The sequence below is a fragment of the Pongo abelii genome, chromosome 11, assembly GCF_028885655.2.
Source record: "Pongo abelii isolate AG06213 chromosome 11, NHGRI_mPonAbe1-v2.0_pri, whole genome shotgun sequence".
Lineage (NCBI taxonomy): Eukaryota > Metazoa > Chordata > Mammalia > Primates > Hominidae > Pongo > Pongo abelii.
Genome location: NC_071996.2, coordinates 87019228 through 87163406, shown reverse-complemented (window position 1 = coordinate 87163406; position 144179 = coordinate 87019228). Strand labels below are relative to the sequence as shown.

Genomic DNA, 144179 nt, shown 5'->3' with positions numbered 1-144179 from the left:
TGTTGGCTCAGTCTCCTCTACTTCAGAACCTAGAGATGTGTCTCATTTCTCCTTCCCTCTTCCCTTTCTTTTCTGGGTAACTTTCTGGATTGTTTGCTTGAAGAAGTTGAGTATCTGCCTGAGCAGGGGATGCAGGGAAGTAGGTACAGATATAAAATTAAATATGTAGAGTAACATCTCAGAATATTATACCACATTACCCTTACTAAGTCTTTGCACTCCTGCAAATAATATTGATGTGTTTTCCAGATGCTGTTAACCTTCAAATTATCTCACTCATCAGCTTTCTTGTACTTTCCCTCAAGGAGTAAGAAATAAAATTGACCTGGTATTTACAATCATTTTGTGACCCTCGTGTCTTAGCCTTTGATGGTGATTAATTTCTACCCCCTCAAGACTCTCTTTTGTAGCACTGACCCTCTAATATAACTTTATCCATGATAGAATGATAGAAATTTCACCGAGGCAGATTGAGCTAAAAATAACTAGTTCCTAAACTGGGAAAGAACTGATGCCTGATTTCAAAACAGCTAGATGTAGTCGATTTTGTAGGAAACATCGTCTGATTATCTTCTCATTGTCCCTGACTCTATACTCCCAGACTTTGGACTTCACAGTTCAGGTGATGTGCCCCGTTTAGATGATTGATGGGTAGCGTGGTTACTAGACTGCATAGGTGACAGCCCTCACATTCAACCCTGTGATTGGAGCAGACATGTCAGAAGAAATGGATACCTATGGAGCTTTGTGGATCTGGAAGAATTTCATTCCTCATTGCTCTCCAATTCTACAAGACTCTTCGAACTTGCTCTAACCTGTGCAATACAAACCATAGATTATTTCCCAGTGGAGGCAGTTCATTATGACATGTACATTTTTCATAATAACATGTGATTTTCAAAATTTCTACTGGGGAAGAAATATTTCACTCTGATGCTGGGCAATTTACTTTCCAGTGTTGTTTATAAAGTTTGTTTGTTTTCCAAGAGCCAATTTCTATATATGGCCCAAGGAGGGCATATTAGAGACATATTGGGAGAAGTTCTCATGTTTGGCACATTGGCGGCGTTTCTTCATCTTTTTTTAAGGGTTACTTCATTTTAACGGCTGTTTCTTGAAATACTCAAAAAAAGGGTTGCCACTGGCTTCCCCAATGTCTACAAAGCGTTGATCAGGGCTTTTAATTCTTGAAACAAAGCTCTGTCTGCCTCAGCCAGTGCTGCTAAATACCTCTATCTAGAATGCCTGGCTTCTCTTGTTAAACCTTATGTTTCTTTATTTAGTCACTAGGACGTTCTGTGTATGTTGTGCTTATTTAAGTTAAGTTTGAAGCAGAATTCGCCCAAGTCAGCTCCAAATAGTTCAGATCCACCCATCATGAGTCTGAAGTTCCTCAGACCAGTATCCTTCCTACTCCATACAATAATTTAGTTCTTTTGAAAATCATAGTCAGAGGAAGAGACTTTTAAATTCACCTTCTACACCAATGTCTTTCCAGATATTTTGCCAGGAATAAGAAAAAAAAAATCTCAGCATACTCTAACAAGTCTTGTTTTCCTCTTCTTTTTACTCTGCTAAATCCTATTTCCTCTACTAGGTAGTTTTAAAATACTTACCAATACTCAGCCACAGTCATTCTCTTTTTTTTTTTTTTCACGCATCTTCACCATGAGTTGTTTTTTTTTTTCTTTTATTATTATTATTATTATTATAATACTTTAGGTTTTATGGTACATGTGCCCAATGTGCAGGTAAGTTACATATGTATACATGTGCCATGCTGGTGCGCTGCACCCACCAACTCAGCATTAGGTATATCTCTCAATGCTATCCCTCCCCCCTCCCCCCAACCCACAACAGTCCCTGAAGTGTGATGTTCCCCTTCCTGTGTCCATGTGTTCTCATTGTTCAATTCCCACCTATGAGTGAGAATATGCAGTGTTTGGTTTTTTGTTCTTGCGATAGTTTACTGAGAAAGTCATTCTCTTAACAATCCCTTAGAGTCACCAAAAGCAGCAGCAACTTCTGAAATTAAACCTTAGTGTTGGGTGCTATTTTTGTTCATCTTCTCCGATAATCTCTATTTAATTTGTTAAATAGCTGAATTCACATTTGATGCAACAACTAATAAACTTATTTTATTTTTATTTTTCTCTTTTATGGCTTACTTTTTGTACATTTTTTTTCTTTTCCTCCTACTAGCTTGTTTGGTCTATGTTGTATTTATCCCCTTCCACCTTCTTTTCAAAAATTTTTTCAAGGTGAGTATTCTACTGTACCTTTTCATTTCTATCCTGCTAACATCTTAAATAATGAAAGCTTTTAAGTATTTTTACTGCATCATTCTTAAGCCACATTTACAATACCAAAGGAAACTTATTTTCATTTTCTTTCAAGTGTCATTTTTATCTCTTCACTTACACTTTCTAATTCATACTATTGTAATCTATTTAAAGTTAACTAAAACTAGCTATAAACTTTGCGTCCTTTTGTTTTCGTCAGTTTAGACAGATTTCTTTCTTATGACCCTTTCTCAGAATACAAGAGAAATATATTCTTAGAATCCTCATATTTACCTAAATAAATAACTTTCTTTTGTCTAGATGGATGAATAATGACTTAGCTGGGTGTGAAATTATTTCTGATTCTTTTTATTTTTATTTTTATTTTTTTTGAGACATATAGTCTCACTCTTTTGCCCAGGCTGGAGTGTAGTGTGCAGTGGTGCTATCTCTGCTGACTTCAACCTCCACCTCCTGGGTTCAAGTAATTGTCCTATCTCAGCCTCCCTAGTAGCTGGGACTACAGGCACGTGCCACTATGCCCACCTAAATTTTATATTTTTTGATAGAGACAGCTTTCACCATGTTGGCCAAACTGGCCTCAGACTCCAGACCTCAAGTGATCCATCTGCCTTAGCCTCCCAAAATGCCGGGATTACAGGCTGAGCCACTTCGCCTGGCTCAGTCTGATTATTTTTAAGTAACTTGGTATGACGTCTTAAATGATTGTTTAAAAAACATTCTTTTTGTTCTTAGAGTTTATGAATTATACCACCATATGCATAGCTCAAGTTCAGGTATAAGCATGTATTTTCCCTTTAATTTGGTAAAAATGTGCTCTCTACAAATACAGATTTTTTTTTTGAGTACAGGAAAAACTTTTCTAATATGTCTTAGGAATATATTTTATTCTCTAATTAAAAACTTAATTAGTATTACATACTTCAATTTATTTCCTCTTTTTGAAAATACTATTATCTCAATATTAGTTGTTCTAGATCTGTTTTAAAGGCAAGAATATTTTCCCTTACACTGTATTTTGAGTAAAAGTTCACTTCGTCTGCTAGTTTGCTAATTTGAGTTAGTTATTACCTTCTTTCATATAAGAAATGCTAAATACTAAATGCTAAGTAATATAAAATGCTAAGTACTAAATTTTTATAGATTATAAATTTAAGGTCGAGAAAGTCTTTTGTGTCTGTGATTGCTTTACTTTAGTCTCCTAAATTCCCATGTTATATCAAAGGTATCATTGTCTTTTCTAGTAGTGTATTTCTTATTAACCACCTCTCGCATGTGGTCCACTTGATCCTTCACTCAGTGGTTGTGGAATCTCATAGATAAGTTTTATTTTCCTAAATGTTTGCTCACTGGAAATCAGATTTCACTGTTATTGTACCTTACTTCTGGGCCGTTTGGCAAACAGTGTCTCTGCCCATGTATGTTAACAGTGCTCCAGGTGGTGAGCTGTGTCTCTCATTTATGCACCTGAAGGAAGGCTCTCTTTCCCCAACTTCTCCTCTGCAAGTGCTTCACAGGCTATGTATCAAAGTCCACCTACAGAAACAGAAATCATACTACCTGTTTCAAAATAAGAGGTGCAAAACACAGAACGTATTCACTGCTCATGGAAGGCTGAAAGACCCGAGAGAGAGTGATATAGTTCAGAGTTGGAACTTTGGAAATGTATGGAGCTGCCACAGCTGGGATGGGGGAATAGGGAGATTTTAGCTAGTACTGAATCCTTTGGTGTTTGCTGCTAACATGGAAATGAATCTGAAATAGGATCAGTGTCACTCTCTTCTTCAAACTTCTCAGTTCTGATCAGTGCCTGATACTGGCTGAACACAACTGAAAGCAAGCTTGTAAGGAAGTCTATAGTTTAAACATTCTCAGCTTCAATATTTGAAATAGGAATACAAGAGTAGGTCTGGGACCAAGAGCTGAGAAATTGAAATAAAATAATAAGAAAAAGCTACAAAGACTGCAAAGGTTATAAAAGTTGAAAAGTAAGCATACTTCTACTGTCAGGGGCAAAGTGGATATCACAAAGATATTTGCCTCTTGTACTTCCTAGAGTTCAGAAAGCCTTGCCAGCTATGCACACTAATTTTAGGCTATTGAAGAGACAGAGAATATGGATGTTCATCCACTATATCAAGACAAACATGTATTAGATCCCTAATAGTAGGCAAACTATTTGAAAATATTTGACATTTTATAAATGCAAAGAAAGATGGCAATACATTAATGTTCTGAAATAAATTCATAATAATTCTGTTTCTATTTTTGTGTCCTTGTGACGGAAAATGTCTTATTAATCATCTTCATTTGAAATGTAATTTGCCAAATACAATTACCTTGTGTGATCTTTTCTACACTGGTAATCTGCTAATTTCTTAACAGAACAGAAAATGCTTTAAAGTATATCCCAAACACTAAAATGAAAATGATTTTTTATAATTTTTGAACTAAATATTCAGAGAAATAGTTTTTAAATCATTTTTGATTCTTAATCACAATGGCTTATTAAGGTGTTTGATTACTTGGTGTGCTTAATGAAATTATCCTCCTGTGCTTTTCATATTTTTCATTCTTCCTTTCAGATAACCAAGAAAATAAATAGGTTGTTTGTGATTTTTTTCTTAGAAAAAGATAAAGAAAGGTGATAAGTCATTTTGTAATATGCCTATCTGGAACCTCTTTTAATTTGTAAAAAATGGCTCTATTACAGTTTATGAAAAATTTAAAAATAAACGGTGCTACTCTTTGCATTTGCTAGTTTGCTGATCGCTCACATTTCATTTTATTGTTTGTATAGTTCAGCAATAGTTCCAATAATGTATTTTTTCATTGTTTTATACATGAATTGTCAGTGAAAACCAATATCAAGTGCTCCTTGGGGTGAATAAATAAATAGGACATTATAAAAAACATATAAAATAAGTGCATTTTGCAGGTAGCTAAAATTCCATTCTTGGGAAATTTAAAGAGTAAAGGGGCATTACAACCTAAAAAGAGTTTCTACATACTTTAATTTGACTTCTTTTAAAACTGATTTTAGAATAATTTTGCTTGAAATATTAGTCTAACCTTTAGCAGAAACTGTTGATTAAAAAGGACTACATTGGCCGGGCGCAGTGGCTCACGCCTGTAATCCTAGCACTTGGGAGGCCGAGGCGGGCAGATCACGAGGTCAGGAGATCAAGATCATCTTGGCTAACACAGTGAAACTCCGTCTCTACTAAAAATACAAAAAAGTAGCCGGGCGCGGTGGTGGGCGCCTGTAGTCCCGGCTACTCGGGAGGCTGAGGCAGGAGAATGGTGTGAACCCAGGAGGCAGAGCTTGCAGTGAGCCGAGATCACGCCACTGCACTCCAGCCTGGGTGACAGAGCGAGACTCCGTCTCAAAAAAAAAAAAAAAAAAAAAACTACTTTAATCATTTATATTATGCAAATAATATATATTCATTGGTAGTTTCTATTCTGTGAACATAAAGATAACACCTATTTTCACATAAAATAAATAATTATAGTACACCAACATAAAGGTTTAAAAAATGCTCTACTTCATGACCGTGTGTTAAATATTGCTCTCAATTTGGCAAACATGTATATACATATCTATATGAAAAAAATAGTATGGAAAATGCATATATTTATACTATAGGTCTATTTATAATAAGTTAACTCATGATGTAACTGTTATTTTAAAGGTTTTTTTAATTCTGTAAATTGTCATAACTTAATTTCCATACCTGATAGGGGTTATATGTTATTTTCTAATGTTTACATAGTACTCTGTTGTATGTACTTATCATCATTTAAATACAGATTCCCATATCAGATAGTTTTCAGTTTTTAGCAGTATAACATTCAATGTTGGGATGCACAAAGCCATACACGCATTTTTTCAGCTCTTGTTCAATTATATTCTTATAATAATTTCTAGAAATAGAATTAGCCAATCAAATCATGTACAGTAGTCCCCCTTTATTGGTGGGGAATACATTCCGATACCCCAGTGGATGTCTGAAACCATGAACAGTACTAAAGCCTGTATATGCTATGTTTTTCCCTATACAAATGTACCTATGATAAAGTATAATATATAAATTAGGCACAGTAAGACATTAACAATAGTTAATAATTTAATAAAACAATTATAAAAATATACTCTAATAAATGTTATGCAAATGTGGCCTTACTCTTTCTCTCTCTGAAAATATTTCATTCGGCTGTATACCTATTTTCTGACTGCTGTTGACTGCTGTTAACTGAAACTGTGGAAAAGGGAAAAGGGGATCTACTCCATATAGCCACCTGATGCATAACAACAGAGATAGGTTCTGAGAAAGGCGTCCTTGGGCCACTTCCTTGTGTGAACCTCATAGAGTGTACTTACATGAACCTAGATGGTATAGCCTACTACACAGGTAGGCTATGCGATATAGCCTATGGCTCCTAGGCTACAAATCTGCACAGCATGTTACTCTTCTGAATATTGTAGGCAACTATAACACTATGATAAGTAGTTTTGTATCTAAACATAGAGAAGAGACAATAAAAATACAACACAAAAATAAAAAATGGCACACTTGTATAGGGCACTTATTATGACTGCAGCTTGCAGACTGGAAATTGCTCTCGGTGAGTCAGTGAGTGAGTGGTGAGTGAATGCGAAGGCCTAGGACATTACTGTACATTACTGTGGAATTTATAAATCCTGCACACTATTTTTATATACATTTAGACTACACTAAATTTATAAAAATATGTTTTCTTTAATAACAAATTCATCTTACTTTACTGTAACGTTTTAACTATATAAACTTTTAATTGTTTTTAACTTTTGACTTTTTGTAGTAACACTTCACTGAAAATATAACCACTTTTTACAGTCATACTAAAATATTTTCTTTCTTTATATCCTTATTCTATGAGCTCTTTTCTACTTTTAAAATTTTAAATTTTGCAAAACTTTTAAAACTTTTTTTTGTTGAGAACTAAGACACAACATGCATATTTGCGTGGGCCCACACAGGGTCAGAATCAACAATATGACTGTCTTCCACCTTCACACCTTGTCCCACTGGAAGGTCTTCAGAGGCAATTACTGTATAACTGTCATTTCTGATGATAATAATGTCTTCTTCTGGGATACGTCATGAACAACTTGCCTGAGGCTATTTTACAGTTAACTTTTGTTTTCATATGTAGATAAAAAGTATAGTAAATACATAAACCAGTAATATAGTCATTTATTATTATTATCAAGTATTATGTACAGTGCATAGTTAAATGTGCTATGCTTCTATACAACTGTCCGCACAGTAAATGTGTTTACCCAGTATCAAAACAAACACATGAGAAATGTGTTATGCTGTGTTATAAGGATGGCTATGATATCACTAGGCACTAGGAATTTTTCAAATCCATTATAATAATATGGGATCACTGTTGTATACAAAGTCTGTGTTGACAGAAAGATTATTATGCCTCACATGATTGTATTTAAATACTGATAGTATTTAGATGAGTAATGATAGTATGATAGAGTAATGACAGTATATCATTAAACTCTATCACTAAACTCTCTTTACAGAAGAGATTTACAATTTTAATAATCAGAAAGGATGCCTGTAGTGCCCATTTCACTCCATCGTAATTGATATTCCTAATAGTTAATTATTAAAATCAGTTTCTCAATCTTGGCACTATTGAGATTTTGAGCCAGATAATTCTTTGTTGTAATTTTGATAAAAAAAAAAAAAATATTTCAATCTGGTATGTAGTAATTTTAATCAGACTTTTTCTATCATTTTCTTTTCTGACATATATATGTAATGTAATAATGATAAATACGGACATAATTAGTTCAAAATTATAAAATATAGCATATATTTACTATTTTTGTTTGTTTAATTAACATTGGCACATTTAGATTTATTTTGTAAGGACAAGATAAGGATCCTGATATATATAAAGGAACAGCAAATATCTAGGTAATTTTACCAATACCGTTTATCAAAGAAGTGAGATTAGACAGAAGCACTATGTTCTTGGTGAAAGACCAGAAACAAGAATATCTTCTAGACAATGAGAAAAGGATCAGGATCACCTAGAAAAGGAAGAAAATAAAAGAAACCTGGCTTAAATGCCATTTTGTAGACAGGGTTTCAGGATTTATACAATTATTGAACAGCCTGATGAATGAGGAAGACAGAAGCATGGAAATTCAATTATCACAAATGAAGAACGTGGGAAATGGTGATGATATGGATGCAAAACAATAAATTCAGATTTTGATATGCCTAGTACTCTGTCGTCAGGCATTTGTTAGATTTGGAATTGTATATATGTATTGTGCAGCATCACTGATTTAATTAGTGAGAATAGATGCCCTATTTATATGGGATAATGTTTATAATTACTTTTAAGATTTCTAAGCAGTCAAATTGGTACAAAGTAAAGAGTTGATAGCATGAAATTTTTTTTCTCAAGTTTCAGAACTAAATACACATCCACATTCTAATTGTCTTGAAATATACAAGTGTAATATCATATTTAATAAAAATATGCAAAATAGTTATGGTAATTATTTATAATTGTATATGTACAAAACATATAAAATAAATATGGCATATTGTTTATAAATAAAAACTTTATTTGATTAACAAGAGTAGCATGTAATTTAGTATTCCTACTTACCTAATAAGCATTTATTTTCCAGAATGTGTTTCTTCTTCAGAAAAATATAGACACTATAAACTATTAACAATAATCTTAAAATTACTTGTCCTACATAAGACTCCTTATGGGTTTTTTTGGACACCTATATTACTTTGCATCTTATATTCACAGAAATAAAGAAATGTACCTATATCTGTAACTATGAAGCTTTCATCCAGATTATAAAAACATATTTTTTATAAAGCGAAAAATGTTCCTCAATTTTAAATTTAAGACTGTAGATTTCTTTTTACTTTCATAATTTTTCTCTTTGTCTTCGGTTTCAGCAGTTTAAGTATTATATTCCTAGGATGTGTGTGTGCGTGTGTGTGTGTGTGTGTTTCAATATTTATCCTGGTTGGTGTTCTCCAAGCTTCCTAAATCTATGATTTGCTTATCTGTCATTAATTATGAAAAGTCTCCAGTCATCATTACTTCAATTTTTTTTCTGCCACATTCAATCTTTCTTCTCCTGCTGGTATTCCAGTTACACATGTTAGCCCTTTGAATACTGTCACACATTTATTGAATATTGCCTTCTGTTATTTTTCATTCTTTTTAGTCTTTGTGTTTCAGTTTGGGAAGCCTTTATTGACATATCTTCAAGTTTGCTTATTCATTTCTCAGCTGTGTTGAATCCACTGATGAGGGGATCAAAGACATTCTTCCTTTCTGTTGCTGTTATTTTTTTTCATTTCTAGCATTTCACTTTGATTTTTTCTTAGAGTTTTTACCTCACTGTTTACATTACCCATCTGTTCTTATTTGTTGTCTGCTTTTTCCATTAGACCCTTAAACACACTAATCATAGTTATTTTAAGTTATGTGTTGGATAATTCTAGCATTTGTGTGATATTTGAGTTTGGTTCCAGTGATTGCTTTGCCTCTTCAGAATGTGGTTTTTCTTGCCTTTTGAAATGTCTTGTATTTGTTGTTGTTGTTGTTGTTGAAAGCTGGATGCTGTATTGGGTAACATAAACTGAGTTAAACAGGACTTTGGTGTGGAGAATGATGTTAATCTGGCTGGGAATCAGGCTATGTTTAAGGTTTGTTGTAGCCATAGGTTCCAGAGGTTTCTAACCCTTATTTTTCTCTCCTCTCTTTACTTTGGATTCCCATGTGGATGCCCCCTCAGAGAGATTCTGTGTTCTGAAACTCTGTCATCTACATTCTGTTGCTATTATATGTATGGTGGAAAGGGTAGGGAGATAGAGCATTCTATAATTTTCCAATTAAATCTTTCTTTTAATGGGTCTGTGCCTCTGGGTTGTGGCCTTCACAAATATTTCTTTAGTTGTATAGTTTATTTTCTCCTGATCCCTCCTTTTCCTGATTACAGAGTTTCTACTATGATTATTCCCTTTAATGTTTGACCTCTGTTGACTGTGCCACACTCACCTTATGTAAGACAGAAAGAAATAAGCGGGTTGAACTGGGATGAATTCCCTTTCCTCAGCTGGGATAAAGATAAAAATGCACCTCTGGTATAGTCCTTTTGTCTGAAAGCAGGCTTATTTATTTATTTATTTATTTATTTATTTATTTATTTATTTATTTATTTTGAGACAGACTCTACCTCTGTCTCCAGGCTGGAGTGCAGTGGCCCAATCTCGGCTCACTGCAACCTCTGCCTCCCGAGTTCAAGCGATTTTCCTGCCTCAACCTCCCGAGTGTCTGGGATTACAGGCACGCGCCGCCACGACCAGCTAATTTTATTTTTAGTAGAGACGGGGTTCACCATGTTGGGCAGGATGGTCTTGATCTCCTGACCTCACGATCCGCCCACCTCGGCCTCCCAAAGTGCTGGGATTACAGGCGTGAGCCACTGCGCCCAGCCTGAACGCAGGCCTTTTTTATGAGACGGTTCTGGGCATCAATCATTATAATTTATGGTCACGTTCCCATGACAAAACCACAAGGGATTTTGTCTCAGTTCCCTCTGGGGTTGATAAGAGGAAAGCCCATGAAAATGTTTGAGGGTGCCACTAAGATCGTAGCTAACCCCTACGGGGTTATCTCTAGCAGGAGAATCCACATTCAGCCTCCAGCACCTTATCAAAGTTAACACGTTAGTGTTCCCACCAGTTCGTAACCGCAGCAGCCTCTGCTCCATGTACGCGGGTTATAGCTTTAGCTGGATTTTCTTGTCTCTCTTGTAGGTAATTTCTCCTACAAAATGTATGAAAACCCGCAGTGGAATGGTAGAAAAAGAATAAGAGACAAGATACTGATGAGAGAAGTAAAAAAGTGAATCAGGATGCTGAAAGAGAAGACAGGGTTTATTAATTACTTTGTAACATTTTATGTTACTTTAGAAAATTTAGATCATACTTACTTCTATAAATAGAAAGTTTTAATTTTCTAGTACAAAATGTTTTCTTTGACACAGAAAGATAAGCATTGTATGTCCTCACACATGTAATTATATTCCAAAGAGCTTATCTCAGAAGTTGAGATGAAAACATTTGAAGCATAAATTTTGAATACAGATGCAGATCTATGGAGTTAGACCTGTGTAATTCTAATATAATCTGTAGAAACATACTTTGAATATTTGCATATAAATGTTTGAATGATGAGTCAGCATAGTTATACTATTCACAAATTACTATTTATTTCATACGGTGTACAGTATGTATTAGAAAGCTATAGAAAGGGATTTATTAAACATATTTAATATATGTAGTGATTAAATGGGTTACCTATTTGTACCAAACTGTTTTACTTGTTTAAAGCTTAAGACTAATGTCTATTAGAAAGTCACACATAGCTACTTCATGTGGTTATAAATCTAATTGTCGGTATGTGATCTTAACATACATCTGAACATTTTGAAAATTATAAAGTGATATATTCTTGTACTTTTAATGATTTAAAACAGAAGCCCAAAAAGTAGGAGTGTACACCAAAGACATCTGTGTCACTTTTGCCTTAAGGCAAATGTTAGAATATCTAAATAAAATATATATAAGATATAAGCTCATAAAAGAAGTCATCTTACGTATGTGTGTCACTGTTAGGATATATTCAGTATAAAAAGCATAATAATAGGTACATATTGAGACAGACAAAATTAAAATGATTGATAAAGCCCAACAATATTTATAATAATATTTATAGAGTGTGGAATAATGACATTATTTATTTATTTTTTTCAGACAGAGTCTTGCTCTGTCACCCAGGCTGGAGTGTAGTGGTGCAGATGTTGGCTCACTGCAACCTCTGCCTCCAGGGTTGAAGTCATTCTCCAGCCTCAGCCACCCGAGTAGCTGGGATTACAGGTGTGTAACATCAGTCCCAGCTAATTTTTGTATCTTTGGTAGAGAAGGGGTTTCGCCATGATGGCCAGGCTGATCTTGAACTCCTGGCTTCAAGTGATCTGCCTGCCTTGGCCCCCCAAAGTGCTAGGATTACAGGGATGAGCCACCACACCTGGCCCTAATTACATTATTTATTGAAGTACATAGAAATATAATCTTTCAGGTTATCAATTATGAATTTTCTTTCAAATGTTAAGTATTTATTTCTTTTGACTTTAGTAATTTTATTTTCCTAAATTTACCATGCATAGGTAAGTCCATATGTTCCAAAATAATAAGGGCTAAAATTGTTTGCTGGAGAAATATTTGTAATAATTAAAAGTTAAAACCAATTTATTTAAACATAGTGTACCGTTCAGTATATTTTCACAAAAATGCTTTTAGTCATTGAAAAAGATTATCTAGAATTAAATTTGTTCAGTGAAAATATGTCTATCAATACTATTGTACAACATGAAAACGATTTCTGAAAACTACAGATAGTAAGAGATAATTTGAGTAAATTAAAACACATGTACTCATGGAGATACTTGGTTTGCTATGCATCATATATTGATAATATTTATGTATTGCAGATGAGTTGTAAGTTGTTTTTATTCTATCCTTTGTCTTTAATTACAGCTTTATTAGGATATAATTCACATACTATAAAATTCACACATTTAAAGTGTACACTGTTTTTTGTATATTCATAGAGTTGTGGAACTATCTAATTTTTCAATATTTTCATCACCTCAAAAGAAACCTCATATACATTAGCAGTCACTTCCCACTCCTCCATACCCAATGTGCCTGGAAACCACTAATCTGCTCTCTGCCTTTATGAGAATTCTCTGTGCTTTCTGCTAAATGTTTCTATAAACCTAAAGCTGTTTGAAAAATAAAGGATATTGATATGAAAAAATAAAATTGCAAGTATACATATCACGTTTTTAATAAGGATTGAAATATTACTTCCATAGTTTATTTAACAGAGTTCATTACAAAAGAAAACATATTGCATGCGATACACCTAGTGATATAATTACATGGCACTTTTAGGTATTGTATGAAGGTTAAAAAAAAGAATATTAAGATTTAGAGTGATTAATCTCTCTTACTTATACTTACATCCATATACTAGACTCTAGCAATTCACTGATGTTCTAATTTATTTCCTTTTCTTTAATTGGCTGCCTGCCATCCATTGTTTATTTCCTAGGTTTCTACATGAATAGCAGTAAACTATTAAGTAGCTAATGATGGTTACCTAAGTGCCTGGTTGTTAGTATGATAATATAATTAAAGAAATTGGAATCCTGCCATAATTACACATCAGGAAGACAGGGATAATCTTCATGGTTACATGTATATCCTAGATTCTATTATCTGAGCTTTTACCCGTCCATGCATTAGTTAACAGAGCTTTGATAATTAAACAAGAGACTCAACATTAAGGGCTCTTATCAAATTGAATAAACACAATCCATGCTTTAGAGTCTTTCATTGTAAATATATAATTTATATTACATTATCTGGAAAATATACATGTTTACTCATATTTGGATAACTTAGCCATCCTGACTATATATAACATTTATAAGTAGATGTTATTGACCTATTTTTTTGAGTGAATAGCGGAATTTCTCTTTCCAATAAATGCAGAAAAATATTTAGTTTAGTGGGAAGAGATTGGAGGTAAATAATTAAGTATTTAACTATAAATCCTTGAGAACACCACATCCACTATATTAATGTTTGTTAATATTGAGACCTGATCAGCAAAGAGTGCCAAGTAACAAGTGCTTGTGATGCTTTGTTAAGGCATTTGTGCACAAGTGATTATAGCATCATTATTCACAATAGACAAAAAGAGGAAACAACCCAAATTTTTGAGGAACTACCACACTGTTCCCAAAGTGACTTTCTCATTTACGTACAATGTATGAGGGTTTCAATCTTTCCACATTCTTGCCAACTCTTGTTACTTTCTGTCTTTTTGATTACAGTCATCTTGGTATCTCATGTGGTATAACATGGTATATTTTGTTTCACAAATTTTGTATTCATTCAGAAAAAGTTGAAAAGTGAGTAAATTCTGTGTAATTATAGTTATTAAATGACTTGTAAACTATATTTCCTGTTCACGTTTTTCTACATTTAATCTTCTACGTTTTTAGATCTCATTGGGGGTTGGAGGTGGCAATAATGCTAAGGTAGCTAACTTTTCAACATTCTTGGGTGAGGTGATCTTTTGGTGAAAACAATTCCTGCATTTCTCAAACAACTGGGGCTGAGGCAGAAATAAGGTTCAATGAGCAAGTGTCCAACTGGGCTGTTTAACAAATTCTAATCATTTGAAGCAAAGGAAAGAAGCAAATAGACAAATGTGCTCCAGCTTGTGGGAGAATAACCCAAAAGAAACTCACAACCTGTCACATTGGTGAAGATTTTAAGCTCCAGTGGTCTGTGACATGCTAGAAAAAGACCCTTAAGGTAGACAGCAACTAATTACACCTTTTGCATCCTAGAAAATAAAAAAAAAAGAAGCATGACAGTCTAAGTATTAATGGCTGTATATTCTGCTCTTGGGAATAATGCTGTGATGTATTTATTTGGAGAGAGGTAGCTTCTAAGGCAAGTACTGGAGTAGGTACAGGTTGGGACACAAGAAACTCTCAGGTTTATTGTATATGACTCAACAGATTCTATGTTACTAGAGGTGTTTGGGGGAGAAAAAGAGGCTGTGTGGAATTTTTGGCAAGTGCAAATAGGAAAGTCGCAGTGCAGACCCATGAAGTTAGGTAGCAAAGCCATGATCCCCACAACAAAGAAGTTTACATCATTCACAAAACAGCTCTTAGCATATAAAGGTTCTCAGTACGTACTGAGTTTCTAATCAAGGAACATCATGACCTGGGTACTGCCAGACCAACCCAATCATAAGATAAAGTGGGTCTAAATGCAATCCATCTTAAAATGCATATGTTGCTTTCACAATTAGGTTCAAGCATAGGAAGCTGTACTAAACATTGACACAAAGTACATGTCACTATCATTGTTACGTTGATGTATTTACATTGTCAGACAAAAGTCCTCATGGGTGATTTTCTATGACTAGCTAACAGGGAATGAAACACGTCATGAGTGTGCCAGCCTTGTATGTAAGTGTAAGCTGAAAATGAATGATTGCTGCATTAGAGACACAGTCAGTGGTGACCCTAAAAGACAGTGGGGGAAGGAAATACTCCTCCACTGATTATAGCTGCAGGAAATGCACTTACTTATCTACTTTCTGTGGAGAGAAGATAACTCGAAGTAAGGATATACATGAATTCAGAGGCAGTAACAAAAGGATCTGCTTGTTGGCCAGCAGATGGAAAAGACCAAGCTTGGAAGATGCAGAAAAGTAGACCTCAGAGAGGAGTGTGTGGATGATCAGCAGCAATAGATATTTCTTCCTGACATATTAAACATACAATAAAGAAACTGCTGAAATGCAATTAGAAGACATTGATGTTCATTTCTATGATATAAATTAAACTATTAAAATAGAAGGTAACTTTATTAACATGGTAAAGAAAATGAAGTGAAAATAGGTCTGTAATTTTTTGATATTTCTTCTTCAAAAGGTGTGAATACTTTCTCTTCCCTTGAATGTGGCTCAGGCTTAATGACCCACTATTTATGAATAGAACATTGCAGAAGTGATGCTATGTCCCTTTTGAAGCTAAGTTGCAAGTAGAGTACAACTTCTGCCTGGCTTTCCAAATGAGTGTATGATATATTCATGCAGAAAGTACATACAGTTTTTAATGTTTAAGAAAAAATTAAATATTATCACTATTTGATAATGCAACAATAATATGACATGATGGATATAGAGAGGTTGAAAGAATAGAAAAATGCAGATAAGGACAAAGGCACACATATCTTTATCTTATAAAGTGGGCAATCACAACCATCAATACCTAAAAGTATAAGCATATTGCTTTAACTGCAAGTAAAAACAAAAAAGACCTAAAATTATTTTTGGGGAGAAATCAATTTTTACTGGGGATGGTCTGAGTAAGAAAATAAAGAGGTCTTATGTGAAGCTGATAAACTTAAAAACAGCTGTAAAACATTGTTTATAATATGTGATTAATTACAAGAGATACTACAAGCAGAAAAAGAGTAAAAGTGGTTTCTCTAAGGTGTAATACAAGAAATAAGGAAGGGAAAGGACAGAAGACTCTTGCTTTATGTAATAAGCCTTTCTATACAATTTTATCATTATACTATGCTTAAGAATGCATTGATTAAAAAGTAAAAAAATAAAATAAAATCTAAAAAGTAGCCAGAGTGCTGCAGAAATACAGAAAAGAAGCACAGAAAATGGTTAATTCTATGTGTCAAGAGCCAGTGAGCCCACAGATTTGTAATTTTTTAAATGAGATTAACATTTTAAATCAGCAGACTGTTGGCTCCATTTTCCTAGGAGCCCCAACTAATGCAAGACCTAAAGTAAACTGTGTACCGGCTTCAGTGTAATGTTTACCAGATAGTGACTCTATAGCTGTGTCTAGAAAAATAGGAATTAATGATATGGATGAGGTCAGACTGAACATTTTAAACAGAGTATAAACCATGTCCAAACATCCAGAAAAAAAGATTTTGAATGTTCAACAAGTTGGACATTTTACAGGATGCATCTGGAATAAAGATGTGTTTAGAGAACAGAATAAAAGACTCAGAAGCAGGTAAGAAAAGACCTAATAAGCTTGAACTTACTCAGGGACTCCAGGCAGAGAAAGAGTAGTATGATCAAGTTAAAATGTTTGACAATCACGTTTGTATAATTAGGTTGGATAGGAAGGAGCATAAAATTGCAGACCAAAGGACGGTTTAGGATTCTATGGAACTAAGAGAAAAATTAAGGCCTAAATTTTAGCTACCGGTGCTGGTTAGAGAACAAGAGGTACTTAAGATATAAAAATGACAGAAAATATACCACATTGGATATAGCTAGAAAGGGGAAAATAATTACTGAGGTGGACTTCCCAGTTTCTAACTTGAGAGACAGGGTGAATTGTTAAGTCATTCGCTGAGGAAGGATGTAGAAGAATAAACAGGTACAGCAGATGCTGACTGGGGCTGAGCCTCACGATAGCAAATGGATGAGAAGATAAGTAGCAGGATAAAAGTCACTAATGCAATTCTGAAAATTTAATCTTGTTGAATTTTGAGCCACTACTGCTATTTTGAAATAGCTATAGGTTGTTGCAAAAGTAATTGCGATCTTTGCTATTAAAAGTAAGAGCAAAGATCGCCATTACTTTTACACCAACCTAACATGTCCAATATTTCATTGTATATAGGAGAACTGAAGCTATAGATTTGAGTATCATTAGCATATAGATTGTAAATTAAGCCAGAAAATCTTTAAATGTGAAGGAAAAATAAATGAGAGTAAAATTATGGAAAACCTATTGTTTGATATATAACATAGAATGTACCATGATGGTAATCTTTAGTCTCTCAGAGAAGTAGGAAGAATCAGGATGGAATGGTTTTACAAATTTTGAACAACGAGAGAGCTTCAAAAAGTAGTCAAGAGCATCAAGATAACCAGTAGTCTATTGAAATAAAAACTGTAAATTAAATCTTGCAGTTCGACAGAAACACCATGAAGAGCGCTATTTGTATGTCATTATAGGATGATAGGACAGTTACAACACAGACACAGCCTTTTTCAATGCTAATGTATCCATACGTACATATGTGCATGTGCACACACTGCAAATAAAGAAGATATTGCTACAAATATTAGACTATTGTCAACAGAGTGGGAAAACCATATCACAATATGTAAAAATGTGAATTTTCATCAAACTTGAAAATCACTGTGAATAATTTGGGGAAGTTTAAGGAGTACCTGGGAATGGGAAGGGAGCTGAAAGACCAAAAATGGACAAAGGGAGAATAAAACTAGAAAAGAAAATAAATTATCAAATTATATCGGCATAACTTGGTCAGCTTTGAAAAAGATATTATATTAAGAAATCTTCTATATTCATATCCCATATCAAAATTTATAGTAAGTGACCTTAATATTTTTAAACTACTTAAAAAGAAGTTAGGGAAAAATAGGAGTGAATGCTTATCAAATTTCTGGATAGAAAGGGCTTACTATGTTTGCATATTTCTATTAGTTTTGTAGGAGTTTCAGGGATGAAGGGGCCAGCAGGAAAGCAAAATACCTCTTTTTCTTTCTAGGTTTCTCAACCTTAAAAAGCCACATCCAACCTTACCCAGGCAACCTCACAGGTATCAATGGCTCTAAGCAGGATACAATTAGTGAATGAGACTTTTAATTGTCCCCCTTGAGGGAGGGTATATGGATGTGTGGGCACACAATGTGTTAGCTACTATGTATCAAATTTGAAACATTGTTATATGTCAATATTCAGTGTTAAAACAGACATATTTTATCTAGTACTGCCATACCTTATGGGTAGCATTACAAATAAAAAGAGTCTTTAGAAAACAGTTTTATAATATATCAAAATATATCAAAATATCTGCATCATTTGCCTTAATATTCTCACTTGGAGATTCTATATTAGATAACTAATTACATATAAAGATATATAGGTGTGGTGGTGTACGCCTGTAATCCCAGCATTTTGGGAGGCTAAGACGAGTGCATCACTTGACCCCAAGAGTCTGAAACCAGTCGGGCAACATAGTTAAATCTCATCTCTAAATAAATATATAAATATATTTTATATATATACATATATAATATATATACATATATATACATATATACATATATACATATATACATATATATACATATATACATATATACATATATACATATATATACATACACACACACACACACACACACACACACACACACACACACACATATATATGCGCCAGGCATGGTGGCTCATGCCTGCAATCCTAGAACTTTGGGAGGCTAAGGCAGGCGGATCACTTGAGCGAGGTCAGGAGTTCGAGACCAGCCTGGCCAACATGGTGAAACTCTATCTCTACTAAAAACACAAAAATTAGCTGGACGTGGTGGCACGCCTGTAATCCCAGTTACTTGGGGGGGCTAAGGCAGGAGATCACTTGGACCCAGGAGGCGGAGGTTGTAGTGAGCCGAGACAATGCACCTGTCCTCCAGTATGGGTGACAGAGCAAGACCCTGTCTCAAAAAAAAAAAAATTTTAATTATTTACTTCATTCTTGGATAATATACATATAAAATTATATATTATGTATATATTATATATGTATATATACATAAAAATTCAAGAAAGTTAATTATAATATAAAGCAGAAATAGTCCATAAATTCCAAATAATAATTTTGCTAAATAAATTTTTGCATATCCATTGAACAGTATACAAATAACTAAAATGTTTTTTATAAAAATGAATCAGTTTGGAAAGTAATCACAATAAATATCAGATAAATGTATACACTACATGTATATATTTATAAAATTATATATAATTTTTTATTTTATTAAAATTAATTATCTATAGAAATGACAAACAAAGCAGGAAATGTACAAGGACCAATGTAGAACCAAGAATATCCAAAAACCTTAATTATTTAAACAGTTGGTACTAATACATATATACATACACACATCAATATTACAAAATGAAGTTAGGAACAGATGCATAAATTTAATATGGGACATTATGGGCTAGTAGGGGAAAATGGCCCATTCAAAATGTGCTGCCGGTATATTTACTATTGTTACTGAAAGACAAATTCTAGATCTTTACTTCATGTTATGTACGTTAATATAATACATACAAATTGAATATTTAAAATTCAAAAAACTAACTTTGAGAAGGATTCATTTATTTATTTATTTATTTATTGTTATTTTTTTACTTTAAGTTCCAGGGTACATGTGCACAACATGCAGGTTGGTTACATATGTATACATGTGCCATGTCGGTCATCAGCAAGTTATCTATGATATCAAGGTAGGAAAGATTACATACTCAAGTCTCAAAATGTCATACCATGAAGGACTAGATTGATACACTTAATTAAATGAAAATTTGATGAAAAACTTCTTTATGTAAAAATATACACAAAGTGTAAAGAAAAGCCACAGTGGGAGACAAATTACATGCAACTCTTAACAAGATATGTAAGGTATTTTGAGTATTAAACAACTTCTATGAAGCAAAAATGAAAAATAAGTATTTGTTAGAAGACCAAGCAAATGATATGAACAGAAAATATACGGGAAAAGATATTTGAAGGCTAGTAAACATGAAAATGTACTCAAAATCCCTAGCAATCAGAGAAATACAATTAAAATAAAATGAGACATGGCTGGTCACCAAAATAGATTAGCAAAAATAACGTTTATAAAATTGTATAACACCAGAGGTAGAGGATTTGAGAAAAATTCATTCATACATTTCTGTTGGGAGTATAACATGGTACAAACACTTGGAGAAAATTTGGTCGTAACTAATTTGAAAATGTATATACTCTGTGACACAGAGTTCACCAAATATACGTATTTTCTAGAATTCCTGTGCATGTAGGCAAGAAAACATATAGAAAATATTTCTTGTGGTATTGTTTGCAATTGAAAAGGAAATAATCAAATTAATGATCGATTTGCAGGAAATAACTAAACTGTGGTTTATTTATACACTGGAATAGTAATACAAAGCACTTAGAATTACCAAAATAAAGCTACGTGTAAAGACAGCAATTTTCACCTAATATCAAAATATTTAGGTGAAAATTGAGCTGCAAAAAGACATGTTTATTATTATGTTATCTGTGAAATAGCGAATTATGCAATGATACTTATATACACCTGTGACTACATATGCATGTTGTAAAGCTTCAGAAATTAACAGAATAATTAACAGTTACTTCAAGTGTAAACTTAATCTGGAAATAAAAGTTTAGAGAAAAAAATTGAAGGATTATAGTTACAGCTGCATGTTTTAGCTCCTAAAAATATATCTGAAACATATATAGTAAGATGTTAATATACATTAATCATAGAAACATTATGAATTTTTTTGTTTTGAATTAATTTTTCTTTTTGGTATATTTCATAATTAAAGTTTATAAATAAGTAATATAACAGCATTTCAGTACATTTAAAAATATAATAAATATAGAGCAACTAATATTTTAACTATGTCATGTTTCTTTGTGGTCTACTTCTATATGGCATGTTATGTAATATTTACTATGGATATTTTTTATTTCTTATTTTCCTCTCTTTGATATAAAACTACTCTCAACATCTCCACAAATGTAGGATGTAAATAGACAACGAATCAGATTTCACAGTTTTTTTTCCCTTGCATTTAAAGACTTGTGAACACATTTAATTCTTTTATATTGAGTAGATACATGAATAGGAATTGAGTGTGGCAAAACTAAGAAACCCCATGGCAGCTGGCCTGCACTCCTAGTAGTATTTGCTATACTCAGAACAGTAGTTAGGCATACAATAGCAGCTTATTTATATAAATTAATATTTTCACATCATCCCAGAGCTGGTACAAATCATAGTGAGAGATCTTCACTGCCAAAAAGCATCTACCATTATTCTTTACACACACAAAAAATTAGGGAACTAACAGTCAAAAATAGTTCATGCAATTTATTAGTGTATAAAGGGGCAACTGTAGATTAATGGTGGAGAGAAAGAAACTGTGTAGCTATCTATTATCTGGTTTATAACCTCTGATGATATAGAATAGTGTATAAACCAAGGAAAGAGAAATAGCTGGATAAATAGAAAATTGAAGTAGTTGTAACTACTTCATAGAAATAGGCTATGTTTCATGTTTCATTTTTCTTCAACGTTTAGTTTCATATGGTGTCCCATTTCATGGGGAAAAATAATAGAGTAGGTTTATTTCCCGAATTTAGGTGCAGGTACATAAATTCCATGTAACCCACCTTGACTGTATGTGGACACCATCAGATGCCTGATATATTTGCAGCACTTGATGTCTATATGAGTCACCGTATAAACAGTTTTAACCTTTACTTATTAAAAGGAATGGTTATTTTGGGTTGCATATATTACCTCTTCATCTTTTTTGGGACACAGTAACATAGAAAAGAAGACAGTGACTTATTATCTGCTGTAAAAATAAGGGCACAAAAAATGGAGAGGGAGACTGAATCAGAACATTCTGAGAGTGAACTGCAGTTGAATATTTTTAAACTGGAGCATAACCTCAGGTTAACTTTCATGACCATCTCTGGCATTCACATCTTTTAAAAAAGAGTATATTACTAATGATTGCAGCATGTTTCTTTATATTTTATTTTACTTTTTGCTACTAATAATTTATTGGAAAAAAACTGCAAAGTGCATTTCACCTTTTACATTATTAAAGTAGAAAATTAATTAAAAGGCCTTCAATCTAATGCCCTGATACTATTTTTCAAATGTATATGTAGGTGCAACTGGAAACAGAGAGAGAGAGTAGGTGTGTGTGGGGTGGGGATTGGATACAGTTGGGGAAGGGAGAAATACGCTTTTGACAAGGAAGAAACAGCAGCTACATCTGCTAAGTTTCTGTTTCTATAAAAAGAATACCTGCTAGCCTGCTGACATGAGGCAGACTAAACTGCAATATTGAAAGATTAAGGCCAGCTGGTGTTTTTCCAGTTGATTTGCATTTTTGAAACTCAAGGTGATCCCCTTTATTTTTAACGATGTTGATGACTCAAAAAGTTGGCATCTTATGAGGATAGTAAAGTTATCTCTTTTAAAGACATAAGAAATCAAGTTTGAAAAACACAAATAGAAATGATTAACATCAAAGTGGTTAATTTGCAATAATTGCTGTATGAATGTTTACTTGTTGATTAAATCTAACTATTTATAAAGGGCCTAAGAATAATCTATATCCTGAAGATGTGTGGGAAGGGAGCAAGAATGTAAAGAAAGAAATTATATCCCAAAGTTGGAAGGAAGAAAACTTTCCAAGTAAATAAAAAAGAAATTCTTAATAAAAATTAGATTGAATTCAAGAAAAACTAGCTCTGCAAGCCTATTAGACAAAACATTACTTATCTTATTTCCATATTTTGTGTATAGTAAAGGCAACTATTGCCCACTCCCTTCATATTTATCCTTGCTCCTAGCACACACACACATACACACACACACACAAAACACAACCATCACCACTTGTAGACCTTACCTCCTCTCTTATTACTGCCAGATCTAATTTAACTTCACAATTCCATGTTAATGTATTCTGAGAAATGGGTATGATTTCTCAATGCTGCAAATATTGTTGAGGCTATTGGTTGTACGGTTGACCTGCCCTTACCATATTTGCTTATTGTATATTGTTACTATTTACTGACTTATGTAATTAGTTTATTAACATTTTTTCAATTTTACATACATTTATTTTATACAAAAGTGAGTACTACATCTCATTCACATAAATTCTATAAAATACCAAAATCATTTAAATCTTAAGGTATGGTTTGAAAAACTAAAATCAGATCAAAATTAACAATTTACACCCAAAAACTGAAATTGCTGCTTAAAAGTATTTTTAAAGAAGAATAATTCCTGCAGTGAGTGAAAACTATCCCATATTAAACATCAAAACTACAGACTTAGGGTCATATTTTACAAAATTGATTCATACTTAATTTGTTGAGGTTATGTACACTTTTTAAGGATATAGCTACCATATATTATACCTAATGTTCTGTTATCACTATGTAAACAATTATTACTCTGAGCATATTTAATTTAGTAACTGAAGAGTGCAAAAATGCATTAGAGGCTATTTTACCATAGAAACAAGTAGACAAAGACATCACGAATATTGTATTTCTTCCCAGTGTACTTTACATAATTTGGTCCTAACATGTAATGGTCTTTGCCTAACATTTTAAGTACTTACAATGAAGTGGATCTTATAAAATTTAGTCTTGAGCCACCACATATTCGTGGATTATCCAGGCATATATTGTTTGTGCAGAGAACTATAACCTCTTTTTGTTTGCAGCAAGCAAGTTAACCCATCTTTTTGTCAGTTGTCTTTTCCAGGTATTGAGTGCTTTCAATTCTTTGATGCAAAGTCTTCAGAAGTCATTAAATGTCATAATTCTATCAAATATATGATATCTTTGCAATTAAAAATAATGCCTGGAAATAAAGACAACTTGTTGAACATGCTATAGAAGTATTTTACCAGCCACATTTTGAACTTCAAAATTTTTTTGAAATAAAGTGTGATTTTGGTGAGTGAAATACTTTAAAAACAATTTTTAAATAAATAATAACTCAATAAAACAATTAAGTCTGCTAAACAAATGAGCATGGCTTAGGCCTTTGAAAGTGATGTTTTGAATACAAGAAATGTGATAAATTCAACAAATGATAAGTATTTACCATGTGCTCAGCTCAGTAAACAATAAAAAGTAAAACTGGCATGTCCTTACAATTTTCAGTTGTATATGATTTAAGGTTACTTTCGAATATAGTGGTTAAACCAACTTTCCAATATTATAACAAACGTTTTGTCAGACATTGAAATAATTAATTTGTTTAGTTTTGAGTAAATTTCATATGTTGATAGATTAAACCTATTTACCTGTTTCAAAAAAGCAAATAAAACATGAAAACGAAAGTTTATTGATTGCGGTATTTAGTTGGTATAAGAACTTTCCTTGTATGTGTTAAATGGCTATATCCTAAAAAATTAAAATCTCATCTCAGAAAAACAAGTAAAAATTAATTTAATTTATAATTTGAGTGAAGACACAGCAGATAAATTTACCCAGGACTTGTGGCTTTTGGATTTTGGTTAATGTGAATAATTACATATTTTTGTGGATTCACATTAACTATGTTTGAAACATTAATGCAACATTTGAGGTCTTTTTAAAAATAGCCTTGTAATATTCTCTTAATAGAATTATTTGAAGATCTGGGGCTATTTACTTTGAAGGAAAGCAATTTTAAACTGCAACACTGAATCTATGGAGTTCTTAAATTATAACTTGGAAGTCATTATGCACCCAGTGAAACCATGACTTTCTGCAATATAAAATCTAGCCAAGTAATCATAAGAGTATTTTATCTACTAATGAACTATTTAAAATGGAATATATGTAAATGTGTATTTAGATATATATAAGAGTGAAGAAGGTTGCTGTTAAAGGAGACATGGTTATTAAGAAACCATCTTTGTTTATTAGATAGATGTAGATATTAAAAATACTACTAATATGTACTGGCAAAAAGATGAAAAGGGGAATATTTTATAGCACTTCAGTGTAATAAAAACATGGACAATGTTGTCTTACCAAATTAGCTTTCAGCAGTTCCTCAAATTATCTAATACGTAAGGCTAAAGGAGTTAAGCCTGAGTTACAATTGTATGATCTATAATATGGAATAATAGCACTTCTTATAAAGTTGTGAAGATAAAGTTAGAGAAATCAAAAAGTACTTACGACAGTGTTAGCAAAATAGCAGATGCCTAATAAATATTAGTCTCTAAACAATGTAACATTAGATAACATTTTAGTTTTGAATGTTGGAAGTTATTAAGGGTAAACTAGATGCATTTTTATGATAGAGTAAAAGCTATAGAGATGGATAAATAGTACCATGTAATTCCTATTTATTTGTCTTGCTATTTCATCATATGTAGGCACAATGTAAAATCAGAAAGAAAACAAATCAGTAAATCTCTGAGGGTAAAAATGATGATAGAATATCTTTTAATTTAGTATAGTTAAGTTATTGGGTTCTGATAATCTAATGGTGGCAAGGAGGATATTGGTAATTCAACTGAAACTCTATTGAAATGATAGAGTTTTAACAATGCTACAATATACGTTTCTGGTAATCAAATTTTTACAGAAGATTGTCAACTTGAAATTGGAAATTTGTACTTTTAGTTTCACAACTGAAAAGTGTCACATTGAAATTTATTAATCATTAGATTTATGTTACCACAGATATAGAAGTACACAGAGGTTAAAAATAGTCACTATTCTTTCCAAAATTATGCAGACTATATATTCCCCTTAAGAGGTCTGAGAAAATTCCTGCCCTTGTCTCTTTTAATTAAAAAAAAATTGGCCAAAATTTGTGAAATGGAAAAATGTACAGATCTTTAACTGTAAAATTTGATAAGTTCAGAAAATATATAGACCCATGTAAAAATATCCAATTTATAATATAGAACGTTTCATCACCCACAAAAATTTCCTCATGGTGCCTTCCAGTAAATTCCCATCCCTTATAAATAGTTCTCGAACTAATATTTTTCATAACATATTCAACTGCTCTCATTTGATCTGCATATAAATAGAATCAAAGATAATGCCCTTAATTGACTTAAGTGACATTTATTGTACTCTCCACAAATGTACATTTCTTTCAAGTAAACATGAAGATTAAGTATAACCAAGCCCGTGTGGGAAGCTTAAGAAATTTAAAAGAATAGAAACCATACAGAGTATGTTATTGGATCATAGCAAAGTTAAATCTGAAATTAATAACTAGAGACATAAGAAAAATTCCAAAATACATTTGGATATGATACAATATACATCTAAATAATCCATAGGTCAACAGTAAAGTTTTAAGAAAAATGGAAAGTCATATTTTAAAATTAATAAAATTTAAAATATACTAAAATTTATAAGCTGTAACTAAAGCACAGCTTACAAGGACATTTGCAGGTTTTAATATTTATATCAAAAAAGAAATAAGTCTCAATATCATAACCTAAAGTTTTATTATATAAAGAAAAAAAATAATGCCAGGCACAGTGACTCATGCCTGTAGTCCCGGCACTTTGGGAGGATGAGATGGGTGTATCATTTGAGCCCAGGAGTTCTAGGCTAGTTGGGCAACATGGGGAAACACCTCTCTACAAAAAAATACAAAAATTAGTCTGGCTTGGTGGTGCATGCCTATAGTCCCAGCTACTTAGGAGGCTGAGGTTGGAGTATCACTTGAGCCCTGAGATGTTGAGGCTACAGTGAGCCGTGATCACACCACTGCACTCCAGCCTGGGCAACAGAAAGAAAAAAGAAGAAAAAGCAGCAAGGGAGAAATAAAGGATGTAGAAGTAAAGAAATAATAATTAGAGCAGAAATCAATAATATTGAAATAATAGAGAAAGTTTATTAAATCAAAAGCTAATTCACTGAGAAAATATTTTTAAGTTAACTCAAAAATTACCAATACTAGGAATGAAAGAGGAAATATCACTACTGATCCCAGAAACATTCAAAGGTAATAAGGGACTATGACACAGGACTCTTGCCCATAAAGTTTACAAGTTACAACAAATAAACAAATGATTCCTTGAAAGATACTATCAAAATGCATTCAAGAAGATATAGATAATAAGGCTAGTCATATATCTATTTAATAAATTAGAGTTCTATGCAAAAGATTCCAAAAAAGAAAACCCTTGTATTTTCACTGGAAAATTCTACCAAATATCCTGCAACAGCTCTTAGGAAAGTATTATTAAAGAACATCCAATACATATAAAAATGAGGACACATTGCAACCAAGTGGAGTTCATTTCAGGAATGAGGAATTTTGCAACCTTCAAAAACCAAACAATGTAATTCACCATATTAACAGACTAGAGAATAGAAGCTTTATGATCATCTCAATAGGTGATTTTAAAAAAACTTTGACAAAATTTAACATCCATTCATGATAATTAGAAAAAGAGAAAAGAAAATAATCCGTCAGCAATCAAGGGATAAAAATGCCTTAACTTGACAAAGAACATCTAAATAGAACAAAATGAACACCATCTATAGCTAACATCGTGTTTAATGTTTACGGACTGAACATCTTTTCCTTAAGGTTGAGAGTAATACAATGAAATGATGTCCACTCTTACCACTGTTATTGTACATTTTACTGGAAATCTAATGAGTGCAATAATATAAGAAAAAGCAATAAAAGACATACAGGTTGAAGAAGAAGTTATGCAACTCTTTGTCTCTCTAGATGACATGATTTCCTACTTAGAAAACTAATAATCTATATAAAATCTAGAACTGTTAGCTTTTTTATTATATAACATTAATATGCAAGTCAATCATATGCCTATATACCAACATTAAACAATTGAGATATGAAATTTTAAAAAACAATATTATTCATAATGGCACCAAAACTGAGATTCTTAGGTATAATTCTAACTCAATATACATGGAAAAATACAAAGCAATGATGAAATAAATTCAAAAGTTCTAAATAAATGGAATCATGTAATACAGCCATTAATTGGAAGAATAAAATGGCTATTCTCCTCAATCTTATCTATAAATTTAATGTATTCCTAGTTAAAATGCCAGTAACTTTTCTGTAGCTATCAACAAGCAGATTTTAAATTTTATTGGAATGGCAAAGTGATCTAAATAGCCAAAACAATTTTCATAAAAACAAACACATTTAGAGGATTACCAATACTCAATTTCAAGTCTACAGTTCTCAAAATAGTGTGGCTTCAATGAAAAAGTGTTCACATAAATCAAGTAACAGAGAATAGAGTTCAGAAATAGAACCTCACATATATTGAAACTGACTTTAATAAGATGCAAAGGCAGTTCAATTAATACAAGGTGATGCTTTCAACATGTATTGTATAAAAAAAGGAGTATCCATATAAAAAAGTGAACCTCAATCACAACTCACAATTAGTACAAAAATTTACCCAAAATTGGTGATACATCTAAATGTACAAGTCTTAGCAAACTTTTGGAACAATTTGACTTGTCATACACTGCTGTGAGGAATGTAAAATATTACAACCACTTTGGAAAATGGTTTGGCTATAACTGTTAAACATGCATACACCATTTGATAGAACCAATTTTCTTCCAGGAATTTACCCAAGAGAAAAGAAATCACATTCCGTATCAATACTTATAGATCAGTTTTCAAGAAACTTTATATTTAATAACCAATAACTGGAAACTACATTGACAAATTTATGTTAAGATGTGAACACATTGTGGCATATCCATATGATGAAATACTACTCAACAATAAAAAGTAATGAACTATTGATACATGTAACAACATGTATGAATCTCAAAATAATTTTACTGAATAAACCAGAAAAAACAAAGTACATATGGTATGATTCCATTTATATAAAATTCCAGAAAATGCACATTAATTTATAATAACAGAAAATAGATTGGTAGTTGCTATAGATGGAGATTATGCAGAAGAAGTAAGGGAGGGTGGAATGACAAAGGTTCACAAGGAAACATTTGTGAGTGGTGAATATATTTAGGACCTACTTTATGGTTGTGTGTTCATGGCTGTATATACATGTTAAGGTTTAACTTATTTTGAACTTTAAATATGTACAGTATTATAAATAAATTACACCCCAATAAACTTTGAAAATGTAAACATTATAAACTATTAAGTGACCTGCTAGAAACAATAGAAATATCAGTCAAGGAGATTGACATACTGTTCTGAGTAAACACAAACAACAAAACAAATGACTTCGAAGCATATAAAAAAAAATTTCTCTCACTAAATTAATGGAATTCATTATATGATTTGCATGTTAATAAACATTTTGAAGTATAGCATATATTAAAAAGTAATCAAATTTCAAGTGGTGACTTTGATACATCATCAAGGAAACAACCCCATTTAACTTCACCCTAATCAAGAGATGGGACATACCTTTCTCATGAAACTGCCTATCCTGCCTTCTCCCAAACTAAGTGCTTGAAACCTTCACAAAGTTAATCATTTTGCCATCTTCTGACAGGGTAATAAATTTATCTGCTTTTGAATACTACATAAATGTTCATACCTAGTTTCTTTCACTTGTCATTATGCTTGTGAGATGATATTGATAGAAAGCAATGTGATAATATTTATAAAATTTCCAAATGCATAAACCCTTTGTCTCAGCAATTGTACTGTGGTGAATGTATTCTAAAGACATATATGCCTATAAGCAAAATCACATTTTTTAAAACAAGTTTTTAATCTGCATTGTAATTACAAAATCTGTCAGTAACAACAGCAAAAAACACACAATAGAGAACTGATTCAATATTTAATGGTATCTAGGTAGAGTAGAATATTATGCAGCCATTCGAAAGCATAAACCAGTTCTTTTAAATGGCACATTTAAAATAAACACATTTGTATAGGTATAAATTATATCTGGAATAATACAAAAGTTGTCTCTAATTTTAAAAACACAGGTGAGGGATATTTATATTTCTCAATTTATCTTTAGTTAGTTTGTATTGTCAGTTAAATGAAATAGTTTAAAATTGTTTTAAAAACTTAGAATTCTTAAATGTAGACACCCTAGGAATATTGTTATAAGTAGAACAATTGATAACGTTACTTGTAATCTTGAAAATACTTGCAAATGAAAATTAGGATGTTTATTGTATATAATTAAAATGTATTTTATTTCACAACAATTTCTATAGCTTAACTTAGTTTTAAAAAAATGACTGTCATAAATCCTTTCACTCTTTTCCTATGACAAAAATATAATAAAAAGTAAAAAAAAAATAAGCTACATGTGGCAAATAAGTTACTTAACAAACACTGGTACTTTTAAAACAAGGGAATATTTAAACACTGTGCACACAGACAATACTAAGCTTCATGTCTGATCCATTTTGTGGTCTATACTGAGCGTGTAGTACATTCTAGTACCAACTTTCAGAGGCTTTTGCTTTTTATACTCTGCAGAATTGTATGAAATATCAAGGCAGTATTGTGATAGCTGATATTACAGAAACAAATTGAGGACCACTTTTCCAGATTAGTTCATTCAGTTACTACTTATTTGAGTATGATTTCCCATGGGTTGTATTGAAAACGAGAAGACATTTTCTCAGTCATTTAGAATGTGAAGTAGAGGAGAAAAGTAAATGGATCCAAACTATTTTCCTTTTGAGAAGCACAGGTTGTTCTTTGAAGTACTTGTGTTTTATCATTATGGATACTTCTTTACTGACACGAATAATCTCCCTTTTGAATCATAGTGTCCAAGAAGCGCAAGATGAAAAGATCTGATGTATACATTATCCTGTCAAGACCCTTCGTTGACAGAATAACTCTTTTTACTCTCTTTGTGTTGAGTCTTATTTTTTCTGAGAGTATCAGAGCTGTAGGTTTCTTTGATGTGGTTAAATTTCATCCTACTAAAAGGAAACAATTCAAGCTATTATTGTCATCCATTATCTAATAACTTACATACAGAGGTATTATTATTTTGCTTTGATTTTCACTTTGCTTTGTAACCAGGGAAGACCATTCATATCCCAGAAAGTTGTTCTCACCAGTAGAATCTGAGCAGAGCTGTTGCAATATTCAATTTTTGGGCCAAGCCTTTTAAGAAGTAAATGTGCCCATTCCACATTCTCTTTACTCTTCCTGCTGTTGGAATCAAATGGAAAAGTGGACACAAGGGATGGTAAAACTGCAAGCTGGAAGTGGCCCTTGTCCTTAAATACATTACCTTGAATGTCATCTGCCAACCATAAAAACTGTATTTGTCCACTGGCTGAATGAGAAAATGCTTCTTATGCATAGTGACTCAAATTGTGGTGGCAGGATTAACCTACCATTAGTCAATCTCACATGATTGTATTAAAATAGACAAGATTTCTTGGCTGATATCAGCATTAGGAGGAACTTGTATTGATTATGAAAAGGAAGTTAAATCACTTTCACAGTTTTAGGATGTGTGATTAAATCAAAATAAAACTATTTACATCTGGTTGTGACCTGAATAGAGTTGTTAATTCATATGCAATCAAATTATGAAAAGAGCAAGCAGTTATAAACAACCTAATGCAGATGTTCAACGAAGAATATAGCCCAGATTTAAGCCTCAATGGTGTCTCAAAATATAACACATATTTTGAATTTTAAAATAACAACCTAATTTTGTAACAATAACTCCAGATTTCCGAGTTATATGATAAAATAAGTACAGTGCTTGTCTCAGTTTCTAAGTTCAGAGTTTTATTAAAATAGCCACCGGAAGAAAATTCTGAACAAATTTGGAATTCTCAGAAAATAGGGAATTGTATTATAAATAATCCTCAAGGAAATAATGGAAAATATATTGTCATTGAACCAGAATGAAGAAGTTAATGGGTCTAATTTATTAACTTCTATTCTTTTCTGAAACATGGGGTCAATAACGACCTTTGGGGAATCCCAGGTTTTTTTCAGGAGTGAAGATTGGAGGTGGAAGTAAGGATTAAAGAAACCACATTAATTTTGTTTTATACCACTAATGAGTAGAAGTTTAAAGCAATGGCACTTGTGTATAAGAGGTGTTTTACCACATCTAAATAAGTAGGTACTTGTTAGGTGATAAGAGCTTGTCCTTGATAGGAATTAAGTGTAAAAGATCTTGTAGATCTTGACCTTCAGTTTGAAGCAATGAGTGTGGGATTCTTACAATTACCATTGTCAGTAGAAGACTCAAAGAGGCAAATTAAGGATACAGCAACAAAATAGCGAAAAGCATTAAAAATAATAGAAAACATAGTCAAAAAACCCTGTCTGACACCCTGTACCTTCAGGACATCCACTTAATTTTATCATAGGCGGTTAGCAGCACTTGCATGTGTTAAATTTGTAAAGTATAAATGCTAGTATAAAGGCAATGGCTAAAATAAGAAAAAAAAATCAAAGAGATCAGCTGTAGCAAGAAGGAGATCAGTACATACTATGACATTGACATGGAAACTGGACCAAACAAAATCATCTCAGAAAGTTGGCCCTTCACAGGCCAACTACACCAGTTATCAGTAAGAAGTGGCATAAAGGAACTTTGTATGCTGGGATCGCCATAGTTGTGGAATTCTTCATAGGTTAGTAATTGCTGAGCTAGAGGTAGAAATGTTTCACAAGCTGATCTTTGGTTTAAGTTCTCAGAAGAGACACATAGAAACAAGAAGTTGGATAGTGAGCAGCAACAAGGTGAATTCACACAATTTTGAGGAAGCTATTAGCTAGGACTCAAATATAAGTAACCAAACACATACACAAATATAAGCACATCCACATTCACAAAATGTAGCTGTACAAAATTGCAATATACAAAATAAGGAAAGTAATACTCATTGGCGAGAAAAATATGTAATAACTAAAACCAGAATAAGATTATACAATTAATCTATTTTCTATTTTATTAAAATTCAATAAAACTTGATGAAATGTACTTTGAAAAAATATAAAAAACGAGATTGAAATACCAAGTAGAAATAAAATGGGAAGCTGAATCAAATGTAGGCTGCAAGGCTAAAGTAATTTTTATTTAAAACAAGCAAAAGGAGCAAGGCACAGTGGTTCAGACCTGTAATTCCAGCACTTTGGGAGGCCAAGGCCAGGGGATCGCTTGAGCCCAAGAGTCCTAGACCAGCCTGGACAACATAGTGAGACCTCATCTCTACTACAAATTTTTTTTAAGAAAAGATTACCTGGGCATGGTGGCTAGCACCAGTAGTCCAAGCTACTCAGGAGTGCAAGGCAGAAGGATGGCTTGAGGCCAGGAAGTTGAAGGCGCAGTGAACTGTGATCCTGCAGCTGCAGTGAGCTGTGATGGTGCTACTGCACTCCAGCCCGTGTGAATCCCTTGTGGCAGTATCCAGGGCATCAGCGAGATCCTATCTTAATTTTAAAAAATCAAAAAGCAAAATGAATACTGCTAAAAGTATAAATAGTAATGTGAAGAAAAAACAAAATAACACAGGAACAGGAAACCAAACACCTTATGTTCTCACTTATAAGTGGGAGTTGAACAATGAGAACACGTAGACACAGGGAGGGGAACATCACACACTGGGGCCTGTCAGCGGGGGTGGCGCGGGGGAGGTGGGGAGGAGATAGGGGAGGGATAGCATTAGGAGAAATACCTAATGTAGATGATGGGTTGATGGGTGCAGCAAACCACTATGGCACATGTATACCTATGTAACAAACCTGCATGTTCTGCACATGTATCCCAGAACTTAAAGTATAATAAAATAAATAAATAAATAATTGCACTTAAGATGAAGAAAGGTCAAAGATTATGAAATGATTTGTTACACTATTGAACAGGTTGATAGCTATTGAATAAGCTATTCCATATTTTCCAAAAAAGAGTCAAAAAGAAAAGACAGCAAACAACAATGGTTTTATAGGCCAATCGTTTCATGTCCTTTCTAAATTAATCTGATATACCTAATTTATATGTTATTAAAGATGTTCTTTCAGCCTACAAAATAGTACATTAATTTTAGTGACTAAAAAGTAGGAAGAAATCCGAAACTCTTTGCTTTTACCATTTATCACCATTCCATCCATATAAACCTATGTATCACATATAAATGTGATACAGATATACACAGATATTACACATATTTTCCCATAGCTTACAAATATTAAATCAAACCATACCCATTAGTTAATATACAACTTGTGTTTTGAATAAAATATTACAGATGATTCCAGGTCAAAACATTTTTAGATGTTTACAAACTAAATGTTGTGAACGTTTGGAAATACATATTCTATGTCCAGGCCAGACCCAGATAACTTAAATCAGAATCTCTTATTGCAGTATCTAAGGAGTCAATGATTTTAGAGTTTCCACCCCCCTGTACCTGGTGATTCTAATACATAGACAAGGTTGAGAAAACTGTATAGAGCAAAGTCATCAGCTTATAAAGCAGCAAAATAAGCCATGTGTGTCTTCACTATGATTTACCTATTGATGGATAGATCACCTCTCTGTTAGGCAGCTGTCTTGACAGCATTCCCTGTCTTCCCCTTCTTCTTTTTGTCATTTTGGCTTCAGGATTGGTAACAGCTTAGGTATTTAAAAAATATCATTTCCCTAAATTTTCACTCATATAAAGAAACCCTCCTTAACTGGTTGTATTTTGAATGAGCCCATTTTTTTTCTCTCTAGGGACCCCTAAGCATACACTGTGGATGAACTGTCTTTGTTATTACATAAAGCCAACTTCTACTTGTACATTAGCTCCCATCCCTTAATGCCCTCTTAAGAATATTGATCCAACAATTGTCTCTTCTATTTCTTGTATCACCATTTTTTCTCTCTTTCTCTTTGATAATTATTGGAGCTATGGAAACATTTATATTCAAACAGCAGTGATTCTTTCTTTCTTAAGAAGATCCTTCCTTTGAAGCCACATTTCCCTTCACTATCTCCTCATTCCTCTGCTTCCCTTTAGAACAAACCACACTGCCCTCAAACCACTATTCAGCCATTCTGATTCCTCTTGTACATGCTCTTCAACCTCTACACACATACCACTTCATTTTAAGGGTCTTATTTTCACACTCCATTCAAACGGTTCTTGGGAAAGCCACCCACTCCACTTCCAGATTGCCACATTACATTCTCTATTTGCAGACTTCTTAGTTGAACCATCAAAATATTTGGGAACATTTCAACTATTTCCTCCCTGAAGCACTTTTCTCGGTTGTATTTTGGCATATCTGTGTCTTTTGCTGTTTTTCTCACATCATTCCTTCTCTTTCTTAAGTCTCCGTTGGTAGGAACTTCACCCTCTGACTTCTAAAAGTTGGAGTGCCCCAGACCTCAGACCTCTTTGCTATACCTTCATTTTCGGGTTATTCAAGTAACTTTATGTCTTTAATGCCAACTGTATGCCAACTGTTCAAAACCCTCCAATGGCTTTTCACCTCACTAAGGTCAACACCAAAGCCTTTCAGTGGTGTGCAAAAGACTACAAGATCTGAGTCCAACTAGCTCTGTGACATCACCCAGAATTCCACTCCCCATGATCAGTCTCCTCCTCACATTGGACAAACAATCGTGATCATACCTTGGGGCCTTTCCACATCTTATCCCTTCTGCTTTCTGAAGGACACTCATATGTTTCATTCCCTTCCTGTTTCAGTTCTCAGATTAATATCACCTTATCACAAATAGGGCTTTCTATGATGCCTCTCTGTAAAATAACAACATTCTCCAACTCTACCTTCTCTTTCCCTATCATCCTACTTAATTTTACTTCAAGACACTTAACATCGAAATCACAATACATTCAATTGTTTATTTATTGTCTGCTTCCCAACCCTTCCCCACTAGACTATAAATATTCTATAAATCTAAGAGCTTCCTTTTTTTTTAAATTCAAGTCACTGATCTCACAGCATCTAGAATAGTATCTGTCACAGAGTAAGTACTTGAGAATTTCCGGTTAATTGGATGAATGAATGAGTGTTCATTTTCATTTTCTCTTCTGTGGATTACCTGTGTGTTTTTTAAAGTTATATGTTATGTTTTCTTCATATATAAGAAATTTTAACCTTTTGCCCTTTACTTGCCAAATATTGTGTGCTGGTTTATCATTTGTCTTTTGATTTAATGATGTCATTTGTCATACATAAGAATTTGATATTTAATTTTGATAAAATTGCTCAATTACAAAATGATTATAACAGGCAAGTAAAATGTGTCACAATAAATGGCTTTTTCTTTTCTTTTCTTTTCTTTTTTTGAGACAGAGTTTCATTCTGTTGCCCAGGCTGGAATGCAGTGGTGCAATCTAGGCTCACTGCAACCTCTGCCTCCCGGGTTCAAGCGGTTTTCCTGCCTCAGCCTCCAAAGTAGCTGGGATTACAGGCATACGCCACCATGCCCAGCTAATTTTTTTTTTTTTTTTTTGGATTTAGGATTTAGTATTTAGTAGAGACAGGGTTTCAACATGTTGGTCAGGCTGGTCTCGAACTCCTGACCTCAAATGATCCACCTGCCTCGGCCTTCCAAAGTGCTGGAATTACAGGCTTGAGCCACCGCGCCCAGCTCAATGGCTTTTCATTTCACATCTCTCTCTCTCAGACTCACAAAGTATTAACACTTTTGTAAAATATTCAAAATGAAAAATAATCTTTAACGAAAAAAGGACGTATCTGTAACTTGGAAGTACAAAATGCCATTTCTTTAAAAATCTACCAAATGTAATCTGGGATAAGACAGCATGCTGATAAGTAACACACACTGCTTCAGCCCTCATATAATAAGTTTTCTCACAGGTTGATGTCACTTTTTCAGCAAAGTTAGGTCAAACAATTACTATATGCTAGAGACAAAGTAAGTGCTAAAGATAATATGGAGAAATACAGTGTGTGACACCCGTTATGATTAAAAAAATGCATTCTTGGTATCCAACAAAAGACTATAAAAGGCAAAAAACAGCAAAATTAATAAACATGTATATACACATAATAAACATGCATTTCTATATGCATATATATATACATACATGAGTATGTGTGTGTATGCAAATATTCAGTGCTCAAACTTTGGTGGTTACCTAGACTTTGCATCTTCCTCCTTTATGCTCCAACATCTTCAAATCCTAACACATTACCATAATCCTGGATTATGCTTTTCATCCAGGATAATGTAAAGTAGCATGCTGAGCTAGAATCAAAAATGTTTGCTATCTTAGCATATTAACTTTTCATGGGTAAAATTGTTTACCTAGACTCTTTAGAAAAGGTTAGTCTGGTCTAATCCTTAAGAAATTCTATTCAAATTAATGCTATGACAAATTAAATGTCTTCATTTTTGTATACACTAAAATATTAAATGGAAATGATGATATTTAGTCATCTAATAGTAAATGTTCTCTGTAGTACTTAAGAACTTACTAGATTATTGATAATAAATTCTCTCATAACTTTCTGAGTGAAATTTTATACGTGTGTATGTGTGTGTGTGTGTGTAAAATATAATTAATATATGTGAAGGTTTTAAGTTTTTTAATTTCAAAAAATTTTGATAAGCATTTTATCTGCATACTCAGTAACATATAGAGATGACTTTTATTACTTGATGTTGAGCCTTTAAAATATAATGTAACCTTAAACATTTTAATTTGTCTTTTAAAAAATTATGGTAAAGATAATATTTTTGCAGGGTAGTTTGTAAGACATGCAATTCAGTTTTATTCTAGATTTTATTCATGGCTCTCTTCTAAAAATTGTGTATACTAAAACTTATTTTGATGTCATGTTCCAACTTATATTTATCATTCCTACCAAAATATGCCATTAAATAAGTATTTTAAAATATTTTCTCTGTATCAGAACCCCAGAATTAAGTCTCTGGAAATCTTTTTAAACACTGAGGAGGAACTAATTTCCTTCATGATTTGTTGTTTCTTCCAAATGGGCAGTAAGAATCTAGTGCCTACTTATTATTTTTTATTCCATTTGTAAAAAAGAAGCTCAGATTCAAGAAGAAGCTGCAAATTTATGCAGTTAATGTTAGAATTATGATAGTAATTCTAATCATATATGCTTGAGTTTGATAATTTTTACCATTTATTTGTATATATTTATAATTTCAAATTCATTATTATGGATTTCTTTTTGAAATTGTAATACCACTTTAATATTTAAATATTAAATTTAGTAAAGATATTTCAGGGTTTTTAAATAACTTGTAATGATTATGTTTTTATTTTCATTTAAGATTACAATTCATAATTGTTGTTTCCTTAATTATTGTGTGTCTATGCTTTTCTAAGTTTTTGTTAGAGACATACATCTGGTCCTTAGTATTCTTGTAGAATTGCAATGGCACATCAATATCTGTATAACTTATTAGCTTTTCAAAGAAAGGATTCTGAATTTTAAATTAATTTAGGCTTAAAAAAACTACACATTTTAAATACCATTAGTACAATTGTACAAGTAAAAAAAGACATTAATTTTGAAAGCACCTTAAAGAAAGTTTTTCATTTGGTGGCAGGTAATAGAAAAAAAGGTATTTCATTTCCTGTGATTTTCTTATAGTTTAACTGGTAAACATGAAAACTCTGCCTGAAGACATTTCTCATTTTGAAAAGCAATTTTCAAATTAAATTGAATTTTAATTTCCTACAACAATCTTCTCAGAGTACTCATTAAAATAAAACCTTTAATTAATTTAATTTTAACTAATTCCTCTTGAAGCCTTGAGTCTCTTAGCTACTGGATCACATGCCAGACTTGTAAAATGACATCTTTTTATTTCTTTCTAAATTCTAAATTTTCTATATCCCTGGAAATATTTTGATAGTATATCATAAGTCTGAGTCTGCTCATACAGACAAAGAAATAAAGAATACACATTACTTACTAAAATCTGTAACAGCCCTTCTGAAATGATTTCTTAAAATTATTATTTGTTATAGATAATGCTAATTTAAAGACATACATTGCTCCAGAAAACCATTATATGATGTCACCTATAAATGCATTAGAACTATACATGTAGAAGTAAATTTATTAATGCTACTAAGAGTGCTCATAACTGTAGCTAATTAATTGCTTGTGACCACCCTGCATGATTTCATAACAAGGATAATAGGCTGAACTTGGTAAATGTTGAATCAGTGGAAACTGGTAGATTCATTGATTGATTGAGGTCAAACTTCCCTTTGTAAATCAAAATATGCAATACAAAAATTAAAACTATTGACATATGCTTCTTAGCATCTTCTGTCTAAAACATTAAGCCTACTGGTAGAATTATTCTTTTTTTTTTGAGACGGAGTCTCGCTCTGTTGCCCAGGCTGGAGTGCAGTGGCACGATCTCGGCTCACTGTAAGCTCCACCTCCTGGGTTCACGCCATTCTCCTGCCTCAACCTCCCGAGTAGCTGGGACTACAGGCGCCCGCCACCACGCCCAGCTAATTTTTTTGTATTTTTAGTAGAGACGGGGTTTCACCGTGTTAGCCAGGATAGTCTCGATCTCCTGACCTCATGTTCCGGCCACCTCGGCCTCCCAAAGTGCTGGGATTACAGGCGTGAGCCACCGCGCCAGGCCCTGGTAGAATAATTCTACCTTATTTTACTATTAAATAACTTGGGTATCATTTAAAATAAATTATCAAAATTAACACTGATTTTTAAGTGGACTGGGTCTCTTTAATATTTGTTTCTATTATTATAATTATTAAGAGATGGAAACTTGCTATGTTTCTTAGGCTAGATTCAAACTCCTGAGCTCAAGGGATCCTCCTACATCAGCCTCTCTAGTGGCTGAAACTACAGGTATGTAATATTTAACTTTTAAACATGGTATGTTCTAGACTTTAGAAGCAGAATATTTGAATTTTCTGAAAATATTGAGCAGATGGGAAAGTCTGGGACCCTGAGAGACCATGATAAAATTATTTAGATGTAAAATTAGAAAGGAGCCATTTTTCATAGTCATTCTTTGAATGAAGTATAAGTAACAGTAAGTTATTCCAAAGGCCTGGGAAGATCAGTATATCTTTGGAACTCTTTGGTTTTTCCAAGGTCTTAATCTTGGCAAGATTTTGAACTTTGCTGTCACAAATATCCAACAAGTCAAATTAGGCTGTGTTAGAGGCAGAATGTTTTATTTTTTCTTAACCAATTTAGCTCTAGTAGAACTTTGAAAGATTTATTGCAAAATCTTAACTTTACTGGTTAAGTTAGCGAAATCAAATCAATTCTAAATATCAAAATAGAAGGAAGAATTCAATACAAAAACTGATACTCTTCATCATTGGCATTTTCAAATAAGAAATCTATCTAATTTTGTTTTGAGAGGATAGTAGTAAACTGCTTTTTCTTAGCAAAATACAAGTTAACTTCTATTATAATTGCACAATAAAATACATGTTGACTTGCAACATCACATTCTGTTCTCAGAAATACAGTTAGTATCTATTCATGGCCATAGCTGTCATGTAATAGTCGGAGGAGAGGGTCTCTTGGTAATATTGGAAACGTTTGAAATACTAGTGTCTAGGCACTGACTCACTCAATGCTAAGAAAATATGACAAGGAAAAGAACTATTAATATATTATGTATTTCCTGGCTAGAAATAAAATAAGGATGTTACAAGAAAGACTGCCATAATTAAATTGGTATTTGTATAACCCAAGCTAACTATGGCTCATGTACCAACCCAAAAGGTTTAGAAAAACACTGGAATCATATTCCACTTCAGAGAAGAGAGATTAGAAAAAGACACTGACTTAAAACTGGTAGTGTTGGTGACCTAAGCAGTAAGAATGACTGAAATAGCCAAATTAATTATCTTGACTCTATGTAGTTTGCTGACTTCTGGAAATTACAGGGAGAACAAAGTTTATGAGTAAGGCTATGAAAGAACCCTGAAAAGAAATTCAAATTGCTCAAACTGTTCATTTTCTTACATCGTGGAACGGTAGAATTTTCTTTTGGAGAGAGCAGAAATTTGCATGAAGAATTTCTTAATAACATAACAATCAGTTAAACAGACTGGTGCTTGCTAAATGTTTTCAAGGCTTTAGTGTCTTAAACTTGTCACCTGAGCGGGTTTAAGATGGTACTAGTACCTATATAGCTGCATCGGTATGACTCTAGGGAAACTGGAAGCACCTTGGTTAGGGGATTATTTTAATCTAGCAAATGTTTTATCAATAATTGGGTTTATAATAAAAACAAATTCGTTTATTCTAAAGATTTAGTGTTCAGATGAACATGTAGGACATAGGTCCTCCTGAGCTTGCTGAACCAAGACATTACCTAAGACACAGACATTGCTCAACCTCCCTTGGGTTACCCTGTCAAAGCAATGGCATGACACGCTGACATAATGTTACCCTGGGGAATGAGTACTGGGCTCTTAGTCTTGTAGAATTGCTTTATCCACATGACATGTTGGCTTGTCATAATTCTAACCTCCAGTTTTCTCTTAAATATTTTTGTTGCTCTTCTTGCACTTGTGTTTTGGGGCCTGAAATTAACATAAGAAGAAAAGAGAGCTTGACTTTTGGTTTTGGTGTGATATTGTTGAGATGACGTCTCCAATGTAAAACTGGGACAACTTCATAGACTTTTAATTTTTAAAAGAATTTTACTTATCTTACTTTAATTTCTTATTAGGGTTTCGATAACAGGAAAATTTTTATAATGATCAAATATGTGGCATAATAGTTTTGACATTGTATTATTAAGATTGATTTTATAAGATCATTTGAATCATTATATAATCGTCAGTGAGTTATAATTAACCCTGTTCCTGGGAAAAATAATTAAGATGAAAACATAAAAACGTGTAATTTGGAGCTAGGGAACAGTATGGCCTTGGGCTTCTGTAACTATTGTATCTGTCTAAACCATTTCAGGTCTTTCTGGGGTCAAAAAAAAAAAAGCAACTAAACATTGCTATGAGAAGGATACATGTTGCATTAGAAAATGAGAGTAAAATAACTATGCTAAACAGATATTCTCCTTCCCTAAAGAATATGGGAATAGCTTAAAGAATAGCTACCATGCTGGGGAGCCATTCACTTATTGTTATGCCCAGTGGTTAACAAAACAAAATGGAGGGGATTGCATGGAGTCAACAATTCCGTCTTGTTTCCTATGTTCCTGAATATAAAACAAGATCCTCTTCTAATACGGCTATGCACCTGGAAAAATTACCAAATATGTCTCTTTACTTGTTTCACCCCAAAGGAGTGAGGACGGACTTATCTAAATAATGCAGACATTTTGTGATCTTCATGAAGAAACAGGATAGACCCATCCCCCAAAGTTTTGCTTGGATGTCAAGACTGATGATGCCACATACACACCAAGAAGTTAAGGAAACAGTTTATTACTCTCATAATGAGACTTTCTCAGGGCAGCAGGGCAAGCAGCAAGCAGGTCCAAAAATGGTTTGAGAGAGTATGGAAAGTTGCCTGGCTTGGATTTTTTGTGATTAGGGAAAGGTTGAGGCGAAGGCTCCCACACGTGGGCTAGGGCTTAATTGCTTTGAACTTCTGGCTTCCAAAGAGGCAGTAACTGTGTTTTCTTTTCGGCTTGCTCAAATATGGGGCAGAAGAGGCAGAGGGAGTGATGGGAATTGAAAGAAGCCAGCAGTAAAACATAAAAAATGAAGTCAGAATCTTTATTATAAATTAGAAGTAAATTCTATTGGAGAAAAATTTCCTTAGAAAGAGACAAAGGATGAGACTACATCATAGCAAGAAAACTATGTGTCTAAGAGATTGGAAGTGAAATTTATAGCCTATTTAAGCAATATTTTTTCGAGAGATACAATGGAAATTCTCTTTCAAAAAGGTAGAGTGAAATCAAATTTGAGTACCTAACACATGATATTGGAGGGAAGAGGAATTTAAACTCTCTAAATTAAATAGGTATATAAAGAGATTAGCTAGGAGAAAATATGATAAAATATATTTTTTGTTTTTCTTTTATTTTTCCTTTTCTCTCCTTCCATCTTTTACCATTTTAATGCAATTTTCTCAATACATTGGCTTGTTTTAATTCTTCTCTCTATTTTCTTTTTTTTCATTTCCTTTTAGACAAATGTTGATAGGTGAACAAAAGCAAATATTGGAAGCATATAGTTTACTGTATTACTTATATATATAAGTATACAGTTTATAGTCTGGTTTTTAAAGTCCTAATTTAATTTAATAAAACTTCCATAGTCTTTCTCTTAACCATACTAAATGATTATCTTTAGTTTTTGTTTATTCTTCTGCCTTACTTTCATTAAGAAAAAGCTGTAGCTTTTCTCTAAAATTTCTCTGAGACATGGAGTTTGGCAAAATGACACCACCGTTCAAAACATCCCTGGAGATCTCCCAGTTTAGAGCTGTAGATTGGATTTTATATTCACAAGATTTGGTGCAAGAAAATAATTATTTTTGAAATATTGTTACGTCTACAAATAAAAATGTCTTATAATGATGTTACTGAAAATTAAAAGCTTGTTTTTATTAAAATCCAAAGAGGAAATAAGATAATGAATACTTCTTAAAATATAATTCGCACAGCTTTTTTATGGACTTGGGGATTCATATTTCAAATCATAAATTTGTATTAGGAAATGAAGCAAATGTACTAGTTAGGTACATTATTTTTCTTTTTATCTTCTTTAATGGATGCATCTAAAAACATACCTATGCTACATAAATTGAAAATATTCTTAGAAAGCCTATAGTCCAACTCACTTAGCACATCTGTAAACTAAAATGCTTTTAGAGACCCTGGCTTGCCAATGGTAACAAGTCTGATAGGAACAGCCTTCCTGAGCTGAAGTGTGATTAACTAAAAAGATAAATAGATAACTTTAAAACTGCAGCACTGAGGATGTAGAATGACCATGTAACATTAATATCATGGAAAAATGTGATTAACTTTTTAGATATAGCTGCTTATTTATTGGGCTGTTGTAATGCATATACTGTGAGAAGAAAAATGTAAAGTTGACCTCATAATTCCCCATGGAAAGGAAGAAAACCAACTGACAAAATATTTTTATGGATCATTTTAACTGTGGAAAGATTTTTCTTAGGTTAGAGTTCAAACAAATCAAAGAAAAACTTTATCTGAAAAAAAATAAAAATTTAAAGGCTGGGTACGTACAGACGGGAAGAGAGGAGTTTAAAGGAGGTGGAAGGTACTCAACAATATAATAAGATGCTTGAGTCAGAGTAGAAGATGTGACAAATGAAATTTCTCTGACAAGGAATCAAAGACGGATGAAATAATAGAAACAAGACACAAATATGTTTAAATTTAATTTTGCATTCTATGCTAGGATTGGATGAATTACAATTGTTATCTTGATGCCTAGGGTAACTAAGTAAAATGGGACTACACTTCTCTCACATTTGTGTTGCAAATAAGGAAATTACTATAGGAAGCAAGAAATGAGAACGTTCTTAAAGGTAGGAGAAGCTGCAAATGTACCTCAGAAGTGACCAGGTGTAACAAAAGTCCCCTAAAATCTCTGGCAGGCATTTTAAAGGGTGCACGGTTCCCAACCATACATGGAATAGGATTTGAGCCAATTTTCTTTCAATACCAAAATAAAAATTATCCAGAGCTGACACCTAGTTATGTAAAAGTTAAAATTCCAATGAACTCTTACAATAAATGCAGTTTCCCAATCAGTATACATAGTTTCAAAAAGAACATTCGGAAGAAATATTGATAAATTTTCTGCTTTACATAAAACCATTAGTTTTTAGCAATAGATATTTTAAATTTTATTATTAAGATTGTTTTTGATTGACAAATCATAATTGATCACTTATGAAGTACAAAGTGATGTTTTGATATTTCAAAATAACTAAGAGAGTAAATTTCAAACATATTACTTTTTTCTTTTTTTTTTTGAGATGGAGTCTCGCTCTACCTCCCAGGCTGGAGTTCAGTGGCACGATCTTGGCTCACTGAAACCCCCACCTTCAGGGTTTAAGAAATCCTCCGGCCTCAGCCTCCTCAGTAGCTGGGACTACCGGCACGTGCCACCACGCCTGGCTAATTTTTTGTATTTTTAGTAGAGACAGGGTTTCACCGTGTTAGCCATGATTATCTCAATCTCCTGACCTCGTGATCCGCCCTCCTCAGCCTCCCAAAGTGCTGGGATTATAGGCATGAGCCACCACGTCCAGCCTATTAAAGACCTCTATTGCATTAACAGTGTTACTACTTGTGAAAGAAAATTATAAAATACAATTAAAAATAGCAGAAAATAAAATGAACTATATAAAATTTTACCACTTAATAAGCATGATTATTACTAAATAATCTAGTTATACAGTTTTATGAAAATATTATTAAATGAGATAATATAGAAGCGTTTTAATATTTTATAAATATCTTTACATTTTAGTAAATAATCTTTTTTCAAAAAACATTTTCTTTACATAAAGTAGTATCATAATTTACATATTCTTATCTTCCATTTAATGCTAGATCATAAAAAGGTTTTTATATCAGTACATGTAGCTCCTACTTATTTGTATACAGATGAGCATCTGTAATCCAAAAATCTAAAGTATGAAATGCTCCAAATTCCAAAACTTTTTGAGTTCTAAAATGATGCACAGGTGGAAAATTCCACACCTGACCTCGTGTGACAGGTACAGTCAAAATGTAGCCACACAACTCAGCTTTTAGAGTCCCCAAGAGAAAAAGACCCTCCCAGCCCACTTAAGCTGTGATATCTTTTTCCATTGCATGCTGGGATTCCCCCAGGCAAGCATACACACTAAAGATTTTTTGTTTTGTTTTGTTTTGCTTTTTAAAAAAAAAAAAAGAAAAAGAAAAGAAAAGCATGTGGTCAGGGCCAAATGCACCAGTGGCAGGATCCCCACAATGCCCTACATGGAACCAAAACCTATGTGAATTACTCATTGAGATTGTTTGCGTAATCTCTGCTGTATGGTATAAAGATATTGTTGAAAATGTCAAAAAAGCCTGCAGATACTCCTATCACTAACAGTGGTACCAAAAATAATAAGATATTTATGTTTATCTATAGCATAGAAAATCAAGCTGTTGCAGAAAGACAGCAGTGTAAGTGTGAAATGTCTTACAGAAGAGTATGGTGTTGGAATTACCACTATATATGGCCTGAAGAAACAGGATAAACTGTTGAGTTCTATGCTGAAAGTGATAAACAAATGTTAATGAAAAATAAGAAAACATTGCATAAAGCTAAAAATAAAGATGTCGATTATATTTTGGAAAAGTGGATCTGCAAGTGTTGCAGTGATTACTATTACATGTCAGTAATAGTAATAATAAAATAAGCAAAGATCCATCATGATGAACTGTAAATTGAAGGGAACTATGAATATTCAACACACCACTTGCAAATATTTAAGAAAAGTCATGGCATTAAATTTTTAATGATTTCTGCTGATAAAGCATCTGCTGATCGCAAAGTAGCAGATAAATTCATTGAGGAGTTAACAAAGATCATTGCAGATGAGAATTTGACAACAGAACGAGTCTTTAATGCTCATAAAACATCATTGTTCTGATGTTATTGCTCCATAAAGGCACTGACCACAGCTGACGAGACAGCTCCTACAGGAATGAAGGATGCTAAGGATAGAGTAACTATGCTGGGATGTGCTAATGCAGCAGGCAAGCTTCAGTGTAAAGTTGCCGAAATAGGCAAAATTTTGCATTTTTGCTGTTTTAAATGAGAGAATTTCTTATCAGCCCATTATTATGATAACAAAAGGCATGGATCACCAGAAACATCTTTCTGATTGATTTCACAAACCTCTTCTACGGGTGATTCATGCTCACTGCAGGGAAGCTGGACTGGGTGACAACAGCCCTCAAGTGAGAAAAAAAAATGGCTGACTTTCCTACATATGCAAAAAATATACCTTCAGAATTCATCAGTAAGCTTGAAGAAGTAGATATCAAAAAAGTTTTATACATTTGTATTGAGGCTACAGTTGTTCATTCATTGAGTGATGGTAAAATAGCCAAAATGGTTGTGAATTAAGGCAATCTTGATAATAGTAAGAACAGAGATCATGCTGTTAACACTGAGGAAAAAGTACCTATATATGACATGGTGAAAAAGTGTGATGGGCTTATTTAAAAACTAGAGCAGGGTCCATTCATAACAGAAAAAGATATTATGTCAGTATATAAAATCAAAGAGAGACTTCTAAGACAAAACATATGTTTAATGAGGCAGAAGACCAGAGGAAACATCTTTAAAAGATGTCTAGTAGAATTCCTCCTTATCCCTAGAGGACCAGCTTCCTGGTCTCCCCACTGCTTCTGATGTTTCTTCTCACCTAAAAGAAAAATACAGCATACAGCAACTTTTAAATCAATACACACCGTTGTAGGTGGTGACTGAAAGCCTGCTGTTGTTTGTTTTTGCAGTTGTTTAACAGCAGACACAAGTATTCTGGTGATGCTACTACTTTAGTTACCCTGAACACGTTTTCAGTGTATTAATTGTATTTTTTTTTACTGTTAAGTACTTGTGTATGAATAAATGTAAAAAAAGATTGCCTATTGGTAGCATATAAATTAAGAGCCAAGAATGATGGTGATGGCAAACAACCAGATTGTCCCCATGGGTGGCTAAAATAGTGACAAACTTTCTTTTTAAAAAATTGCTTAATTCCAATAGTTTTTGGGGTACAAGTGGTTTTGGCTACATGGATGAATTTTATAGTGGTGAAGTCTGAGATTTTAGTGCACTTGCCACCCAAGTAGTGTACATTGTACTCAATATGTAGGGTATTTTTTTATTCATTGGCCCCCTTCTGAGTCTCCATTTCATTATATCATTGTATCACTCTGAATGTCTTTGCATACACATAGCTTAGCTCCCACTTATCAGTGAGAACATATGGTATTTGGTTTTCTCTTCCTGAGTTACCTCACTTAGGATAATGCCCTCCAGTTCCATCCAACTTGCTGCAAAAGACTCTACTTTGTTCTTTTACATGGCTGAGTAGTATCCCATGACACCTTTATTTTATGATGGTTCAATGTACATGAAGTTTGTTTCATCCAAAAAATTCTTTAAGGTATATATAAAATTACCTTCAGACTATATGTTTAAGTTGTATATGAGCAATCAATGAATTTTATGTTTAGACTTGGTTGGGTCCCTTCCCCAAGATATCTCATAATGCGTATGTAAAATTCCAAAATCCAGATACACACCCACACACACACATACACACACATGCAATTTATAAACTTGATTTAAAATATACTAAAAACGCTATACTGGAAATGCTGAAAAATTTGTATCGTTAGAAAAATGTAATTTCTGTCTCCTACTCCATTCAAACTTACCCCATCATTACTAAGTCAAATACATTACTTACTATGTGACTGTGGATAAATGGATTTACCTCTCTAAGTCTTAGTCTCCTTGTCTGTAAAAAGAGCTATAGTCCCAATGAAATACACTTGTTTGTTTTCAGAATTAAGAGAGAAAATATGTTTAATGGTCTTCCTGGTGTCTGGCACACATTTGTTACTCAGTCTGTGTTAGCCCTTACTTACAGATATGAATCATATTATTTTTTTCCTAGTAATGCAAACATTTATTGGATACTTACTAACCTAGTCAGCTAATAGTGATTTCCAAATTAGGTAATTCCATATTTATGAATTGACATGTTTCTTTTGGTCTTGGTTTAATTCTCCCCATGAGAGAGAGAGGGAGACTTTCCTTGATAGTGTTATTACTGAATATTGAGGCAGATATGTATAATTTTCTAATAAAAGTGTTTTTAAACAGATACTTTTATTTAGAACAAACTATTAAAATTTACTTAACTGATAAAAAATTTTAAAAGGATAACTGTAAGAAATATATTGAGCCAAATTACTTACAAAGCCAAAAGTGTCCTAAATATATATACTACAGTATTTTATAGAATTTTATTTTATAGTATTTTATATATAGTATAGTATATATTATATATAGTATAGCATTTTATAGAATTTAGCTAATTTGCACAAAAAAATATGCTGAATGCAAGCAGGCAGTCAGCAAGTAGCTTAAAAAGTGTAAGGATTTTCTAGTATATAGGAAAGATACACATTAAAAAAAGCTGTACAAGTTTTCATACATCATCCTAGTTTTAGTAAATAAAAAGCAGATATTAAATTTGTGTCAAGTTGTTACATTAAGCTTACTCTGATATCCTGTTTTTCACAATTTTACATCAAGTTTACTCTCATGTTCTGTTCATCATAAATCTTTATAAGCACCTCAGTAGCTCCCATAGTGTAATTAGCACATCTGATTAGTCACATCCTTCAACCTGCTTCAGTAAAGTTAGATTAAGTTCAGTTTCCCGTTGTATATATGTCTACATATATATGTATATATACACACACACACACACACACACACAAATACACGCACATACATACATAGATAGCTCCCATTCAGGTTATTAACTAATCATTTTCATCTTTATTTATTCAAAAAAGCAACCCTTTGCCTTACAAATAAATAATATACTTTAAAATAAATGCCTTATTATTTTTGTTGTCTTTTTTTCTAAAATTTTTCATTTATTTTTATTTCTTAAAAGATTAAATAAATGCTCCCAATGTTATGGATTTGGTTTTGATTTCTACTTTGGCTGCATCCCACACCTTTTGATAGGGAATGTTCTCAACATTATTATTTTCCAGGCATTAAGTCAGTGCAGTTTTACTTGTTCTCTGATACGAGAATTAATTATTTTTTCCAGATTATATTAATCAACTAATCAATTAGCTAATAACCAAGTAACGTGTTTGTATTTGTTTATAGTTTTATTAAATGCCTGTAATATTGACATTTATATTGTCAGTGATATTTTTTCCTTGATTTGTGCTCTTTGCATTTATTTATATTTTTTGAGATTTACTATACAGTCATTTTTCTGTGTTTCCTAGACACTTAAAGAAAATTAAACACTTTATCTAACATATCAAAGTGGAGGATTTTTTACCAGCTTAAAGGATTTACAGTTGACTAAGTAGACTTGTGAAGAGGTCAAGAACATGAATAAACCCAGCAGGGAAATATGAATTTTTCTCTGAGAAAACGGTTTTGTAAAAACATCGTGCCAGACTTGGTTTGTTTGGCTGCCATTTCTGACTCCGAAATGGCTTTTACTTTTCATCCAATGTCACCAGACTGTCAACCACAGTGTAAGAACAAATATACCCTAGATGCCTTGTGGCAATCAGTGGCCCATTCTTGATTGAACAAATTTGGCCTAATTGAGCCTGGCAGAAATGTGCTGCCTCAGGAATCTTTTTTTTCTCAAGCAGAAGTAGCAAACTGGTGGTCTAAGAGAAAGGTGATCATAAAATTCATTAATTGTCTAAACTGGACATATTCAACAATGAAAGGGGTTCTATTAATGCTTATTCTGAGACAATTGTAGAAAATCCTGAATTATAATCTCCCTAACTGTGATCTAAATAAGCCTACAATGTGTTGATGGGAAAAAGATTTATATTAGCTGGCAATAGTTAAAAAATCAGAAGGGTTTACATAAGAATTCACATTGCCATTTTCTCTTGAAAATCATTATGAGATTTTAACAATGAATGTTCCGTACTTAGTTCTCAGGGAACTCCGGGAAGCTGACTCTGAGATTGCACTAAAAGGGCAGAATGTTAATTAGGGAGTGCCCTTAGGATCAATACCTGTGGAATGGCGGGGTCTAGGCAAGTTGGTCAGAGGAAGGCAACCCCAATGACAGCTTGAGCTGACCCCAGGAGACACTCTAGAGTTAAAATGGCCTGACACAGTGTCCACATTTATATTCTGCCTCAAACTAGCATTGGTTCTATGGTGGCTGGATCAGATTACACTGGAGGAGGCTGCTGTTTAAAGTGGAAGCAATCCTGGCCACACGCAGTGGCTCATACCTGTAATCTTAGCACTTTGGGAGGTGTAGGAGGGCGGATCACCTGTGGTCAGGAGTTCAAGATCAACCTGGCCAACATGGTGAAATTCCATCTCTATTAAAAATGCAAAAAATTAGCCCAGCGTGATGGAGGCTGAGGTGGGAGAATTGCTTAACTTGGAAGGTGGAGGCTGCAGTGAGCCAAAACTGTGCCACTGCACTCCAGCCTGGGTGACAGAGTGAGACCCCATCTCAAAACAATGAAAAATAAATATATTTTTTAAAGTGGATGGAATTATTGAAGAAGCTAATTGCTGAAGTACATCTACAGAGATAGGCACTAGTTCCTTGAAATGATATCTTGGTGGCATGTGCTCACTAAAATAAATTATTACACTTCAGATCAGCAATCAACTAGAGATGAGGAACTTCCTCCATGTTATAATGCAGCATTTTGAATGTTTTCTACTTGCCCAAGTCACATCTTGCTATTTTGCTCTTGGCCTCTATGTTGATTTGAGCCAGTGACCTTTGATCTACAGCATTATATGTTGCTGGCACTACCAAGTAATCATTCTGTTCTTAGCCGCCTGTGGGGTCCTAGGAGCTTTGCCAACACTGATGACTTTAAATTCCTCAGAACAGTGAGGAGACCAATGGCTTGCAACCCAGTCAGACCCATTGCCCCATTTTTAATCAAATATTTTATTCATTCCCTTATCTAACCTGAAGTGAAATTCAGAATTATGGCTACATACATTTAAAAAATATAATGCCCTAAATATAATATAAAGGTATAAAATGGAGAATAGTTTATAATAAAAATATTTTATACACAAAAACTTGGAGATGACTATACAAGTGAAAATACTGAAAGAGCAAAATGCTTGTGCCTAAATGTAGAAAATCATAGAAAATGTCATGAGTACAACTGTAGACAGAAATGATTTTGTGAGATGACCTATTCAAAAAATACAAGAAAACAATTTCCCAAAATGTGGAATGACTCATTCTATGCCTTGTAAAAAAAAAAAAAAAAAAAAAGTATGGTCTTGTTTTAAATCTACATACATAGTAATTACCTTACTGTAAAATTCGTTGAGTATTAAATATGTACAGAAATATTTTGTATTTATGTGAAAAATAAAGGTTCTCAACACAGTTATTAATAAACTCACTTTTACCTACATGAGTAATCAATATATCATTCAAATTATGAGGCATGCAAGATATGGAGCAGATCCTTGTTATGCAGAACTGTTGAGAGCATTGCCAGATTTCAAGCATTTCTGGCACAAATCCAGTAATTGTCAATAGCACCTTTCAATCAATAATGCCTTCACACTGGAACATCCATGTTAAAAACCACTGGACCAAAAAGAACTTTAATCAAATTTACCAATCCACTTGACAGTCCTTGCCCCATTTTACCTAATCCCCAGTGGTTCTTCATCTCCATTGCTTTTCCATTAAGCCCTACTGTTACAGGAAGACAATTTATCAATCTGTCTAGAGCCTCATCTACCCCATGTATATCAAACATTCTTCATAGTTTCTGGCATTTAGAAAATAATTTACCCTAGCTTGCAGATGATACAGCTTCCATATTTCATTATTTCTTAGGCTATTTCTTATAAACTGGAAAGGAGATATTCAAATGTGAACTCATGCCAACACATTTCTGGGAAGCTCTAAATATTTAATTCTGCAAATGGAGACATTCATTTTAAAGAGATCTTGTTATCCTAATCTTATATTGAGTATTTCCTTCAGGAGAAAGCATTCTCTGAGAATATATGAAAGATAATTTTGACTGTCATTTTTCTAATATGATTACAGAAACTTCATTAAAAATGATTGGGGACTTTGGTATTATATTTAGAGAACAAACTTAATGTCTACAATATATACACAGGATTTAATAGATTCAGTAGGCTGAGGGTAGCAGCATGGTAATAAAGCACCATCAAAAACTTGCATTTCAGTCCCACTTTTGTCAGTAACTAGTTATGTGTACCTAGGTAAAGCATTTAACTTCCTTTGGCTCCATTTTCCATCTGTGAAATTATTGAGTTGGAAAACATGATCTCTAGTGGCTCTTTCAGTTCAAAAATCCACGGACTTTTCCATATTTTTCAGATGTTAAATTGGCAAGAAATATAGGGTTTGAGAATTTTTTTGGAAAGCTTTTGACTATATTTTTCAAATACAGATGTTTGGTTACATATAGAATTTCCCTGATGCCTAATGATATATGACCTCAATTGCCTTCAAGCAGATTATCCATCTGCTATCTTATGTTGACTCTGAAAATATAATTTTAAAATGTCTTCAGGAGAGTAGTTCCATGGAATATGACATATCTTGAGACACAACAAGGCATGACCCATTTCAGCATAGGTCGAGGGTAACTGGAACCTAATCTACTTAGTGGTAGGGGGCAAACACCAAGGTGGCTGACCCACCTCCAGCTGTTTTCTTGGGGAAAATCTATACTGGCAGACATAACTTAATAACTCAAATATACAACACATGATAGGTAATAATTGCAGATATGTCATTGGTTTCCAAGAACAGTATAAAATAATAGATCACATAAATCAATGTTGACTGACTTTAATATCAACATATATTCTTTATTCATTGACTAACTACCAATTGAAGGCCTGCCATGTGTCTCTGAATAAAAAAGAGTTTGTATGTTGATATTCAATGTTATGTAAATCATTCAGTGTAGGAGAGAGTATTAAACAACACTCAGACTTAAGTAGGAAACAGTAAGCAAAAACAGAAAAAAGAGGGAGAGCAATCTTCATGAAATTGGAATATTACCCAGACCATTAAGTGGACTCAAGTTAGAAACAATAAAGATGCAGTTAGAGAAACTATAATTCAGTGCAGGATTTTATATCAGGAACAATGTAAAAGTCTAGTCTTCATTAAGGCACCAACTAAAGACTATTAGTTGCCAGAGCTCATAACTTGTACTTCCTAAATGTTTTCTTTGAACTTTGTTTTCCAAAAGTCTTCTGAATGTTCTCAGGCAAGCTTAGGCTTATAGTCACAAGGTTTCTTTAAGATCTCCAAAGACACAGGCATTTAAAGACAGCACTCAATAGCATAAACAAATTAAATACAAGCATAGCGCACATTAAATTTTATTTTAAAAAATGAAATTATCTTTTTATTTTGTGTTTTTTATATTTTTATATATATATATATATATATATATATATTTTTTTTTTTGAGACCGAGTCTCACTCTGTCTGCAGTGGTGTGATCTGGGCTCATGCAACCTCCACCTCCTGGTTTCAAGTGATTCTCCTGCCTCAACCTCCAGAGTAGCTGGGATTACAGGCATGTGCCCCCACGCCCAGCTAATTTTAGTATTTTTATAGAGACGGAGCTTCACCAAGTTGGCCAGGCTGGTCTCCAACTCCTGACCTCAGGTGATCTGCCCGCCTTGGCCTCCCAAAGTGCTGGGAATACAGGCATGAGCCACCATACTGGCCTTTTATAATTTTTAATGAGCTATGATTTTTTGCAACCATCCTTCATACAGAATGTTTTTGTGTTTTTACAATTTAAAGAAAATTTTATTTTTGTGTCCCACTGTGACTTTAAAATATATCCATTGGAAAAAATTCTTCCCTTACTCCTGGGAGATATTTTTGATGATTTTCAGGTAATACAATTTTTGTGATCATTTAATTTTACTAAAACAGTATCAATTTAGAAATTAAAATACTCAGTTCTATGTTATAATCCAGACTATGAATTGGATATAAATTTTTACATGACTCTTTCTGCCCCCAGCTGGGGCTTTCTATAGGTAAAAGGAGGGGAAGAAAATGAGAATTTCACCCATACCTTATTGTTTATGGACACTTCAAGATTTAAGGAGACTAGGAAGAAAAGAGAGTTGAATGATTAGAGATTAAGATCAGAAAATTTCTCCCTTAACTAGTATTGTGGTAACTTAATAATTATAGCATGTAGTAATTCCATTTTTAACTTTTTTGGAAACCACCAGACTGTTTTCCAAGGTGGATGCAACATTTTATATTCTCACCAATAATATATAAGGATTCTAATTTCTCTACGTCCTCACTAACATTTGTCATTTTCTGACTGTTTTATTATAGCCATCCTAATGGGTGTGAAAGGATATCTCATTATAGTTTTGATTTTCATTTCCCTGATGGCTAATGCTGTTGAGTATATTTTTGTTTCCTTATTAGCCATCTATATCTCTTTGTAGATAAGTTTTGAAAAGTTAAATGAGGTATTTAGTAGGTCATAAAGTCATCTAATGATGTTAATAAATTTAGTATGTTTAAAAAAAATTTACTATTTTTCATACATGCTCTAAAAATGTTAAATTGTTGAGTAGCTACTTCACATTAGCTTTCCTTAATTTTTCAAAACTTGCTAATAAAATAGCTATGCGAGCTATAATAATCCTTAAAGATGATAAAACTAAGACTGAGGGAGGCTGAACAGCTTGCCCGAGCTTATACAAACATCACTGGAGCAGCCAGGTTTTTCTTGAATGTAAGCTTTTTACATTGAATGTGGCTGTTGAGAAGTCAGTTAACACCTGAGAAAGATTTTAGAATAGTTGAGAAAAGACAAATTGAGGGAGAAGCATAGTAACAATACAAGGTAATAAAGTGGGGAAGATACATAGTTTAATGCTTTGAGAAGTTTAGTTGCAAAGTGAATTTTTTTTTAAGATGAAGGAAATAAGGGTATATTTATATGATTAAATCACTTAAGTGGTGAAGGAGAAAGAATAAAATAAATGATGCTATACTGTACCCAGTAGAGTTCAGCAGCTCAGTCATGGGATGACAAAGGATGAAAGCCAAGAAGTGAAAGCATTAACCTTGACTAGTAGTTGTGGAAAGAGAGTTTAAGGTTAAGTCTTTTTCTGAGTCTTGGGAAAAAGAAGTAAGACAGGATTTAAATGATAACCTTTGTTTTTAAGGGAAAAGGAGGAGATGGTTTCCAAAGCTTTTTGGTGGGGATATTGTGTGTTTGCTTTGCTTCTAAATCTAAATTTTGCCCATTTTTTCTTCCTAAAGTTACTGTGTTTCCAAAATTACAGTTAACTGAAGTATCTGGCAAGGTGGCTTCTAGCTAATCAGGCTTTTATCTATGTTGTCTTCTTACTGACAGATTAATTGCCTGAATTGCCTTTTTATTTTTAAGTATTCCTGAGAAGGAAATTTAGCAATTAAAATGATTTAGACTTTGCTGTTTATATAGCAGTTTAAATGACATTTGAAAGATAGTGGAGGAAATTAATAAATGATTGTACAAAATAATATGTAGCAGAAATATGTTTGTTGCTATAATTAAAAGTGTGTAGCTTAGTAATCCAGGTCAGTTTTTACAAAGAATCAACGAGTAGTGCTTTTCAAATGGCTTTAAAAATTGATTGCTTTTAATCAGTCACATTTCAAGTTCAGGCATGGATTTGAATATTTAATTAACTGATTTTTGAAGTAATATGTTATGCACTTCATTTTTATGTAGTTGATAAGTACTTTGTTGTAGTGATATAGTGAGTATTCATAAAAGTTTAATTAACTAGAAACTTCAAATCAGTATATTAAGAACAGATTTTTATGTTTTTAATTATTAAAGAAAATGTGCCAATACTGATTTTTATTTTCCCACTTCATTTTAAGTGTTGCTGTATATATTCACTATAGAAAAATAAGCAATACAGGAAATACATATTTTAAAATATTTAATTATCAGAAATTATAGCTCCAGATAATAATATTGCTAAAAATTAGAAGCATATATTTTAGACTTGCCCCCATAAAGCTACAGATCTATAAATTATACACAAATATGTATATATGTTATTTCATAAAATAGAATCATTACAATCCATATAAGTATATTTCTTTTGATACATGTTGAATATGTTTCCATGCCAATAAAAATCTATTTTTATAAATATAAATTTGGCCATATAGAGTCTCATTGCACAATGATACCAAAATTTATGTTATCACTTCTAAATTTCAGATATTAGAAATGACATTTGAGTATGTATGTGTATGTGTATGTGTATATGTATGTGTATAAATACACTAATCATATATGTGTTATGTATATTTATACACATGTATCTTAAATGTATGACTGATCTTATTTTTGCCTTGAGAGAAAAAACTAAAAATAGAATATGAAAAAGCATCAAGTAAAACTTTTGATATTTGACTAATTTGTCTCCAGAAAGAAAAGACATACCAATTTAAACCCCATCAGTTACTTCTGTAACAGTAGCAGTTGGAAATTTACAGCCTATGGGCCATATCTGGCCTACCAATATTTTTGTAAATACAAGTTTTGTAAATACAAACACCCATTTGTTTACATACTGTCTCTAACCACTTTCACAGTAGTTGTGACAGAGACCATGTATTATGTGTATTATGTTTAAAATAGCATAAATTATTAACTATCTTCCTTTATAGGATAAGTTTGCCAACCTCTGTGTTACAGTGTTTCCCCTAAATATCTGGTTTTATATTTATTGATGGAACAACAAATATAAAGTAAAATAGAATAAATTATATCCATTTTAATTTACTTAACAACTGAGAGCCTTTAGGGTATCCATCACCCAAATAACATGCATTGTATCCCTTAACTAATTTCATCCACGCCCTCCCACCACTTCACCCTTCAGAGTCTCCATTGTCCATCATTCCACTCTCTCTATCCACATGTACACATTTTTAGCACCCACTTATGAATGAGAATATGTTATATTTGACTTTCTGTGCCTGTCTTGTTTCACTTAAGGTAATGGCCTCCAGTTCCATCAATGTTGCTGCAAAAAATATGATTTCACTCTTTTTTTAATAGCTGAATAGTATTTCATTAAATGCGTGTGGATATATATATGTATACATACGTATGCACTTATACAGCATATTTCCTTAATCTATTCATCCATTGATGGACACTTAGGTTGATTGATTCCATATCTTTGTTATTGGGACTAGTGCTGTAATAGACATATAAGTATAGGATTGTTTTATTATTATTTATTTATTTTCTTTTGGGTAGTACCCAATAGTGGAAATGCTGGATCACATGGCGGTTCTACTTTTAGTTCTTTGAGAACTCGCCATAGTGTTTTCCATAGAGGTTGTGCTAATTTACATTTTCACCAGCAGTTTATAGAGTTCTCCCACATCTTCCCCTACATCTGTTATTTTTTCTCTTTTTAATAATGGCCGTTCTGACTGGTGTAAGATGGATGATGACTTATTTTGGTTTTAATTTGCATTTCTCTAATGATTAGTGATGTTGAACATTTTTTCACATGCCTTTTGGCCATTTGTACGCCATATTTTGAAATTGTCTATTCATGTCCTTTGCTCACTTTTAAATGGGATTATTTCTTGTTATTGTTGAGTTGTTTAAATTCCTTGAATGTTCTATATATTAGTCCCCTGTTGGATGAATAGTTTCCAAATATTACTCCCATTCTCCAGATTGTTCACTCTGTTAATTATTTCTTTGGCTGTGAAGAAAAATTTTAGTTTAATCAAGTCCCTTTTGTCTGTTTGTTTTTGTTGCCTGTACATTTGAGGTTTTAGTCATAAATTATTTGCCTAGACCAATGTCCAGAAGATTTCCCCCTACGTTTCCTTCTGGTTTTATTATGGTTTCAGTCTTTTATTTGAGTATTGAATCCATCTTGAGTTGATTTTTATATATGATGGGAGAAACAGGTCAAGTTTTATTCTTCTGCATATGGCAATCCAATTTTTCCAGCAATGTTTATTGAAAAGGCTATGCTTTCCCCAATATATGTTCTTGTTGGCTTTCTCAAAGGTAAAAATCTTTAGTAGATTATCAGTGGAACCAGCCCCCAATATTTCGATGTAGGTTCTTTCTATTTTCGCTAAGTGTCGGCCGGTCTGAGAAATAAAGAGAAAGAGTACAAAGAGAGGAATTTTACAGCTGGGCCTCCAGTGGCAACATCACATATCAGTAGGTCTGTGATGTCCCCGAGCTGCAAAACCAGCAAGTTTTTATTAGGGATTTTAAAAGGGTCAGGGGTGTATGAACACGGAGTAAGTCACAAAGACCACATGCTTCAAAGGGCAATAAAGATCACAAGGCAAAGTGCAAAATTAGAATTGCTGATGAGGGTCCATGTCCTGCTGTGCATGTATTATCTTGATAAACATCTTAACAGAAAACAGGGTTGGAGAGCAGAGAACCGGTCTGACCAAAATTTACCAGGCTGGAATTTCCCAATCTTAGTAAGCCTGAGGGTACAGCAGGAGACCAGGGCGTATTTCAGTCCTTATCTCAACCGCATAAGACAGACACTCCCAGAGCAGCCGTTTATAGACCTCCCCCCAGGAATGCATTCCTTCCCCAGGATATTCCTTGCTGGGAAAGGAATTCAGCAATATCTCTCTTACTTGCACGTCCTTTTATAGGCTCTCTGCAAGAAGAAAAACATGGCTCTATTCTGCCCGACCCCACAGGCAGTAAGACCTTATGGTTATCTTCCCTTGTTCCCTGAAAATCACTGTTATTCTGTTCTTTTTCAAGGTACACTGATTTCATATTGTTCAAACACATATGTTTTACAATCAATTTGTACAATAGTGGCCTGAGGTGACATACATTCTCAGCTTATGAAGATAATGGGATTAAGAGATTAAAGATAGGCATAAGAAATTATAAGAATATTATTAGTGAAGTCCATGAAATCTTCATAATTTATGTTCAGAGATTGCAGTAAAGACAGGTATAAGAAATTATAAAAGTATTAATTTTAGGAACTGATAAATGTCCATGAAATCTTCACAATTTATGTTCTTCTGCTGCGGTTCCAGTTGGTCCCTCCATCTGGGGTCCCTGACTTCCCACAACAGTAGATTTATAGAGTTATGTAATCACTGCCAAAATCCTGTTTTAGAGTTTCAAAAAGATTCCTAATGCACATTTGCAGCAATTCCCCTATTATTACCCCAGTTCTTCATAACCAGTACTTTCAATCTAATTTGTTATTAAATATTTGCCTTTTAATGACAGTTTCTGTAAATGAAATCATGTGTGATTGTGTTTGTCCAGGTACTAGTGAATGCACCTTTGAATTGTTTCCACTTTTTGGCTATTTTGAAGAAATGCTCCTATAGACATTTATGTACAAATCTTCAGGCAGGGATATGTTTAAAGTTCTCTTTGTAGATACCTAGAGTTAGAATTGCTGGGGCATACAGTACATTTTGTGTAACTCATTAAGAAGTTGCCAAATTGTATATAAAGTGGTGGCACTATTTTACATTTCCATCAGATATGTATGAAGTTTGCATCTTCTCAGCATAGTCCCTTATTGTCTATCTTTTTTATTACTGGCATTCTAGTAGGCCTGAAGTAGTATCTCATTGTAATTTTTTTTTTTTTTGAGATGGAGTTTTGCTCTTTAGCCCAGGCTGCAGTGAAGTGGTGCAATCTCTGCTCACTGCAACCTCTGCCCCCTGGGTTCAAATGATTCTCCTGCTTCAGCCTCCCAAGTAGCTGGGATTATTGGTGCCTGCCACCACTCCTGGCTAATTTTTGTTATTTTAAGTAGAGATGGGGTTTTGCCATGTTGGTCAAGCTGGTCTGAAACTCCTGACTTCAGGTGATCCACACGCCTCAGCCTCCCATAGTGCTAGGATTACAGGTGCGAGCCACCATGCCCAGCCCTCATTGTGATTTTAATTTGAACTTCTCTAATAACTAATAACTTCTTTCCATGTGTGTACTAGACATTTCTATATCTTCTTTGGAAAATATCTACTTAAGGTTTGCTGATTTTCAGTTGGTTTGTCTTTTAATTGTTATCTACATATTTTGGATACAAGCCCTTATCTCATATATATATGTGAGTGTGTGTGTAATAAATATGTAACATATATATTTATTATGTATTTTTCCTCTTATGTGGGTTATCTTTTCACATTTCTTGATAGTTATCTTTGAACTGCAAAAGTTCTCAATTTTTTTCTTATTGCTTATAATTTTGGTGTATAACCTAAGAATCCATTGCCAAACAACACATGACAATGAAAGATACATGCATTTTCTTTTTTCTTTCTTTCTTTTTTTTTTTTTTTTTTTTTGATATGGAGTCTCACTCTGTTGCCCAGGCTGGATTGCAGTGGTGCCATCTCGGCTCACTGCAAGCTCTGCCTTCCAGATTCACACCATTCTCCTGCCTCAGCCTGCCTAGTAGTTGGGACTACAGGCACCCTCCACCACACCTGGCTAATTTTTTGCATTTTTAGTAGAGACGGCGTATCACCATGTTAGCCAGGATGGTCTCGATTTCCTGACCTTGTGATCTGCACACCTCAGCCTCCCAAAGTGCTGGGATTACAGGCGTCAGCCACCGTGCCCAGCCACATGCATGTTTTTCTAAGAATTCTGTAATTCTCAGAAAACAGGTATTTTTATAAAACGTTTGTAATTAGAGCTTTACTCCATTTAGAGTTAATTTTTGCATATAATGTGATGTGTAATCAAACATAGCAAAGAAAATCTGAGGGTCTAAAGAGAAAACAATTGAACTCCATTGAATATAGTCTGCTTCTGCACCATGAATTTCACTAATCAGGGTTTAATGACCATTTCAAAGAGGAAAAATTTTCTATGTGAAAGATGCGCATACGTGTATGTGAAAATACCATAATACCATATGTATATGATAAAAATGAGAGGGTTGTTTCACATTTTAGCATGGAAGAGAGAGCACTCTATGTCTCTGTCATAACCCAAAACAGCTAGATTATTTCCGTAGGCAATTTGGAATATCTGGAAGACATAAAATTCACCCAGTGTTTGACAGATTATATAGGCCAGGAACTGAATTACAAATATAACTCCCATAGATAAAACTATAGTATTAACCTAGTTTAAGCACATACCATAAACCCTATGGAGTCCAGATAAATAACTGCATTATTTAATGATGACAGAATTTCTATAAGATTGTATTCTGGAGAGAATTTCCTTCTTTTGTTTGTTTGTTTCTGTTTAGTAAGGCATTATACCTAAAAGAAAGTGTTTGCTGTGTTTGTCGGCTCTGCTGGTAAACATCAGGGCCCCTAAATTGTCATAAAATGATCCATGAAGGACTTCTTTGAAACGTGTGACATGACACTTGTTTATCCACATCAGGAAAGCAAGGGTAGAAATATCCTTTGTCGTTTAGGTACCTACAACCAAGCTAATAAAAAGAAAACAGTGATGGACATAAATACCCTAACATAGCCACTTCTGGTTGAATTCACCAACAGCTTTGTAAATAAATATCAGTGGTTAAAAACAACCCCACGCTAGAGTAATTTCTATTATTTATAATTTTTTTCTTCTGTACATATATATAAGTGTTTAGACATACAAGTAGCAGTTTGGCAAGATTCAAGATTATATTAAACAGGCTGGGCATGGTGGCTCACGCCGGTAATCCCAGTACTTGGGGAGGCTGAGGCAGGTGGATCATGAGGTCAGGAGATCAAGACCATCCTGGCTAACACAGTGAAACCCCATCTCTACTAAAAACAAAAAAAAATACAAACAATTAGCCAGGCATGGTGGCAGGAGACTGTAGTCCCAGCTACTCCGGAGGCTGAGGCAGGAGAATGACATGAACTCGGGAGGCGGAGCTTGCAGTGAGCTGAGATCATGCCACTGCACTCCAGCCTGGGTGACAGAGCGAGACTCCGTCTCAAGAAAAAAAAAAAAAAAAAAGATTATGTTAAACAAGAGGTTTCGAAAAACTTAAGAATGACACATTATATAAAAATTTTACAACAAGAATGTCTACTTTTTAAAAATTTATTATAAAAATCAATTTTAGAAGTAAAAATGTATGCAGAATGGGTTAAAAATGTTCTTTCTTCACTAAGACTTTGAGAAAATTTAATTATTTAAGAGTATGCATAAGAAACATTATATAGATGCTGATACAACTAGAAAAATATTCAAATGACTGTCAAAAATGTTAATTCTATACAATGACATTAGAAACGAGTTACTGAAAATTTCCTTGGTCTCATTCAGAAAACATTAAAATTTTGAATCAATTGCTTAGATGTAACAGAAGTGAAATTTAAAAATTTTTATAAGCATGATACAAGCAGTGATTAATCAGTGCAGACACAGGATTTAAAACACAAGCTAAATATGAGCTCAGGAACACATATTTTAGAAAGAATTTTTACTTAAATAATGAATCATACACAATTATAAGAGAACTAGAAAGCTATTGCACAAATTAGCAAAACTGGGATTCTAAATAATGAATCTTCCTTAGTGCTTATAAGCTAGATCCATATACCATATCTGCTACTTAAGTTTCTTTAGCTGTAATCAAAGACACAACTGCAAAGTTAAAAGTTATGGAATGCTTAAAGACTGTTAATAGAAAACAGCAGTAAAAATCTCAAATGACTAAATTCGCTGTGATTTTGAAAATGCAATATGCTTGTAGAAAAACAAATCAAATTTAATAAAAAACAGGATTAGAAGAAAAATAATGTTTGGATCTTAATCGCTATTATCTCCACAATACTCTATCCTGGACCAATTAAATGGAAATGTCTTATTAGACTTATTTGCCTCATTTTAAGGAATGATATTTACAGGCTGTAGTCTATAAAACCCAAGATTGGCCTTGTGTTTGAAAGGTCTTGAAGCTGTGTGACATGAGAAAACATTAGGAAAAGGTAAGATGTTTCAATTACATAAGGCAAGACTTACGAAATACAAAAGAAATACCTTCAGATAGCTGATGTACTGTCATGGAAAATAGTGGCTAGATTAAATTATGTTGCTGTAGATGACAAAAACAACTTTTATGTGTGACAATTATTCAGAGACAGATTTCAGTTCAGTACAAAGTGGTGTGCCTCTACAACAATTAGAGCTCCTGTTGGACAGCTCCAAGGGAATGAGCTGTCTCTCAGAGTGGTGCATTCCTGTCACAGGAAGTGTTCAGCTGAACCTGGATGAACACTGGTCATGGATACCATGGAATGTTTTTCAGTTTTAGAAGGAAGATATAATTAGCTGACCTTTAAGCTTGTTTCTCCCTTCCATATTCTCATTTTATGGTCACTTTGACACATTTCAATGTTATAAATTGTCATTCCAATCTATAATTTGAGGCTGATATTACATGAACCAGTAATCTGAGTGACAGTGTTTCATGATTTACGCCCCATTAAATACTAGTAAGCAATATATTTTTATATACAAATTGTTTTCACTTTTATTTTGCTATCAAGGCTTGTGTCTACTACCCTGCCATCTTGTTGATGTCACTCTTTACAATAATTAGATTTCATCAAGAAAACATGCAAATATATTTGTACACAAGTAGGCAGTTATACATATGTATTAAATAATTTATAACATTGTCATTGTAATTTATTCTTTTTTTCTCAATTAGCTATGCTATTTTAAAGATTCAATATATTTTACTTTATTTTAAATTATCAAAACATCCTGCTTTCTTGGGCCAGTAAATGAATTAGATTTTTTGACTATTTGTTGGTTGGTTTGTTTATTGGAGGACCCAAACATTTCAAAGAATTTATTGTGTTAGTTTGTTTTGCACTGCTATGAAGAAATACCTGAGACTTTGCAATTTATTTTTTAAAAAGGATTTATTGGCTTATGGTTCTGCAGACTATACAGGAAGCATGGCAACAGCATCTGCTTCTGGTGAAGTCCCAGAAAGCATCCAATCATGGTGGAGGGGAAAGGGAGGGTACGTGTCACATGGCAAGAGTGGGAAAAAGAGAGAGAAGAGGAGATGCCATGACCTTTTAAACAACTTGCTCTCATATGAACTACTAAAGCAAGAACTCACTCATTACCAAGGGGTTGGCACCAAGCCATTCATAGAGGATCCACCCTCATGAACCAAACACCTCCCACTAGGCCACTCCCAACATTGGAGATCACATTTAAACATCAGATTTGAAGGGGACACACATTCAAACTATATCACTGATTTTATGCAGTGGCCTGGTTAAGCTGTATATGTCATGCAGGCCAAAGACAATATCTGACATGTGCATAGAAGGATTAAAATTACATATCTCAATCCACATAGGCAATATGTCTGATTCTCCCACCACTCTACCCACTGCACTTTGCTGGGTTTAACCTGTTTCAGTTTTACATAGTTTGCCTTTGAATATTTTGCTTTTTGCATGATGATTTAATTTAATTCTCTTAAGCTTACTCATGCATTTTATTAGTATTATATTTTACTGGGGAATAAGGGTGTCCATGTGAAACCTCCATGCTTGTAGCGCTCTAGTAAATTTTATCTTCTTCATTCAGAAATTTGAAGAATTCTTATACTCTCTCTTAAAAGTGATTGCACTGTTATTCTTTTATTTTCAGTGGGCTTACACTAATATTTTGCCTTGTTTCTTCTTTTCCTAGCATATCTAAAAGGTATGAACTAAATATATACTGAGCGTACCACAGTCTCTCTTGTTTCCAAGTAGTATTTTTAAATTTTACCAATCTTGACTACTAAAAAGTAGAAAAAATGAGTAAGACTTACTATTTGACAGCACAATAGGGTGACTATAGTCAGTAATAACTTAATTGTATATTTTAAAATAACTTAAGGAATATAATTCAATTGTTTGTAACTCAAAGGATAAATGCTTGACAGGATGTAAACCCTACCCTCTGCAATGTGCTTAGTTCACATTGCCTGCTTGTATCAAAACATCTTATGTACCCCATAAATATACACACCTACTGTGTACCCACAAAAACTTTTTAAGACTTTTAAAAAATCACCAACCAACTAATTTATTTGTTTAGTTAATTTGCTGGAAGTAAAAGTATTAAAACAATTAATGTTTATTACTTTTAAATGAAGACTACAGTGTTATGGAAGAATTCATCAGTAAGTTTCTGCAATTTAATACCCAGTCAACTCTGTCAAACCAGTGTTAACATTATTTCCATCAACCATTAAATGTGGAAAAGAAATTTCTAAATATAATTCTGGAAAATAAATGTGTACTTTTGTACACACACATGTGTAAATATGTTTGTAGACATACATAGAAAATTATTGATACATGTATTATATAATTTCCAATTAAATAAAATATATGTATGGATTTGAATATGTGTGTGTGTTTGTGTATGTGTGTGTACCAGCAAAGATACAGCAGTGGCAGATAAGCTAATATTACAGAGAAAAAGTATCCATTTCATAAACTTGAATTTTCCATATTTATAAAACATGCAAACTTATTATAGCTTAATTTGTATAATACATTGTCTTTAAAAGTCTAATTCATTTAATAATTACTAATAATATGTGCAAAAATTACAAATAAATATTATGAAATAATATATGGTGTTATTCAAAAGATCAAACAAGTTACAAGGATGATGTCTACCTTCATATAAATGTCTTGGATAAATCGATGGGAATTTTATTTTATTTTTATTTAACCCTTGATAGTCCCTGGCTAACCCAGGAAGACACTGAAACTATCATTTGTGAGTTTATACTACTTTTAAGTTCATTTAAATTGAAACATTAATTTCATTTAAATTGAACCAAGTTTCAATTTAAATAAATGTCACTTTTCAATGTGTATAACCTAGAAAACATACTCAAAACATACAAACGATTCAGATTGAAAAACAATCATGCATCTTTTTTGTAATCATTTTCATTGATGCTTTGTTTCACATTATGATACCCTGGTCCCTTAAAAAGAGAAAGAAAGAATAAAAAAGAAAAACATGTAGAGTCTCAAATTTCTATACTATAAGCTACAAATTACAAGAATCATGTCTTCCTTCACAGTTTTGCAGACTGTTTTTATCATAGGGCCTGGCAACAGTAGGTGGCACTAACTATTCCCTTATATTTTAACAAATACCTAATTCTAAGCAAATAAAGCTGTTTTAGAGATTGAATTGGTAAAATAAATAAATAAATAAATAAACAAAGAAATACTCACCAATCAAATAGCATATTAAAAGGATTATTTAACATGACCAAATGAGACTTATCCTAGGAATTCAAGGGTGGTTAAACATAAGAAAATAAATAAATATAATGCACTATGTTAATAGACTGAAGAAAAACAACATGTAATCAACTTACTTGATGTAGAAAATACAATGGACAAAAATTCAACATCCTTTCATGATAAAATATTCAAAAATCAAAGAAAAGAAGGGAATTTTCTTAACCTATTAAAGGCTATTTATGTAAAACTCACAGCTAACATCATACTTGATGGTGAAAGACCAAAATGTTTCTCCTTATGATCAGGAACACAAGGGTGCCTGCTTTCCACCACTCTTATTCAACTTTGTACTGGAAGTACTAAATGGAACAATAAGACAATTAAAAGAAATTTTAAAAAAATCCAAATTAGCAAGGAAGTTACTTCTGTTTATAAATGACATCATTCTACATAGAAAGCATCAAATAATCCACAAGAAATCTTCCAGAACTAGTAATAAATTCAGGAAAGGTGTAGGATACAACATCAATATGCAACAATCTGCCAAATGAAATTATGAGAGCAAGTCCATTTACAATAACCTCTAGAAGAATGAAATACTAAATAATGAATGTAATGAAGGAGGTGAAATACTTGTACACTGAAAACTGTAGAACATGGGAAGAAATTGAAAAGCCAATCTTTAAATTCATATGAAATTTAAATTGGCCCCCAATAACCAAAACAATTTTGGAAAAGAAGAACAATGTTGGAAGCCTCATACTTCTCAGGTTGGATGCCTACTACAAAGCTACAATAATCAAAAAAGTGTTGTATTGGCATAAGGATAGACATATAGACCAGTGGAACAGAATTGAGAGTCCAGATATAAATCCATACATGAATGAGCAGTCAATTTGTGTCAAGGTGCCAAGTCTACTTAGTTGAAAAAGAATAGCATCTTTGACAAATGGTCATGAGAAACTGGCTTTACATATGCAAAATAATAAAATTAGACTCACATTATGTAAAATTTAATTGAAATGGAACAACAGCCTAAGGACAAAAGCTGAAACCATAAAACTCTCAGAAGAAAACGTAGGGGTTAATCTTCTTGACCTTGGATATGGCAAGAGAATTATAAAGTGACACCAAAAGCACAAAATACAAAGAAAAAATGTATATTAAACTTCATCAAAATTTAAAAGTGTTTGTGGATCAAACAATATTAACAAGAAAGTGAAAACTGGCGGAATGAGAGAAAACATTTGCAAATTATATACTAAAATCAGAATTTAATATCCACATTATATAAAAAACTGTTAAACTCAACAACACACAAACTACCTTGTTTTAAAATGGGTAAAGAAATTAAATAAACTTTTCTCCAAATAAGATATACAAATGGCCAAAAGATGTTCATCATCATTAGTTATTAGTGAAATGCAAATAAAAAGTACAACTAGATACCAATTTGTACATCCTAGGCTTGTTATATTAATAAACAAAAAGGGAAAATAATTTTTTGTGAGTGTGGAGAAATTGAAACCCTCATACATTGCTGGGAAAAATGTAAAATGGTGCAGCTGCTGTGAAAAACAGTTTAACAGTTCCTCAAGAAGTTAAACAAAATTATCCTATGACCCAGCAATTACATTTCCAGGCTTATACTCAGAAGAATTGGAACAAGGACTCAAACATTTACACCAATACTTATTGCAGCACTATTCACAATGACCAAAATGGCGGAAAGGTGGAAAGAATCCAAGTGTTGATCAACAGAAGAATGAATAAACAGAAAGTGATCTATACATATAATGGAATATTATTTAGCCAAGAAGGAACAAAGTTTTGATATATGCTACAACATGAATGAAACTTGAAAACATTGTGATGGGCTCAATAAGTCAGATTCAAAGGTCAAATAATTTATTATTTTACTTATATAAAATATTTATAAATTCATAGAGACAGAAACTAGATTAGAGGTTGCAGATACTGAAGGGAGACAGAAATGGAAAGTTGTTGCTTAATGAGTACTGCGTAACTGTTTGGCATAACGGAAAATTTTCGGAAGTAGATACTGGTCATGGCTGTACAACATTGTGATTGTCATTAATGTCACTGAATGGTACAGTTGAAATCGTTACATTTCCAAATTTTATGTTAGATGTATTTTATCTCAGTTTAAAGAATCAAAATATAAAAAATTAAATCGTTTTGAAAGCAGCATACCCATATATTTCTACTCTAAAAGATAGAAGTTTATTCTGCTCACACATAATAAACAGTTTTTGTGCATCTAGCACCAGTGTTTGGCTGAACAAATAATCTCTACTTAAGGAGGTAACAGAGGTGAAAGTACTTTCCCTTGTTAATTTCTGTTTGTGTCCCACAGCCTGTGATTGTACTTCCAAATGATGTCTACATGACACTAATAATTCAACCATATTATATATATATGTCTTAATTTTTGTTCTTATTTCTTCTAAAAAAACGGGATTCATATGTGGAACATGCAGGTTAGTTACATAGGTCTATGTGTGCCATGGTGGTTTGCTGCACCTATTGACGCATCCTCTAAGTTCCCTCCCCTTGTACCCTACCCCCAACAGTCCTTGGTGTGTGTTGTTCCCCTCTCTGTGTCCATGTGTTCCCATTGCTCAGCTCCCACTTCTGAGTGAGAACATGCGGTGTTTGGTTTTCTATTCCTGTGATAGTTTGCTGAGGATGATGGCTTCCAGCTGCAAAGGACATGATCTCATTTCTTTTTATGGCTGCGTAGTATTCCATGGTATATATGTACCACATTGCCTTTATCTAGTCTATCATTGATGGGCATTTGGATTGGTTCCATCTTTGCTATTGTAAATAATTCTGCAATAAACATACATGTGCATGTCTTTATAGTAGAATGATTTATATTCCTTTGGATATATATCCTGTAATGGGATTGCTGGGTCAAATGGTATTCCTGGTTCTAGATCCTTGAGGAATTACCATACTGTCTTCCACAATGGTTGAACTAATTTACATTCCAATCAATAGTGTAAAAATGTTCCTATTTCTCCACAGCCTTGCCAGAATCTATTGTTTCCTGACTTTTTAATAATTGCCATTCTGACTGGCGTGACACGGTATCTCATTGTGGTTTTGAATTGCATTTCTCTGAACAGAGACCTCAGAAATAACACCACACATCTACAACCAGCTGATCTTCCACAAACCTGACAAAAACAAGCAACAGGGAAAGGATCTCCTATTCAGTAAATGGTGCTGGGAAAACTGGCTAGCCATAGGCAGAAAACTGAAACTGGACCCCTTACTTGCACCTTTTACAAAAATTAACTCTAGATGAATTAAAGACTTAAATGTAAAATCCAAAACTATAAAAACCCTAGAAGAAAATCTAGATGATACCATTGAGAACATAGGCATGGGCAAAGACTTCATGACAAAAACGCCAAAAGCAATTGCAACAAAAGCCACAATAAACAAATGGGATCTCATTAAACTAAAGAGCACAGCAAAAGAAACTATCATCAGAGTGAACAGGAAACCTACAGAATGGGAGAACATTTTTGCAATCTACCCATCTGACAAAGGTCTAATATCCGGAATTTACAAGGAACTTAAACAAATTTACAAGAAAAAAAACAAACAACCCCATCAAAAAGTGGGCAAAGGATATGAACAGACACTTCTCAAAAGAAGACATTTATGCAGCCAACAAACATATGAAAAGAAGCTCAACATCACTAATCATCAGAGAAATTCAACCATTTTATATTACATTCTTCATTAGACTGACTTTTGGATCACAGAATCTGTGAGAATGATTTATTTTAATATTTTAGAGAATTTTTAAATAAAATCTATGGATTAAGCAAATGTGGTCTATTAATTTAAAAATCTGATGTAGTTCAAATATTTTCCTGAAAGATCACAGTCTGTCACAGTTGTATTGAACAAATTGATGCTATTTGATTTTACTGTTGCTTAATTAAATAAAGTTATTCACTCATATTATTATTAGATATCTTTGGGAATATCCCAAATGTGCCCAAGTTGTCTAGTACAAATAATGAATTTTCCTTTTCCAAAGAATGATATGGCCGTACCAAATAAGAAAATGTGTTTAAGGAAGAAACACCAACGTGTACAGGTAAGCTATACAGTATCTGCCTGAAACAGCACAATTTACCTCTGTAAACCTAAGCCTAAAACTACCTTAATTAAAAATTCTACCTACTTCATAACATTTCTGTGTCAGCAGATAGACTAAGAAAGCACATGTCCCTCTCTGTTCCTAATAAGGCAAAAATAAGTAACAAATAAATTTCAGCAAGAGGTGGTTTTGTTCAGAAATGTTCATATGGGTTAAGATTACCAGCTTGCCTGAATAAGTGATTTGTTTATATCTCTTTGTTTGCTAAAGTTTCTGTTTCCTATGGTTGAAAAACAATATCAGAGTATAATCTACTCCTGTTTTTGATTGACATAACATAAACCCAAATATGGAAATCAGCAAAATAGCTAACATTTTTCTAACAAATGATTTTCAAGTCCCTGTGTAATAGAATATTTAGTGAAACATTGATGGAATCACAAACATGAGAGTACCTGGCAAAGTGCCTGGCTCATTCAGTGAACTAATAAGTTAAATTGGATTTTTTTCATGTATTTTCCCCCTAGTCAGTATCATTAGTAAATCTAAAACACGACACACACACACACACACACACACCGGGGGAGAGAGGGAGAGAGAGAGAATTAAATTTAGAGCTAAAAAGCTAAATTTAATGCTCCCTACATAAAATATGATAGAGAAAATGCTAATACACATTAGGAATGAACACTTAAAGCCTGTGTCCCATTTTTGTCACAATTTATTATAAATAACTTTTTAGAACAAGTGTTTAAAAAAAGAAAAATTCTCAGGGCATCTGGCATTTTCAGATGTTTTCATCAACATATCCCAGAGATTGAAAATGGCCTAGGATATTTTGACTTTTGAGAGCCCCAATATATTATAAATGATGAAATATCAAAGCAAGTTTATCAAAATGAGATTAGGCTTTAAAGGATTACAGATAGTCAGTTGATAATTTTAACACATTGAAAATACACTGACTTTATGAATAACCTCAGTTGGAGATTAACATCAAAAGTGTCATTGCTATGTCCTTCATGAAAACGAGACCCAGCGCCCTCTATGTGGCCCTTAGTCCTGCTATGCATAATTCCCACATCATGAAGATTACCCTGTAAATGTTAGAACTATTTTTTCTCTTAATTATTATTGATTGTGATAGAAATGTTTAAAATATATTTGTTTTCCTTTTAAGAGATTATTTAACTTAATGTCATAAAGCATCAAAAATAAAAACATCAAATATTACTATTCACCATTTCAATGATATTATATTACCATATGTTCATTAAATGTGAATGACATAATTCTGTCCCTTTAGAATGTTATACCATCTATCTAGAGGTAATTCAGATATTCAATATTTATTCAGTGCTTGTCATATGAAAAGTGCTATTATAGGCTCTGAAGAAATATCCAGAAAGAAAACACACACACACACACACACACACACACAACACACACACACGAACCCTATCCTTAATGTAGCAGTCAAGGCAGAGGTTGAGGGGAACAATAGAAAAAGTAATGATTTTACTTACTGAAGTTTTGAAAATATTTAATATTAATAAAAATGTAATATATGCTTATAGCAAAATTAGAAGCAATACAGGAGAATATAGTAAATATTAAAAGTCCTCTCTTCCTGCTTCTCCACAAAATCCCACTTACAAGGAGGACTATTGTTAAGTTCTTATATGTATATGTATATTATATATGAATCATATTGTCTCTACAACGAGAGGAAAAAAATTTATATTCAGACATACACACATGAATAATTGATCTACATATTTATAACTGTTTTCTATATATATATACATATGGATCTTTTTCTATGTATGTAATGTATATACATGATCTTACTGCTAAAAGTTGGATATACTAGAGACGAACAAATTATTTATTTTAGCTCTCTAAATCTAAATATTTCTGATTCCAAGAGTTGATAGAACAAATCACTTCAATCTTTCATTGTAATAATTCTTCTTATTTTTGTGTTTGCATGACTCCAGGAGACATATTGAATATATAGAAAATAGAAAGACCCTGTAATCTTCAGTTCTGTATGGTCAGTGTATAGCATACTTATCATTATCCATGTCAGCATGATCCTTTGAGATACAAGGTATTCAGGTTTCAATGTTAAATAATCCATATTAGCCTTTTTCTAGGCTTAGAATTCTGGGCTGTAAGGTTTAGTCTTCTAGGCAGCATTCTTTCTCCTCCCCTCAAGCCTGCCTCTCACTTTGCATCCCATCCATTCCACACTAAAATTACTATCACTTCCCTGGAGTGTTGCAAGCTAGCACAGACCACAGATAGCAACTCTTCATGTAATCTGCAGACTAGCATCAGCATCTGAGGCTCAGGTGCTTGTTTGAGTGCTCACTCTCTCCCTCTGCTTTTCTGTCATTTCCCTCTTCCTTCTGCAACTTTAAGGGGTTAGAAATTCAAATTTTTGTGGGGGTGGGAGACATAAATTTAATATGGGAGGTAGCAGAGTATACTACCTTCAGGAGGTATCATTGTTTCTTCTCGTTAACCATGCCTTACTCGGTAGCTCTGTTTGAATTCCTCTGATAACAGTGCACCCACCACATTACACATAATATTAAATTTTATTTATGAATTTAATGAGTTGTAAGAAAGTTCTGCTTTCCTTGAACCACAATATGTCATTGGGTAATGTCTACACGTTTAATTTAACACAGATCTACTTGTGGAGCTAACAGTATCAGGCCAATTCTTCTAACACACAAAGCTCCAAGACTATTTGAATAAAAGTTCCATAGCCTCTCAAAGGCATCTCTTCTGTTAATTGAACTCTATCCATTACTTGTTTTTCATGGAATATCTTCATGAGATATTTTCTCCATATTCGCTGTCCTCTGCAAAATTCATCCAAGGCCTTATTTAACATGTTTTAGCATTGTTCTTAAAATGTAAAATTTAATACTAGGCATAGAACTAGAACTCAATTTTATTTACCAGAACTCACTTAAGAAGGACTAAATAATTATTTTCCTTACGTGCTCTATTTTTTCACTAGGAAATGAAATTCAACATGAAAATTAAAACATTATACCAACAATTTTTGAAAAATTATGACTATAATAGCTTTATAAATAAGGATATTAATGATTCATATTGAATTACAATGCATGTTTATTTTAAAGACTAGGATATGGAAAACCACTAGCTAAAGATTATAGATGTATTTGTTACTATGTACTGTAAACAAACAAACAAAAACAAACAAAAGACTGCATTAAGTAAACAGATAAGAGTTACACTGTACTTACTCTGACAATAATTAAATACCAAAGGTAGCAGGACTTCAAAATACATTACTTTTGGGGGACCAACAAAAACAATATTGAGGCAACAATGAATGATGGCAAAACTTAAATAAAGGCCCATCTGTGTGAACATGTGTAGTACAAACTTTACAATTGTGTACAAGCCCGTTTTGCTAGTAGACTTAGTTATCTTACTAACTTTAACTTTATTTTTAATATCAAATTTGAATAATCCTTATTAAATTGCCATTAGTTACACTCCACTTATTAATCAATTCCCTCATTTCTTGCACACATAGTTTTAGCATGTACTGTGTTTTGGGCACTATTCTAAGTTCTGGAGCTAGTTTGATAAAAAAGAAAATGAAAGTCATTGCCCCTCATGCACCTTATATTATTATTATTTACATTTTTATTTTTCTAATTTTTAATTTTTGTGGGTGCTTACTAGGTGTATATATTTATAGGACACATGAGATATATTTATAGGACACATGAGATATTTTTATACAGGCATGCAATACATAATAATCACATCACAATAAATGGGTTATCCATTCCTTCATTTATCCTTTGTGTTATAAACAATCCAGTTATACTGTTTTAGTTATTTTAAAATGTACAATTAAATTGTTAACTATAGTCACCCTGTTGTGCTATCATATAGTCAGTCTTTTTCACTCTTTATAACTATGATTTTATTGTACCTATTAACCATCCTCAACCCTCCCTTGCCCTGCACTACACTTCCCAGCCCCTGTCAACCTTCCTTCTACTCTCTATGTTCATGAGCTCCATCGTTTTGATTTTTAGATCCCACAAATAAGTGACAACATATGATGTTTGTCTTCCTGTGCCTGACTTACTTCACTTAGCATAATGAACTCCAGTTCCATCTGTGTTGTTGCAAATGACAGGATCTCATTCTTTTTATAGTTGAATAATATTCTGTTGTGTATATGTACCACATTTTTTTATCCATTCATCTGTTGATGGACACAAGTTGCTTCCAAATCTTGGATCTTGTGAATAATGCCACAGCAACAAACATGGGAATGCAGATTTCAATACACTGATTTTCTTTCTTCTGGGCATATACCCAGTAGTGGGATTGCTGGATCATATGGCAGCTCAATGTTTATTTTTTGCAGAAGGTCTGAACTGTTCTCCGTACTCATTGTACTAGTTACATTCCCACCAACAGTGTATGAGAGTTTCTTTTTCTCTACATCCTCACCAGCATTTGTTATTGCCTAATTTTTGGATAAAAGCCTCTTTAGCTTGAGTGAGATGGATATCTCATTGTAGTTTTGATCTGCATTTCTCTGATGATCAATGATGTTCAGCATCTTTTCATATGCCTATTTGCCATTTGTATATCTTTTCTGAGTAATGGATATTCAAATATTTTGCCCATTTTTAAGTCAGATTATTAGATCTTTTTTCATATAGAGTTGTTTGAGCTCCTTGTATATTCTGGTTATCAATCTCTTTTCAGATGGATAGTTTGCAAATATTTTCTCCCATTCTGTGTGTGGTCTCCTCACTTTGTTGATTGCTTCTTTTGCTGTGCAGAAGTTTTTAACTTGATGTGATTCCATGTGTCCATGTTTGAATCATGCTTGCATCCCAGGGATAAATCCCACATGGTCATAATAAATAACCTTTTAAATTTATTGTTGAATTTGGTTGGCTAGTATTTTCTTGAGGATTTTTGCATCAATATTCATCATAGATATTGGCCTTTATTTGTTTTTTTTAATTTTTTTTATATGTCTTTGGTTTTGGTATCAGGGTAATACTGGTCTCATAGATTTGAGTTTGGAAGTATTCTCTTCTCCTCTATTTTTCAGAATAGTTTGAGTAGGATTGGTATTTGTTCTTTACATATTTGGTAGAATTCAGCAGTGAAGCTATCAAGTCCTGGGTTTTTCTTTCCTTGAAGAGTTTTTATTCTAGCTTCAGTTTTACTACTTGTTATTAGTTTGTTCAGGTTTTGCATTTCTTCATGGGTTCAAACCTGGTAGGTTGTGCATCTCCAGGAATTTGTCTATGTCTTCTAGATTTTTCAATTTACTGGCATACAGTTGGTCTATAATGCAGATTAAGTCCAATAATTTTTTGTTGATATTCTTTATGGAAGATCTTTCCAATGCTGAAAATGGAATGTTGAATTCTCCAGCTATTATTGTTTTGGGGCCTATAGCTCTTATTAGCTCCAATAATATTTGCTTTATATATATGGGTTCTCTAGTGTTGGGTGCATATATATTTAAAATTTTTATATTCCTTTCCTGTTTGACCCATTTATATCGTGACCTTCTTTGTCTCTTCTTATAGGTTTTGTCTTGAAATTCATTTTGTCTTATATAAGTATAGCTACTCCTGCTCTTTCTTAGTTCCCATTGGCATGAAATATCTTTTGTCCTCCCTTTATTTTCAATCTATGTGTGCCTTTATAAGTGAAATGTGTTTCCTGTAGGCAACAGATCAATGGATCGTGTTTCTTTATCCATTCAGCCACTCTATGTCTTTTGAGTGGAGAATTTAGTCCATTTACATTCAATGATTCAATGTAATTATTGATTAGTAAGGACTTACTCTTGCCACTGTGTTATTTGTTTTCTGGCTGTTTTGTGGTCTTATCTTTCTTTTAATTGGTATTATCTTTTCTTTTTTTGTTTGTTTGTTTTTTTGTTTTTTTTTTTTTTGAGACAGAAGTTCACTCTTGTTGCCCAGGTTGGAGTGCAATGGCATGATCTTGGCTCACTGCAACCTCTGCCTCCCAGGTTCAAGTGATTCTCCTGCCTCAGCCTCCTGAGTAGCTAGGATTACAGGCATGTGTCACCATGCCAAGCTAATTTTTGTATTTTTTAGTAGAGATGAGGTTCCACCATGTTGGTCAGGCTGGTCTCAAACTCCCAACCTCAGGTGATGAGCCCACCTTGGCCTCCCAAAGTGCTGGGATTACAGATGTGAGCCACCATATCTGGCCGGTATTATCTTTCTTTTTTCTTTCCTTCCTGTTTACCTTTTAGTGAAGGTAATTTTCTCTGGTGATGTGATTTTGTGTCTTGCTTTTTATTTTTTGCATATCCATTGTATAATTCTCGGTTTTAGGTTACCATTGGGGTTTTAAATACTATTTTATAGCACATTAAGTTGATAACAACTTAAAAATGTTTGTCTAAATAAACCAATAAGCAAAAAGAAAACTAATAAAGACACTATGCCTTAACTTCATCTCCCCACTTTTTAACTTTTTGTTGTTTCTAATTGTATCTTATTGCACTATGTTTTGAAAAGTTGTTGTAATTATTTTAATTGGTTCATCATTTAGTACTTCTTCTTAAGATTAGTTTGCACACCACAGTGTTATAATATTACAGTTACAGTGTTATAATATTCCCTGTTTTTCTATATACTTACTTCAGTGAGTTTTGTCCTTCAGGAGATTTCTTATTGCCCATTAACATCCTTTTCTTTCTGGTTGCAATAGTCCCTTTAGCATATCTCATAAGACAGGTCTGGTGTTGATGAAATCACTTTGCTTTTCTTTGTCTGGGAAAGTGCTTATTTCTCCTTCATGTTTGAAGAATATTTTCACCAGATAATATAATGTAGGGTAAAAGTTTTTGTTTGTTTTCTTTCTTCATCACCATCTTCAATATGTCATGCCACTCTCTCCTGGCTTGTAAAGTTTCCGCTGAAAAGTCTGCTGCCAGACATACTGGAGCTACATTGTATGCTATTTGTTTCTTTTCTCTTATTGCTTTTAGGATTCTTTTTTTTATCCTTGACCTTTGGGAGTTTGATCATTAAAGGCCTTGAAGTAGTCTTCTTTGGATTAGATTTGCTTGGTGTTCCATAACTTTCCCTTACTTGGATATTGATGTATTTCTCTAGTTTTGGAAGTTATTCATTATTATCCCTTTGAATAAACTTTCTATCCTTATCTCTTTCTCTCTATCCTTTTTAAGGCAAATAACTCTTAGATTTGCCCTTTTGAGGCTGCTTTCTGGATCTTGTAGGTGTGAATTATTAGTTTTTATTCTTTTTTTTTGTCTCCTCTGTATTTTTGAACATCCTGTCTTCAAACTCATTAATCTTTCTTCTGCTTCATCAACTCTGCTATTAAGACTCTGATGCTTTCTTTCATGAGCCAATTGCATTTTTCAGCTCCAGAATTTCTGCTTGCTTCTTTTTCATTATTTCAATCTCTGCTAAATTTATCTGACGGAATTATACATTCCTTTTCTCTGTTATCTTGAATTTCATTGAGTTTCCTCAACACAGCTATTTTAATTTTCTGTCTGAAAGGTCATGTATCTTTTTCTCTCCAGGATTGGTCCTTGGTGTTTTATTTAGTTCATTTGGTGATGTCATGTTTTGTTGGATCGTCTTGGTACTTTTCAATGTTCATCTGGTCTGGGCATTGAAGAGTTAGATATTTATTTTAGTTTTAGCAGTCTGGGCTTCTCTGTACACATCCTTCTTGGAAAGGTTTACCAGATATTCAAAACGAAGTGGGTGTTGTGATCTAAGTTGTATCTGCTTTATGGGGCACCTGAAGCCCAGTAACACTGTGGTTCTTACAGACTCATTGAGGTACCGCCTTGATGGTCTTGGACAATATCCATAAGAATTCTCTGGATCACCAGGCAGAGACTCTAATTCTCATCTTTTACGTTCTCCCAAACAACTGGAGTCCCTCTGTTCTGAGCCACATGGAGCTTCCCTGTGTCCACCATCACTATGACTGTGCTGTGTCAGATCTGAAGCCATCACAGCACTAGGTCTCACCTATGACCTGTTGTAACCACTCCCTGGCTACTGCCTATGTTCACTCAGGGTCCTGCAGCCCTACAATCAACAGGCGGCCAAGCCAGCCAGGCTTGCGTCCTTCCCTACAGGTTGGTGAGATCCGCCAGGCCCCAGGCAGAGCGAGAGGTATGATCTGGGAGCCAGGAAGCAGAGTGAAAAAGCTTAGAGGTCTGCTTGGTGTTCTATTGCACAACAGCTGAACTGACACTCAAACCGCAAGATGTTGTTCCTACTCTTCCTTCCAATTCCAAAGTCAGAGGAGTCTCACTCCGGGCCGTCACCACCACAGGCCCATGGGGAGTAATGTCAGTCTACCACTGTTGTTCCCTTAAGGCCCAAGAGCTCTTCAGTTAGCCTGTGGTGAATGCCGCCTGGCCTTGGACTCACCCTTGAGGACAGAGTGTGTATTAGTCAGGGTTGTCTAATAATATATTTATTAGACCAACAATATATTTATAAGGGGAGTTTTTTAGGGAACATTAACTCACAAGATCACAAGGTCCCACAAAAGGCCATCTGCAAGCTGAGAAGCAAGGAAGCCAGGCCAAGTCCCAAAGCTGAAGAACTTGGAGTCTGATGTTTGAGGGCAGGAAGCATCCAGCACGGAAGAAAGATGTAGGCTAGGAGGCTAAGGCAGTGTAGCCTTTTATTGTTTTCTGCCTGCTTTATATCCTGGACACACTGGCAGCTAATTAGATTGTGCCCACCCAGATTGAGAGTGGGTCTGCCTTTTATAGCCCACTGACTCAAATGTTAATCTCCTTTGACACACCCAGGATCAATATTTTGCATCCCTCAATCCAACCAAGCTGACAGTATTAACCATCACAGTGTGCTCCTCTCTGGCCCAGGGCAGGTCCAATAATCCTGTTTAAGATCCAAGGCCTGGAATGAAAGATCCCAAGAACCCACTTGGTGCTCTATGACCATGCGGCTGAGTTGTTACCTAAGGTACGAGACAAAGTCTCCTTTACTTTTCCCTTTGCTTTACTCAAGCAGAAGTCTCTCCCTGTAGCCAACACAGCTGGGGATGGGCTGGGTCTTACCTGAAGCTGGCAAGTCTCAGTGTCTCACCCAAGGCCCTTGATGTAGTACCTAGCTATTGCTGATGTTCTTTCAGGACCCAAGGTCTCTTCAGTCATCAGGTGATAAAGCCTGCTAGAACTGGTTCCTTCCCTTCAAGACATCAGGTGCCCTTCTGTCCAAGGGTTTGTCTAGAAATGTCATTCGGGAGCTAGGCCCTGGAAAGTGGGCCTCATGACTCACTCTGACCAGTACCCTATCCTGCTGTGGCTTAGCTGGTATCCAGGAGGCAAAACAAAGTCCTCCCAGCTCTCTCCTTTCCTCTCCTCAAGCAGAAGAAAGGGGTTTCTTTTGAAGCCACAAGCTGTGAAGCCTGGGTTTGGGGTAGGGGTGAGGCCAATACTCCCTTAGCCACCCAGGCTGGTGTCTCAGTCAGTCTTGTGCACTCCTAGTCCTCTGGCTCTAGGCCCCTTTCTGCACTAGGATTCACCTAGGAGTTTCAGTCCTTGTGGCCTAAACTGCCTTTCAAGTTTATTTAAGACCCCGGGGCTTTCCTCCTGTGGTGGTGATGCTTGCAGGAAATTAAGGTCTGACTGCTGGGATTGACAATTCCCCTCTGGCTAGGGCTGATTTAAATGCTCCCTCCATGGACGAGCATCAGCAGTGTTTGGTCAGCGTTTTCTTTCTGCTTTAACATGGCAGCACTGAGTTCAATTTCTCAAATTTCTCACAATTGCTGAGTTCTTCCTCTCCCCAAGTTATGGAAATGCTCTCAGCACCATGCCGCCATTGCTGGAAAATGGGAGTGGGGTGGCATCTGCGATTCAAGACAGTTTTTTAGATCTCTTCAGTGCCTCTTTCAGCTATATGAATTGAAAACCAGGTACTGTGGGTGCTCACCTGAATTCTGGTTCTTATGAAGGTGCTTTTATGGTGTAAATAGTTTTTAAATTGTTGTCCCTGTGGAGGGGACAATCGGTAGAGCCTTCTGTTCTGCCATCTTGCCCCATCTCCTCTCCTTGAAATTTATATTATATGTTAACTATAAAAGCTTTACTTAAAAAGAAAATTCTGCACATCAGTCATACCCATTTATCAAAAATGACTATTATTTTTTAAACTGGAAGATCTTACTATTGCAGGTATTTTGATAACAAAGGTTATAATGGGAGTACGTTTTTATTCTAAGTCATAACATTTATCATTTTACCAGATAGTTAAAATATTTAACTCTGCGTAATTACCAGTAAGCCATTTTATATGCTTTCTGAACTTTTAAGAAAGATTTATTTCCACTACCTTAAACAATCTTATAGTATGGTGGGCAGAATAATTGCACCCACCAAAGATGCCCACAACCCTATCTCTGGAATTTGTGAATATGTTGTAATTCAGGGCAAAAGGGACTTTGCAGATGTGATAAAGCTAAGAATGTTGGGATGAAGAGATTATCCTGGATTATCCAAGTGGACCAAATATAATCACATGAGGTCCTAAAGTGGATAATTATTACTGATTGTGGTCAGAGATGTGAGAACAGACGGAGAACGAAGGGCCAAAGACCTTCAATATGACCAGTCTCACGTCTTTAGCTTTAAAAGTGGAGGAAGGAGGGAGACCATGAAACGAGGAACCTGGCAGCCTCAAGAAGCTGTGAGTGGCCCTCACCTGACAGCCAGAAAGAAAAAGGGGACCTTGGTTCCATCACTATTCTGTTTTAAAATTGCAAGAAACATCCTTTAAAGCGATAAGGAAAGAAGACAAAAGCGATAAAGTGTTTGGTTTGTGCTTAAGCCCTAAGCATTCTTTACATATGCTTATTCAGAATTGTATGGTTCCCTTTGGCTGCTAGCTATAGGCATTTGGTGATAAATAAGATAGTTTAAGATTAAATACATATCTTACAATTATATTATGGGCAATATGCAGCATAGGATAATTTTGGAGCGTTGTTCTGTTTCTAAAGACCAGTATTTGCACAATCACTATCTAACAAAATAAATAAAATAGGCCAACATAATTTTCAAGTACCTAAAAAATTCTAGGAGAGTTATATTTTTAAAAAATTCAGCTTCACTTTTTTTGAAATGATATTACTTTCTGTATTATATTCCCTTCTTATACTCTATATTTGATATTGTGCATGATATAAACAAGTGTTAAGCTGAAAGTCAATAGTGTTGGAGTCTCATAAAAATACTTTCTTTGAACTATTTGGCAAGCCTCCTAACTTCTCCAGATTTCAATTTTTTAATTTGATAGATTTGTAAAAGGTGATTTATTTACCTGATCATTTTGTAAACATTTATTAGAAGAAATTGCTCATATCTTCTACTTTGGAAATCTGAAATACAGTCAGTGGTACTCTAGAAACCCATCTTAAAAAATTCTTATTTACCAAATACAGTATTCATACTACTATGCAAATTATTTTGTTGCCTCCTAATACAGGTTTTCACGTCCGAAATATATAAAGAAATTAGCATTACTGCAATAATTTTCTTTAAAACAGTGCATTTAATAAGAGACTCATAAGCTATGAGACACAGTCATCGGAGATAATATTTTTCCTCACTGTCTTTTATTTTTTAAATCCTTTTCACTTACCATTTAATCATTTGAACTATCTGTTGTGTATTCATTTGTTCCTGTCATTTCTCTCGCTCTTTCCTTACTTCATTATTCATTTTTAATCTGGGGAAATAGATTTCTAGGTTTTATGTAATATCTACCAACCTTAATTTTTGTCCTAAATACATTGAATAAACTTCCTGTTGAAAATTTTAATAAATCAACTAATTTTAAATGGTGATTTTTGGCAACTTTTTAAACGTTTCAATCTAGGTTTCTATATTAATTTTTCAAATAACTATGAGTTGCATATTTTTAGGTATATAACCTGAGTTGCTTGATAAGGACATATACTCCATCTACATCATTCTTGTATTGTTTTAAGGGAATATAACAGGTATGAGTTTTTAATTTATTTCATTCTGTGAGAAATCTGATTTGTAGAAAAAAACTACTGTTCCATTTTTGGGGGGTTTTAGATTATAACTTTAAAAATAGCAGACCCTTCTCCCACCTATCTTATAAACTGAATGGGCTAATTAATAATTGGTGCAATTAATTTGCCTTTTTTGGAAGGCAAACTACTTATGTACCTAAAACATTAAAAATGAGTTTCCCATCAAAATAGTTCATGTTATACTAAATGATAATATTAGATTTGAAAATACAAGTAAAAAAACCATAGATTGATACATAGTTTCATATATAAAAATATTTTCCCAAACTCTCTATATATTAGCAAAAATATAAGAAGAAAACTAAAGGCCTCAGAATTTCAGATTGATTAATAACTATAATTATATATAAAATATACTACATAGTAATTCACAGTTATTACCATAGATGTGCATGTATTAACTTGAAGAGACATTTATGATATATTGCTACATAAATTAACTCAGTTATAAAACTAGAATATAATCCCATTGCATAAATATTCTTAGGAAAAGTCTAAGCACAGACTTAAAATAATATTCTTAAATGTCTGTTCGTTTCTTACTGCTTTACAAAGTTACCGTTTACTGCTAATTTAGTGGCTTACAACAAAGCAAATTTATTATCTTATATTTCTATGAGTCAGAAGTTTAAAAAGAGTATTATGGGGCAAAAATCAAGGTGTCTGCAGGAGTGTGTTCCTTCTGGTGGCAGTAGGAAAGAATCCACTTCTTGCTTATTTCAGCTTTTATAGGCTTCCTGCAATCCTTGGCACATCGCCCCTCTATCTTCAAAGCCAGACGTGCCTTTCTCACGTCATTGTGACCTCTACTTCTGTATTCACATCTTAGCTGACCCTCCGACTCTCCTGTCTTCCTCTTTCACATTATAAGGACCTTTGTGATTATGTTAGATGCACACAGATAATAATCTTTCCATCTCATGATCTTCAGTTAAATCTCAGCTGCCAAATTCCTTTTGCTGTGTAAAGTAATATATTCGCAGAGTCAGGATTTTCATGTAGCCATCTTTGGAGAGCTGTTTTTCTGCCTACCACAAAAAGGTATTTCTTTTTATTTCTTTTTTATTTCAAATAATTTCTGACCCTTCTTTCCCACTGTCACCCACTAGCAGGTAATCATTATTAACCAAATAGTGTATATCCTTCCAGATTATTTTTACATATATGTTTACACAGATAGGTAGATACTTATTACATCATGGAATTATACATTCTGTTATTATCCTCAAATTTTCCTTGAAATATATATTCTGAATATTTTACAGAATTTTCGTATAGTCCTCCTGTAGGTTTATGAAGACAGTTTTAATTTGATGGCTGCTGCCAAATTCCTCACAAAAATGTTGTAAAATTAGAAGCCCACCTCTTGTGTCTGAAGGCAGTTTTTTCTTCACAATTTTTGTAAAGATTGAACATTATTATTCATTATAATATCTGTAAAATTGGAAAAATACCTGCTAAGGTATTTCTATGAATGCTACTGAATGCAATCATCTCTTTGTAAATATTGTGATAAAAAATAATATCTAAAAAGAAAATGTGACAATTGCCGTGTATTAAAAAGAATTGCCAGAAATTAAAATCTTTTAAAAACAATAAAAATGCTTTGCAGTACAGTGATGTTGGGAAAACCAATAAATAAATTCATGAAATAGATGAGAGTCAAGGAAGAAAATAAGAATGTTAACACTACATTATTTAGCAAAAAATGTCAGGGAAACTGGCTGAAACAAATATAAAATTAAGTAAAGCCTTATTTTATACATTACTTCAAATTTTAATATCAGATAAATGTCAGACTGCAAAAAGTCAAGTAACCAATAACTTATAAAACAGAAAATATATATACTGATTGATGGGTCTTAGATTAAAAAAAATTTTAAAAATAATAGAAATGTGATAAATCACAAAGTAAAATGGTCAGTGTATTTGACCATGTAAATATTTAAAATGCTTTTGAAAATCTAAAAATAAAAAAGTAAAAGACAACAATAAACCAAAAAATTAGTTTGGAAAATACTTGTCAAACAAAATTCTAATACTTTTAATAATTGAGGCTATTAATACATGACTGAGGTTATTTAATTCATGGACTACATTCATGAAACACATTTAATTCTGAGAAGTGTAAATGCTATAGAAATAAAATAAAGACTCTAGAAAATAATGTATTTAAGTTAAACATTCTAATCAAGTTAAAAAAACTCTTTTTTAAACCTATCGTTTTATCCCATGAAACTATAATAATGCCTGGTACATAGGAAGGCACTTAAATATTTATTAAAGAGAAAAATGAATGAATGATTTCTTCATAGCATTATTTATAATATTCAAAATTTGGAAATAACCCATATGTGCAACCCAAATAAAAGAGACAGTTAAATAAAGGATACCTAAATAAAATATATCAAGTAGATAACATAAATAATGTTTTGGAAAATATTTTATGTCATATGAAAAAATGTTTAAAAGATAATTTTCAACACTAAACCTTAGTTATGACATCAATAAGTTTTCTCTAATTATATAGAGAATGAAATATAGTTACAGCTGATCTCATTTTTTCTTGGTTCTGCTTACCCAAAGAAGTAGGTTGTGTAAACTCTAAAGGCACCTCAACTTCTCTGAGGCCATGCAAAGCCCCCTTACCTCAGAGCCCTTGCCTTGTTGATACACATAGTTACTCTTTTCCTGCTGCTAACTCTTTTCATACTGCTATGGCCTTACTTTGTACCTTTATACCTACTTAAGCAGCAAAGTCATTGAACCCACAATAAATTAGCCTGGAATAATATTCTGAAACATTCAAATAACTTGTGGATCAATTCTGCTGCTGTCTTGAGTTCATTCTTACACTTACCCCTTATCAATCCCTGTCTGTTGCTTTGAAACTATGTTTTACTTCTGGAGCACAATCCTCACTCTGTCAGTTACAGGTCCATGCTTCCTCTGGTACCTCAAATACTCCTGGCCATGTGTACGCCTCTTCTTTTTACCTCAGCACATTTGATATCAGAAAGATATAATGTAAAACTAGATTATCCATGACCCCAATATTATATACTACATAAGCAAAACAGTGAGTTTTGGCAGGATAAACTGAGCTTTATTTCTCTACATCATCTGTCCCATGCTACCACCCCATCATTCACACCATATTCCTCTCTTACAGGTAGGTTGCTCATGGGAATTCATCGTAAATATAAAATGCTTTGTAATATTCTTCTAAGGAGGGGGAATACTATTCTGAGAGGAGGGGGAAATAGAGATTGGAATAAAACCAGAGCCCAAATTATTTGCTTGCAAAAAATTAATGCAAGTTAGGTTTATGGCACCACAAGGATTTAGGAAAAAATTTATTTGGGATTCTCTAGAACAGTGTGGCCGCAAACAGGTTTTCTAATTTTTCTCTAAATCGCATTTGAAAATTGTGTACCTCCTCACATTTACTAAGTTAAAATAAAATTTGTTTCATTATAGGTTTATGAAGTTCCAAGTAATGCAATTTTTCAAGTTTTTGTAAACTTAAACATTAAGTTGTTTATGCTTTTAAAGCTGATGAATAGAATCTAAATAGCATACCGCTTTCAGCATTCATTTAAAATAGTTGAGTAAGCTCTTTTTAATATTAATTAAAGTAATTTACACTTAAAAATTAACTTATTTCCATTCCACTTCCCTCATGAAATTTTTCGCTGCATAAGTTATTTATTCTATGTTGTATTCTTTTATTGATCTCTCCTTAATATTTCTCTAAAAAAATGCATATAAGTTAAATTTTTAAAAATTTCTAATCAAAATTGTAGTGTGTGTGGCAGGGTGTGGTTATTGAACACTTCCTTACTTTTTGAAAACAAAAGGTGTTCTAGGCCCTCGTCCTAGAATTAGTCATTTCTCCAAGGAGCTCTGGCTCCTTTTCTTCAAGAATGGAACCAAATTCTGAGTGCTAAGGACACTGTTATTGGAATGTCCTTGATTCTTGACTCTCTTAGTTTAGAGCAAAAGAAAATACAGGTGTATGTGATAATTGATTTACATGCATGTACTTATAAATATTTCTATATGTAATTCTCTCACTCGCTCTCACTCTATTAAGCGGGTGTGAAAGTAATTGCAGTTTTTGCCAGTATAATGGCAAAAACCGCAACTTAATGGCAAAAACTGCAGTTATGTTTGCACCAATTTAATATCTATCTATATTATGGTAAACATGAGTTCATACTGATGTTGCCAGCTCCAATACATTACCACATAAATTATTCTAGCATCTTCTCCTTGAGTCTCTGTAACCTCCTATTCCAAGAATAAGAAATCTGGTTTTTGCCACCTGCCATCAACATACTTAACTTTTTATTTTCAGTATACATGCATAATTCCAGAATTGTTATTTCATACACCAGCGAAAGCAACTTTATCAACTAGGTTATGGGACTTGTGTATAGTTGCATGCTTTTTAAAATGTTTTAAATTAACAGACTTTTAGAGCAGTTTTATGTTTACAGAAAACTAAAAGAACAGAGTTTACGTATTCCCTCTCTCCCTCCACACTTAGTTTCTTCCATTGTTAATGACTTGCATTAGTACAATACAGCTGTTATACTTGATGAACCAGCATTGAATACATTATTATTAACTAAAATCCATAGTTTACATTATCGTTTACTCTTGGTGTTGAACATTCTATGAGTTTTGACAAACTGATGACATCAATCTACCATGACAATAATATGCAGAATAATTTCACTGTCTAAAAATCCCTTGTGCTCCTATTATTTCTTTCCTCTGTGCTTTAAACATCTTGAATCCACAACCACAGAGTTTTTTCTGTCTCCACAGTTTGCTTTTTACAGATTATCAAATAGTTGAATAATACAGTATGTACCCTTTTTAGACTGGCATCTTCCAATTAACAATATGCATTTCAAGTTCCTCCATGTCTTCATTGCTTGATAGATCTTTTATTTTCATGGCTGAATAATATTCCACTGTACGAATGTATCATGGTTTGTTCATCCACTTATCTACTGAAGGACATCTGGCTGTTTCCAAGTTTTGGAAATTATGAATAAAGCTGCCATAAACATATGTGTGCAGGTTTTTGTGTGGATATGAGTTTTAAACTCATTTCGATAAATACCAAGGAGTGTGATTGCTGGATTTGTATGGTAAAACTATGTTTAGCGTTATAAAAATGGCCAAACTCTCTTCCAAAGTAGCTGTACCATTTTGCAGTTCCAGCAGAAATGAGAGTTCTTGTTGCTCCATATTCCCACCAGCATTTGTCATCACTGTATCAAATTTTATCTATTCTAACAGGTGTACAGTGGTATCTCACAGTCGTTTGAATTCTCAATCCCCTAATAACATATGATGCTGAACATCTTTTTTTATGCTTATTTGCCGTCTGCTATTGTTTGTTTGTCCCTCATGGATCTCATGTTGAAATTTAATCTCCAATGTGGAGGTGTTGGGAGGTAGGGTGTAACTGTAGGTGTTTGGTCCTTGGGGATGGATCTCTTATGAATAGATTAATTCTCTCCCTCAGGGGTGAGTGAGTTCTCACTTTAATAATTCCCAACAGAGCTTGCTGTTGAAAAGAGGCTAGCACTTCTCCCCTCTCACTCTTGGTTTCTTTCTTGCCATGTGATCCCTGCACACAGTGGCTTCCCTTCATCTTCAACCATAATTGGAAGCAGCCTAAGGCCTTCACCAGATGCGGATGTTCAATCTAAAATCAGAATCATGACCCAAATAAACCTTTGTTTTTAAAAAATGAATCACCCAGATTCAGGTATTTCTTTACAGTAAGACTAAACAAACTTAAGACATCATCTGTATATCTTTTTTTGTGAGCCATCTGTTTAGAATCTTTTACCCATTTTTTCATCAGAATTCTTGTTGAGTTTTAAGATTTCTTCCTGTTTTTGGATGTGAAGCATTTTTCAGATATGTGTTTTGCAAATATTTTATCCCAGTCTGCAGCTTTTAAAAAATTCTCTTTATAGTGTCTTTTGCACAACACAAGCTTTTAATATTAAGTAAAACCTACCAATTTATTTTTCTTTTCATAGATCTTGCTTTTGGTGCTGTATCTAAAAAGGCATTGTGAAACACAACATCACTTAGACTTTCTCTTATGTTGTCTTCTAGGAGTTTTATTGTTTTGAATTGTACATGTAGGTCTGTGTTGCATATCAAGTTAATTTTGTGAAAGGTGACAGGTATATTGTGTGGGCCCTTTATTGTTCCATATATCTTTTAACAATAACACAGTCTTGATTAATATAGTTTAATAGTAATTTTTGAATTACCATATCTAAGTCTTCCAACTTTGTTTTTCTTCCTCTCCATATGAATTTTGTAATACATTTTAGGTATCCACTAAATAAAATGCTAAAATTTTCATTGGATTTTCATTGAATCAATACATCTAATTGAGAAGTATGAACAATCTTAACCATATTGACTCTTTCTAGTCATGAATATGGAATTTAACTCCAGTTGTTTAGATCTTAGATTTCTTTCATCAGAGTTTTGTTTTTTTCACATAGATATTCTTCATATTTGTTTTTCTATACCAAACTAAGTATTTTATTTTAGGGTGCTATTGTAATTCTTGTGTATTTAATTTCAAATTCTAGTTGTTCATTGCTGGTGTATAGGAAAGCAATTGACTTATGTATGTACCCATACCTCAGAGATATTGCAGGTCTGGTTCTTCACCAAGGCAATAAAGGGAAATGCAATAAAGAAAGGCACAAATTGTTTGTTTCTCAGTGTGTATAAAACTTACATTTATACTATACTGTGGTTTAAGTGTGCAATACTATTATATCTCAAAATAATGTGCAGGCCTTATTTAAAATATACTTTATTGCTAAAAATGTGTAACTATCATTTGAGCCTTCAGTGCGTTGTATTCTTTTTTTAGTGGAGGGTCTTGCCTCAAAGTTGATGGCTGCTGACTGATTAGAGTTGTGCCAGCTAAAGTTTGCAATGGCTGTGCCAATTTCTTAAAGTCAGACAACACTGAAGTTTCCCATATCAATTGACTCTTCCTTTCATGAAAGGCTTCTCTGTAACATATGATGCTGTTTGATAGCATTTAATTAACAGTAGAACTTCTTTGATAATTTAAGTCAATACTCCAAAACCTTGCTGCTACTTTATCAATTAAGTTGATATATTTTTCTAAACCCTTTGCTGAGATTTCAAACGTATTCACACAGCATTTTCACCAGGAATATATTCCATTGCAAGAAACCACCTTTTCTTGACATCTATAAGTAACAACTCCTCATTGATTCCAATTTTCTCATAAGATTTCAGCAATTCAATCTTCTAATTGCCACTTCTACTTCTAGTTCTCTTGCTATTTCTACTATATCTACAATTATTTCTTCCACCAAAGTCATAAACACCTCAAAGTCATCCATGAGGCTTGAAATTAACTCATTTCAAACAACTGTTAATATTAATGTTGATATTTTGACCCCTTCCAATGATTCATGGATGTTCTTAATGGCATCTGGAATGGCAAATTGTTTCTAGAAAGTGTTCAATTTACTTTGCCCAGATGCAATAGAGAAATTACTATTTATGGAAAAACAGCTTTATAAAATATTCTTAAATAATAAGGCTTGAAAGTCAAAATTACTCTGTGATCCATGCACTGCACAATGGATTTTGTGTTGGCAGGCATGAAAACACTATGAGCCTTGTACATCTCCATCAAACCCCTTCACTGACTAGGTTTATTGTCAATGAGTAGTAATATTTTAAAAGCAATCTTTTCCTCTGAGTAGTAGATCTCAACACTGGGCTAGAAATATTCAGTAAATCATGGTGTAAACAGATGTGCTGTCATCCAGGCTTTGTTATTTAATTTATGGAGCACAGGCAAAGTAGATTTAGCATCATTGATAAGGACCCTAGGATTTTTAAAATGATAAATATGTATTGGCTTCAACTTAACATCACCAGCTGCATTAGCCCCTAACAATTGAGTCAGCCTGTCCTTTGAAGCTTTGAAGCCAGTCATTGACTTGTCCTCTCTAGCTATGAAAGTCTTAGATGGACTCCTCTTTCAATATAAGACTGTTTCATCTACATTGAAAATCTGTTTAGTGTATCACCCTTCATCAACTATCTTAGCTCGATCTTGTGGATAACTTGCTGAAGCTTCTACATCAACACTTGCTGCTTCACATTGCACTTTTATTTTATGGAGATGGTTTCTTTTCTTAAACCTTATGAAACAACCCCTATTAGTTTCAAACTTTTGTGCATCTATTACCCCTTTCAGCCTTCATAGAACTGAAGGGGCCTTATTCTAGATTAGTCTTTGGCCTATAAAAAAGTTGTGCTTGGTTTGATCCTTTATCCAGGCCACTACAACTTGCTCCGTATCAGCAATAAGGCTATTTTGCTTTCTTATCATTCATGTGTTCACTGGAGCAGTGCTTTTAATTTTATTGAAGAACATTTCTTTTGCATTTACAGCTTGGCTAACTGATGCAAGAGGTCTAGCTTTAGGCTTATCTCAGCTTTTGACATGCCTTCCTCACTAAGATTAATAATTTCTAGCTTTTGGTATAAAGTGAGAGGTGTGTGATTCTTCCTGTCACTTGAACATGTAGAGGTCATTGTAGTGTTAATTTACCTAATTTTGATATTGCTATAGCTTAGGGAACAGGGAAGCCCAAGGAGAGGGACAGAGATGGGGGACCAGTCATTGGTGAACCAGTTGGAACACACATAGCATTTTTTATTAAGTTCTCCATCTTATATGAGGATGATTCACGGAGACCCAAAACAATTACAATAGTAGCATCAAAAATCACTAATTGCAGATAAGCTTAAAAGATATAATAATAATGAAAAAGTTTGAAATATTGTGAGAATTTCTAAAATGTGATACAGAGACATGAAGTGAGCACATGCTGTTGGAAAAATGACAATGATAGACTAGCTCAATGCAGGGTTGCTACTAATCTTTAATTTGTAATAAATACAATATCCATGAATCATAATAAAGCAAAGTGAAATAAAACAAGGTGTACCTGTATTAGCCTTATATCCTACAAGCTTACTATAATTGCCTATTAGTTCTAGGAGTTTGTCATTGTTGTTGAATCTTTGTGATTTTCCACAAAGACAATTACGTAATCTGCAAAAAAATATATTTTCATTTCTTCTTTTCCCATCTGTATGCAATTTTAATTACTTTTATTGGCTTGTTGCATTAACTAAGACTTCTGGTAAGATGTTGATAGAAATGGTAAGAGGCAACATCCTTGTTTTGTTCCTGATCTTGGAAAAGCATCTAGCCTCTCACCATTAAGTATGATGTTAGCTGTAGTTATCTTTTGGAGACAGTCTGTATTACGTTAATAAAATTCCCCCTATTCCTAGTTTGCTGAGATTTTTTTTATAATGAATGAATGTTGGGTTGTATCGAACATGTTTTCTGTACTTATTGATATGATAAAACATTTTTTTTTCTTTTTTAGCTTGTTGATGTAATGGATTACATTGACTTATTTTTGAATGTTGATTCAGTTTTCCCGACTTTGAATGATTCCTAAGTCATGGTATATAAATATTTTTATATATTGTTAGATTTTATTTGGTAATATTTTGTTGAGGTTTTTCACATTTAGGTTCATGATGGATATTGGTCTATGATTTTTACTGTAATATTTCTCTCATTTAGTATTAGGTTTATGGTAACCCAATACAATGAGTCAGGAAGTATTCCTTCTGCTTCTATTATCTGGAAGACATTGTAAAGCAATGTCCTAATTTCCTCCTTAAATGTTTTGTGGAATATACTGGTGAGTCCATCTGGGCCTAGTACTTTCTGATTTGAAAAGTTATTGACTCAATTTATTTAAGAAGTACAGATATATTCATTTTATATATTTCTTCTTTTGTGAAATCTGACAATTGTGAGATTGTTTCTTTTAAAAAATTGGTCCATTTCATCTAAGTTATCAAATTTGTAGGCATAAAGTTGCTCATAATATCCCTTTTAATATCCACAGATTCAGGAGTGATGGTTCCTCTTTTATTTCTCATGTGATTAATATTTGACCTCTTTTTTTTTCTTATATAATTCTTAACTTGAAATGGATTGTAGGTCTAAATTTAAAATCCAAAACTAGAAACTTCTAAGAAAAAAATAAACATAAGTAAAAATTGGTGTGATGATTTAGGCGTGTTTACTGTTTTCTATAGCTGTAAGTTTCAGAGGCTAAAATTTATTCTGTTGTCATTATTTTTGTTTCTTTTCTTTTCTTTGTGTTTCTTTAGATCCTCCTTCTTAAATAATGCTTTAAGTTTTCAGTTCTCTCCATTGTAATTGCCTATTATTATGCAAGAGTCCTATTGATGTGGTGGTAAAGTATGGGGGGAGAGAAAGTTTTCTATTGTCCTATGATTAGATTGCAATCTTTTAGTGAGCCTGTGACCCAGGGCTGTGATCTTCACAAATTCTTGCTAGTGCTTTTCCCCTCAGGAAGGAACTAGAATTAAGTATTCCCATTCCCCCATGTCAGGCTCCTATAAAACCCACAGTGGTTAGGTTCTGGTAAAACAGTGTGACTTGAGGGAGGGCTTTTGTTAAGGAGAACAGAATCCTCTGGTTATATTTTTAAATGGTTACTTTTCCTCTTCCCCTGCCAGGGAATTTCCTTAGATCTTTGCCCTGAGAATTTGCTGGGATTTCTGGGGGGTGAAACTTATGAAAATGTGGGTCCCCCCACAAGGCGGCTCTCCCTCTAGTTCTTAAGTCTCAAAGTTGTGCACATTGAGCTGCCAGCAATTCAATGATTACTGTTTAGGTTTCCCTATCCCAGAGCTAGCTGTAGCAATAGGTTCCTGCTCCTGGGCTTCTTTTCCAAAAAGCTGTGATTCTCTGTAGTTGCCTATGTCTCTAATTTGAAGGATAGCAGCTTGCCTTTGATGGATTTAAGAAAAGTTGAAGACATTAAAGTTTTTAGCTCTTTTTTCTTGTGAAGATGAGAGTGATGACTTCTAACTTTCTTAAGTGTCTGACCTGAGACACTTAACATTTTGGATCTCTGATTGGTTTCATCTATATTGATTCATTTATTTGCCTTTAGTCTTATAGACTCTATTCATTTCCAAAATTATGCAGGCCAGTATCTTATTCCCCATCATTCTCAGTAGATTGTTTCAAGCATTTGTAGTACAATGAATGTCTTTCATCATATTCTACATTCAATCCTATGATCCCCTGACCTCCTAAGTAATCTGGCATTCCTCTGTATACATTAAATTTCACTCATTATCCTATAAAGTTCTATGAGTTTGGACTAATGCACAGTGATATATATCCACCATTACAACATCATAAACACCAGGTTCACTACCCTTAGTAAAACCCTCTGCTTCACTCATCCAATCCCTCCCCATCTGAACCCATGACAACCACTAATATGTTTACAGTAACTATAGTTTTGCCTTTTTCATAATGTCATATAATTGAAATCATATAGTATGTAGCCTGTTTAGATAGGCATCTTGCATTTTAAATTCATCCATGTCTTTTGGTGGCTTGAGTACTCATTTTTAATGCACTTAATAATATTTCATGTATTACAGTTTTCTTAGTTCAGCTAGGTCTAAGTTCCTGTCCCATTACTGAGAAGAGGCATGTGGACACTGGAGTAAGTGAGTAAGGCAGAGTAGCATTTATTAAGCGAAAGGAAAGCTCTCAGCAAAGACAGGGACCTGAAGTGAGTCACTGGAAATGGGCCTGTGTTCTGTTTTTTTTGTTCTTTTTCCATGTAGCAAGAACAAGGAAGTCTTCTGTGGGCTCTTCCCAAATGAGAAAGGTAAAGTTCCCTCCTAGAGGTGTTGCATCTGTGCATGCCTGAGGTTGGCCATAGTGTCTACATCTTGGTTATTACCCATGAGTGCATAAGTGAAACCTACAGTGGGGCTAAAACCACAATGCTGATGTCATGTTAATGATATTATAATGAGCTGGGTCCAGTTAAAGATAGTTAGGTTGATTTATTTCGCCTGTGCCTAAGTTGGGACAGTCCCTTCTGAGCAAACATCCTGGCATAAGAGGAAGTTCTTAATCAAATTTCTTCCCATTGTCTACATGGGCAATGCAGGTGTGGTCCCAAAGTGTTTTTCCACTCCCAAGACCCTCCCTCTCTATCTACATAACTGGCCTCTAACTGCCTCCTCTCTCATGGATGGATATGCCATAGTTTATGAATTCACCTATAAAGAACATCTAGGTTACTTCTAGTTTGTGAAAATTATGGCTAAACTATATGTTATAAACATTTGCAAGCAAAGTTTTGTTTGGATATCAGTTTTTAAATCAGTTGAGTAATTACCTAGGAGTATGAATGCTACATTTTATAGTGAGACAATGTTTAGCTTTATAAGAGTCTGCCAAACTGCCTTCCAAAGTGGCCGTACAATTATGCATCCCCAAGGGCAACAAATGAACAGTGTTCCTATTGCTTTACATCCTCACCAGCATTGTCAGTTTTTTGGATTTTAACCATTATAGTAGGTGTGTAGTAAAATCTAATTTTATTTAAATTTGCAGTGTCTTAATGATATACGATGGTGATTATTTCTACCTGTGTTTCTTCTCTAGTGATGTGTCTGTTCAGAGCTTTTACCCAGTTTTTTCTTGGGTAGTTTGTTTTGTTATTGTCAAGTTTTAGGACTTCTTTATTTTGTATACATGTCCTTATGAGTTTCCCAAATATAATCTCTGATATTGGGCCTTGTCTATTGATACCCTTCACAATGTCCTTCCCAGATAAGTTTTAAAACTGATAAACTATGACTTATTTTTCTTTCATGAATTTTGTTTTTGATATTGAATCCAGCAACTAATTGCCAAACTCATCATCACACCAATTTTTACTTATGTTTATTTTTTTCTTAGAAGTTTCTAGTTTTGGATTTTAAATTTAGGCCTACAATCCATTTCAAGTTATTTTTGTGTAATTTATAAGATCAGGCTAGATTCTTTTTTTTTCCACACAGAAGTCTAATTGCTTTAGCATCATTTATTGAAAAAAAATTCCTTCCTTTGTTGAATTGCTTCTGTGACTTTGTTAAAAATTACTTGACTATATTTGTGCAGTTTCATGTCTGGGGTCTCTATTACATCTCTATTCCATTGATTTATGTGTCTACTCTTCTACTAATATTCTGTAGCTTTATAGTAAGTCTTGAAATTGGATAATATGAGTCCTTTAATTTTTTCTCCTCAAGCTTTTTTTTTTTTTTTTTTTTAGCGATTCCAGCTCTTTTGTTTTTGGGGGAGAATTTTTTAAATTTATTTTTAAATTTTAATTTTATGGGTATGTAGTAGGTGTATATATTTGTGGTGTGTTAGGAGTATAAGGTATAATAACATTGTAAACATGTTTTGACCAGAGGTCAAGACATGGTAAAAAAAGATAAAAGTGTAAGCACGTGTTGACCAAATAGTCAGGACATGTAAAACAAGATAAAATAGAAAGATGTTGACACAGATGTTGCCAAATGTATCTGGGACTTTGGATTTTGATAAACAAGTTTGGTAAGCAGTCATGGACATTGCAAAATGTTTTGATTTTGGACTTTGGCAAACAAATGGATCAAAACAACAAGGGATTACCACGGGCATAACCAATCAGGAAGAAGGACTCAGGACTACACCGAAGGATGAGCATAGAAAAGAAGGACTTCACGACCAGTTGTCTGCAGCAAATCCCCAATTAATCTCTATGCCCCTTGCTGCATGCTTAGCGGCAAGAGCTAGCTGTGTGGAGGCCCTCTGCCCATTCACTCTGACATCGGACAAGACCAGGATGGACAGACTGGAGGTTGTTTGATCCTCCAAGGATACACATGAATGTTGAATGGAACTTGGATTGAATGATTTTAACTGCCGTGGTGAGGCTGGTCCTTAATAACCCCCTTTGATTGTGTTTTTGCCTGTGCTGAGAAATGACAGTTGGTTATAGTAATTAATAAACCACGTGATTCAAGCATCTAACTTGAGTCGCTGGTTGTTGTCATTTCCTGTGCCATAAAACCCTTGAGAAAGCACAAGTTATGTCCTCATGACATGGTGCATGTGAGATGTTTTGACACAGGCATATAATGTGTAATAATCACATCAGGGTAAATGGGGTATTCATCCCCTCAAATAGTCTTCATTTCTTTACATTATAAACATTCTAATTATTTTTTTTCTTATTTTAAAATGTACAGTAAATTATTGTTGACTGTAATCACCCTATCATGCTACCAAATACTGGATGTTACTCATTCTATCTATGTTTTTGTATACATTAGCCATCTCCACTCTATCCCTCACTACTCTTCCCAGCCTCTGGTAACCATCATTCTACTCTTTATTTCAATGGGTTCAATTGTTTTAATTTTTAGCTCCCACTAATGAGTGAGAATGTGCAGTTTGTCTTTCTGTGCCTGTCTTATTTCACTTAACATAATGTCTTCTAGTTCCATCCATTTTGTTGAAAATGACAACATCTCACTCTTTTTATGGCTAAATAGGACTCCATTGTGTATATGTACTACATTTTATTTGTTTTCTTTTTTTCATATAAACTTTAGAATTATTGTCAACATCTACAGAGTAGCTTGCTGGAATCTGGATTGGGATTGTGGTGAAACTGTTCTGCAAATTGAGAAGAATTGACATTTAAATAATATTGATTCTTTCAATTCACAAACACCGAGTATCTTCCTCACTTATTTTATTCTTCTATGACATTTCTCATCAGTGTTTGGCTGTTTTCTATATATAGATGCAATATGTATTTTGGTAGATTCATATAGAAGTATTGTATTTCTTCTACTGCTTTTTCACAAAGGTCAAAAGTAATTAAATGAAGGAAGAATAACCGTTTCAACAAAGGGTGCTAGAGCAATTGGTTATTCATAGACCAACAACTGAACCTCAATCTAAACATCTAAACCTTACACCTCATACAAAAGTTAACTCAAATGTATTACAGATTTAAATGTACAATGTAAAACTACAAAGCTTGTAGAGACCACAAGGGATATTATCTTCAGGATCTCTAGCTGAGCAGGGAATTCTTATACTTGATGACAGTAAACATGACACAGAGAAAAAGAGTTAACAGATTGGACACATCAAAATTAAAACTTTTTTCTCTAAAAAAGACCTTATTTAAAAGGTGGAAAGACAAGCTGTAGACCAGGAGAAAATATTTTCAAGTCACATATAAAATACAGGACTGAAATATAGACTATACAACAGACTGAAACTCAACAGTAAAAAAATAAACAATCCAATTAGAAAATGGGCAGAAGACATGAACAGAAATTTTACTGAAGAGGATATATTAATGGAAAATAAGTACATAAAAAGGTATTCAATAATGTTAGCCATTAGGGAAACAAAAATTAAATCAACCATGAGATATCACTAAATACACATACGAGTGATAAAAATTAAATTAAAAAACGTTGACAGCAGCAAATAATGATCAGGATGCAGAGAAAGCAGATTACTCCTATATTGCTGATAGAAATATAAAATGGTACAGCCAGTCTGGAAAATAGGATGGTAGTTTTTTACATGACTAAACATGCCACTGCCATATGACCCATAATTGCATTCCTGAGTATCCCAGAGAGATGAACACATACATTTACACGAATATTTGTACACTAATGTTTACGGCAGCTTTATTTAAAACAAATAAAAGTTGAAAATGACCTATGTCCTTCCATGGATGACTGGTTATATAAACTATTATGTGTAGACACCATGACATACTACTTAGTAGTAAATACATGGAATTATTGACGTGTGATAACCTGAACAAACTGTGAGAAAATTATTCCAAGTGAAAAAAGACAATGCCCAAATCTTACATACTGTATAATTTTATTTAACATTCTTTTTAAATTTGTTTTTTTTTTTTTTTTTTCTTTTGGCAGAGTATTGCTTTGCTGCCCAGGCTAGAGTGCAGTGGCACATTCAGGGCCCACTGCAACCTCTGCCTTTCTGGCTCAAGTGATCCTCCCACCTCAGCCTCCAGAGTAGCTCGGACTACAAGCCCGTGCCACCATGTCCAGCTAATTTTTGTATTTTTAGGAGAGATGAGATCTAGCTATGTTACCCAGGCTGGTCTAGAACTCTGGGATCAGGTGACCCTCCTGCCTTGGCCTCCCAAAGTGCTGGCATTACAGGCATGAGCCACCATGCCTGGCCTATTTAACATTCTTGAAATGACAAAATTATGGAAATTTCCAGTTAGGTAATCTTAACCTCACAAGAGATGCTATTTGGAGATGGGGCCTTCAGAGCTAATTAGGTTTAGATGAGGTCATGAAAGCAAAGCCCTCTTGATAGGATTGGTGCACTTGTGCAACAAAAAAAGACACCAGAGAGCTTGCTATCTCCTCTTTCTCTCACTGCTGTACAAGGATACAGCGAGAAGGCAGTCATCCACAAGCTAGAGCCTGACCATACTGGCACCTTGTTCTTGGACTTCTAGCCTCCAGAATTGTGAAGAAATAAATTTGTGTTGTTTAAACCACTCAGTGTATGATAGTTTTGATGGAAACCCAGGTGGACTAAGACATACAGTTTTTATTCTTTTTCTCCTTAACCCAAGAAAGTTGCATTGTTTAAAGTTTTGTAATGTGTTTAAGAACTTGCTGATATCACTTACAAGCTATGTTATAGCTTTTAGAGTACATAAATACTAATTTCAGAAGCTATAAGAAGATATATTTTAAAAGAAGAAAACATTCCTAAAGTGCCCCATTTGCTGTTAGTTCATTCCACCATTAACTTTTTGAGTTAACTTGGGTTTTATTTTTCTTTTTATTTCCCGCTTTTTTAAAATTAGAACACTTTTTGCTTATTAAGAATCACCTCACAGATGAAAGAAAAATGCTCCAATTATCTTTTGGGAATGAGTTTTCATACTACATGCACATCAATTCTCTCAAGAGGAGACATACCTATTTCAAGACTTCTTTTAAAATTACAATTTAAGCACCTCTTATTTGTGACAAAATTATTTAGTCTCTTTGAATTGCCCCAAGAAAAAAATATTCTAAGAGGCTTTATAAAAGGAAAACTTCTTGTTATTCAACTCATATGTTCCTCCTGAGAATTTTTTAAAACACATCTATTTTAAGAACCTGCGGGAAAATTTACATTTTACCCAGAGTTGTTGTAAACAACAAATATAAAAAGATTCAAATAGAGTTGCTGAAGCAGGAGTGTGTTGAATTACTCTAGTAATTCTTTAGTATCCGTTTATATATGTTTCTAATAGTTCCCTCAGAAATATTCACACAAAAAAGAAAAATAGGATGCTAGAAGCAACAACGTAATGGTCCACTCATACAACATGTTCCAACAGATAAGATATTGTAACACAAATACAAGTAGAAATACATCTAGGCATTATAGATCTGAGCCTGTTTCTATAAGACATGTTTAAATAATGTATCGATGATCAAATCACTTATGTAATATAACAACTATGTCCTGGCCCATAGTGGGTACTAATACACACTAGTAATTAAAGGAATGAAGGTACTTAGTTGTTATAAAATAATGGAATATAAGCATGACCTAAATACATTGTATATATAAGTGTGTGTATATATAGATGTAACATGTATATGCTATATATCTAGATCTATATACATACTCTCAAGCACATATATATGTAAACTTGTGATTTAGACTCTGATTTTTTTATAGAAGCACTGAATTCTCCTTACTGCCTTCATATAAGAAAACAGAGGCATTCATTTTTCTCTCTATTTTATAAGCTTGCATGACGAATCTGATTCCTCTACCTAGGCACAGTTGAACACCATGCATTGAGATGGTGTGGTGGCATCTCAAGATCAAGGAAACTTGGATCTCTAAGTATCTGGATGTAGAAAAATTCTAACCAACCCAAATCAGCAGATTTGAAGGCTGAGAGGTGTTTGGTAACACCATATAATCCTTGACTAATATACTCAGTGTTATTGTTCCTTAAATGATCCACGACTTATTCTGTTTACTTTGTTAATATAAAACAAATTTTATATAAACATATGCCTTGTTTAGACAAAAAACACCATATTTTTAATAATAGCTCTTTATGTAGACACAGTTTAACACTGGTTTTCATTTCAAATAATATTATGAAATGATGCTGGTCCTGAATATCTGTGTGCTCTGAGCTAGAGTAAAATTAAATCTCATTTGATTTTAGCCATATGTACCTTGAGAAGATACTACTAGATAATCATATGCTATATTATGTATTATGGTTTTCCTATACCAGTTAGCTGCCATCCTACTGAGGAAAAAGACATCATTCTAATGTACTGTAATAAATTCTGATCATGAAATAAGCCTATTAGGAAGCACCTCTTGGAGATCATGGATAACATGCTAGGAAAATGCATGTTTTTTTAGTGGTGAGTGCATGAAGTCCTGTAAGTAACATTCATGTATACGATTAACAATTTGATCCAAATTATATTGTTTTTACTATCCCTCATAGGGAAAGAAAAATAGGCACTGAGTCAATAATATCAACAAAATGTTGTCTCTTAGAGTTAAAAAGAAATATAAAGATTCTTTACATCAAAGCATCAGTTGAAAAGAAATAGGTCTAAAAACTAATATTCAGATTAAAACTACCTGGAGATATCTATTCATTTGTAATATGTGGCTCTACCAGTTCTCTCAAAGTTATTTTCAGTGCCTCCCTGCTTTCATTAAGTTTAAGGCATCTATTTAATCAGAGAAAATGTAAAACTTTACTGAAAGATTACACAGAGGAAAAAAACTATATTCTGCTTTTGAGATTCTAAGCAATATTTCAAATTCATAATAGAGACAATGGTTTGAAAATCACAGCTTTTGTTTAGAACAGGTGTGCATTTTTTGGGAAAAAATAGATATTAAGATTAAAAGGGCTGAAACTGAGAGGAAGGAAGATAGAATTTATTTAGACAAAAACAAAGGGGTAAGAGATTGGGGAAAGATTCAGATAATCCAGACCAGGTAGTCTCCATTGGGTTTTCTAGCGCTGTCAGTGAGAAAGGGGCTTACTTCAGAAGGGCTGAGCGGTGCTCATCTCACAGGATGTGCACATAAAGGTGTGCAAAGTTGACCTCCAGCAGTTGGTCAGTCTCTGCCAGAGCAAAAACTATTTTTAATATCCTGATGAGACTGCATGAGAGGCCCTCATGTCCACAGTCCACATAGTCTACAGAATGGAGAGAAAATTGCACTCCCTCTCCTTGTCATATGTGGAGAGCTCCACCTTACCCAGGACCTTACATGCCTCCATGCTTATTTAATAGAATTGATACACTTGTTGAGCTCTGCCTTATTATACCAATTGACAAACCCTTCTTTGCAATGACCCAGATGCTCATATCTCATTGAGTGCTCCTCAAGCCTTATTGTGCATGCATTACCGGAAGATATTGTAGAAATGCAAATTCTTATTTCATAGACTGGAGTGCAGTCTGAGATTCAGTGTTTCCAACAAGCTGCCACGTGATGGCAGTGCATCTGTCCAAAGGCCATAATTGCCCTGGACAGTCACATATGTCTCAACCCTGGATGCACATCAGACACACATGGTAATAAGATAAAAACACCAATACTCAGACCTCAACACCCCCTTGCTAGAAGGATTTTGTTGTAATGGGTCTGGAGTTAGGACAAGACATCAGTATATCTTAAAAGCCTCCTTATGATTTCTAATATGCAGATTGGGCAAGAACACTGGAATAGGGAGTTAAGAAGTGAAATCTTCCAGCACCTACTTTTGGGTGAGATTGGAAAGAAGCCAGTGGAGATGAGACTATTCCGCCAATTCAAAAGTAGTGAATGTAAAACCCAGCCCTGTTACATAAAGATAAACACACACACACACACATTTTGATTCACAGGAAAGAATCAGATTTGCTATTTTTATTTTTGTATTAATGCTTATTAATTTTACTTGCTGATAAAATATCCATAATCAATGTTTAGACTTAAAATGTCTTAGTAGATGCCAAAGTCTTTTTGAAACTAAATTGCCCTGGGACTGACATATAGAGTTTCCTAAATCCTTCAGAATCACAAAACAAAATAAAAAATGATCAAATGACAAGCAATGCTTTATAAAGTAGTAAATATATTTGTGAGTGTGTTTCATTTTGTTTTGCTTAATGCTGACATATAAGTGATAATATTACTCTAAAGCAAAGCTTTTTAATGGACATTTCAATTATGACTTATATCTTAATTTTATGGACCATTGAGAAAACATTTGATAAAAAGTAACATTTTTAATAACATAGATTATAAATGACAATCTGGAGGATTCTTACCTTTACTTATATCAAAGCTTAGATAAAGCATCAAATTTTTTGTTATGAATTATTTCAGAATTGATTCTTTTAAAACACATACTACAAAAATAATCATATATTTTGGGAGAATCTTTGAATATAGAACTTTAAGACTTTTAAGAGGTTCTTTGTTCTATATTCCTATGCCACATCAAACTACTCCTGCCAGGTGACAAGTTAGTCTACTTTAGCACCAGATAAATCAATTCATAATCCTCCCACACCATAATCAATTGCATTTATTAATTCTCCAGAACTATGTCTTTCTGTGTAATCTAAATATGTTTCATTTAACCCAATTTGGCCTTAACATAAGAGAAGAAATATGTATGTCTTTTCTGAGTATTAAAACTAATTGCAGACATTAATAATGCCGTGAAGTCATCTTTTAAGAATTTGTTCCTCTGTAGAATGATTTTAATTCTCAAATGAAATGTGCGCTTTTTTTTTTTTTTCATTTGGTTGCTCGGTGTCTGTCTCCAATTCTGAATAACACCAATTTCCTTTTAGGATGTACCATTTCTCCCTGACTGAGTATAGTCTAGGTGAAGCTCACTAGGCTGTACTGCTCTCCTCTAGCTTGGAATTTTTGTTTTTAATTGCACAATTTATTTGGTTATTTTCAGGCTGAATTGCTATGCTAAATATCTTCTATTATTGTAAATTCCATTTTTCAAAGGGCCAGAACAATGGGACCTCCTTCAAGAGGTCACTCTTTATACAAAAGTCTGTTCACAAAACAGCTTATGCTCCTGAGCTTTTATTTCTCATTGAAAGTGAATCCATCATTCAGCCCCTTTCTTGGTAGATGATAGATAGATGGATGGATAGATAGATAGATAGATAGATAGATAGATAGATGATAGTCATAAAGAGATATTCATTTAATTAGATATACAGTTTTATTCACACAAGCATATGTTAATTGAAATTTACTGTAATTGTACTAACTACAAAGGAATTCATTTTCAGGATTTTTATAATCAAGGACCAGTGAATATGCTAAAATCTCAAGTGTATGGATGCATCATTGTACTTATGCTCTTCCTTTCCAATTAAAATAGCCTAAAATTTGTCAACCCTGTAACAGTTACCATATACCTGAGAAACAGTCAGATTAAGGCTGCCATAGGAATTGACTAAAATGATCAGGTTTTTGTATGTTATTTTAAAATGTATAATTTTACATTTTAGTTTAGATTGAGGGGGTATAAGCCCAGGTTTTTGATCTGGGTATATTGCATAATGCCAAGATTTGAGTATGATTGATCCCATCACCCGGATGCTGAGTATAGTACCAAATTCTTAGTTTTTCAATCCTTATTTTCCTCCCTCCATCCCCCTTTAGCAGTCCCCAGTGTCTACTGATGCCACCTCTTTGTCCATGAATAGTGATTCTTTAGCTCCCACTTATTGTGTGTGTTTTTAAATAAAGCATTTTTTTACCTTTGTAAAAGCAAGTAGTATCTTAACTTAATAATATGCTGTGTCCTTGCAAATATCAAACCCTATTTTTATCATTTGAACTGGAGATGCTCCTTGATCTTTGAACCTCAAGTTTCTTCCTATAAAATTAAAATAATTTCTGTCTTTAGTGGTGATGCTATTTTCCTTTTAAATGCTTTAATATTTAAGAGGAAAATAAATTACCATAATGATTTTCCAAATCGATATTATTCTAGTAGTTATGTAAGAAAAAAAATAAAGATTTTCTTCTTAAATTTAGGCAAGGCTGATTTGAGCAAGTATATTGATCCTTCCCAGTCAAAATGCTGATCCCCAGAATCTTGGGCATGCTTAAAATTATTCCCAGGAATACACAGAAAATAGCTGGCAGAGTAACCAAGAAACATATGGCCCAGGTAGGTCTCCACTTTCTTGCCCAATCCGTTGCCAGCTGAAATGTCACTTCTTCATCAATGCTCCCATCACAAAATGCTAAGTTTTTTCAGTTATTTTCCACCATGTTTTCTTTTCTTAATAGCATTTACCACAATTTAAAAGTATTTATTCACTTTTTATGTCCTTCCTTCCTTCAACAGAACAAAAACCTTATCTATCATACACTTATTTCTACCTATATATCTTGCTGTCACCAACTTCTCTCTTCTCATAATCTTCTTAATCAACTCTAATTGAGCATTATCCTATTTTCTCTCCTAAAACAGGGCTTATCAAAAATAGTGATGACGTACATCTTGCCAAACCTATTGCAATCCCCCCTTAGGTAAGTTCAGTCTCATTTCTTAATATATTTTTGTTTAGTGACTCTGTGTCTACATTTTTACTGCCTTACTCCTGCATTTCACTTATATCTAGTCAGTTTAACATTTACACATACATTTCTGAAAAAAAAAAAAACCTTGATTTTCCCTTTTGTCTCATACTCTTCATCCAGTCTATTAGTAAATCATGTCTATATATTTTTCAAAATACAACATAAATCTAATTTTTAAAAAATAATAATATCCTAATACCCAAGTGAAAGATACTATCACTCACTCCTGTAATACTACAAGTCTCCTCATTAGTTGCCTTGCTCCTAGTCTTGCTCCTTTCCCTAATAGATCATTTTCCACAAAGCAGCCATTATCAGGTCAAAGTGTAGAGCACATTCTCACTTCACTATTTATATAACATTAAATTTAAATTTAATTCAGGCATGTTAGATACATCAAGCAAATAGTTATTAGTAATTTATTAAGAAACATTTTCAGATGAGTCAAATAAATAGGTTGGTTTAAGGAGGTAATGAGAAGTGAGACAATATACACCATGCCATATGCTTTATTAGTGAAGAAATGGAAGAAAACAGTGATGTTTTGAAGAAAAAATGAGGGTTAGAAGTAGTTTATATTACATATTTTCATAAGTGGCCGATAAAGAAGTGAGAGATTGAAGATGAAAGAGAAAGAGAGTGACTGGTTGTGCAAGGTCCCAGATGAGACATGAGATTGTGGCTTCCATTATGTCTGTCTCTGTCTCTCTGTCTATCACTTTATAGAGGCAGTTGAGAAGCAATTCACAGAGAGAAAAAGTGTTTAGTAATTTTTGTCATTGAGGCATGCAGATATAGAGATAGAATAAGAATTTCCTAGTGCTGTCTCTTCAATTTAACTCAATTTTAAAATCCAATTATGTGTTTAAAAATGCATACGAAATATAATGCCTAAGAATGGATTACAAATGTTACTTTGGCCTATGAAAAGAGCTTAATCTAAGATATTGGTATCAATTAAAAGGTTATTCTGTGGAGGGCAAAATCCTGTGGATTAACAAAAGGCCCAGAACAAAAGGACAACAGCAACTTCACCAACAAATACTAGCAAAAGCTTTGAACAGGAAAAGACTGAGCACAGGCTTTCTTAGGTATAGCATTAAAACAAGCATTTCTTCCCCTGCAATTCAAGATTAACACAATAAGCATAAAATATTATATATTGAAAATATTTTACTTTTGCAAGGAGAATATGCAAATTGGTTGGTTAGAATACCATTTTTTCTCTCCTCTAAAATCATCATGGTTTGTATGGCTGAAAGGAAAGAGGTTACTATTGTTGCATGGATATTAACCAGTCTCTGCTATCATCTGAATATAGTTTCAAAGTCAACCTTGAAGTGATTGATACCGTGGGTGAGATGCGCAAAGTATAGTACTTGCCAAACATATTGAAACCATACTTGTTTGAAAAGAGGAGAATGTAATTGTACTTTACAGTTCTGTACTATTTTTTGTATGTTGACAAACATTTTTGTCAAGTTCAAGAGCCTTTCTTTACTAACTTCAAACAGGAATGTCATTTTAATAATTCCAGTACACTCTGAAATTCACACCTGCAGCATAATGTATGCATTCAAATCTAACTACATTTTTCGTAATTACTCTGTCAGTCATTTCATGTTTTTAAGTCTTCTTTTAAATGTGTGTATTACAGTTCCCCAAATAAGAATTCTTTCTAATAATAAGCCTTACATTAAATTTTCCTCTAATTATTACTTTTGGAATTGAAATATTATTAGTTTAGTGGCTCCACTATAATTATATTTGCCTCATTATCCAGTTGACCTTTATTAAAAGTTTAATAGAAAGGATTTATTTTTTATTTTTTTATTTTTGCAGTTGAAAATGCGTGGTTATAATCTTTTTTTTAATTTTATTATTATTATGCTTTAAGTTTTAGGGTACATGTGCACAATGTGCAGGTTAGTAACATATGTATACATGTGTCATGCTGATGTGCTGCACCCATTAACTCATCATTTAGCATTAGGTATATCTCCTAATGCTATCCCTCCCCCCTCCCCCCACCCCACAACAGTACCCAGAGTGTGATATTCCCCTTCCTGTGTCCATGTGTTCTCATTGTTCAATTCCCACCTATGAGTGAGAACATGTGGTGTTTGGTTTTTTGTCCTTGCCATAGTTTAGTGAGAATGATGATTTCCAATTTCATCCATGTCCCTACAAAGGACATGAACTTATCATTTTTTATGGCTGCATAGTATTCCATGGTGTATATGTGCCACATTTTCTTAATCCAGTCTATCATTGGTGGACATTTGGGTTGGTTCCAAGTCTTTGCTATTGTGAATAGTGCTTCAATAAACATACGTGTGCATGTGTCTTTATAGCAGCATGATTTATAATCCTTTGGGTATATACCCAGTAATGGGATGGCTGGGTCAAATGGTATTTCTAGTTCTAGATACCTGAGGAATCGCCACACTGACTTCCACAATGGTTGAACTAGTTTACAGTCCCACCAACAGTGTAAAACTGTTCCTATTTCTCCACATCCTCTCCAGCACCTGTTGCTTCCTGACTTTTTAATGATTGCCATTCTAACTGGTGTGAGATGGTATCTCATTGTGGTTTTGATTTGCATTTCTCTGATGGCCAGTGATGGTGAGCATTTTTTCATGTGTTTTTTGGCTGCATAAATGTCTTCTTTTGAGAAGTGTCTGTTCATGTCCTTCGCCCACTTTTTGATGGGGTTGTTTGTTTTTTTCTTGTAAATTTGTTGGAGTTCATTGTAGATTCTGGATATTAGCCCTTTGTCAGATGAGTAGGTTGCGAAAATTTTCTCCCATTTTGTAGGTTGCCTGTTCACTCTGATGGTAGTTTCTTTTGCTGTGCAGAAGCTCTTTAGTTTAATTAGATCTCATTTGTCAATTTTGGCTTTTGTTGCCATTGCTTTTGGTGTTTTAGACATGAAGTCCTTGCCCATGCCTATGTCCTGAATGGTAATGCCTAGGTTTTCTTCTAGGGTTTTTATGGTTTTAGGTCTAACATTTAAGTCTTTAATCCATCTTGAATTGATTTTTGTATAAGGTGTAAGGAAGGGATTCAGTTTCAGCTTTCTCCATATGGCTAGCCAGTTTTCCCAGCACCATTTATTAAATAGGGAATCCTTTCCCCATTGCTTGTTTTTCTCAGGTTTGTCAAAGATCAGATAGTTGTAGATATGTGGCATTATTTCTGAGGGCTCTGTTCTGTTCCATTGATCTATATCTCTGTTTTGGTACCAGTACCATGCTGTTTTGGTTACTGTAGCATTGTAGTATAGTTTGAAGTCAGGTAGCGAGATGCCTCCAGCTTTCTTCTTTTGGCTTAGGATTGACTTGGCAATGTGGGCTGTTTTTTGGTTCCATATGAAGTTTAAAGTAGTTTTTTCCAATTCTGTGAAGAAAGTCATTGGTAGCTTGATGGGGATGGCATTGAATCTATAAATTACCTTGGGCAGTATGACCATTTTCACGATATTGATTCTTCCTACCCATGAGCATGGAATGTTCTTCCATTTCTTTGTATCTTCTTTTATTTCATTGAGCAGTGGTTTGTAGTTCTCCTTGAAGAGGTCCTTCACATCCCTTGTAAGTTGGATTCCTAGGTATTTTATTCTCTTTGAAGCAATTGTGAATGGGAGTTCACTCATGATTTGGCTCTCTGTTTATCTGTTACTGGTGTATAACAATGCCTGTGATTTTTCTACATTGATTTTGTATCCTGAGACTTTGCTGAAGTTGCTTATCAGCTTAAGGAGATTTTGGGCTGAGACAATGGGGTTTTCTAGATATACAACATGTCATCTGCAAACAGGGACAATTTGACTTCCTCTTTTCCTAATTGCATACCCTTTATTTCCTTCTCCTGCCTAATTGCCCTGGCCAGAACTTCCAACACTATGTTGAATAGGAGTGGTGAGAGAGGGCATCCCTGTCTTGTGCCAGTTTAGAGAGGATATTTTAATAGGAGGGCTATTTTTCAACACAATTTGATTCCAATTTTGTATATTTTTTGTGGGGATAGGTCCTATTGTATTAATCTGAGAAGAGAGATATTGTATTATAACTATGATATTTAATATAAAAATGTTCTGTATATGATAAACATAAAATGTAATACATCATTTATTTTATTTTATATAAAAACAAATATTGTAAATTATCTCATCCAAGTAGGTGTCTTGTTGCAATAACATTATCATTTATACCTTCTATATCTCATGAAAATAACTGATTCTAGATACCATTATTCATGTTCCAAAATAAATAGGCTTTATTTGGATTTAGTTCTCCAAGATTTAGTTTTTTTAAAAAAAAACTTAAATAAAGTAGAAATTGTAATAGTTTTATAGACAAGTTAGATAACAAATGTCATGAAGATACGCAGGAATTGATGTTCTTGAATAATAATCTCAGTATACTTAATGAAAAGTAGAATGTATTTTTCTCTTCTGACTTTGATTTTGAAGTAATTACAAAACACAGAGAATTTCAAAAATAGTACGGAGATGTACCCGTCATTCAATTTTTCCTCACTGGTTACGTCTTAAATATAGTACAATATTAAACTAGAAATTTTCCATTGGTATAATTTGTGTGTATTTACTTGTCTTTTAGATGTTAATATTATTGCTAGAAGTTGGACTTTTCATAGAACACGTGAGAGATTAGGTGAGGTTCTCATCATATTAAAAAAAAACACAGATTTCTGCTAATTGTTACAAATTACTTTGAGCATGATCCTGTGTTATCGTCTGTAAAACTTTTCTTTTGAGAATGCTAAAGGATTTGAATTCATGTTTCATGTAACATCTTCTACTGTCTTAGGCTTTACATCTTACACCATTTATTAGGCTATAGTGGTGCATCAGAGGTCTATTAAGGTTCAAATTACTCAAAAGCAAAAGACAAGATGATATCACCTATCTTGTTAAACTTGGTCTTTCCCCTTTAAAAGGAAGTTGTAAATGACATACTCAATCTGATTTTAGAAAAATGGCACAATATACATGTATTTCACAGTATAATAATTAAAATATGTTTGTGAAATATTTGCTTTTAAAGCCTTAATCAGGTTTTTCTAGAAATTCTTTTTTAGTAAACCTATTATCTCTAGACACTCATCAATACAATCTTAAAATAGTATTAAGGTTAATTTTCTTTTACTTTTTATTCCCACCACTATCAAGGAAAGATATTATGTATCCTCTTGAGGGAGGTCCAAATAGTCATTAAGGAAGTTGAGTAGTTTGGCTTGAGAGTTATTATTTATCATTTATACAGAGCCATATATGTATATATATATATATATAGCACAAAAGAGAATAAAGAAATGCCTTAGAGATTTGCTTCCAACATAATCCAGTAAGGAAAAATAAAAATCCAACATTGATAGTTTTGTAATACAGGAAGATTTTATAACAATGAAAGCCTTTGAAATATCAAGAAATATTAATATAAGAGAGAATAAGATCTTAAAAACAATCGATATTGTGACATTTAAGAAACATAAAAGTAGCAGAGGAAGAATATAAAGACATCACTCCATAGAAAGGTCAAAACAGAGCTATCTAGGAATGTGAATTTAGAAAAATGTAGCCCAGTAAAGAGTATTACATTTCAGGGAAGTCTAAGAATATGTCTCTCTGTCTCTCTATATATGGAGAGAGGGACACAATTATAAATGTGTGTTATTTGCAACTACATGAAAGTTTATATATTAGTAGAGTAAAAAGAGAAATAAATACAAATCTCCAATGTAGATTTGAATTAGGTGAGAAAAAACTTAAGATCCATTTTTTAGAATGAATTATTATGTCTCTACAAAATAAGAAAAAGTAGTTTTTTTAATACTAACATTTATAAGAAATATACAACTCATCCCCAAAGCAATCAACATATTTAAAGATGCAGTAGGATAATATCTACTACATTCAATGACTTGAAATAATGTCCGTTATCACTACTAATACATACAATTAATCTGAGAATTTCATCTGGCTCTTTCTTATCTCCCAAATTTCACCCAATACACCTCTTTTCTTTTCAAATTATGTTCCTGGAACACTGGATTTTTCAATGTTCAGATAACAAGGTCTGTTCTGTATCAATTCTACCTCTTCCTTTTCAACTTTCAGGTTTCTGACAGTCTACCTAAAGTATTCCTGTCGGCTTGTTATTAACTATCACATCACTCTGTTAATTTCTCTCATAACACAAGCATTACTTACATTTTATTATTTATTAATACTCAAATTTATTTTGTGCATTTTAATCATTCCCAGATTAAAACATATGCATTTTGAAGCAATTATTTATATTTCTTTCCTACATATTTTCTCCCTCCATCAAATATTCTTCCATTTTTATTTTACCTTTGCTTCTCTGTAAGGGTCAGGTGCACCTGGGATGTGCAAAGTAGAAGGATGCTAGCATGATTCTCTACCAGTTTTGTATGTAAGGTGTCACATTCTTTATCTCAATCATTCATCATTAAAAAACTGCTTACATGTGTGCATTGAGGTCCCAGGTAGAGTAATTATTTTAGAAGCTTAATAAATATAAAATTAATAACAAACAGCATGCCTTGTGATTATCTCTTTTTCTGCATTCCCTGGGCTTAGAACTTTACTTAAAGAATACAGTCATTTATTAAATATTTTAAATGAATAAATTAATACATTTTTTGAGAATAAGATTATAAACATTCTTAATTGGTCTAAGGTTTCACAGCAATTCCCGTAAAAATCTCAGCTTTTTATTTTACATACAGACAATCTTACCCTAAACTTATATGAAAAAGGAAAGGAAATAGAATAGCTAAAACAGTATGGAAAAGAACACAATGGGAGGAATTACACTTCCCAATTTTATTTAATTATATAGCTATTGTATTCAAGACTAAGGGTTAATGGCAAAGGAATTGACATATTGATTGATGAAACAAAATGGATAGCCAAGTAAAAGACCAAGACAACTACACCTCCAGCCAACTGATTTTTAACAAAGGTACTAGTGCAATTCAATGAAGAAAGGTAGCCTTTTCAACAGATAGTCCTGAAGCAACTGGATACACACAGCCAAGAAAATGCATCAACATAAACCCAATACTTTATACAAAAATTAATACCAAATTAATAAGAGATTTAAATGTAAAACTACTGTAAATCTTTTAGAAAAAACAGAAAAATCCTTGGGATATAGGGCTTGGTAAAGAGTTTTTAGACATTAAACCAAAAGCTTAATCCTTGAAAAAAAATTGATAAATGGGACTTCATAAAAACCAAAAATTTTAACTCTGTGTAAAACTTTGTTAAGATGATACAAAGATGAGTTATAGACCTAGAAGATATATTTTCAAGCCACATCTGACAAAAGACTTGTATGTAGACATTATAACGTACTCTCAAAACTGAACAGTATGCTGATTTTGCTGAGGGTTTTAATCACAAACGGATGCTGGATTTTGTCAAATGCTTTTTATGCATCTATTGAGATGATCGTGTAATTTTCATGTGGTGTATCACAATTATTGACTTGTGTATGTTAAATCATCCCTGCATCCCTGGTTTGAAACCCACTTGATCCTGGTAGCTTATCTTTTTGATATGTTGTTGGATTTCGTTAGCTAGCATTTTGTTAAGAATTTCAGCATCTATGTTCATCAGGGATATTGGTCTGTAGCTTTCTTTTTGGTTATGTCCTTTCTTGGTTTTGATATTAGGGTGATACTGGATTCATAGAATGATTTGGGGAGGGTTCCCTCTTTGTGTGTCTTGTGGAATAGTGTCAGTAGGATTGGTACAAATTATTTGAATATCTGGTAGAAATCTGCTGTGAATCCATCTGGTCCTGGACTTTTTTTGTTGTTGGTAATTTTTTTATTTCCATTTCAAACTCGCTGCTTGTTAATGGTCTGTTCAGAGTATCTAGTTCTTCCTGATTTAAGCTAGGAAAAACGTATCTTTTCAGGAATTTATCCATCTCCTCTAGGTTTTCTAGTTTATGTGCATAAAGGTGTTCATAGTAGCCTTGTTTCTTCTGTATTTCTGTGGTGTCAGTTGTAATATCTTCCGTCTCATTTCTAATTGAGCTTATTTGGATTTTCTGTCTTCTTTTCTTGGTTAATCTTACCAGTGGTCTATCAATTTTATCTTTTCAAAGAAGCAGCCTTTTGTTTCATTTATCTTTTGTGTTTTTTTGTTGTTTCAGTTTCATTTAGTTCTACTCTGATCTTGGTTATTTCCTTTCTTCTGCTGGGTTTGGGTTTGGTTGGTACTTGTTTCTCTAGCTCCTTTAGGTATGACCTTAGATTGTCTGTTTGTCCTCTTTCAGACTTTTCAATGTAGGTGTTTATGGCTATGAACTTTCCTCTTAGCACTGCCTTTGCTGTATCCCAGAGGTTTTGATAGGTTGTGTTGCTGTAGTCACTCACTTTGAATAATTTGTAAATTTCCATCTTGATTTCACTTATTTAATTTCCATGTATTTGTATGGCTTTGAAGGTTCCTTTTGGAGTTGACCACCAGTTTCATTTCACTGTAGTCTGAGAGAGTGCTTGATGTAATTTCAATTTTCTTGAATTTACTGAGGCTCATTTTGTGGCCCATCATAAGGTCTATCTTGGATAAAGTTCCATGTGCTGTTGAATAGAATGTATATTCTGTGGTTGTTGGGTGGAATGTTCTGTAAATATCTGTTAAGTCCATTTGTTCCAGGATATAGTTTAAATACATAGTTTATTTGGTGACTTTCTGTCTTGATGACCTGTCTAGTGCTGTCAGTGGAGTACTGAAGTCCCCAACTATTATTGTGTTGCTGTCTGTCTCATTTCTTAGGTCCATTAGTAATTGTAATATAAATTTGGGAGGTCCAGTGTTAGGTGTATATTATTTAGGATTGTGATATTTTTCTGTTGGAAAAGGCCTTTTATCATTATATAGTGATCCTTTTTGTCTTTTTTAACTGCTGTTGCTTTAAAGAGATCCAAATACAAAATGGCCAAAAGATATAAACGCATATTTCACAAAAAGGATATGTGAATGGCAAATGACCATATGAAAAGATGTTCGACACCAGTAACCAGTAGGGAAATGGAAATTAAGACTACAATGACATATTACTACACACCTACTAGAGCAGATAAAACATATTTTAAAAATGTGACAACATTAAATTCTGATGAGGATGACAACCTAGATCTTGTATACATTGCCGGTGGAAGTATAAAATGATATACTCATTCTCAAAATAGTTTGACATTTTCTTTAAAATTTAATAAAAACATGTACATGCCACATACCTAGCCGTCACATGGCTTTTATTCAAAACAAACACCTAAACAAAACCTGTACAAGAATGTTCATAGCAGCTTTATTTTTAATAACCCGAAACTGAAAACAACCAAAACTCCTTTAAAAGGCAAATGGCTAAGGCAACTGTGGTACATCCCTGACATAAAAACTTATTCAGCAACTTAAAAAGAATGGACAAATTCTTCTAATTTTGGTCTGTCCTGCAAGGAGCTTAGAAGTCACCACATGATCCTAACAACAAATGAAAAGCTAAATATTTTTTTAAAAGTCAGTAAAGCTTTTTAGGTATTTCAGAGAAGTGAGATCATGGGGCAAACCACTGTGCCCAAAACTGGAGGAACAGGTAGGTAGACAGACACACACAAAAAGACACCACTTATCAGAGCAGGTGTCTCCACAGGAACCAGTTATCATAGTAAGGAAACCTAAATGGTAATTGGGAAACTGCTGGAGGCTCAGGATGGACAAGTCTGAGAATTAAAATCTCCAGGGGGACTCAGTTATAGGGAACCCTAATGCTTTTGTGTGTTTATTTCTAGGAGTTATACCAGCTCATCACAGTGAATATCAGAGAAAAATCCCCTCCTGCTTTGAGCAGAAGAGGGGAGAAGTAACCCTTTTGAAATATACTAGAACACTCTGTTCTTCTTAAGAAGGCCTTCCCTCAGGAGAAACTGTTTTTATCAGAGACTTAACCTGCTAGAACTTTACCAGAGTCTAACCCACCCAGGGCAAGTAAAACACCCTACTTTAGTTACCTCTAGCCTACTAAGTGGAGGAAGAGAAATACCCAAAATCCAGCCCTTTTACTTATCTTGTCCCACCTAAGTGGCATGGGAGGGAATAAAGAAGCACTGGTGAAGTCCACAGGCCAGGAACACAAACTCACCAAAAGACTATGACCTAATAATAAGACTACAGATTACTTTCCTCCTCCTGTCCCCACATTACAATTGCATTACTAAAGACCAATTTACTGCCTTCTTAAAAAATTACCAAGTACATCATATTTATCTTCCAACAAAAACTAGAAGGCATACTGGAAGGCAAAACAAAAACAAAAACAAGCCCCACACAGTTTGAGAAAGCTAAATAAGCATTAGAACAGTGTCAGATTTGGCAGGAATATTAGAATTATCAGAGCAGAAACTTAAAATAAATCTAATCTAATTTAATTTAATTTAAACAAACCTTACAGTTAATATGCTGAGGGTTTTGATGAAAAAAGTAGACAACATGTAAGAACAAGTAGATAAATGTAAGTAGATGGAAAAATTCTAAGAAAGTATCAAATAGAAATGCTGGAGATAGAAACACTGTAAAAGAAATGAAGAATACCTTTAGTAGGCTCATTCGTAGATTGGAGGAAATGAGGAAAAAGTCTCTGACTTCTAGAATATAATAATAGAAACTTCCAAAATTGAAAAGCAAAGAGAATAAAAAATAAACTAAAAACAAACAAACAAAAAAACAAAACCCCCCTGATAACAGAATACCCAAGAACTCTGGAACTAGTTGTTCCAGAGTTACAAACAGTGTAACATACACATATTGAGAATACCAGATGTAGAAGAAAGAAAGGAACAGAAGAAATATTTAAAGCCATAATGACTAAAAGTTTTCCCAAAATAATGTGAGACACCAAATCACAGATCCAGAAAGCTCTGAGAACACCAAGCAGCATAAATATGAAAAACCTATATTTAGGTACAACATATTCAAGCTTCAGAAAATCAAAGATTAAAAAATTTGAACAAAGCCATGGGGAAAAAATACCTATAGAGGAGCAAAGATAAGAACTACATCCAGCTTCTTAGAAACCATGGAAGCAATTAATTGTAGTAAAATATTTAAAGTGTTGACAGCTTATGTATGCTTTTGTACAAGTAAAATGAAAGCGATAATATAAGAAATGAGAAGAATTAGGAATATTTTGTGAATGTAAAATACTTATGCTAATTGTGAAGCAGTACAGTGTTATTTCTAAAGTGGACTTTAGAAGTATAATTGTTGTGAAAAGACGTTAAGAAAGAAGAAAAAAGCAATTATAGAAAGTGCTCAATTAAAACCACAAAAAAAGAAAAAGTATGAAAAACAAAATAGAAACAAAGAATAAAGGCCACAAATAGAAACCAGTAACAAATATAGTAGATATTAATCCAACTGTATTAATAGTTAACAAATGTGAATTAAAAGACAGAGATTTTTAGAGTGCATCAAAAAATAAGACACAATTATATGTTTTCTACAAGAAACTCACTTTAAATCTAAGGAACCCTATACAGAAAAAGCAAAGTATGGAGAAAGATATACCATACTATCTCTAATCAAAAGAAAGTGGGAGTAGCTATATCAACTGCAGACAGAACAGCCTTAAGAACTAAGAATGCCATCTGGGATTATGGACAAATTTGATAATTTAGATAACAGGATTGCTGGGTCAAAAATTTAGAAATAGCTCAATTTAACAACCTAACATTACAACTAAAAGAACTGGAGAACCCAGAGCAAACCAACCCCAAAGCTGGCAGAAGACAAGAAATAACCAATAGCAGAGCTGAACTAAAGAACATAGAGACACGAGAAACCATTCAAAAGATCAATGAATTCAGGAGTTGTTTTTTGAAAAAGAAAAAAAGTAATAAAATAGACTGCTAGCTAGATGAATAAAGAAGAAAAGAGAGAAGATCCAAATAAACACAATTAGAAACAACAAAGGGGACATTACTGCTGACCCCACAGAAATACAAATAATCATCAGGGAATATTATGAACACCTCTATGCAAACAAGCTAGAAAATCTGGAAGAAATAGGTAAATTCCTGGACACATATGCCCTCCCAAGACTGAACTGAGAAGAAACTGAATCCTGGAACAGACCAATAATGAGCTCTAAAATGGAATCAGTAATAAATAGCCTACCAACCAAAAAGAGCCCAGGACCAGACAGATTCACAGCCAAATGCTATCGGATGTACAAGGAAGGTCTGGTACCATTCCCACTGAAGGTATTTTTTTAAAATCTAGGAGGAGGGACTCCTCCCTAACTCATTCTATAAGACCAACATCATCCTGATACCAAAACCTGGCAGAGACATGACAAAAATTAGAAAACCTCAAGTCAATACCTTTGATGAACCTCAATGCAAAAATCCTCAACAAAATACTGGCAAACCAAATCCAGCAGCACATCAAAAAGCTTATCCATCATAATCAAGTAGGCTTTATCCCTGGATAAAGCCTGGGATGCAAGTTCAATTCAACCTACGCAAATCAATTAGTATGAGTCATCACATAAACAAAACTAAAGACAACAACCACATGATTATCTCAATAGATGCAGAAAAGGCTTGTGATAAAATTCAACACCCTTTCATGTTAGAAACTCTCAATAAACAAGGTACTGAAGGAACATTCCACAAAATAATAAGAGCTATCTATGACAGACCCACAGACAACATCATACTCAATGATGAGCATGACCAGCAGAGGCTGGACGCATTCCCCTTGGAAACCAACAGAAGACAAGGCTGCCCTTCTTACCACTCCCACTCAAGGTAGCACTGGAAGTCCTGGCCAGGGCAATTAGGCAAGAGAAAGAAATAAAGGTATTCAAATAGGAAGTGACTAAGTCAAACTATCCCTGTTTGCATATGACATAATTTCATATCTAGAAAACATTCTAGTCACAGCTCAAACATCTCCTTATTCTGATAAACAACTTCAGTGAAGTCTCAGGATACAAAATCAATGTACAAAAATTACTAGCATTTCTGTACACCAAAAACAGCCAAGGCAAGAGCCAAATCAGGAATGCAATCACATTCACAACTGCCACACAAAGCATAAAATACCTAGGAATAGGGCTAACCAGGGAGGTGAAAGATCTCTACAATGAGAACCACAAACCACTACTCAAAGAAATCAGAGATGACACAAGCAAATGGAAAAATATCCCACGCTCATGGATGGGGACAATCAATATCATTAAAATGGCCATACTGCCCAAAGCAATTAAATTTGTAAAAAGGAATGGGCTACTGATACAGGGAGTATCATGTTTAATCTCACCTGAATTACTGTATAATAAAAACCAATCCCAAAAATGTCACACTCTATATGACTCCATCTATATAGCATTCTCATAAGGACAAAATAATAAATATGGAAACAGATCAGTGTTTCTAGTGATGATGGGGGTTGTGGTAAGAAGGGAGTTACATATGACTGCAAGTGGGCAGCCTGAAGGGGAACTCTGTGTTGAAGAAATAGTTCTATAGGTTGATTGTCATGGTGGTTACCTGAATTTACACTCACACAGAACCACACGCACACACTATACCAATGCCAATTCCCTTCTTTGATATTTTGTTATAGTTATGTAAAATATAATCACTGTAGGAAACTTGGTACAAGGTAATTAGAGCTCTCTGTCCTTTTTTTTTTTTTTTTTTTTTTGGCCATTCTTGTAAATTTACAATTATTTCGAAACAAAAAGTAAAAAGAAAAAGGTAATTTCTGACTATGTATTTCTGACTACTTTCAGTCTAATGAAAGGAAAAAAAAAGATACAATTTTTAAAACTCTCCTTAGAGGTGTTCTGTTTGCAGGCGTGTCAGAGGTACCCAAGACTATTGGTTTGATGATTCCCTAGGGGGATTCACAGAATTTAGCACAAGTTTTACTCACAGCAAAAGGATACAGGACAAAATTAACTAATAGAGAAGTTGCATGGAGCAAATCTGGGGAAACCAGACAGTTTCCCAAGGGTCCTCTCCCAGTGGAATCACACAGAATGTGCTTAATTTCCCCAGCAAGAACATGTGAAATGTGAAAAGTTTTCAACTGGGAAGTCTGTTACAGAATCATCATCCACAGTTTTTATTGGGCCGAGTCAAATAGGGGGCCTCTACCTGGTATGTACAAAAATTCCAGACTCTTAGAAGGAAAGTAGGTGTTCAGGATATACCATATTGCTTACCCAAACAGTTTAGACACAGTGAGCAATTCTTACCAGTTAGGACTGTAGGAACATTCCTGAAATCCAAGTTCCCAGATGCCAGCCAAGGGCTCACCTTACAAGCAGAACTTTTCAAGGGTAGCAATTTAAACCCACTGTGTTAACACTTTTCTGTATAGTAAGGCCATACATATTGTAAAATTAAGCAAATAAATAAATATATGTCAAATATAAATGCATGACATTATGAGAAGCAAGTTATTCATGCTATGAAAAAACAAATATGGAATGGGGGGGTCTAGTAAGGCAGGGATGAAATCTGTGTTGTTAGTTGAGTATTGAAGATAACAATATAAACATGATTTTTAAAAATCTATCTATCAATATATCTATCTACCCACCCTCCTACCAACCTACTAAACTATAGTTCTCTTTGTTAAAAGGATCCAAGTGCAATATCAACCCAATAGGCATTAAGGGATCAAGCAATTATATCTTGCTCCTCAAAACTATTATTCACTTAAGGGAACAAGTAATTTTTGAAGAAATGGTTGATTTAAAGGATGGGGCAGAGAAAGTACAAAGTAAACTCGTAACACTTCATTATGCCAGAAAGTAAGAAAATACTATTAAAGGGGGAGGGACTCAAGTCAATGTGAAAATGTTTGCACTAGCCAATTATGGGACAATTTCAGCATGAAATGTTTGTAAAAAGAACGGATTATAATCCACTGACTATGAACCCATAGTGATTATAAGTAAGTATATTAATAAATAAATAATGTAGGTGTAAAGACAATAGATTTTTAAAAAACTACCAGCACCAATTTTTTATTTATGTTTCAGGCAAGAATATTCCATGAATGCCAAAACCATCAGTTAAAATGTGATGGAGAATGGAATACTTACATAGTCTCAGAGAATCTCAACAGGCTGCTTTTTTAATGTATTGATATAAAAGATGCCACCTAAATTAAATATATCAAATTAACACACAACAACTAGGACTCACGGACATTATGCCCCCCACCATGTGTTGTACCAAAAAAAATTGCGATATTATATATGTTAAATTTTTGCCAAAAATGTGTAATCTGAATCTAATCATGTGAAAACAAGGAAAAATCCATATATTCTCCTTAAAGTGCCTGTGTTATAAGATACAAAGAAAAGGTGAGGAATTGCTTATGTCTAAAGGTGGCTAAGAGACCCACAAATAAATAAAAGGATTATCCTGGTTCAATTAAAAATATTATCTATATCTATATCTATATATATAGATCTCCATATCTATATCTATATATATAGATCTCCATATCTATATCTATATATATAGATCTCCATATCTATATCTATATCTATAAATATAGATCTCCATATATATATCTATATATCTATAGATATATATATATGGAGATCACTGGGACAATTGAAAGAATTGGAGTATAGATAGTGTATTAGATATAATTATTATATCAATGTTAAATTTCCTAAACATGTTAATTGTACTGTGAACATGTGATTGAATGTCCTTGTTCTTACAGGTTGAATTATTAAGGGATAATTGATCATGTCTGTAACTTGCTCTCAAATGGTTCAGCCAAAGGACAGAAATGTCAGAGAGACAGAGAGAAGGAGACAGAAGGAAGGGAGAGAGAAAGAGAAAAAGAGAATATATAGTAAAGGTGGCAAAATGATGAAACTTGGCAAATATACGTAAAGGCATACAGAACTTCGAAGAACGATTCTTGCAACCTTTATATAATTCCGAAGGCTTTTTTAAAAATGGCAAGCTTTCAAATAAAAGCAATTTAGGAATTGTTTTCCATATACATGGTAAATTAACAAAAATAAAGCTACACAGTTTTTAAATGGCATTAAACACTGAATATCTTGACTGGGCCTAATTTATAGGAGTGAAAGTCAAGTCATGAAATTTTCATACTGTTTTTAAATTATGTAAATTAAATTAGAAAGTTAAAATGTTAAGTTACCACCTGGCACAGTTACTTAAAAATATTTTCATTAACTGATTAAATTAAATTACTTTATTACTTTTATATAAGTAGCTTTTGCTTTTATAATATATACAGCTGACTGAGATAGCCCTACTGGAGTATAAGCATTATGTCACAAGAAGGCCTAAAGAGGGCCCCACTGAGAATCTAAACCAAACCATTCTCTTGGAATCTCAAGGTATCTTAGTGCTTGATTAAGGCTGACGTCTAGGAATCTACACATAATTCACAGAAAACAAATTGTCTCATTCCTCATTGGTAAATTTAGTACTCTTCCCATTAACTTCTTTGAGGAGGATTGTAATTGGAGACTAGTGCATGTTAAAGGGGCTCCTTAGGCAAACCCAGAGAGTGCCACAGGTCAGAATTACCACCTTTCATAAATCTTGATATAAATGTAAAAACATATTTTTCAACATATTCAAATGTATTATACTCTCACATTACCTCTCTAAGATTTCTCACCCAAAGTGTTTCCTGTAGGAGAAAACCAAACACATTGGAAAGAACAATAGGAAAGTTCACTTGCCAGAGTTTGGAAGGGAAGTGTGCTGGAGATAGAGCGTCTGTCAGGCCCTGTGTATCTGGACTCAGATCTCCAGCCTGGCCTGCCAGCCTGGATCTAGTCTCAGAGAATATGAAGTACTTAGGTTACCACATTTTTCCTGTTTGGGGGGTCACAGCTCTGCCTATAGATTATCCAGCTCAGATGTTTGACATTACAAACAGCTAACAATGCTCACGTATCATGCTTTAATAGCACATTTAGGTACCATCCTACTATCCTGTGTGGAACACTGGAATCGGTGGCTAGAGCATCTTTGAGAGCTCCATTTGCAAACAAAGTGAGTGCATAAGTCGGGGTAACATCTTGGCACCCCAGTCTAACCTCCATATCATTTACATGTTGCAGGGAGAGCAATGCAGCAAGTACCTTAAGATTACAAAACAAAGGACAAACACAGAATCCTAATGAATTGTGTAACGCCAAAAGCTAGTATTTCTTAAGAAGATTTAAGTCCCAGTTAATTTCTTCACACCTAATAGAGTGAAGATTAGTTTGAGGCAATCAGTGCACAAGCCTAGACAACATGATTTGGGCACAGTTTTGCCAAAACTCTTCCCTATTTATCACAAAAGGACTTCATTTGTATGATATCTACCTCAATTTGAAACAGTTTATTATGCAGGGAAAGACAGATGTAATGTAAGTTTACGTTTTATGTATCTCCCACTAATATATTATAGGTAAAACACAAAATTCATGGCTATTTCAGGTGGATTTTCAAAAATATATGCATATCTAAAATGAAATAATAACATTGGCTAGCATGCTATGTTTTCAGCAATATAGTATAAAAACTTACTTTGCCCTATTTTGGGCTTAAAACTAATGCTAGATTTCAAAAGAAAATTTCAATTAATCAGAGAACAAAAATTCATAATTTTCTTATGAGATTATTTATTTGAAATTATCAGTGTCTTACCAGGAGTGGAGACTGGGAGGAAATAGATAAAAAGTAGAAAAGGATACAAATTTGCAATTATGTAGGATGAATAAATCTGGAGCTCTAATGTACAACATGAGGAATATAGGTAATAATATTGTATTGTATACTGAAAACTTGCTAAGAGAGCAGATTTCAGAGGATCTTATTCCAGAAAGGTAACTGTTGAAGGTGATAGAAATGTTAATTTGATTACACTATGTATATGTATATCAAAACACCATGTTGTACATCTTAAATATATACAATTAAAAAAATGGGCTTAAATATAAATGTTTTATAAAACAAAGTATTTGGTAAAAATTATTTTACTTTAAAATTTCATCTTTCTTGTTTAAAATAGTTTTTTTAAAGCAATATTATAATGGAAAGTTTTACAACTACAATAAAAACTTCTTTGAAAACTTTAACACACCTGAATAAATACCCACCAAGATAATATTGTAACTATGAATATAAAAATGTTGGTATCACAGCCTTAATTGAAACACAACAAAACTATTTTCTTTATGCTATTTTGACCTTTTATAAACTAATTGAGTTCTTCCCAGGAATGCATTGATTGGGCATCAAGGTACTCAGTTAATACTCATTTAGTTTTAATTACTTACATGTATTAAAATATCAGAAAATCATGTGAATAAAATGTAGTATTCTTCCATATTTTACTACCTATCCGTGTACCTCCAGCTTTTCCTGAATAAACTTGTTTCCTGTTAGTTTTTATTCCAATATGAACTAAGAAGCAGAAGAATCTCTAAACATCCCTAGAATGCTTTCCATGAATATACCTGACAGTTTCTATTATTTGTCTCAAAAAAATAGTATGATCACTTTATGATTATTTATATGTGATTTTGCTAGAAAAGAATTGAACATTGTTAGTTGATATATAACAGAAATAAACATATATTAATAATTTTCAAGTAAACATTATTATCTCTGGTAATGATGCTACACTTATAAGAAACCAAGTACTTTTCATGGCTATCACCAAGCCCTTATGCACCCATCCAAATTTTGGATGTGAGGAAATTAAAATAAAGCAGAAAGAAATGCAGTATATGTAGGTAGTGGAAGCCTGAATACCTCTTTGTTTAAAGATACCTAGATTCGCAGTATTTCCATGTTAATCATACTGAATTATAATTAATTTGGTGACACAATTCGCAACTATAATAGTACTTGTTAAAAGTTAGGCTGTCAAAACATAGAATATGGCCACTACATTAGTAAAGACTGACATCTTCAATTTAAAAAAGCTCTATCTGAATCTGGTAAACAAATATCTCATGAGGCAAATTTCCCCAAGTAAGTAATGACTAAAAGTGAGAAATTTTTGAAATATGCAACTACTGTGTTCTTTTTTGTATCTTCCGCAGAGTTAAGGAGCGGTTTAGGAACAGGTTGGGGGAAAGGTAAATACAATGAAAGGCAAGTACATTGTTTGCTATAATTTATCTGAGATTTAGCCGCCCTTCTTGGCATCAGGGAGGAGGGACCAGTGGGTGACTTGTAATTAGAATAATTCTGAATTGCAAACAAACTGAAGTGAAATATGGTATTAACATGAGTTAGTCATTAACTCTTGTTCTACTATTGATGTTTTCTCCTCGTCACTACACAAAATGGCAGAATCCTGGCTTAACTTATGACATCTTTTATCTTTATCATCTTTATATATTGAAATTTTTTCTAGATGAGTCATGAAGGCTAAATGTGTGTGTGTGTAATATAACTGTATTTCAATCATATTACTCATTTTTGAGAAATCTAAGTGTCTAACTGAAATTTATACTTGTATCAACTAAGGACGGTGCCTGGTTCAGGAAATTCCTTGTGATTAGATATTATGACTGTATTACAACTATATACCTTTTGCCACAACTGATTAACTATGCATTTCCCCAATATGAAATCTTTTCAACAGGAAAAGGCAAATATTATGGTAAATGTAATAATCAGACCTTCTTAGTTAAAATATGTGAATTATATCATAAATGTAGACATTTCAAAATAGTTATTTATAAGTACTTCAAGAGAGGAAAACTTAAACATCCATAATGCTAGAGTCTAAAGCTAAGTTGGCAAACATACTGAGAGACTTTAAGTGTATTCTTAATGATACTCCATTTCCCTAAGACATGCTGAGACATTCTTAATATTTGTTCACCTTCTCTTGTATTTAAAAAATCCCCCAAATTTATCAGTTTTTCATATTATCCCCCCAAACCTACACATTTACATTAATATTTCATCAGTTATATTACTTTTTTAGGCATGCTATGCTCTAATGTTATTTGGCCAAATGCATGTAGCTGCTATTGAAGAATAAATTACACCGGACAAAGTTAATTAGGCAAGATGACCTTATTCAAGGTCATTGAATTATTATTGAAACAGTGGACAGAGGCAGAACTCAGTCTGAATTAAACTCTGCTTAAACAAAGGGCTGAGACCATTAACCAACCTCTCTTAACCCCTCTCTTCCCATAGAAGAAGTAAGTTCTAGTGTTGAATAGCTCAGCAGTGTTACTATAGTTAACAGTAATTTATCGTGTATTTCAAAATAGAAGAAAAGATTTGAAATGTTACCAACACACAGAAAGATGCGTATTTGAGGTGATAGATATCCTAAAAATTCTGATTTGATTATCACACATTGTATGCATGTATCAAAATATCACATGAACTCCATAAATATATACAATTATTATGTATCAGTAACCAAAGAAACAAAAACAAAGGGCTAGGAGTTCTTAAAAGCTGAGGTGGGAGGGTGAGTTATAGACCAGTTGTGGTGTTTGCTTACTGCCTTTACCCAAAAGAAGAGTAAACCTTCCCTTTTTGGCAGAGGTAGTTTTGGAGGTGGTTCCCTGCAGAAGTTAGACCCTTATTTTTCCATAGAATCTGGAAGATAGAGGCACTATCTTCCTTAACATTACATTTCAAAGGAATGCCTCCCAGGTCTTTGAGAAAGACATTCTTGGGTTGTAAAACTAGCAAGAAGCTTTTAAAATGATTTACACCTCAAAGGAACAGAGGAACGAATTTACAATGACAAGATTTCTAAAGTAAATGCTCTTTAAAAAAAAAAAAAAAACAAACGGGTCAGGGGCTTAGAGGCAGAAAGAAGCCTGTTTAAAGTTCGATCCAACTGGGAGAAACACTGAGGCCTTCTTGATCACTGTCATTTGTCATTAAAATTCAGTCTCCAATGACAGTAATTGGAGCTGCAGGTATGACTCTGGGGAAATAAATAGCTGTGGTATGTTCAAATCACTACTCCTGCGGGTTTTTGTGTTTTTTTTCTCTTACACAAAATGAGGATGTTGGACAAAATTATCTCTCAAGTTAATTCCAATTTAACTTCTACAGTCCTATTTTTCTAAGATTCTTGTTTGTTTATATTCTCTTATACAAAGAAGAAGGAGAAAGGTGGAGAAGGAATGAATATCATTGATTGCTCTGTTTGATAAAAGCATAGCTGAAAAGAAAAATATATGAAAAAATTAATAACAGCAAATGATCAAGTGTTCAAATCTTTAACGAGAAGAAAAGCTAGGTGTCTATAATGCTAGATTCTAAAACAACTTTGTTTTCATGTAAAGTTCACGTCAATTACGTTGACATAACTTGCTTGTATTGTTAATGAGGATCTTTTTTCATGAGAAGTGGTGATTGCTGATCTTATGGCCTTTTCACCCTTTCCACCAGATTCTCAAGTCTCACCTAGGATAAATGTAAAAATTTATGTTAAATTTTTTTTATTAATCATTAGACTTACAGGTTTCCAAATTAACTAGACTATCATTAGCCAAATGCCCTTTTAAGGGTTTGCGCTCTTTCTGATTACATCCTGCTGCTATAGTACCCAGGTATTTCATCCACAATTTTCCCCCAATTTTTATAGGTATTTCATTTAGGTATGCCAAGTTCATTGCAAATTTGAATCAGTCTTTTGAAGATCGATAGTTTAAAATTGAACAATACAAGCTAAGCATTTCTTTTGGTTTCTGACAGGTAACAATATGAATAGGCAGTACATTGTTTTCAGGCTTTTTTTCTTGCTTTAAACAAATTTCATTAGACTCATATCTTGTTTCTTTTCTTAACATTTTAAACTTTGGTTTCTAGCAGAGCAAAGAATAATGGAAATAGCTGAGAAATTAAAGGTCTATATTCTGATTCAAATGCCAATTCAATTCTAAGAGCTCAGAAAGATGCAGCTGCTTTGAGAGATAAGGAATTAAAGATACCTTATGGTATCTATTAAAACTATAATTTAAAATATATAAGTCCAAATCCTACAACATCAAAAACTCTCTATTATCAAAAAGCTTAAAGTAGTAAATGCAGTATTTTAAAAACTCATAATATGAATAATATGAATATAAATTTGACAATTTTTGTAGTGCATTTAAGTCTATAAATCTCAAATAGTTTATTCCAAGTTATACTCTACTACGTATTACAATGCTTTTTAAATAATTTTTCACCAGCAATATTTTAAAAAGCAAACAAAAAGTATGAGTAAAAAGTTCCTTCTCTAAATTTAATAAAACCAGAGTTGTGGTATTAATTAAGAATGGATGTCCACATCACAATTTGTTGTTTTCCTCTGTAACTTCTCAGTCTCCTTCAGGAAAACTTTAAAAACTTATAGTTTATAAATCAGTGGTGCCTATGATAGTAATGCTTCATACATTAATGACACATTTAATAACCTTAATACAATAATAACTGATAATAATTCACAGAATTATGGTATGAATCCAGGCACTAAAGGCCTTTGTCCTGGCCTCCATAGAGGGCCTTGCATATTTGCAAACATCTAAAAGAAGTTAAGTAAAGAATGTACAGAAACATTTGTTTCTTCAGATCAGGTACCCAGAACTAGAACAACACTACTCAGAATCCTAAAACATCTTCTTTGGTGACTAATACTCTCTTATTTCCAGAGTACTTCTCTCTATACTTCTTACTTCATATCCTTGGAAATCAGGATGACTAAGTTTCATTGCTGGGATACTTTATGGATTTAACCTATGCTGACATTGAAATAGACAATTGGTAGAAGTGTAGGGAAAGATAGTTCAATTAGTGGAACTGAGAAGACAAATTAACTTGTCAAATACTTTTCAACATGAATGCAATAAATTTGTGCAAAACAAAATATGGTTTCTCAACAGTAGATACAATCTTCTTGTTTGTTTGTTTCTGTTCATGGCCCACTAGGTAGTTCTGGATGTAATCAAGACTTCACATTGCACTTGTTGGATCTGCACATGGTGACTGAGAAATATTTTGTATCAATTAACTTGAATTACCCTTATGTTTGTATATCTGGGGGGCCTAGATAGATGGTGTGTGAAAAGTAGTAATAATTTTCTACATTGACAAGTAATTGTATACTGAATAATATTTTTATACAGTTTACTAACATGTATTTAATTCCCCTCAATCAATTTAAATATCCAGATTTATTTAAATAAATTCGATTTAAATATTAACTTATAAAATTTGTATTTTATCTTTAATATTCATATATAATTTCAGCAAGCAATGAATGTTTTAGATTACAATAAAATAGTTTTTTAAATCTATATAATTTTATTTTTCCAATGTGTCCCATTGTGTTCAATTTGTTTTTCAAGAAACATATAATCACATTTTAAATACAATTAAATTTTTTTGTTGCAACAATCATTTCGATAATTGAGGATAAATAAAAATCAAGGTCATTGTAGAAAGAAAAAGATACACAAAAACACAGTTTAGGACAGAAAAATAAAGCAACAAAAGAAATGTTGTTGTTATAAAAGCATTTAAGCCAGGATAAAGACATAATATATTTTGTTTATTCACAGTTTTTTTAAACTCGATTTATAACTTCTGAATATTGAGACATCTGGTAAAGCGGGCCCTGGTGATATTCTTGTCCTAGACACTACATATTTTAACGATGACACTGAATACCTTTGTATTTACATAAGTCAAATTGCTTTATCTGAAAATATATGTTCTGTACCGGACTTTCCTTCCTTCGTCTTTTTAAATGCTGCTTTTATGGGTATGATCAACTCAAGTGAGAGAGTCTATCAATGAAGACAGAGTGATCAACCATGACAAATGATGCCAAAGGCCTAATAAAATGATCATTAAATTTAGCAACATAGAGGTTATTGCTGGCAATTAATGAGAATATTTTAATGGAGTAGAGGTTAGATGTAGATAGCATGGGTTTAAGAAAGAATGGATAAAATGACTAGACACTGTGAATTTGATTGAGTTTTACTTCAAAGGGGAGAAAATAAATAGGATACTAGCTTGTTGAAATAATAAGAATAAAGATGAGACAAAAAAGTAATAGCATGGCTGCATGCAGATGAAAATGATTCAGTAGAGCACAAGAGGTGGAGGCTATGGAAGAGATGGGATAGGATTATTATTGCCCAGTTCTAGTCACAAGTGGAAGGAGGATTTAATTTTTATAGGAGCACAGTGAGTCATTTATGGAAACAAATAGGAAAGATTAGTATGTAGATATGAAAGCTGGTATGTGGGTTATGCCTATTCTTCTATTCTGATTACTTCAATGCAGTTGTAAGCAATATTTTGATATCAGAGCAAAAATAATAATTCTACCTATTTTCTAGGGCTGTTGAGATGATTAAATGAGTTTGTACATGTAAGAAACTTAGAATGCTGCATGGCATATTGGTATCATCTAACATGTTAGCTACCGTTATAGACATTAATTTCTTCCTGTAAATATGTCTGCTGTTAATTTCACCAAACTCTTTTGAAAGAGCCCAATTTTTCAAATTATTCTTGAAAGCCATGATTTAAAAAATTTAAAAATGAGAAGTATTGTAAATGTATATCTAATATATTTATATATAAATTATATAAATTTATAGTATATTATGACATATATTCAAATATATATTTCTTTATAAATATAAATTATATAAAATATATATTTCTTTATAAATATAAATTATATAAAATATATATTTCTTTATAAATATAAATTATATAAATATATATTTATATATAAATATAAATTATATAAAATATATATTTATATATAAATATAAATTATATAAAATATATATTTCTTTATAAATATAAATTGTATAAAATATTATTTATATATAAATATAAATTATATAAAATATTATTTATATATAAATATAAATTATATAAAATATATTTTATATAAATATAAATTATATAAAATATATTTTATATAAATATAAATTATATAAAATATATTTTATATAAATATAAATTATATAAAATATATTTTATATAAATATAAATTATATAAAATATATTTTATATAAATATAAATTATATAAAATATATTTTATATAAATATAAATTATATAAAACATATATTTATATATAAATATAAATTATATAAAATATATATCATATTTTGATATAATAAATACTTTTTTTCCTCTTAGTATATCTCCCTCTATTCCTTCAACATCTGACTCTTGCTATTTGCTTTGTTTTCCAGGCCTCTATCATTTCCTTTCCCTGTAACAGGTTTTGTCCTCATTGCAGTCCTATTTCTTCCTAAGTGTTGATGTCAGTATATGGCCTAAGTAAAAGCATGTAACAAGTTAAAAATACCAAATAGAGTCATCTTGTAATTAAAACCTATATATTCTGTGCTCAAACACACAGTTTCTTGAGACTTTTTAAGGTTAATGGAAATGTGAAACAATAACGATGTTCTCTGTTGGCTTTTATTCATTTGTCACACTGAAAAAAACTTTATTCATTTAAATCTTGCTTCTATTAATAAAAATGGCAATTGTGCTACACTTAATTAAAGAGAACTGTATAAACAGAATATTTTGGTGATGGGAATGAAGTAACTAGTGTTTTACCAAGCATTAGCTTTTCTACCTGTCCTCTTATAGGTGGTTTTGATTGCAGTAACCATGACCAGAAAGAATTCTAGCAGGACCGCATAGGTTGGAAAGCACTTGCAGGTGTGTAATCAACATTTCACTTGCATGTTTCACTAACTCAGTGGGAAGACTATCAAGTGGGTGGATTTGTCCTTAATCATGACTAGTGCAGAGATGCTGATTCTCCAAATTTAATATGCGCATTTTTGGACATTTAATTTTAAGTAAAATAAGAAGTTAAGATCCTCCAAAAATTTTACCTTCTATTATTTTACATATGAAGTCGTTACACCTTTTTATGAGATGGGGTTTAGAGGCAAGCCTCCTAGATGTTTTAATAATTATCTCCTAACTCTAGTCTGCGAATAATTTTGACAGAATAAAAAAGACATTTTCTCTTACACGAGTTAAAGAGTTTGGAATAACTTTACTTTTATAATTATATGCATACATTCATTAACATATACTCCTGGCAATTAGTTAACATATGCCTTCTACTTTCTCGATGATATAAAATACCTTGGGTTTTGATTTATTTAATATGCTCAAAAATTCAGTTTTGTTAAAATTCTTATCATACGGTTCTACTTATCTTTCTATGCTACCTTCAACTTTAAGTCTGCTCATTCAACCTCTTTGACACATGAGACCATTTAAAATCCACCACTTGCCTGAACTTGTGGCTTCCCTTTGGAGTCAAGAGGTGTCCAGGCTAAATGAAAGTCTGAATATGCTACTGGTTACTGGCCTGAATCATTCTAATTTTTCCACTTAGGTCATTGTTACTTAAGCATAGAGAAGCAGAAAGACCAGCTTTCTTCAGATTTGATTCCCTGCATGTTTTCCTTATACAAAATGAAAATTTTAGGAAAAGAAGGTAATTATACTGCTGATAAAGTTCCCATAGGACTTTACTCATCAATCAGAGATAAATAATCATGTCTCTATTATTCCTTTTGTAAGTATATATCTCTAATTATTTTGTTTCATGTGGAGTCAACAGTATTGATTCTTGCTTCTTCGTCTGCATTTAATGTGCCGTATCTGCTCTTTGACCTAGCATCAATAATTATCTTGCTCTTGTATTAATTCGAAAACATTTTGTTCCAAGGGAAAATTTCTGCTAAACCAGTTTATAATTGAATTGCCATATAATGAATTATCTAAATGCAATGAGAAATTTCCACTTGTCTAGGAAGAAAACTTTTGATTAAAAGTATGATTAAATTTGAAATATATTTTAAAAGTCATGGGTACAATGACATTACATATTAACCTTCTGATGAAAATATTTTTTGAAGTCAATAATAGCTGTTCCATAATTTTGTTTTTTTCTTAAATATTTCTTTCTCTTATTGCTTGCATTAAATTATTCTTGTTAATCTCTATTTCTGGATGATCTCAGATTTAGGAGATTCATAGCAGAGAAATATTTGCATCAGTAGGGACACCATAAAGATTATCTAGACTGAGGCATTATATGGGCAAAACAACTGAGGCTCAGAGAGGATGAGAAACTTACTTGAGGTCACACTTTAAGCAGTTAGGGGAACACTGGGTCTAAAATCCAAGATTCCTAATTTGGGGCCTTCTGTATTTCCTTCTGTGTCATTGTGCTTTCCCTAAAGTGGAAAAGAAATAAAACAGTAGAATGGAATGTGAGAGTAGGAAACTAAAACAAAATTTTAAAAAGATGTGAAAATATTTTGAAAGCCATTTTTTAAAAAAACTAAAACATTCTATCATTCAATTGTATATTGTATCTCAATTTATAAGAACATGATAAAACATAAATGTACTTAGGCTTATATAATTGTTAATTAAATGATTGATAAATCTATGTGAAGAACTTCATTTTATATCAATAAATTTAAGCTAAAAGTTACAATAATTTTTTCAAAGTAACAAGTATGTTAATACATAATTAAATTGCACACACTTAAGACAGAAATGTGAAATAGTGGTAATAAATTATTATTTTGATTTCTGTTGTAATGGAAAGCCAAATTTTTATTTCTAGTCTCATCTTCAAGGAATCTTTTATTACCATACTTTTGGAAGTTTAGATGGCTGCTTTAGAGGACATGGAGGACAACAAGTGACAGCACAATTAGACCCTAAGTGAAACACAATCTTTTTTTTTAATGGAGGTCAGCCAGATTTTTATAATGTGTAAATTCTTCTTTTGTTCATATATAACAGCGGCATGTTTAGATAGGTTCTAACTGACAAGAAGTAGCCTTTTCATCTGTCCATAAAAAAATCTTTAAACCCAAAATGACAAATCAATTATTTCATTACATTAAGGAAATGTGTAAGCTAGCAAAATTCCAGACAAGGGTAATTGTTGTATTTAAGTGAGTCTTAAACATATGTTTTCCATGCCTGTGAACATTGTAAAAATAAATAAAAATTTTAAAAATATAAGATTTTATTTTGTCAGCTGTATTACTTACCCCAGAAGTCAATTATATACCTTGAGATACAATGGAAGTGAAATGCATTTAATGCTAGGCTAGTTGATAAAGTCAATCTGTGAGGTAAGCATTTTACATCAAAAATTAATATTGAATTTAGAACATCAAAAATTAATATTCAAAATCACCTAAATACAGATGAAGTAAAATGTTTATAGTTTTCTGTATGACATCTTATTTAGTAAAACTTACGCATAGTAAGATTTCAGGGTCAATGAGGAAAGTTACAAAGAACAAAAGAAAAGGCAATATACAAGGGACCAGACACTCTGCTTTTAAGATAACTGTCGAAATTCGAGTGGCAAATGTGTGTGTGTGTGTGTGTGTGTATGTGTGTGTGTGTGTATGTGTGTGCTTGTGGGGAGCGAGCATAAATAAAGTGATTGAGAAGAAGATAATTCAGATGCCCTCCTGCTTGCCTTTAGGATTTAATCCACTCGATTTCAAAAGTATGTCTATTATAACTTGAACACATTTAAATGGTATGTTTGTTGTCGGAGTTAAGATAAATAATACATGTGAAACACATTGTGGACTATGTCAGACTGAATAAGTGTTTATTGGATTTGAACTGGTCTAAGCCTTGTTTGATCTGACTGTCATAGAGTATATCTTTGGTAACTCTAAAAAAACTGCTACCCGCCTGTTCTCTGCTACCAAATCATCCATGAATAACAGAGATTTTAAATGACACTTACTCAAGCATCAGGTTTTAAAGGCAGCTCATGATATGGTTTGGCTCTGTGTTCCCACCCGAATCTCACCTTGTAGCTCCCATAATTCCCACGTGTTGTGGGAGATGATTGAATGATGGGGGTGGGTCTTTCCTGTGCTGCTCTCGTGATAGTGAATGGGTCTCACGAGATCTTATGTTTTTTGTTTTTGTTTGTTTGTTTGCTTGTTTTTTTTTTGACGGAGTTTCACTCTTGTTGCCTAGGCTGGAGTGCAATGGCGCGATCACAGCTCAGTGTAACCCCCACTTCCTGGGTTCAAGCGATTCTCCTGCTTCAGCCTCCTGGGTAGCTGAGATTACAGCGTGCGCCACCACGCCCGGCTAATTTTGTATTTTTAGTAGAAACGGGGTTTCTCCATGTTGGTCAGATCTCTAACCCCCGACCTCAGGTGATCCGCCCACCTCAGCCTCCCAGACCGCACCGGGCTTTGGTTTTTAAAATGGGAGTTCAGGGGGCGGGGCGCGGTGGCTCACGCCTGTAATCCCAGCATTTTGGGACGCCGAGGTGGGTGGATCACGAGGCCAGGCGATGGAGACCATCGTGGCTAACACGGTGAAAACCCGTCTCTACTAAAAATACAAAAAAGAAAAAATAAATAAATAAAAATAAAATAAAATAAAATGGGAGTTCTTCTCCACAAGCTCTCTCTTTGCCTGCTGCCATCCATATAAGATGCGATGTGCTCCTTCTTGCCTTCCACCATGATTGTGAGGTCTCCCCAGCCATGTGGAACTGTAAGTCCAGTAAAACTCTTTCTTTTGTAAATTGCCCAGTATCGGATATGTCGTTATCAGCAGTTTGAAAATGGACAAATACAGCTCATAAATATGTAAATGATAGAATTCCATTGTACTGTATTTTTTCAAAATATTTTACGAAGAATTGTAATAGATTTTCTTACAAGTAATTTGGAAATTACTGTATTACACTTCCAGTGTTTAATTCAAAACATTAAAAATGATTATACAGCCAGTGGGGTGGCTTGCATCTGTAGTCCCAGCTACTCTGGAGGATGTGGCAGGAGGATGGCTTAAGCCCAAGAATTTCAGGCTACAGTGAGGTATGATCATGCTACTGCACTGGAACATGAGTGACAAGAGTGAGACCCTGTCTCTAAAAAATACAGTAAAATGCAATACAGTACAATACCCATGTAAATGCCATTTACCAAAGACAAAATTGATGTTTAAGAAAAGCCCAGAAAAACTTTCTTTTTGTTAGCATTGAATTAAGTGCATTATGTTCATTCATTTATAAACAAAAATAATTCTATAAAGGACACCTCAAATCTCCTGAGAGCGCCTTCATTGCAAAAAGACAGCAGAGATTCTGATATCGTTAATTGAATATATTTCGGAGGGGTTTATACCTGATTATTTGCTTCTGTTTCTAAGACAGACTAATATCTTATGATTTCAGCCGAAAATCCAAATTTGTTAGCATTGAGTAGAATGCCTTATGGAACCTGGCCACAAACCACATTTTTAAGTCAAATCTCTTCTCTTTCTAGTCTCATCTATTTAAAAATTATAAATCTATTTAAAATATCTGTATCATTCCAAATGTTAGTCTTAGTGTATAATTTTATTTCTCAAATTCTCCTTTTTCATTTAAAAAAATAAATTTGCAATAATTATAGGCTCACAGAAAATTATTAAAAAATACAGAAAAGTCCCAGCTATCTGTCACTTAGTTTCCCTCAATAATAACATCTTTCATAACTCTAGTCTGATATCAAAACAAAGACATTAAAATCAGTATAATCCCATAATTTATTCAGCTTCTACCATATGTATATGCACTCAAATGTGTGTGTTTTGAGTGTATTCTATACAATGTTATCTCCTATATATTTATATAATAGCTACCATAATCAAAACACTTAACTATTCCATCACCACAATATCACTCTTGCTACTCTTTTCCAATTATTTGCCTAGTAAATAGGCAGCTTAATTACTATTGTTTTCTAAACCTTTCCTGAGGCTGCAGGTACTGTGTGTCCTTGTGCTCTCAGAGCTCCCTGTGTGGGCTGTTTCAAAAACTCTTACTACATTACATTTTAGTTACTCTTAAAATGTACATCTTACTAACTAAACTGACTGCAAACTCTTTGAAGTTGGAATAGTAATGTGTGTTGAATGGGTACCTACTGGGGATAATAAAATTTGCCAAAGACGCCTCCGATAATCATATCTCAGCTATTCAAATAACAATTTTCTGAACCTACAACTTTAAAATACTATCTCTGTGCTATAAATGAGTTAATTGACTTCTAATGTACACATGCTTTGGGCCCAATTTTTACAAAAATTTATTATAAGAGTTAGCACAAATAAGAACAAAAAGAAATGATTAAAATATAACTGCTGATGCATGGTCTAGTTTTGCTGCTGAAGATGCCATAAGCATCTTAATTACTACACAGAGAGTCATTTTTTAGTAAAGAGAACTACAAACACTTCAAGTGTTCATGGTGTTCATCAGCTAGTAAACCTGGCAGGTGGGTGGCTATTCCAAAATTCCTAGTAGTTAAGCAAGTCTCTAATTAGAAATTTCAAATTCCTAGAGGTGTTTGCACAGCAATCCAACAAAAATTTAACTTCAACACCACTGGCCCAGGATATAACTCCAATATACAGATTACAGATGTATTTTATTACAGTTTCAAAGAAGATGCACAAAAGAAAATTAAATTCTGTCATCATTATTTTAATTTATATGTGAATATAGATACTTTAGCACCTGATTTCAGTATGTTGAATCATTCCCCAACTTCTTGCTCATATTAAAAGGATAGGTTTTTACACTTTACATTTTTAACTTTTCTCAATATTTTACAGTAATATTACAAAACACTAGTTATAAAGGATTGACCCTACCAGAAATGGGAAAAAAAAATTTGCAGTTTTTGAAATAATGGTCTAAAATGGAATTAGTTTCTTACTTTCAAGTTTCCACTACTTCTTAAAGTCTTACACTTCTGGAAAAAGTAGACAGTACTGAGAGGTGACAACGTGCTGGCAGCCCTTGCAGCCCTTGCTTGCTCTCGGCGCCTCATCGGCCTTGGCGCCCACTTTGGCCACGCCTGAGGAGCCCTCCAGCCCGCCGCTGCACGGTGGGAACCCCTTTCTGGGCTGGCCAAGGCCAGAGCCGGCTCCCTCAGCTTGCAGGGAGGTATGGAGGGAGAGGCGCGGGCGAGAACCGGGGCTGCAGGCGGCGCTTGTGGGCCAGCGCGAGTTCCAGGTGGGCGTGGGCTCAGTGGGCCTCGCACTCGGAGCGGCCGTCTGGCCGGCCCGGCTGGTCCAGGTAGTACAGGGCTTAGCACCTGGGCCAGCAGCTGCTGTGCTTGATTTCTCGCCGGGCTTTAGCTGCCTCCCCACGGGGCAGGGCTCAGGACCTGCAGCCCGCCATGCCTGAGCCTCCCCACCGTCCCACCCCTCCCCAGGAGATGTTGGTCAAAGGCTACAAAATTTCAGTTACAAAGAATAAGTTCAAGAGATCCATTGTACAATGTGGTAACATAGTTATTAACAATATAGTGTATTATTGAAAAGCAGTGCCTGTTAAATGTTCTTAGCACAAAAATGGTAACTGTGAGATGGTACATACGTTAATTAGCTAGATTTAGCCATTCCACTGTATATATATATACTTAAAATATCATGTTGTATACTATATACACAATTTTATGACAATTTATAAGTAAATAAATGCAAACATTAAGACAATAATATATATTAAATGCTGAAATTACATGATGAAAAGCATACTCATTTCTCCCAAGTGGTTCACTCTAATTAGAACGAACTACTAGAGATCTTTGCAAAAACAATTACAAGCCATGTGTGCAATGCTAATTTGTGTACTTGTACAATGTACAATGTTTTAAGAAATTTTACTTCCACAAATGTTATAAAAATTCCAATATATTTGTATCATTTTATAAAAGTTGTTTATTATCTTTAGGAAAATAATGAGAAAATTATTTTTATACTTATTCACATATTTACTATTCCTGGTGTCTTTTTTGGGTTGGTCTAATTTTCCTTATGTTGTCGTTTTCCTTCTCTGAAGAACATCCTTTAACAATTTTATTTTTCTGTATTGCAAGTCTACTCATTACAAATTCTTTCAGCACAAAAAATAAAAATAACAAAAGGAGCAAAATAATAACAAATGTATAATCAATCTTACCATTTTAACTAGTCATAGTAAGACTTTTTGTTATGGTGATAAAAAACACATTTGAGATCTGCCCTTTTAACAAATATTTTTAAGTGTACAGTAACATATTGTTAACTATAAGCAATTTTATAGTAATGTGGTACAGTAGAGCTGTAGAACCTTTTCACCTTTTGTGACTAAAACTCTAAATCCATTGAACAGCAGCTACACATTTCCTCCTCCATCTCCCAGCCAGTGGCAACATTCGACTTTCTGTGTGTTTATTAAGCTGAATGATTTTATATACCTCAGTAAGTAGAATCCTGCAGAATTTGTTCTTCCACAAGTATCTTATTTCATTTAACATAATGTCCTTAAGGGTCTTCAATGATACAGGATATAACAGGATTCCTTGTTTTTTAAGTCAAATAATATTCTATTGTATGTAGATGCCACATTTTACAAAGCCATTCAGCCCATTGATGAATATTTGTGTTGTTTCTACCTCTTGGATATTGTGAATAATGCTGCAATGAATGTGGGAGAGCAAATACTTCTTAATGACACTGGCTTCGATTCTTCTGGATAAATATTCAGAAGTGGGATTGCTGGATCATATGGTAGTTCTATTTTTAACTTTCTGAGGAACCTTTGTACTGTTTTCCACAAAAGCTGCACCATTTTACACTCTCCCCAATAGCACATAAGGGTTTTAATTTCTCTATATCCTCGCCGACACTTACTTCATTTTTTTTTAATAACAGCCATCTGGCCATCTGGCCATGCTAATAGATGTGAGTTGATACCTCATTGTGGTTTTGATTTGCATTCTCCCGATGACCAGTTATGTTGAGCATATTTTTCATATACCTACTGGCCATTCATATATCTTTTTTGGAGAAATGTCTATTTAAATATTTTGTCCATATTTAAATCAGGCAATTTGTTTTTTGGCCTTTTTTTCTATTAAGTTGTAGAAATTCCTTATATATTTGGGGTATCAAACCCGTATCAAATGGTAGTTCTAAGTTCTTTGAAAAATCTCCTAACTGATTTCCACAGTGGCTGAACTACTTTACATTTCCACCAGCAGTGTATAAGCATTCCCTTTATTCTGCAGCCCCACCAGCACCTGTTGTTTTTTGACGTTTTAATAATTGCTATTCTGACTGGTGTGAGATGGTATCTCATTGCAGTTTTGATTTGTATTTCTCTAGTGATTAATGATGTTGAGCATTTTTTCATGTTTGTTGGCCATCTGTATGTCTCCTTTTGAGAAGTGCCTTTTCAAGTCCTTTGGACAGTAATTTTTTTTTTCTTACTGAACTATTTAATTTCCTTATAGATTCTGGATATTAGACCTTTGATGCATAGTTTGTGAATATTGTCTCCCACTTTGTAGGTTGTCTGCTTACTCTGTTGGTAGTTTATTTTGCTGTGCAGAAACTCTTTAGTTTAATTAGGTCCCATATTGTCAATTTTTGTTTTCGTTGCAGTTGCTTTGGGGGAGTCAGTAATAAATTATTTGTGAAAGCCAATGTCCAGAATACTATTTCTCAAGTTTTCTTCTAGGATTTTTATAGTTTTAGGTCTTACATTTAAATCTTTAATCCATCTTGAGTTATTTTTTATATATGGTGAATAGTAGGGGTCCAGTTTCATTCTTCGACATGTGGCTAGCCAGTTATCCCAGCCTCATTTACTAAATAGGGAGTCTTTTCTCCATTGCTTGTTTTGTTGATTTTGTTGACGATCAGATGGTATTCTGTGTGTGCAGCTTTATTTCTGGCTTCTCAATCCCTTTACTGGGTATATACCCATAGGAAAATAAATCATTCTACCAAAAAGACATACACACTTATATGTTCATTGCAGCACTATTCACAATAGTAAAGACATGGAATCAAGCTGAGTTCCCATCATGATGTGCTGATAATGTCTTATCACAGAAGAAGAAAAAGAGAGTTCCTTAACTTTGGCTTCATCTTAGGAAAATAAACAATTCTATATAACCCAATGAGGGTCACATAATTTTTTGATGGCCTGTGACCTAAATCCATTATCCCTACTCTTGTATCAATTAATATTTTAAATACAAGTAATCAAACTAAATTCTAGGTAACTAGAGCATTTTAAAGAAATGACTTGAGATAATATTGTGTGTTTATAAATCAGAAGAGAAGCTTAACAATCAGATCCCAGGAAGAGCAGGAGACAGTTTCTGGGTATCTATAATATCTTAGGAAATGCTCTTATAATCTATAATTTAGTCTGTTCAAGAGAAAGTCTTATTATTTGATAACTTAAAAGTGATACAATATTTTATTTTATAATACTTTTGGTTATTCTGTGACACAATGTGAGTAAAGGAGTGAATCAGCTATAACTAATTTATATTCTTGTCTTAGCTCAAGAGGCAAATTACCAAGACAACAGTCTGATAGGTTTAGGGTGTCAAGTGAACTTCTTTGTTCGCTCTTGACTGACTAGCTCAGGGGGATGGCACACAAAGGAAGAAGTAGAGATGATCCCCCAAAGGAAACACTTGACCTTTAAAAAGTTAGTGGATGTAACTTGTTGGGGGAAAAAAAGGCTCTTAGGTCCAATATGTTTAAGATATACTGGACTAGAAAAGCATGAGTTTTTTGTTTTGTTTTGTTTTGTTTTTTTGTTTTTGTTTTTGTTTTAGCAGCATTTTAGGAACTTTGTGCATGTTTTTTAACGTGGCTTCACAGAATTGCTTGCTTTGATTTTCCTCTGGAGTATATTTTGAGAAATACTCCATTAGAAAAAAAAAAAAAGAAAAGAAATTAAAGGGTTCCTTTCATAGAGCACTTCTACTTTCACTATAAAATACAACTCCAACTGAAACTCAGATAAGAGGAAGAATCATTTAGGAAACACTTATTTATTAGAATTACCTGGACAGATTGGTAAGACACAGATTGCTGAACCCTACTCCCAGAGTTTCTGATTCAGGAGGACTGGTGGTAAGTTCCAAGAATTTGCATCTCTAACAAGTTCCCAGGTGATGCTGATAATGCTCATCCTGGAACCACTTTGGAAAAAGTTCTGTTTTAATAATTGCTGGAATCAGTAAGTGAACATAATTGTTTAAATCTTTAAATCTCTTGTATAACAGAGATAAGCCTCTGGGGCTTATGATGCAATGGAATTGCATCCTTTGCATAATCCTTTAAATTCTGTTTCTGAAAAATTGAATTCACCTGGCCATGCTAAAGATCCTGAAGATAATATGAACTCCTGGGCCCTCAGCTTGCTCTGCTGACATTAGATGTAACCTCACAGAAACTTCTCATAAAAATGTAATCAATTTCTGGAATGGGCTACAATTTGGACACGTTCTCCAGTAGAGGAGAGAAACTCTTGGGTCCTTCAGGAATCCATGCCATCCTGGGATCCCTGGGAATGCTGGCCTCTGGTGTGAGTTTTCTAAAACAAAAACAAAACCAAATGAACAAACAAACAAAAAGGAAAAAAGAAACCACAATCGAAATGTCGTATTACTTTATGAAGTGCAAAACATATTTTAACTGGTCCATTATAAGTACAGAAAGTGAAAAATAACACTCAGAAAAGTGATAGATTAAGAGATTGCACTGTGATGTGTAAGCAAGCATTTAACTTTCTTGGAACATATTGTATTTATTGATGGTTAAATTGGCATTTCATATTTCTCAAGGATTGGTATAATGTTTCAGCATGTCAGTTTAATTAGATGAAAAAAAGGTATCATGCTTACAAGCTGGCCAGATAAAATCCATCAGTCGTACCAATATAAGCAACCACATTAGAGGGAAAAGAAATCACTGTTATGGACTGAATTTTGTCCCTTCAAATTTATAGGTTTAACTCTTTACCCATAACATGACTATATTTGGAGATACGGCTTTTAAGTATGTAATTAAGGTTAAATGTGGTCATAAGGGCGAGATTCTAATTCAACAGAACAAGTGTCCTTAAGAATAGGAAGAGACACCAGCAATGCATGTGCACAAAGAAAAAGCAGTGTGGTCTGCAACCCAGGGAGAGAGGATTTTGAAGAAAACAACTCTGTCAGTACTTTGATTTTTAAGCCACCGTGTCTGTGGAATTCTGTTAGCACAGGCTAATACGCTCTTCTTTTCTTCTTAGTCCTATTCAAAACTTCATATAAGCATTTACAAAACATACACTCCATTCAGGATTTGATATCAAATGAACTTGTGAAACCCTAGGATAAATAATGTCCAAACAATAGTGTTTACTGAAAGGGTTAAATAAAGCTAAACAATTGCCTTTACTGGAAGATTTCTGACACATTATTTGATGTGAATCAAATAATATAAATATTATAAATCTGATGTGAAGGCTATTCAATGCAACATTTTTTCAAT

At 33.4% G+C, this 144179-nt stretch overlaps 1 long non-coding RNA gene across 1 annotated transcript; it reads left to right on the top strand.

Annotated features, from left to right (window-relative positions):
* Positions 1 to 36002: 36002 nt before the first annotated feature.
* LOC129058063 (uncharacterized) lies at positions 36003 to 130863 on the top strand. Its single transcript, XR_008522889.1, has 5 exons — positions 36003 to 36582; positions 40385 to 40451; positions 106553 to 106611; positions 123723 to 123807; positions 125853 to 130863. It is a non-coding gene; the product is annotated as an uncharacterized LOC129058063 (long non-coding RNA).
* The last annotated feature ends 13316 nt before the right edge of the window (positions 130864 to 144179 follow it).